This window comes from Notothenia rossii (assembly GCF_949606895.1).
Source record: "Notothenia rossii genome assembly, chromosome: 5".
In the NCBI taxonomy this organism is placed as follows: Eukaryota; Metazoa; Chordata; class Actinopteri; order Perciformes; family Nototheniidae; genus Notothenia; species Notothenia rossii.
In genome coordinates this window covers 78,080,573-78,222,590 of record NC_136903.1, presented here as the reverse complement: position 1 = coordinate 78,222,590, position 142,018 = coordinate 78,080,573, and the positions used below count along the sequence as shown (strand labels likewise).

The 142,018-nt window shown below is 40.6% G+C and overlaps 12 protein-coding genes and 1 pseudogene across 17 annotated transcripts in view; 6 read left to right on the top strand and 7 right to left on the bottom strand.

Annotated features, from left to right (window-relative positions):
• rassf5 (Ras association domain family member 5) overlaps window positions 1–4,639 on the top strand; it is a 29,446-nt gene extending 24,807 nt beyond the window's left edge. For both annotated transcript variants that reach the window (XM_079680998.1, XM_079680997.1), the window contains exons 4-6: window positions 681–1,011; window positions 1,742–1,857; window positions 2,231–4,639. In XM_079680998.1, the coding sequence (XP_079537124.1) occupies window positions 681–1,011; window positions 1,742–1,857; window positions 2,231–2,374 (591 nt within the window). In that variant the 3' untranslated portion in view covers window positions 2,375–4,639. The remainder of the gene's footprint in view (window positions 1–680; window positions 1,012–1,741; window positions 1,858–2,230) is intronic.
• A 2,549-nt stretch (window positions 4,640–7,188) lies between these two features.
• dyrk3 (dual specificity tyrosine phosphorylation regulated kinase 3) lies at window positions 7,189–17,521 on the top strand. 3 transcript variants are annotated; one of them, XM_079685768.1, is made up of 6 exons: window positions 7,189–8,020; window positions 10,028–10,137; window positions 13,413–13,618; window positions 13,710–14,061; window positions 14,284–14,700; window positions 14,788–17,521. In XM_079685768.1, exons 1-6 carry the CDS (start codon window positions 7,978–7,980, stop codon window positions 15,517–15,519), a joined length of 1,860 nt encoding a protein of 619 aa, XP_079541894.1. In that variant the 5' UTR covers window positions 7,189–7,977; the 3' UTR covers window positions 15,520–17,521. The 3 variants fall into 3 exon arrangements, with proteins under 3 accessions (XP_079541894.1, XP_079541893.1, XP_079541895.1); XM_079685767.1 differs by having other exon boundaries at window positions 13,707–14,061; XM_079685769.1 differs by having other exon boundaries at window positions 7,191–8,020; window positions 13,758–14,061.
• Window positions 17,522–32,576: 15,055 nt separating this feature from the next.
• On the top strand, window positions 32,577–59,389 carry mapkapk2a (MAPK activated protein kinase 2a). The gene is made up of 10 exons (XM_079683168.1): window positions 32,577–33,362; window positions 46,786–46,925; window positions 53,322–53,386; window positions 53,620–53,699; window positions 55,020–55,146; window positions 55,272–55,347; window positions 55,919–56,043; window positions 56,958–57,043; window positions 57,169–57,249; window positions 57,577–59,389. Exons 1-10 carry the CDS (start codon window positions 33,144–33,146, stop codon window positions 57,724–57,726), a joined length of 1,149 nt encoding a protein of 382 aa, XP_079539294.1. The 5' UTR covers window positions 32,577–33,143; the 3' UTR covers window positions 57,727–59,389.
• On the bottom strand, window positions 58,226–60,261 carry LOC307040392 (nanos homolog 3-like). Its single transcript, XM_079683169.1, has one exon. The coding sequence runs from the start codon at window positions 60,157–60,159 to the stop codon at window positions 59,623–59,625; it is 537 nt and encodes a 178-aa protein (XP_079539295.1). The 5' UTR covers window positions 60,160–60,261; the 3' UTR covers window positions 58,226–59,622.
• A 4,446-nt stretch (window positions 60,262–64,707) lies between these two features.
• On the bottom strand, window positions 64,708–66,777 carry il10 (interleukin 10). The gene is made up of 5 exons (XM_079685841.1): window positions 66,511–66,777; window positions 66,330–66,389; window positions 65,998–66,162; window positions 65,204–65,266; window positions 64,708–65,093 (listed from the first exon to the last, which is right to left on the bottom strand). Exons 1-5 carry the CDS (start codon window positions 66,673–66,675, stop codon window positions 64,983–64,985), a joined length of 564 nt encoding a protein of 187 aa, XP_079541967.1. The 5' UTR covers window positions 66,676–66,777; the 3' UTR covers window positions 64,708–64,982.
• A 4,813-nt stretch (window positions 66,778–71,590) lies between these two features.
• On the bottom strand, window positions 71,591–73,242 carry il19l (interleukin 19 like; the record flags this gene model as incomplete). Its single annotated transcript, XM_079685842.1, has 5 exons — window positions 71,591–71,950; window positions 72,382–72,444; window positions 72,536–72,688; window positions 72,832–72,894; window positions 73,087–73,242. 5 exons carry the CDS (start codon window positions 73,240–73,242, stop codon window positions 71,858–71,860), a joined length of 528 nt encoding a protein of 175 aa, XP_079541968.1. The 3' UTR covers window positions 71,591–71,857.
• A 3,670-nt stretch (window positions 73,243–76,912) lies between these two features.
• Window positions 76,913–86,506, bottom strand: prelp (proline/arginine-rich end leucine-rich repeat protein). Of its 2 annotated transcripts, none has more exons than XM_079682581.1 (7): window positions 86,404–86,506; window positions 82,289–82,721; window positions 82,013–82,198; window positions 81,733–81,890; window positions 81,426–81,622; window positions 77,640–77,715; window positions 76,913–77,477 (listed from the first exon to the last, which is right to left on the bottom strand). In XM_079682581.1, the coding sequence occupies exons 2-7, from the start codon at window positions 82,715–82,717 to the stop codon at window positions 77,387–77,389; spliced, it is 1,137 nt and encodes a 378-aa protein (XP_079538707.1). In that variant the 5' UTR covers window positions 82,718–82,721; window positions 86,404–86,506; the 3' UTR covers window positions 76,913–77,386. The 2 variants fall into 2 exon arrangements, with proteins under 2 accessions (XP_079538707.1, XP_079538708.1); XM_079682582.1 differs by having other exon boundaries at window positions 86,408–86,501.
• An 11,092-nt stretch (window positions 86,507–97,598) lies between these two features.
• Window positions 97,599–103,661, bottom strand: LOC307041473 (lumican). Its single transcript, XM_079684904.1, has 5 exons — window positions 103,153–103,661; window positions 101,736–102,062; window positions 101,244–101,568; window positions 100,718–101,035; window positions 97,599–99,478 (listed from the first exon to the last, which is right to left on the bottom strand). The coding sequence occupies exons 2-5, from the start codon at window positions 102,039–102,041 to the stop codon at window positions 99,327–99,329; spliced, it is 1,101 nt and encodes a 366-aa protein (XP_079541030.1). The 5' UTR covers window positions 102,042–102,062; window positions 103,153–103,661; the 3' UTR covers window positions 97,599–99,326.
• Window positions 103,662–111,367: 7,706 nt separating this feature from the next.
• Window positions 111,368–115,786, top strand: fmoda (fibromodulin a). The gene is made up of 6 exons (XM_079685783.1): window positions 111,368–111,491; window positions 112,123–112,512; window positions 113,334–113,456; window positions 113,569–113,709; window positions 114,175–114,442; window positions 115,013–115,786. Exons 2-6 carry the CDS (start codon window positions 112,153–112,155, stop codon window positions 115,162–115,164), a joined length of 1,044 nt encoding a protein of 347 aa, XP_079541909.1. The 5' UTR covers window positions 111,368–111,491; window positions 112,123–112,152; the 3' UTR covers window positions 115,165–115,786.
• A 2,264-nt stretch (window positions 115,787–118,050) lies between these two features.
• On the top strand, window positions 118,051–124,739 carry LOC307038901 (sodium- and chloride-dependent neutral and basic amino acid transporter B(0+)-like; the record flags this gene model as incomplete). The annotated part of the gene is made up of 16 exons (XM_079680576.1): window positions 118,051–118,116; window positions 118,660–118,804; window positions 118,895–119,026; window positions 120,241–120,402; window positions 120,580–120,694; window positions 120,779–120,911; window positions 121,463–121,603; window positions 121,690–121,825; window positions 121,917–122,009; window positions 122,105–122,230; window positions 122,326–122,444; window positions 122,728–122,827; window positions 122,915–123,024; window positions 123,291–123,458; window positions 123,610–123,741; window positions 124,671–124,739. 16 exons carry the CDS (start codon window positions 118,051–118,053, stop codon window positions 124,737–124,739), a joined length of 1,947 nt encoding a protein of 648 aa, XP_079536702.1.
• A 2,065-nt stretch (window positions 124,740–126,804) lies between these two features.
• Window positions 126,805–129,878, top strand: LOC307038900 (sodium- and chloride-dependent neutral and basic amino acid transporter B(0+)-like; annotated as a pseudogene). The gene is made up of 10 exons: window positions 126,805–126,946; window positions 127,032–127,163; window positions 127,400–127,561; window positions 127,717–127,831; window positions 127,915–127,995; window positions 128,210–128,350; window positions 128,848–128,974; window positions 129,271–129,363; window positions 129,465–129,590; window positions 129,736–129,878. The product of its transcript is annotated as a sodium- and chloride-dependent neutral and basic amino acid transporter B(0+)-like (transcript).
• Window positions 129,879–134,369: 4,491 nt separating this feature from the next.
• Window positions 134,370–137,227, bottom strand: LOC307041570 (acidic mammalian chitinase-like). Its single transcript, XM_079685042.1, has 9 exons — window positions 137,038–137,227; window positions 136,874–136,930; window positions 136,614–136,779; window positions 136,201–136,325; window positions 135,985–136,108; window positions 135,721–135,903; window positions 135,087–135,206; window positions 134,853–134,991; window positions 134,370–134,772 (listed from the first exon to the last, which is right to left on the bottom strand). The coding sequence occupies exons 1-9, from the start codon at window positions 137,112–137,114 to the stop codon at window positions 134,492–134,494; spliced, it is 1,272 nt and encodes a 423-aa protein (XP_079541168.1). The 5' UTR covers window positions 137,115–137,227; the 3' UTR covers window positions 134,370–134,491.
• Window positions 137,228–139,977: 2,750 nt separating this feature from the next.
• The window catches only part of LOC307041109 (acidic mammalian chitinase-like), a 2,871-nt gene continuing 830 nt past the window's right edge, over window positions 139,978–142,018 (bottom strand). The window contains exons 4-9 of the mRNA XM_079684442.1: window positions 141,824–141,948; window positions 141,608–141,731; window positions 141,344–141,526; window positions 140,710–140,829; window positions 140,476–140,614; window positions 139,978–140,395 (exon numbers count right to left, since the gene is read on the bottom strand). Coding sequence (XP_079540568.1) covers window positions 140,100–140,395; window positions 140,476–140,614; window positions 140,710–140,829; window positions 141,344–141,526; window positions 141,608–141,731; window positions 141,824–141,948 — 987 coding nt within the window. The 3' untranslated portion in view covers window positions 139,978–140,099. The remainder of the gene's footprint in view (window positions 140,396–140,475; window positions 140,615–140,709; window positions 140,830–141,343; window positions 141,527–141,607; window positions 141,732–141,823; window positions 141,949–142,018) is intronic.

Below are 142,018 nucleotides of genomic sequence, written 5' to 3'. Positions count from 1 at the left end.
GTGAACGTAACTTTATGTAGTTAATCACTAGTTTTGAGTCTTCTTTACTACAGCACGGTGTCCATTTTGTAAATTGTTGGCCCATTTTGATTAAAATACACTAAAAAAACAGGGATAACTTGTGATTGACAGGGCCCAGCAATGACATATTGATTTCAGTTCACAAAAGATGATTATTGTATTGTTTTAGAGGCCTAATAATGTTAAGCTTTGGTGTATTTAGCTCCACCTTCTAGTGTTACACCTGTTTCCAAATAACCAAGGGCCAAAATACCAAACCCAATGCTTCAAAACTATATTCCTCAAACCAACAGGTGATGTCACGTTGTCTTCATACATAGAGTGTATGGTATATTTGCTTATTTGCCAAGAGTGAGAGGAGAAGACTCGTGCTTAATCCAGCCCCTCAAAACTCATGAGTCAACACCATATATCATATTTGTAAAATGTGTTGGATTAAACGGATCCAGATTAGCTTTCTTCCTCCAGCCCAGTCTTTATGTTAAACTAGTACAGGCATGAGATCGGTTTAGACCTTAAAAAAACGAATAACTGTATTTCCCAAAATGTTTAAAAGAACCACATACAATTGTTTCCAGTCTTGATTATCAGTGCACATTTCAACACTATATTGTGCCTCCACTCTCTCATGTCTTCCTCTTCCTCTCTGTGCGTTGCAGGCTTCAGACGGATCCTACACAGGCTTCATTAAGGTCAAACTGAGACTCAGTCGACCGGTCACAGTCCCCGCTGTAGAGGCGGGGGACTCGGAGGGGGCGTCCAGACAGGCGGGGGGCCGCACTCAACCGTCAGAGGGCCAGGATGTGTCGGACTGTGGGCAAAGCGAAAAGAGAACATCCTTCTACCTACCGAGCGACTGTGTGAAGCAGATCCACATCCGCTCTCTGACCACCGTCAGCGAGGTCATCCAGGGCCTGCTGAAGAAGTTCATGGTGCTGGATAATCCCCGCAAGTTTGCACTGTACAGGCAGACGCACCGCGACGGACAGGGTGAGGAGAGAACACTGGTGGATGCTAACTCATTACACTGATGGGGATTACATCTCTGTGAATGGAGCTGTTTGTTATGGCTCTGTTCTTTTCCGAGAGCGGTTCATCATTCTTTATTCAGTGGGCGGAAGATGCAAAAATATCACAGGAATTACACTTGGATCTAATTATAATTCAATCAATATACTTTCATTTTGGGTGAAAGGTTAAACAACTTTAATTTACTGGTAATGATCAAAGATCGGAATATTAACATTACACAAGGTGGCGCCATATCCCTTTACTTTTTCTGTAAATGTAATATTTCAGACATACTGACCCTCTGAATGAAATGTGTTTGTAAATAGAGTACCTTTAGCCTTTCAGACAGTTAATGCATTTAACACTATTTAACCATTATTAGGCATAATACAATTATAATGTGCAAAAATATGGATACATACATATCTGGAAAAACACTTCACATAAGAACATTTTAAAGAATTATAATACTTGGAGCAAAAGGTCCATACTATGTCATACACATTTGATATTTTAGAATAAAAAAGGGGAAATATGACACATATACAAGTAAAAGGGGTGTTGGTCCATGATCGGAAGTGTCATTTTTGTACAAACATAAAAAGAGCTTCATAAGAATTACATTGTTCGTATACAAAGCTTCAATTTCTCATTTGCAGGAAACTCGTGTAAATGACAACAATCAATTATATTTTTCTGTCCCGTTCAGATCTGCTCCAGAAGCTTCCTCTGTGTGAGCGTCCTCTTCTCCTGAGGCTGATAACAGGACCCGACCCAGAGCACCTCAGCTTTGTCCTTAAAGAAAATGAGACTGGAGAGGTGGAGGTGAGAAAAAACACACACACACAAGATAACATAAGTGGGACACACACAGTATACATACATCTGAACATACCTACACAAATATACAAGAAAAAAAATGGACCCTTAAGGGCTGAATACTTCCCTTTTGTTCAATTATGATCCTCAAAATAATACATTTATTTCACTGCTCCAAATAAGTGGTACATACACACACTCTTGGTCTCGAGGCAGACACTTCTGCACTTTGTATTGTTTCTCAGAATTGTTTTATTTTGTAACATTACGGGGAATTATAGAGGGAATACATTTGACTTTTTGATTGAGATTCATAGAAGGCTATGAGTAAAAACGTGCAGCCATGGTGTATTAATCTGTTTCTGTTATTCTCCGACAGTGGTATGCGTTCTCTGTCCCCGAGCTTCAAAACTTCCTGGTGATCCTGGGGAACGAGGAGGCGGAGCGCGTCCGGACAGTGGAGCAAAAATACACCGCTTACCGACAGAAACTACAACGTGCCCTACAACAACATGACCCCTGACCCCTTCACCTGCTACCTTACGACCTCAACCCAGGGAGAGACTGACCCCCCCCCCTCAAGACCCCTGATCTATTCCCAGACTGGAGCCAGAGCTGAACTTGTCCTCACCCTCCAACCCATGCACCCAAACATACAGTACATACACAAACTGATGCATACCCTTTCTCAGGACGCATTCAAGCCCCCCCACCACCCACACATCCCCCTCCCTGAGGAGAACCTCATGGGTGTAAAGCAAAGTGCAAGGCAACAGGTTGTGTGGTCCATTTTCTGATTGGACAAGCAGTGTTGCCAAGGACACACACATACAGAAAGATCCCATCAACTCAACATCTAAAACTCTAGCTTGAGACCTCATTTGGGGCGTATTATGAATCAGTGGTGTTTTAAAAGGTTCCCTCTTGTTCCGCTGCTGCTGCTGCTGCTGCTGCTGCTGCTACTGCAAGTGTTACTTATGCATGAGTCTCTCTCAGCTCATCCCCCTGCACACAGAAGGCATGTTTCTTTTGATGGAAGGACAATCATACTGTGTCTTCTTTTTATTTAATTGGAATTGATGTATAGGGTTATCATCAGGTGTATATTTTTGTGCTGGAGTACAAGACGTGTGAGGGAGTTGTTTGGTATAAGAGTTTGAATGCGAGAACAAGAAGGAATAGAAAGTTATAAGAAGGCGAGATCCTTCTTTGATTTTTCTCAGGGAGCATGCGTTGAGCAAAGAGAAAACCTTAAGACGGAAAGAAACAGAATTCAACCCTATAACATCACACTTTATCCCACTTGGTCCAAATCTCATTATTAAAATTATCTTTGATCAGTTTATTTTTACTTCATAATCAGAAATTAATCCAACCTAGTTAGCAATCCCCTTCTCACGCACAAGCCCCAACTCTTCGCAGATGATAACTGTGATATCATTTTCCCTTTCTAAATCCTGACCCCTGCATGAACGCTGAGCGAGGAAATCCACAAACCGTTACAGATTTTACATTTGAATGAGAGAGGATTTATTTTACACCAAAGTTTAGAGGGAGATATCTATCGAGAGGATGTTAAAGGGAAGAGAGACATTCAGAATTGTATTTAATGTAAAGGTGGTGTATGTAAAAAGATTAAACCAGCTTCTGTTTTTGCACATTTAGATGCAGTCTCTGAAGAGCTCATGACTCTAGGGCTTGGCATGCATTTCTGCTTCTCTTTTCTTTTTACCCCCCTAACATCTACTCAAAAAAGGAAACACATAATAAGTAGAGTTCAAGATAAAGGCTATGATGTACCAATGACGTGTTTGCAATGCATATGTATAATGTAGACACTGGAAAAAGAGTGACAAGGTTTAACTTTGTTGTTATTACGGTGAATATTGATATTCTTTTGGTATCATTCCTACGTGTACGTGTGTGTGTGTGTGTGTGTGTGTGTGTGTGTGTGTGTGTGTGTGTGTGTGTGTGTGTGTGTGTGTGTGTGTGTGTGTGTGTGTGTGTGTGTGTGTGTGTGTGTGTGTGTGTGTGTGTGTGTGTGTGTGTGTGTGTGTGTGTGTGTGTGTGTGTGTGTGTGTGTGTGTTCATCTCGGGCAGTGAGGATAATGTGAACTATGTCTTATAATGAGTGTCTTTGTGTCACCATTGCTTCCTCGTTGGGCCTCACTTATCAAGTGCACATGTGATGTAAAAATTATACAAATATGTGGCGTGCATGTATCATAAATCGAATACATTAAACCAAAGCTTATTTACTATAAACATTTCCAAGACAAACATTTTTGTTATTTAATACCATAAAATCATTGATAAATGAGGCCAGTTGTCCATAAGCACATGTTTCTCAGTAGACCTGTCTTTTTTCTTTTTTAACGCCACCACCCAAAGCCCAAGCTGTTCCTGCTGGCAGTGCCTTTTGTTTCACGTGCCCCCTGTGGATCTATGTAAGGTGTGTTTCAGCACACAGGTGCCTGAGTGTTTGTGTGGGTGCTTTTGCATGTGTGCAAATCTGTTTCTTGGGTGGTGTATCACATTTATTTTCTTTCCCTTCCCTTAACACATTTGTCTTTCCAACCAAAACCCTCTGTGTGGCGCGAGTTATTTATTTCATGGTCCACCTCATCCATAAGATATTATGTCAAGGGATGTTGAGACTTAATGCTTTTTTTGCAATTTATTTTTGTTTTATTTGAAGAAGTGTGTTTAAATATAGCAGTAGAACTGTACATAATATCACAATGAAATAAAAAGGTCATCCCTTTATTGAAATGTTCTCATATCCTAATTTCTCTGGCTTCCATTTGTTCAACCCTTACTTGAAGAAAAATCTAATCATTTATACTTTTATCACATCACGTAAAAACATTTTGAAAAGTGTTAAACTACAGGGTGTAATTCTAGAATGAATACAGGGGAGTTACAACTTAGTTACTTGAATTGCAAATGCGTTTCTCATAGTTCTTAAGTACAGGGTTGGGTTACAACAAAAACAAAGAGATCTCCCACTTTGTCCTCTTCTTCAGGCTGATCAGTTTCAATGAGATACATATAACTGAATTCCGATCAACCAATGGAGTAAAAGTTCTAGAAAAGGGATCAAGAATTTGATGTTTTTTCTTAAATCATAAGCATATCATGTTCATATTGTAGACAGCATATTTAATAAATAAGTGCCTGAGGATTGTATATACTGATTGATTTCACATCTCATAAGAGAGACACTAAATGCATTGTGAGGTGGTTAATCTCTTTTAGCCAAATGTGATGTCCAGACATGCCCAAAGTAGAAAGTTCTGAGCTTAAAGTTTTCATCTAGTTTTCTTCACCCAAAGCCAGCTGTATTGCGCTGTAATCACCAACAGGTGGCAGTACCTCCTCTACACTGCAGGTACTATCTTAACATGCAAAATGTAAACTGTCAGGCAGCGTGTATAAAGTGTAATCTGGTTTGCATGTGTTATGATATGCTTGATATGATAAAACCTTCAGGTGTTCTAGTGTCACTTTAACACAATACTTTCCCTGATATGGTCTATATTCATTCAAAGGGCATTCCAAAGGTGTTAGACCAATAAACCTGCAGGTGTCAGTGTCTGTCACAAGCTCTGAGACCAAATACAGCCACCCACAACCCCCACAAGGACCTATAGGTAGCTTTGCACCTTGTCCCATCTCTTGCTGGGGTTGTAAATTCACCAGCTGTGATTAGAGTGCCTCTTAATTTACAAACTTACACCTTGAATCCTTTAAGAGGAAAGTGCAATAAGCAGATCAATTTATAGGCATTGTCACCCTACTCTCTTATACACCACCGTCCAAGAATAATCAGCATGGCCAAGCTGGCCTTAAGGGTTGGCTGCTGCCCAGAGGGCCACCTAAAACTGTGTCAGTATGCTTATTTATGGCAGTAAATATAGACAGACCCCTCTTCTCACCTCTGAGAAAGAGCTAAGATTAGCATCACCCTCTGCCAAGCATGTATCACTGTCTGAATTTAGCCTGTTCCCCTTCTCATGCCGGCCCAGTCTCACTCCGTCTGTCCTCTGCCCTGCCTCTTGCTATATCGAGCTCTGTATGGATCTCCATGACTTCTCCAGTTTCAGTCCATGGTTCAGCTTTCCATGGCCAGATGCACTATGGAAAGGTCTTCAGAGCCCTTGGTCTGCAACTGCTGGTTTGACAATGCAATGCATCTGTTTATTGATTATCAACATGTTATTTGGATAATAAAATACCCATCACAGTGGCCAAGCTGACGTCTTACAATTTCCTATGTTGTCTGACCGAGACTCCATAGAGCATCAGTCACTTCCCTAATGTCATAAGTTCCAGAACCTACTTTTCTTTTGATAGAAGATTGATGAAAAGAGCAACTCTACTCTACTCTACTCGCCCCTGACTGTCAAACATACATCTGTAAAAACGTCTGATATATTTTAATTCATACTTTGTAGAGGGTTAATTCATACTTTTACTAAATATTTGCTAATGGTTTAAAAAGCATTTATTAGCCATTATCAAGCACAACCTTTTATATTCTATTTTTGTTTTTTCGGTTTCTCTTTCATGCATTATTTGACCTCTGACCTTTTGTGAAAGTGATATTCAGGTTGGACCAAAATTAGTGTCTAAACAAATGATTAAGGTTTACACACACTTCTTCGAATATGTTTATAAATAATAATGACTTTTTAAGATTTATAACTGATTTATGACTTTTTCCTTTATTCTTGATTTTTCACTATAGGCCTACATTTATCAACGTTAAAGATGTTTTATTAATGTATTGATGTTTTGACTTGGATAACTACTAATTAACCCATTGTTCTCGGTTGCAGTTCTAGGTAAATTTTTACAGGGGGGGGGGGGTGCAATGCTGGGGCCGGTTATTTTATGAGAGGCATAGTTAATGTGGGACGAAATATACATTTATAGTTCAGCTTAGAAATGAAAGTGCACATCAAAAACCCATGATTGGTATTGTTTTCAGTTACAGCATTTGTGGTAATAACTTGGTTTAATTTTTTATTAAATTACAATTTTTAAAAACAAAACACTTCTTAGCTCAAGTTACAGAGCACAACCATCAGTGCAACACTATCCCAAATGGTTTAACATAGACACATTTGTCCTATTCTTCCCCACTCCATAACCGCCCATGTTTGTACCACCGAGTGTATTTTAAAAGAGCAAATGTACAGTAACACAGTATTTCTGAAACACACTCGCATTGGGCGGTGTGCAGAGCACCAGGAGTCCGCTGCGGGGCGCCCTCCTGCCGGCTGTGGGGCTCACCAAGCCCCGCCCCGCTCCTCCCTCTGTCTGCCTGCTGACTGTGGGCGCACTGAAGACGCCCTTAGCAACAACACACAGCTGCGTCGAATAAGATACTCCTACCGCGGAGCAGAAGGATTAAACATCGCCGCTTTATTGCACTGAGTACAGGTGATTCTGCGAAGGTGATGCTCCGGGTGTGTTTGCGGTTAACATGGGGCTTAGAGTACAGCTAGCCTACTCTGGCTAGCCATCCCTAGAAGACGAGCGGCCCCAAGCTGTCCCGAAGGAGGACAAAATCGTGGGGGTTCACCGAGTGGTAGCTCCGCAGCTAGCTCACTACAAAGTCAGCTAACCGGGAATAAGCACGGGAATGGTGCTCTGTATTGACTCCTTGTACCGACAGAGAAAGGCGAGGGGCACACGGGTCAGACCATCGACCTGCAATATTTGGACTCAAACTATTTTTACCAGAGAGAGCGGCTCTCCGGCGGACGAGTGTTTTTGTAGCAGTGCGAGCTAGCGGGCTAGCTAGCTGAAGGAAAACGACCCCCAACGCCTGCTTAGGGTTTTCCAACTGTAGCTAATGTTAGCCAGCACGGTGAAGACAAAACTCTGTGGTTTAATCAAATAATGATAAATTACAGTTAGAGCCAAGGAAACAGCTAGCTAATCCCAAAGGAAAGAATAACTTGAGTTGGTTCTGATAAGTTGCTAGCAAACACTACAGTTAAGCAGAGTAACACTCGCTGTTAGAAAAGTTTGCTTCGTGAATCTTTGTTTTTCTCTTTTTTTTATTCGGATTTTTTTCTTCGCTTCGGATGCTGGCATCACATTTTAATTGCAATCATGATGATAATAAGCAGGAAACCAGAGGGCCCAATAGCAACAGGTAACTACAACAAAAATATCGCAGTACTTAAAATGTGTTTTTGCTTCTTAATTGTTTAATGCAGATTCGGCGTTAATGTGGAACAAAGACTAGCTGCCAGCATGGCGTGGCGTCAGTTTCTAAAGTAACTATTTACAAACATGTAATGTTCCTCAAATGGCTTTAATTCACTTTTTAAAAAAACCTTTGACTGGGTTTAAATGGCACGTCGTGTCAGTGTGTGTGTGCAGAGAACGTACAGATGTTGAGGGCCTTTCACAAGTCTTCGGTTGTAAACATGTTTTCTTTTGCTTTGATATTGATAACGAGACTTATGTCTGTGAATGTTTTGGAAGACAGCCCAGGAAGCTCCGCGTTGTTTTTACACATTGTTCGTAAGCAATTAATTTTGTTATCAGTGTTAAGCCTTGATACTTTTAAACAACTGTTTCGGAATGTGTTCCATGGTCGTCATAGTTGTTGTTGTTTAATATGTAGCCTTATGGGCACTAACCTAATCTTTCTGTGGTGTGTTTAGGCTTGTGGCAATGTTTAAGTTTGCATTCTAGAAAAAGTTAGAACACTTTGTGACATTGCTTTCCAGATAGTGTACATTGGACGCATTGTCTGCAAAGAGACACTGTGTCCAGGACACAAGGAAGAGGAGGAGACAAAAAGCTATGACTTAACCCCTCCACACCACGTTTTATGACACATGATCTGCAGTAGGTCTCTTTGCTCGAACCTTGTTCTCTAGCCTTTGCTGTGCAGAGGGTTTATTTCACAATGGGTAGAGCCAGCTGCAGTTAGGGGATATAGAAGTGTGTGTGTGTGTGCGCGTCCCCCCCCCCGAGAAAGTTTAGTTGGAAAACAAAGTCAGATGCTTTACAGAAAGTGCAGACCCCCACTGGGTAATAAGCAGTTTGCAAAGGGCTAATGAGGCCTGTTCTTGCCTTATATTGTGCGCGGAGCCCTAATGCCCCTGTTTACTGTGCTGTGCAGGTCTAATGCGTCTGTTTCCAGGCAGCAGGTATAAACTGTCCTGTTTGTGAGCTCACGCAAGGGACACAGGCTTTGACGCACCTGCACATGGTTACAACACTCTCAAGGGCTAGAGAAATATTCAAATCTGCAACAGTTTCGGTCTGTTCTCTAATGAGCTAACCAAACACAATAGCTCTATAATTGGCTTGGGCTATCAGGCTGCTTATCCTTATTTCAAGCCATTAGAGTTTGTTATGTCAGGTGCAGTGTGGACTACAGGACTGTTGAGATGATGAACAGCCGGCTGGTGGAGGTTTGTCATTTGAGTACCTGGCTTCCTCCTACAGTCCCCCCCCCCCCTCCTCATCCATCTACTCTGTGTCATCTCACATAAAGGTGTTTGGCTCAGTGCCACAGAGGTGAGCACACTATTGAATGACAAGCACCAGCATCCATCCATAGGGTTCTATTTCTGAGCACACCTGGTGTGTGCAATACATGACTTGGTCTGAATGGACAGATGGACAGACGGCAAGAAACTGTCGTCACAGAGGCATCTGTTACTCCCATTAGGCCAATAATACCACTTGCAGCGCTAGCGATCTCGGACCATAAGCCCTATCTAAGCTGTTCAGGTCGGAGCTCTGGCTTTGTATACAATGTATTTGATACAATAGATGCAATGGATGTATCTGCTAATAATGGCCGCTTTTCACCAAAAATGTGGGTTTAGTTTTTGTGGCAGACAATGTGCCCCGCTGGTCTGTAGAGAGGAGCTGTGTGGGGCTCTCCTACTGAGTTTAGTTCACTGGATTTGTTATCAAAATCAATTGTTTCAGTCTCAAAGTAGTCATTGGTACTGGTAGGTTGCTTAGTAAACCAATCAATGGGACTTTGCTTGGTTTAAACAAGCAAGGGAGATTAGATGGTTTTCCATAGACATCGCCTCTGAACGTCAGCCTTTATCCCTGAGTGCATCTCTGTCGCAGATCTGATGATTTCGCATTATCACGCTGACTTATTTGTTCCACTCTGTTCCTTCAGCACGCCATGGGGATGGTCTCTATGACTCGTACATGAGGACAGACCACATCCTTAAAGACGACGCAGATACAAACAGTCCGTCTGGGCTGCCCCCCATGCCCAAACACACAGTAAGTGCACACACCCAAACACGCATACGTATATGCACAAACCCAGCAAATCTGTATTTCCTGTGCCGGAGCACACTCTTGTCTCCAGACATCCTGTTCCTCTGAGATTTATTCTCCACTCAGCCCTGTTCCCATTCATCACATTTACAACCCTCCTCCTTCTCCCTTAAGTCTTGATTTGCAGGCTTATCTCTGGTCTTATCGGCTTCCTCCAACCTGTGTAATTCAGTCACGTGTTAATAGCCTTCAAGAGAGTAACATGTGATCAATATTGATTCACTACCCGAGGGGAAGAGTGATGTTAGAGTACAATTTTTGCATGACCGTGTCAAATCAGTTGAAGTGAAGAGGCCATTTTGTGTCTCTAGCCAAAGTTAATGTGATCAACAGCAGTTACCAGTCTTGGGAACTTTTGTAGTTTTAATGTGCATTTTACAGTTCATTGGAAGAACATTAAGCACAGAGCATACTGTATGTCACCATTTGCATTAGCTAAGAGAAAAGTCTTCTTTTTAAAAAAAGAATGTGTAATGCAGTGTAGCTGTGCATATTCACAGAGTTATCAGTCCCTTTTTATTCATAGAATGTAGGTCATAGATTTCCATAGACTTTACATGTAGTTAAATATAAATGACTTTTTATTGCTGATAAGTAAATATACGTTTGTTCATTTTTTTTTGGTTGACTTCTTTGAGTACATTTAGTGGTCAGACAACACCAGTCCTTGGGACATTAAGTAATGCATTTTCCCTAATTGTCCTGGTGGGGTATCTTTAAGCTTTGTTTGCCTCTGAAAAGCCCCTTTGGCAGAAAATGCACACACACAAACAATGATACTTCACCGCCCCCCACACCAGCAGAGGGGGGGGGGGGGGAAAGAAAGAGGGGTGTGATATATTGTTAAGATTTATTGGGCTTGAAAATGTGACCCACAAACAAAATCAACAATCCACGTTCTCCCTCCCCTTCCACTATCTCATGTAATCCTCCCATCAGTGTTGCTTGTGCATAGGTTAGTCCTAGTTTTCTCTTTAGCCTTGTCCTTATTCCTTTGTATTTTCTGTCAAACTCTCCGAGGTAATATCCGCCCCAGTTGCCTCATGCTCTATTAAAGTCAACTGATATACTCCCGCTTCTTCGTAAGAGTAAGGCAAGAATGATTACAATACATTGTAGTAGTGCTTAGTTCTGGGCCATAATGCAACATTAATCAGTTTTGTTATGTCTATGACCCATATCTCCGCTTGACCACGATTTGCTGATGTGTCGAGTTGTTACAACGCTCAGACTTTGTGCTTGAGAGGAGGAAAGCGTACTTGGGTGTTTCTCTGACAGAAAAAGAGATTAGCCCTCCTCCATCTGTTGCAGATTTGCACAAAGAACACTCGGTATTCATTGGTGTTAGAGAAGATTTTCGCTCCCGGAGTGCTTGTCATTTTCATAACTTCTAAAAAAAAAGAATTCTAAAGCGCCCCTTGCCCATTCCAATCAATGATCCATCACAGATAGTGCTCCACATGCTGAAAGCTTTGATTTTTAAGGCCAGTGTTTGTGGCCGGGTGAGTGGGCTCAATCGATGACATTCACTATGTTCGTAGTACAGCTTTGGGACAACAGCTGCACCGGACCCTGGGTCAGCAGCAGGGCTGTTGTAATGAGTTAAGACTATATGGTTACATGTATGCAAAACCCTCCTGCATACCACCTCTATTTTAGGACTCAATCGTACAACACAAACACACTCCGAGGCTGAGTCCTCTTTCAGTGGAACATGTCAACACTTTTAATGTACATTTCCTTGTTGTGTTAATCGGGGGACACTGTTTCAGCCATAGCCAACCTGCTCAGCTGTGTGTGTATAAGCCGCAGCCAGAAGCTCCACAGGGGAGCAAAGTTATTTAATCACAGAAGAGAAGACATCATGTCCAAAGATCTAGTTTCCCTCAGATGGCTGAAACTGCACTGACATTAAATACAGGAGCTTGTGAAAGAGAGACAGCTAGACACACTCGGGAGATGTGTCTGTATATAGGAAGGCCACGCTGGGTTTATGTCGGCGTGTCTTATTAACATCCACACTGCTTCTACAGTTTAAGAGTATAATCTAACTTTAATGACTGTCATTTCCCTTGAGCTCCATAATCTTGTGGAGGGCTCTTTCCGCTGGTAAGCGAGCGAGCGAGAGAGAGAGAGAGAAGGGAGGGGGACGCAAAGAGAGGAGGAATGAATTCCTGGGGTTGCTGAAACCTAAAGCAAGGGCAGGACACTGGAGCGTTCCTGAAACTCTTCTGACCTTACAGTTGTATTAGGCAATGGTGGATTCGTCACTTTGAAAAGTTTGTCTGCACATTTGTCCAAAAATAGATTACAGTGTTTGTGATTGTTTAGACTGGAGGAGAATTCAGTCCCTGTCACTCAAATTGGATGTTTGTTCGTTGTGCAGTCGTATTGAGCCCAAACAAATGAAAAGAGAATTAAAATACGCAGCTAAACAATAGCAATACCCTTTACCCAACAGCTTGCAAACAAATCAAATGGGAACCATGTTGGTCATTTTGCACGGGTTGGGGTGGGCCTGCGTTTGAATTTGTTGCCAAACTGGATCGAAATCCAGTTGCGCTGGTTCACCTGCTGCCTTCTGTATCTCTGACTCTCTGCTCTGTGGTTAGCTGTTGATATTAAGCCTCTTATCAAAGGAAACCTGTGATAGATCTGCTCACTAGCTAATTCCGCTTTCTTAGTTTTACATTCTTTTATTTATTTAAAACATGTAATGTATAAGTCAAACAGTAAACGTATGGTAAACTCTAAGTAACATAATGCACGTTTTCTTAAACAATATTATAACAAAGACTGTAAATATTAAATTTGTGGAAAGGAGTAGGAAAAAGTTAGCACTTATAACTTAAACACTTATAACATTAAAGTTTAAACTTATTAAATAAATAAATATCAAATACGACACACCTATCCCAATGCTATTTTTAGTCACCCTACTGTTCTGGCAAAACTAGTTTGACCGATTAGTTCACTTTATATATTAATAAATAGTAACGTGATTCAGGTCAACAAAGAAATATTGTGACCCTGACTATGTTCAGTTGTCCGTTTCCCTTACAGGCTAGTAGTTCACAATGTCTCTCAAGTCTGACAAAAACAGAGCGGTCCTCTCTTCCCTCTATTGAACACATTAATTCAACGCAATGATCAAAACGTCTTTGACACAATGAATCGTGTTCACCCTGCTCGTGGTTTGTCTCTTCTTCCTCTCACAGGTTGTCAGTAACAAGACTGTAATGAGGGAACCGGTAAGTGTGCGAGGTGGCCAGCTGAAGGTCAAGTACCTGTATGAAGACACCACCAACAATCGAAAGGTCAACGCCATAACAACGGCCGCCCCTCTGAACAGTGGGACCACGGGACAGACGCCCAGTAAACCCGCCGCGGTCTCCAGCCTGTCGAAGGAGCACAGTGTAGACAGGTAAGAAACAAACACACAAGGACACGCCACTATAACTTCAAAACATCCTAGTAAAGTATTCTAAAGCTGCCAAAAACACATTCACAAGCAGGAGGAACCCCCCTTCACAGCATGTTTCTGTCATGCTTGCTTGCCGCAGCACTGAATCCAGTAAGGGCTCCAGTGAATCCTCCGGCACGCTGGGCGTTGGAAGTGGGGGGAACAGCGGGAAGCTGTGCGGCCCCCTCACCCCCGACCAGGCTCTGAGGCTGTACCGATCTCAGCTGACCACCCTGGAACAGACGGAGATCCACTCCTACCCAGACATCTACTTCGTGGGACCCAATGCCAAGAAGAGGCCTGCCGTCGCCGGCGGCAACAACAACTGTGGCTACGACGATGAGCAGGGCGGATACATTAATGTCGCCCATGACCACGTGGCTTACCGCTACGAGTTCCTCAAGGTATTGAAATCTTCCTGGCTACAGATGATCATTTATGATAACTCTCAATGTTAAAGCCTACAATATTGTCACTAAACTAATATCCTGGTATGTGTTACAAAATATTGTGAGATTAGATTTTTTTCTGTGTGTCAAGTGTTTGGGCGATCACAATGACACCGTAGAAGTACTATGGTCTCTCTGATGTGAAGCTAACCCAGTCTTTTCTCGGGCTCTCCTCAGATCATTGGTAAGGGCAGCTTTGGCCAGGTGGCCAAGGTGTACGACCACAAGCTGCAGCAGCACCTGGCTTTGAAGATGGTGCGCAACGAGAAGCGTTTCCACCGGCAGGCGCAGGAGGAGATCCGCATCCTGGAGCACCTCCGCAAGCAGGATCGCAACGGCACCATGAACGTGGTGCACATGCTCGAAAACTTCACCTTCCGCAACCACATCTGCATGACCTTCGAGCTTCTGAGCATGAACCTGTATGAGCTCATCAAGCGCAACAAATTCCAGGGCTTCAGTCTGCCTCTGGTCAGGAAGTTTGCGCACTCCATTCTGCAGTGCCTGGAGGCCCTGAGCCGGCACAGAATCATTCACTGTGACCTCAAGCCGGAGAACATCCTGCTGAAGCAGCAGGGCCGCAGCGGCATCAAGGTGAGACCCCTGGCACGTTCACCTGTGGCCCCTGCAGAGCGATAAGTGGTTTCCTACATTGACTCTCTCCTCTCTTGTCTCCACCAGGTTATTGACTTTGGTTCCAGCTGTTTTGAACACCAGCGGGTGTACACCTACATCCAGTCTCGTTTCTACCGAGCCCCAGAGGTGATCCTGGGTTCCCGCTACGGCCTTCCTATCGACATGTGGAGCTTCGGCTGCATCCTGGCCGAGCTGCTGACCGGCTACCCGCTGTTCCCCGGCGAGGACGAGGGCGACCAGCTGGCCTGTGTCATGGAGCTGCTGGGCATGCCCCCCCAGAAGGTGGTGGAGCAGGCCAAACGCGCAAAGAACTTTATCAACTCCAAGGGCCACCCTCGTTACTGCGGGGCCAACACCCTGCCCACAGGGGCCACCGTGCTGACGGGGTCTCGCTCTCGCCGCGGCAAGATGAGAGGCCCCCCAGGTAGCAAGGAGTGGAGTGCCGCGCTCAAGGGCTGCGAGGACCCCACCTTTACTGACTTCATAAAGAAGTGTTTGGACTGGGACCCCTCGTCACGTCTCACCCCTAGCCAGGCCCTCAGGCACCCTTGGCTGTATCGCCGCCTACCCAAGCCCTTACCAGGGACCGAGAAGAGCCAAGGGGCCACAATGAAACGGCTCCCCGAGCACCACAGCACCTCTTTCCCTTCCATCCTGGTCAAAGGGGGGCCTGGCTTAGGCACCACAGCTGCCAACAACAAACTGCGGGGCCACACGATGGGAGACTCAGGAGAGACCTTACCTCTTCGCACGGTCCTACCCAAACTTGTCTCTTAGAGAGAGAGTGCTGTCATCTCCTCTCTTCTCCACCTCTGCACTCCTCAGGAGGAGTCGGAGCACAGGAGAACATGGAGACTAGGTTTTGAAACTCGTTTGGTTGTTCTTTTATTTGTTTTCTACTGAGAGGTGTCGACACCCCCCAGTTCCCGGTTTTTAATATTAGCTGAGCAGAGCAAGAGACAATAAATGAAACACTCAAAAAAGATGTTTTTATACAGAGGATTTTCTTGAGCGGCTGTGGAATTTCTCTATACAGCCACTGATGAGGTTTGATTTTTAGATAATGCTTTTTAAAAACGTCCTCGTACGAGTGGACGGCTTCGTAAAGGAGCAAATGTTTTTAACCTGCGTGTGTTCTCACGTCATGGTGTGTTTTTAGTAAAAACACACTCGAGCACACCTGCACTGTCACTTGCCTCACATCACACTCTTTCTTAACTCGCAGAGGATGCCATCCCTTTCCTGGGAGAGTGTTCATACGAGTGAAACTTGAAAAGGGCTACAGAGATTACTCTTATCACACTAGAGTTATTAGCAAGCAAAGATTTGTCTGATCCAACCTGATTTAATAGAAGAAAAGAATCGTGCGCTAATGTTCGAGCCCCTGTACACAAATGTCCCCTTGAATACACAATACATGCCTTTAAACAGGTAAAGAGGGACTGGCATTATATGGTGAAGAATGAGGAATACATTTTTTAGCAATAAGTCTTCACTTCTTTCTCTGTTCTAATTGTTCTCTTTTTCTACTTTTCCCGGTCCCTGGTGCTTGCATTTCAGCTCAAAATGTGACGTTGGTATGTGTGTGTGTGTGTGTGTGCTTTAGCCCTGTGGTGCTACTGTGGGAATTGTCGAGGGGCTCACGGACAACCTATTTACGGCCCCCCCCCCCCCCCCCCCCCCTCTGCCTCCCAACTCCCCCATTTTAGTGTAAAGAGTGGGGGTGTTGGGAGGACAGTAGCTCCACTCAAACTGTCACAAAGGTGTCACCATCACACTTCACAAACTGAGCCTGTCATGTGAGGCTGGCTCCCATAAACCAGTATGTGTATATATATATACTGGTGCAGTGAGGTGCAAGTCACTGCACACATACACCTGCGGGTGGAAAGTTGGCTGCGGAAAGTTAAAAGTGGTTTGAATGTCACAAGCCCCTGCCCCCTTATTGGCTGCTGGGATCATTGGCAGCGGTGCACTAATCCTAATGGAACAATAGGTGCTTTCAAGTGTAGGACAAAAGGAAGACGGTATGTAAAACAATGAGCCACATTTTTTTAAATTTCAGGATGAGGTGTAGATGGGTTGATAGGACGGGCCAGTGACGGGGGGTTTTTATGGTACTGAAGAAATAAGTGTTTCTCAGGGAGACATACTTGATACATCCCTTAATCTTATATTAACTGTGTTCCACTTACAGTCCTCTGTCCCGACTGTTGATGAACATGCATGTAGTTTTGTCCGCATAGAGAGAGAATGCGAGTGTGTCTGCAAAGGGGGTCTGCATGCTCCACAATCTGACCTAGATACTCTCCTCCCCCCACCGACTCTTTCTCTCCCACTCTTGTCTCATGTAGGGCAGGGAACCTCTTAAACTCACACACAGACAGTGAACCATGGTGCTCTCCAAAACACACACTCGTCAGGTGCAGGTTGTATGGACCACACCGCTCAGAGTCCCTTCTCTTGTCCCTCGTTTCCTCAGTGAATCTGTCAGGGATTTCTACTCTGTCTCAGTTTTTTTTTCTTTTTTTATAGAAGTGAATTCTATTTGCTATTCAGTCCAGAGTATCACAGGATTTAAAATGCTGAAAAAGAGGAAAGTGTACCGTCATGTTGTAACTAGTGGTGTGCGTTAGTAGGAGGGTGTTTGGTGTTCCAGCATGAAATCACAAACTGTTATCAGAATGAGTGACTATGAGAAGAGAAACTGTACAGTAACCAAATGAAGTTGTGATAGTTTCTTTTTCTAAAGAAAATAAAAAATGATTATTAACTGAAATGTGCTACTCTGGGGTGATTTCTAGTATGAGAAAAATGCATATTTTGATATTATAAAAACGACAGATTCCACGAAGGGTGACACAAACATTCCCTTTTTCAGTTTGGCAAAGTCCAGTTTGAGCAGTTCAGTGTCAGATAAGATTGCCACAGAAAATGAAAGATTTCAAAACATCTTAAAGCTCAGTTCTGAGGAAACCTTGGAGTTAAGATAGTGTGACAATAAATGAAACAAAACGTCAATCAATTCCTTCCTGACGCTCTTGTAACCAGCAGTTACGGTGTTGTTCTTTGCTATGCAACACCTGGGGCCCGTGTTGTGAAACAAAAGTGTCTCCAGACGTCCCCCGGTTCACTCGGTTCGGTGAATCACCATAAAGTGAGCTGGATTTCTGTCTGTGATTAGATTACAGATCCAGTGAACACTGGGGACTCTGATGAGTCAGCAGCCTGTGACACAACTTAGAGGCAGCGTGTGATACGGACACCCAGTTGTTATTATACACTACAGTGAAAGTCATGAAGATCACAGAATAAGTAGAACAAAGCATGATATTTATATATGTGTGTGTGTGTGTGTATGTGTATGTGTGTGTGTATATATATATATATATATATATATATATATACACACACACGAGTGCAGACTGTGTCTAGGCTAAGTCAAAGGCTGCATTTGCTTTCTAATAATGTAACGCATCTAAATGTTTAATAGGGTATGACAAAACATCAGATTGTGGTTGAAGCGAGGTGTCCGAGGCGGGTAGACACAGCTGCAGTTAATAAAATGTATGACATGCAGAGGGTTTGTTTGAAGAGAGATAATGAGCTTGTGTGGAAAATAATTGGTATTATTGTTCATTTATAGCTGCAGCTGCTTCTTCCCTGCTGTGACGCATGAAAGGAATCCGTCATGATTAGTCAACGGAAAATTAATTGTCAACTTTTTTGATAATCCATTTACCTTTTTGAAGTAATGTAAAAAACAAAAAAATGCAATTTTTAAGACTGGAAATTGAGATTATTTTGTTTTTCTTTGCTTTTTTATATAATATTAAACTGTATGTGGGTTTTAGACTGACAATACAAGACATCACTTTGGACCTAGAAGAAATGGTATGGACATTTTTCAAAGTCACATAGTTTAGCCATGTTTACCTGTTCCAAGATTATTTTGTATCTATACGTGAAACGATGTAATGTGCCTCTGCTTGGCTCCTGCCTCTCATACCACCCAGTGTGTCATGTGTCCCATCTGTAGGGTCAACAGAACAGATGCACAACACCATCACAAGTTCTCCTGTGAAGACAAGAGTGGAAAAAGATTGACTATTTGATGAGGACGGCAAACTGGTCGTCAGAGACGCTGATGATTCATGTGTGTTTACACTCACAGGCTGGTGCCCGGAGGTAGGAAAAAGTCAGGTACTCACGTAACAGGAGGAGGAACTGGTTGAGCAACATCGCCTACTGAATAAGACGTGCACGGTTTGGTGAGAGGGTGGCTGAGTATGTTTCGGAGAATTTTGAGCCAATGCCAGGCTGATCTTCAACAGGAGCGAGGTTGCTTCAGGCTAAAATGACGTGGGTATCGTTACCGTCTCGGCGTGGCTCATTCTGTCCATCAACGGGAATGTGTTCGGGATTAATCAAATGATTATGTGATCAGATTAGACAAACACATAGACAGGAGACAGCAACCCCTGTTTTGATGAGCTCAATGGTTATTCTCCTCTTCAATTATGCTCAAGTGTTCTTCACATCATCAAGCCAAGTGCATAACATAACAGTGAGTTTGATCTCAATAGTTGTTTATCTCGTTCTCTCTTCTCTTTCTATTAATGTAAGAGCAGATTAGATCAATCCCATTAGACTCTAATCCTGTCACCTTCTGAGCATATGGTCTAAAGCTCACATCCTTACATCCCCTTGGCACACTGACTTCTATTCTGTGATCCACACGCGTTAGATGGTGTCTTCCTTCTCTGCTCTCTGTGAGGATGAGCCTTCAGACCATGTGGAACGGCAGCAGCAGTTCTTGTTGTGGACGGGGACTGTTGACAGCTCTGTGATTACCACCAAGGTTAAGAAATCCTGTCCTACTTGTTGCATCATGTTTGGCTCAAAGTGTAAACATCTCTCTATCATCTTTATGTCCTCGTTGATGTTGTCATGTGGATTCCTGTAATAAAATGGAACCAATCTATACCCCTCCGGCAGTCGGTTGTTGTCAATCGATACACTTTGAGATGAATCAAAGGCTTGAATCTTTATGTTTAGTTTGAGGGGCAATACTCTTTATTCTCACATACTTACTATGCAGATTTGCTTTGGTGTTATCCATCTTGTTTTGAAATATGCCTCTAGCTCATTCATTTCATTTCAAACATTTATTTATACAGAATATTTAAATATAGTTGAATAGAGTCAAGCAAGGCAAATGTGAAAATAGATTTTTGTTATTACTGCGAGCCAACCTTTTAATTCAATGTTTTTAGTGTTTGACATAAACTGCCGGCTGTAAATGTAGTTATTGGGAGTTTAAAATTGGTCCAAAAACATGAAAACTAGAGGGATTACACCGGTTGAAAACTCCAAATTGTGCTAAAGATATACTGTACAGTGGGGAGGGCAGTTTCCCCTTCCCTGTTTCCTACCCCCCTCCGTCCGTCCCGCTTGCTTGGACAAAACCCATCTTCAGACTGAATCATTTCTGAAAAGCACACCTGTACGGTTTTGCGAATGCATGTTGATATGCTATGAAAGTGACAGACAAATAAATGCTATGATTAAAATTCAAACACACAGGTGCACAAACGCACACAGTGTAAACAAGCCAGACAGTGACGCAGCTGGCAACTAACTGATCTTTTTTTTTTTTAAAGCACGTCTAATTGTTCTTATGTTTTGTGCAAGCTTCTTTAATGGACAGTGGAACCAAAAGCAAACCGAAGCTTTCATCATCAATTTGCAGGGTTGTTACCTATATAGTTTTGATGATGTTATCGTATGTTTGCTGCTACCACAAAGGCTCTGAAAGTACAGAACATGCAAGCTGTACATTTGCACTTCCCTTTGTTCTTCCAGTAGATTTATTGTGACAGGACATCCAACCTGTATTTAGCAGAATGGCAGAATTACCAAACCTTGAAGGATTCCCGCCACCGCCTATTATTATATGGTGTTCTGTTTGTTTGCATATTTGCCCATTATAAAACATTCTTTATGTGAGCTCAGTCGTGATCCACCAGAGGAACTCGTGCTGTCTGGTCCCAAACTTCAACCAGAACAATGACTCACTGCTCCACAGCGCTCCAACGCAGGTTCCTCTTTACTTCACTCCTCCATTTATACAATACTTGTTCTTGCTTGATATTGGAAGGGACAAAAAAAAAGTCTTTCACACAGAACTATAAACACACTCAGTCCTGGGTCACAGAGTGCAGACACACACCAGAGCTATGCGTGTCGCCTGGCTTTGCGATGGCAGCAGCAGGAGAATTCCACATTACTCCCCCCACCCCGCAAACCCACCCCAACACACACAGAAAGACAACACATGTCCCCACATGCACAAAGGCAGAATCCAGCCTACTGTTCCTTGCTCATACACACCCACAATGACACACACACAGCTGAGAGCACACTAGTCGTATACACACAAATGCACAGCTGAGCACATGTCCACACAGGCTGAACAGATGCAGATCGTTGGGAGAGGTGGGGTTGTGCTCCAGGAACAAATGCCCACCCAACCCACCAATCTACATTCCACACAGACTGCAGCGTAGAGGATCTGTGTTTTTTGTTGCCTTCTGTTGGGACCTTTAACTTCATCTTACTGGTGGAAACCTAATCTGCTCATCAGTGGTTACTGTATTTGTCACATATGCAAGACCCCATATTTAGGTTTTCAGTCTTGTTTACATGATCTGGCTGGGTCACAGTTGGGCCTGGAATAGAAGATGAGTCATCCCCTGTCTAGAGATGAATCCCACTGTCTGTTTCTCTATATGTCCGAGTGTTTGTATGTGATAAGGTTTCATCTGTTTTTATGGTTGTGTCTCCCCAACTCTCTTATAGCCTGAAGGTAGTATGTCTGCTTAGCAACACTCTGGGAAGAAGCTCCAAGGACACATCAAAGCTTTCATTCCGCAATATCTGATAGCCCACCTACTTAAAATCTCTGCGGAGGTTATTTTCCACAGTCTGCTCTTCTTTCACTGTATAAAATAAGGAGGCTGATGAATAGAGTTATCATAAAACATGCAGTTCAGAGGTATTATTGTGATTGTTTTCCCCTTCACAATAACCAATGACTTTAACTGCATTATTGCATGCATTAAAATCCTACTATACTGTACAAAGATAACCGGCCATTTGGACCGTTTTAATTCTTTTTGAAACGTAATAAAACGATTATATATTAATGTATTTGTTCATCACTTAATAATAAGGTTTATAAAATGCTTAACATACAATAAAACACAACAGCAGTAACGATAATAAATAAGCAATGTAAACGGATGAAACTGAATACACCAGCTAACAACAGATCAAAACTGGATGCAGACGGACTAAAACATTGGAGTAAAGGGCGTTATAAAGGGACAGGTCACTCTATGATAATCTTAACCCTACATGTTATTCCCCGCATACATCCACCCTCACACTACCAAAAGATGTTCTGATGAGCAGAGTGACCCAATATGTCACTGTGATGCAACAGCAAGCTCTCCCGCTGCAATTCACATTGTGTTTATGTTCTGTGGATGTAACACAATGTAGGTTATCTGTGATGAAGCTGTTGGCTCCTATTTTCTGGTCAGGGGCCTGCTGTCTGTTGTCACAACCTCTCTGTTGCTGGGTAAATGGGATATTTATGGTTAGTTTCAGGTTTCACAGAGAAAACAGGACAACATTTAGCGGGGATTTTTTGGAGTTTGGAGAGACACTCATCTGCTGGTATGAACCTTGGCCTTGTTGCTAAGATACCTAGTTTACCTCTCCTGCCTCAGGGCCCAGGTCCATACGGACATTCAGGAACCTTGAAGCATAATGGACTCGGGGCATTTTTAAACCCGGGGAAATGTTTGAAGCAGAAATGGACTGAATACCCTTATGTCTGATACCTTTATGCCCTCAAAGTTTGTTGTGTGTGTGTGTATGACACAAGCTCACGGGTGCATGGGGAAATACAGCATCATCAGTTTCTGTCACATGCTTCGTCTTGTTTATGCTTTTACTGCAACTGTTTTACAAGTGCAATTTGTGTGTTATTCAAAGTGAAGAACGAATTCTGTGAAATGCCCATACTGTGCTTTACAAGAACAACAATTTAGTGTGCTTTAGTAAGGTCATCTGTTATTTGAATACTTTGAATGCTTTCATAAGAGCCAGTAATTCTTCACCAAGGGGGTACTTGTAAGTCAATTTAACGCCGATTACAGTTAATCTAGTTTGACACACTGCATTACTTGGTCACAAGGAGACAGAAGCTCAATTGAAATGTTGTATTAAACAACATGTGTGTTTTTGGGCCAGGACCAACCACCAGTGTAACAAGCAGTTATCTATATATATTTATCTATCTGTAATATAGTTTGTTTGTGTGTGTGGGGGGTGGAGAGGTGGCCTCATTCTCTTAAATGCCCTCTTTCTCTCATCCATCACTCTTTCTCCTTTAGAGCAGCTGCTGGGTGAATTGTCGTCCTAAGAGCTTTTTCCATAGTGTGGAGAGCCATTTTCCATCTGCTTCTGACAGAAACCACTTTGACCAGCAGAGAAGAGTGGACATTTCCCCTGGGAAGACAAAGCCTAATCTGCATGGTGGATTCCCCTTTTCCTTTATCCGTCCTTTTCCTCCATGGTAGACTGAGGAAATGTTTGAACACAGCCCATCAGCTGGCCCATCAATAATTCAGTCATTCTACACTGCGTTAATGTTTATGTTTCACTACTGGCTGAACACAGGAACTCTGTGCTATATTAAGAGCTAGAGCTTGGTGTTGAGAGGGAAACCATATTAATGAGAAGGTTTCATGCAGAAACATTTTTGAATCGCTGTTACAATAACTGATGCAAAGCTTTTTATGTACAGACCCCCAGAGATAAGGCCGTAGTTTGAAATATCCTTGTTTACTTGGTAGTTGTATAGTACGATGAAAATATTGATTCCACTCTCGTTTGTGTCCAGTCAATACAGCCAGCAGCTGATCAACATAGTTTGGAACAGCCTGAAAAACAGGGAAACAGCTAGCCTGCCTCTGATCAAATGAACATGTTCTATCTTCTTTGTTAAATCCCCACTCAAAACTTAACCGTAGCCACACGATAACACAAACGAACCAACCGACTCAGGCATCGATAGTCAAGCAACTTTGTAAACTGTGAGGTAAAATTACTGTTTTTGTCAGTGGAGTCTGGTGGCATTGAAGAGAGCATTCCTTAATTTCCCTGACAGAAAGAAAGGGCTATGGTATGCCTGCAAGGTAAAGTGGGAAAAATGTTTCGGTATACAGCCTTCTCTTAAACTAACATTCATTTTTTAAAAGTTGGGTCTTTCTTTTAGGTGGCTAAAATACATTTTGCTGCTTCCCCCGTCCTCAGCGATACAGTTGCTTTGCTTCTGTGACAGCATTTCAGTCTTTTTCTCCAAACTTTTGGTGTGCCTGACCGCCATCTACTGTAGGTAATACACTGACTATTATTACGTAATTTGTACAACCCTATTTCCAAATATTTGAACTATAACTTTAACTCCCCTCATTGCCCCACGTGTGCCTGGGTATCATGGATGTGTACACATGGATTAGAAGGGTGAAACTGGCTCATGGGGGTTGCATGGTGCACACAAGTCAAGGTCAGAGTCAAAACACTGTTTAAACTTAAACAGACACAGATGAACAAAAAAATAAAACAGTGGGAGGCCTGCCGGATTGAACAGTGGTAGTTCATCCTCTATGTTAAGTCCAGAGTCAAGGGTTCAGGGCTTAAAGTTACTAATCCAGTCAATTGGTGTAATGTACACTTAAAACGTGAGGCAGCCAGCGCAGTATTATGCCTATACTGTACAGCCAGTACAGACTGAGGGGGCATAATGACATGTATTTATGTCACTTATGTGAAAATGGCACAGGTTCACGTCTCATAGTGAACAGGTGTGTGGGTGCTGCATATCCACGTGGACATTCTGTATATGTATGCCAGGAGTAGGACAGCTAGCTGGCATGAGGCTGGGACGGGACATGATATTGGCTGAGGGGAATATATGTTTGAGGAGTGAGCTCCAGGAATGGAAATCTACACCAGTGGGACATGCTGGTCTGTGGGTCAGACCACCGTACAAGGGCATAGTGGAGGCAGAGGACCGCTGTACTGGCCTGCACATGCACACACATCTAGGTGGGAGTATGCATCTGTGGCTGCAGAGGGGAGGGAGGGGAGTGGCAGGGTGGTAGTGCCAGCTGGGCAGCTTAAAAATAGTGCGGAGCGGAGCATTGCAACCGCACGGGACTCTGGGAACACATGATCGTCCGTCCAATAGTAATTCACAGCGGATTTCTCTCAGCTTTGTGATGACTGACGAGACAAGAGAGGACGAAGATTAAACCGAGTTATCTAAAAGGGTCCTATCTGGGCTGTCTGGTTTTATTCATGGGAGACTGATTGGAGCAGAGTGAGTGTGCTCTTATGTTAGAAGAATGTCAGGTGTGGCTGTGTTACAGGTGTTTCAAGGCAGGTAAGGTAAGAAGTGGAGTCAGTGTCGAAGCAAGCCAAGCAGACTCGCACTGGCAGTGGGGCAGTAGGCTGAGTGAGTGAGGTGATGGGGATCAGACTAGCAGGATTAAAGAGCACTAGGCTGACCTCTTCCAATACACAGAACAGAGAGAGAGGATAAAGAACTGAGGGGGAGGATGCAGGAACAGCTGCTCATTACAGAAAGACCGGCACATTAAACACCCTCCACCCCCAACAATACATGCAAATAATATAACACATGTGCACACATATGCTTAAAAACGTGTGTGCATTCATGCAACATACACCAACATAAAGTGTAGGAGGGATTTCAATTGGAGGATAATCTCATGCACAAAGTGGCTCTTTCACCTCACGTAATCTCAGTTTGGATTCAAATGGATTATTGGATTACAAGGGACTCACAATAGGGGGGAGACAGACAGACAGAGACAAAAAAAGATGGAAAGCTAACACTTGAAGCATATAGGGAAAATTTATAATTACATATAAATATTTTTGGGGGACATTACCTTTACATTTGAACAAATTCCCCCATTGTACAGCATGTGGAGATACAGTATGTTCCCTGTGCTTATGGATGTTTCTTCTGTGCAAGATCATGACAACCAATTACTTGTATTTCAAGGGTTCTCCTTGTATCTTTTATTTGGGGAATATGCTTTCTTGCATAGAGTGAGACACAAAGATTGATCCAATTCTTATGTTTGTATGATAAATATGAAGCTACAGCTGGCAGCAGTTACCCTATCTGGCCTGGCACTGTCCATAGACAACACAATCTGCCTGATTGTTTACAAAGCTCACAAATTAAAAACGTTATATATGTTTTGTTTCATCGCTACAAAAATGACATGTTTCTGCAAAAGCAAGATACGTATCTAAACTGACCGGCTCCTGGCTGTAGTATGAGCAGTAGTGTCAGCTAAAAAATGACATTAAGGCAGGAAACTTATCAGAAATTAAGGATTGCACAGAGAGTAGCAGCCTGTGATCATGGCTGTCTGTTCTCCTCTCACAGACACAGGAAGTTGACTATAGAACATAAACATAAACCTTTAGTGTGACCTTTCAGCATTATGTACACTCATTTTACACACACACACGCTCACACACAACTAAAAATAAACTCATATCGACAGTGTAACTATTCACTATAAATATATTTATGAAAAGCCCCTTATAAGCCCCATGATATTCTAGGACATCATGGCCGCCCTCAGACAGGACTTGTGTTTGTGTCAGCCCGAGTGTCTGAACAGACACATTCAAGTGCTTGTGTGAGTGTGTGAGCGTGACTTTGAATCTTTTCTCTGAGGCTGTGGCCTTGAGGGAATCACAAAGAGAAAAAATGCAGCATGACACTGTTGTGTCTGTGAGGAGGTCAGCATTGTGCCAAAGCCTTGAAAATTGCCTTGACACTATCTCTGTGAAAGAGGAATGGAGCATCTTGACGCCCCACGTCAACAGGTCAGCAGAATCAGATCTTTGTATACGGGCAAATGTGAGAAAATAGACAAGACGATGAGTGGTTTGTTAGGTGATGGAATTCAGGCATTCTACACAGAAGATGAGCTGTCAACAAAAGCAGGCTGAATGATCATCTCCTATCATCATGGGGTCTCTTGTTTATTTGGCGGCAAGAGGGAGAGCAGGAATGTCCATGTGAATAAAACGTGAGGGCAACAAGTTGTTTTCCCACTAACCTTGAGAAAAAGAAGGAATGAGCAGGTCATAACTCGTGATTCTGTACTAAATCTTTAAGTATATTTTCAAAGTTTCCTAGATCAAATTTCCCTCTTTGCATTTCACCCAAAACTGTCCCTTTCTCCGTCATTTCAGAGCAGGCTTGAGGTCAGTTTGAAAAAGGCAGGCACGTGCTACCTCTGAAGTCCTTCATGCCTCTGCTGGGACCCGTGTTGTCCAGGCTCTGTTCCTAGATGAAAGGGGGATTCCAGTGGTCACATGCTCCCTGCAGGGCTATAGAGGAGGCCGACCATTTCATGGATGACGAGCCATACATGGTTTCTTTTGTCTAGATGCATGTGCACATTTCTATGGCATTGTGCAAATCTTCTGTTACAGGCAACCTGTACAGGAAGAATGCCTTTTCATGTTTGGTTTCACGTGTGTGTGTGTGTGCGTGTGTGTGTGTGTGTGTGTGTGTGTGTGTGTGTGTGTGTGTGTGTGTGTGTGGGGGGGGGGGGGGGGGGGGGGAGGAGGGAGCGAGCGAGCGAGCGAGCGAGCGAGCGATAGAGAGAGAAAAGATAAGATGTGTGTTCTTGGTCCTCAAGGCTTGTAAGTGGAATGCACTAGCAGGCAAAGGTGTTCCAGGAGAATAATGTGAATGAACCACTATTGAAGATATACTTAAATATGAATGAGCTTTATGAATACATCATAATCAAAAGACTTCTGCAGCATACCGACACACACAAACACACACAAACCACAATCCTCCCCTGCAGGCCGTGCTTCACTTGCACCTCGATAGGCCTAATAAGCAGAATTGTGATTGGAAATGACTTTGCACCCTCTGTATTGTTCCACCACAAGACCGGTTTGCCTTGTAGCTGATAAAGTCTGTGACTCGTCTGTAAAAAAAAATGTACGACCTTAAATATGTGTGCGAAAAAGCAGAAAGCGAGAGAGAGCGCAAGAAAGAAAAGGGAGGATAGAGTATGTAGTCCCTGGGGATCTGGACATCCGTCTTCAAAGCAAGAAGAACACGGAAACCACCTATTCTGTCCTCAGAGCGTTTTTTATCGTGCTTCTCTGAGGTGAATGAGGCCAGACCGGGAGCGTATCACGACACAAATAGACGCACAAGTAAACAGGCTGACAGACAGACTGAGTGATAGACAAAGTCTCTAGTTCTAGTGTCTGCAGAGTCTCTTTTAAGGCTCTGCTAAGACAGGCTATGTGTAAACAAATGCATTGCAGTGGCTAAAAGACGCAGATCAAGCAGGGATAGAATGAGATCATGTGTAAATGTGGACCCTTGCTGCTCTACATAGCAATTAGAGAGATTGGACGAACAAAGAGAAAAAGAGTGAGTGAGAGAGCATACACAAGGGGATCGTATGTCTGTGTGTCTGTCTGTGTGGGTGTCTGTGTGTCTGTCTGTGTGGGTGTCTGTGTGTGTCTGCAGGCATAAGAGGGGTGAGCAGGTTCAACAGGTCTCATGTTGGGAGGCTTGCCAGTGTTCAGGTGCTAGAATCCTATATCAGAGCCAGTGCTGACCATGGGGCTATATCAAGTGCCGGCTAGGGTTTCAGCCCCAGGCGGCGATGGAGGATTATTTTGACAAAGACGGGTTCTGGCCAGCCTGAAATAACTGATCCAAACTTGCTCTGACTTTCGTGCACTAATGAAGAACAGTGGGAGGAGAAGAGGGAAAGGCGAAGTGAGATGCACCTCCTGCCCATTCCTGTCAGGAAGTTAAAAGAAGTGGTGTGAAACGGGAGAGCGTGTCAGGGGAGAATTCTGGGAAGCAGTGGAGAAAAGGGAAATGTCAGCACGCCAGATCTTCCATGTATAGGCCTTATATTTGTAAACCAGGGGTGAACTTTGGGATATTCATGCATAATCAGTGTTCAGAGTGATGTGAGCTTTCTTGTCTCTTTGATAATGAGAAAAGAGGATAGTGATTGGAGCCATGGCACTTTTCCCAGGGAGGACGATGTAACGAACAGGCTGTCCAGAGTGTCTGGGGAGCAGCTATAAGTGAACCTGCAGCTATGCAAAGTAACCGTAACTCAGGAGCGTGTATTAATTCATCAGCACAAAGCTGTCAAAGCTCAGGCAACAGTTTCCAATTTCAGAGCCCTCTCTCATATAGCCCTAGGTGCATATTATGTGAATGTGTGTGTACTCGAGCACAGGTGTGTTTTTAAAGGTGTGTTGTGAGCATATATATGGGATCCATAAGGACATGTGATGTGCTTCTCTAACATAACAGAGAATAATAAGAGTGAAATGTATGAGATGAACTATGCACAAGTATAGTGTCACTTGCAAAGTTAGGAATCTTGAATAAGGGACTTATCAGATCATTTTAGCCTAAGGTTATGTTTACATAACGAATATTGTTTTCCAAGAAGATAACTGCGTTTTTACGAACCAACTTTATCAAAGACATAATGTACAGTCTGTCTAGCTGCCAATCAACAGGCAGCTAGACAGACAGTATTTCATGAATAGTTTTTAATTCCATCATACTCTTTCTGGCAAAGTATGTAAATGAAAATGAAAACAGTTTTTGACAGTCAACTCTGCAATCTAACATAACAGGCATGAAGTGCAAAGTTATGGAAGGATCATATCACCGATTTTACTCATCAAGATCAGTTTACTCGTCATGGGAAGTCATGACCCATTGCAAGACCCATAGTCAAGAATACAACTGAAAATGTCTCTCTATGCAGCTTCCAATGTGAACATTTTGTTTTTAAACATGAGGCTTGTGAGTCTGTGAACTTTATGGAAGTGCAGTATTAAATTGCTGGAACGCCCCTTCATTAATAAAACAAGGTCACAGTGTAATTATATACAAACACATTGGCCTTCAAGGCTACATAATAATGGCCAGATAAGACACATATTATAAATACCAAATGTGGATGGAGATGCAAGCAATCACTGGAACCCCTCTCTAACTTTAACAGTTGTTGATTTCCAATTACACCACATACTAAAAGCTTTCTTGTAAAGTAGCGAAACTTTGGATTAATCTATACATCTTGGATTGACAACTTCAACTTCTTTTAGCAATCTTTTTTTTCTAGCTTTTGAGAATACATTTGAATCTAATGCAGTCAAGAAGAAGCACTGGGAGTATAGGGAAGCTTAGTCTTGGCCCCTTCATCCTATTTATACATTGCATCCTGCAAGACTAGTGAATACTGTGGAAGCACATGATGGCCCAGAACAATGTCATCACACATATGTTTATTCTCTGAATTCAGGAAACATTTTCTTGTCTTATAAATGGTGTTATATGTAATAATAATTCAGCTTATCTAAAGTCCTTTAAAAAAAAGAAAGAAAGGCCAATGTGATTGAGGACAAAACACACAAAAGTTTACTGTGTTAATGCTTAGCTAACCGCAAAAGCATTGTTGGGAAATTCTGTTTGCAGACATTTTCCATTTTTTTCAGTCACAGCTCGGCCTACATACACAACCGTGTAAATAGTTACCTGACATCCTGAGGCATTTCAAAAATGTATTCTTGGCCTTCATAGCTGAGAGTTTTTCACGTCAATGTCACTGTTTTGTTTTGAGAACAAGGTGTTTGGAGTGTTTCTCCAGAAGGACAATTCCATTTTAGTGAAGTGTAAGATAAATACTCAATGCTTATAAAGAAACCTACTTCTGAATACATAAAAAAGAGATTATGTGACCTACAATGCACTGTCATATGTTACAAACCCAATTAATTTGCTTTTTGTACAATCACTTCAAGTGCAAGTCCTGAGTTAGACTCTGCTATCATTAAAGGCACATATTTGTTCTAATTAAACCTTAGACTGGTCTGCCATCTAGTGGTGACATAAAGTGCTGCATATAAATTCCAAATGGACCACAGCCAATGAGCTCAAGACATACAGTACATTGACTAGAGGCAGTGAAAATGTTCAGAGCAACCAACACAGATTATCAGTTTTGAGGGCATATTAATGTGAGATGAGACAAAATACAATTCGACAAATAAAAGAGCAAGGTATAACTGGTATTCCTGCCACCCTCGATGATTGTGTGACTAAAATAAATGAAAGCCTACATTGCCTGATAGCCCCCTAAAGACATTCGTATTTAAACATAATTGTAGAAAATAAGCTACTGTTCTTGAAGTCAGTGTACTGATTTGTTGCCAATGACTCATTTTTATGCTATAGTTCAATCTGTATAAGGCTTTCTGATGTCCAATCCAACTATGGGTCATAGACACTACCATAGTAAAATAATCATGTTTGATTCATTTTTATTTCTCAATATTATTTATTATGATTTGCCTACAGACCTTTCATTTAAATGATGACTTACAGAGTGAGGATGAGCCTAAAGTTTAGATAAGAGGGTTTAGGTTTTTGCAACACTTTGAACAGGCCATGATTGAATTAACATGTTCACTGAAGATGACTACTCATTTCATGTCTTTGTGGTTTTCCTAATTGTGGTGGCTTCAACAACCTAGTGGAAGTTTCCATTACACAGTTAGAAGTAAAGCGGTTGTTTAATAGGTTAATGTTAGTATTTTTAGACTTTTTTTAGACCAACAAGTAAACATTTTTGTATATAATTGTATAGTATTTTGGCAGCAAGAATATTTGAAACATACCTTTCCACACTGCCATTGACCTTCATATTTGGGATCAAAAGTTACATGAAATAGCTAACTAAGAATTGTATTAAAAAAACTAAATGCAAATATTTAAAATGTTAAAGGAGATTACCAATAGTATCGTTATTATAATGTTTTGAGGCCGATTTTTGTGTTTCACCTTATCTAAAGTGTCACATTCTGGGCCGTCATCAGTAAAGCCACAGTACGGTAGAGTAAAACTAATCAAATTCAATATTTTTTAATAGTGAATTATCTTCAGATTATGAACAGCAGGTTGAAAAATACCACAGCTCTCAAACCTTGGGGTGACCTGCTCTGGTCAGAGTACAGGATCTATTTGTGTCCGTCTCTTTTACTATCAAAACATTGCCAAGTGGCTCTCTTCAAAACAGCAGAGGGTTAAAGTGCTAATTTAAGACATTGATTCCCAAAATGAGGTCTGTGGACCCCAATGAGTCCGACACTCTACCAAGGGGTCTGTGGGGTACATTTTCAGATTCATTCATTAAATGATCATGGATCATAGATTAACAAATATCATTTCAATTTAAAGAAAAAAATAATGGACTTCATAGATCCTGTTCTATTCCACACACACTGTGTAGATGTATTTGGAAAAAACCCTATATTTTTAATTCATATCTCTGGTGTTATTATTTTTAATGTATCTTTCAAATAAATTATTTCACAGAACAAAGTTCATTGATCAGGAGACTGTTGTCTTGTGAAGGGCTCCTTGACCGAAAGACAATGGTAAGTGAGATCTGATTTAGGACAACATTTCGTTTTCTTGAAAGAATATAAAGGTGACTTAGTGCTGGTTACTTTTGGCTGCATTGCGTCAATCAGCACATAACTTTTTGTCATGTTTAACTAGCTCCCTGTCTTGGTGCCTCGCTGAGTGGCTCTGTTATAAACACTTCCTCTGTCGTACTTCTCCTTTAAGCGCCGAAAAAGCCCCGGCCATGACGTCAGCAGTAAAACCTGCTGGGTGTCTGTCCGTCGGAAAGTGAACTGTGTGTTTGGCGTGCTACTGCTACTGTCGGAGTTTTCCCCCTGTTGTCTGTCTTTCGTTAAGTGTTTTCGTCGTTTTTTTTTACTTCACTCGTAAGCTTCTACCTTTCTAATTTAGAAACCCAGTCCTGTCGCCGATTTATGGGCTGTTTTAGAAAAGTTCCTGAAGTGCTCTTTGAGGAACCGGTGGACGGCGGACACCACCGGAGATGGATAAGCTAACCGATAGCTGAGTTGTTAGCCGAGAATCACAGGTCAAGAATAGGATCAAGCTAGCATGCTAACAGCTAGCTAACTTAGCATTTAATCGGCTAACCAAGTGACTTTGTTAACCTGTAACGTCAGAACTACTGCCTGTTGTATCTCGGGCCTGGCTTCTACACCGTGAGCACCGGAGGCCAGCTAACCCAGAAAGAACACTCGTTCTGTAATTATAAGGAAAAATACAGAAGTGTTGTTAAGAAGTGGCTGTTGTTCGCCTCTCAGCCCAAACCAAAAGCATGCTATCCAACGCACAGAACCAGCCACTGTTTCCCAACCCGGCGGGGCAGCAGAACCCGGGCCAGTTCCTCCCATTCAACGCGAGACCCTCCTTACAGATCAAGAAGAATGCCATCACAGACGACTACAAGGTGACCAGCCAGGTGCTGGGGCTGGGCATCAATGGCAAGGTGCTTGAAATCTTCCAAAAGAAGACTGGAGACAAGTATGCGCTGAAGGTGAGTTATATTTGGGAAAATGTGGGTCAGAAAGCTATAATGTTAAGTGTGTAAAACTGAGGGACAGCAAGTTGAAATACAGCAGGTTTGTTGTCCAAATGTGGGTCTAATCCAAATGTCACCAGCTACACACATTCATGTTGAGTTTCACGAAAGAGTTAATAAGACCTGGAAATATTGATTGATCAATTAGACCATTGACAAAACATGTATTGGCAACAACTATTTTAATAGCGGATTAATTCATTTTTATTTATTTTTTTATGTTTTAAGAATACATTCACATTATTGGTTGAAGACACAACTTGACGTCATCCTAAAACCCTTTTCTTACGTTTTTATATACTGACTGGAGAACATTATTTGCAGATTAGGATAACATTTTTTTGTGATGTTTTTGTTGTCCTTATGGGTCATTGTGATACAAGTATTGTTCTCCCCATCTTTTTATCATCCCCGTTTGATAACTTTAACTGTCATACACAAATGATATTGACAGTGAACCATGACTGTATGAATAGTTCAGGGTCTTGTCTTAATGGATCAAAGCAGAATGCAGTTTTTAATGGTATTATTTTCTCTCAACTGATATAATCACCCTCCGCTCAGAAAGAGATTTTTTTGTTAATGAAGTCGTCTGTGATTTAAACCCCTTATATAGGATTAAATGGATTTTCATAGTCTAAGTTGAGTATTTCTTTCACCTTCTAAGCAGTGATTTGTTAAATCTTATCATGTGTCAAAGTGTTGTGATCAGTGGAGTCCAGAGGCGGATATGTGATGTTGAAACTGTTTCTCAAGCTTTTCAATTGTAGTTGTTTTGATCATCCACCATTGAGTGTGATGATTTAACCATGTGATAAACAAATATAGTTTTGTAGTTTCATCCTTGGATTTACAAGTAGGTACTCTCCTGTGTCCTGTTTATTACAAACAGCTTAGGGGGGGGTTGTAATGTCACCCTGCATTGTCAGGAACTACAACTGGAGTTAAACCTCTGTATCGGTCAATGATTGATAAAGGACAAACGCCACAACAGCTATACACACACTGGTTACCAAAATATGACCCAATGAAGAAGTTTATTATTAAAGCCCAATTCACTTTCTTCATTATGATAGAAGGGATTCTTTTATAAAGGTTGTTGGTGTTGCACAAAATCTCCCCCAAGTGAACAGCACACACCATGGGAACATCCTGTGCTGTGGTTCAAATTGAAATTCACTCTAAATAACCGGGTCACCGCTTTCTGTTTGTGTTTGATTTAAACATGATCCCACACACAAACCTGTCAGTTGTTGATGTGTTGTCGTGCGTTGTCAAGTCTCTATTCACATGGCTTCTGCGGTTCTTCGGACACTATTAGTGCTTTTTTTGAAAGTTGTGTTTGGTACAGCTTTTATTCCATCTAGTCAGTGTAACATGCTATTATTTCTGGTAGACATGGATATTGCAACTAAAGAGCTCTCCAACCGCACATCAACGCCAACAAAGGTTTGGTACAAATCCAAAGCAATATCGCTGAATTGTGAGCTGTTATAACTGCCCACATTTTTTAGAGTCGCAAACATTTTACCTTCAGGGTCTTTTAAAGCAAGGATTGAACACCCTACACATCTTTTTTAATTCCTTTGCAGGTAGCCACACACCTTAGACATATCTTACATTTCAGCCTGGCTTAAATGTCCGGAATCTTTAAGGCCCAAAAAATATACGAGGAGAAAACATTTCAAAACATTTAACATATCATCCATAGGGTTTCAAAGGGGCGGAACATTTCCGGAAAGTTTCCGGTACATTTCCATGGGAAGTTAAGCTGGGGAATTTTGGAGATATTCCATATTTGAAATAAATACATTAATTTAAGTTTTCCGCACTCTCGCGGGAGTATCTCCGCGAGCGAGCTTAAGTCTCACTTTCGATTGCATGATATAGCCCAGCGCAACGCCTTCGTCACACATGTTGCCACTTGTTTGTACCATTTTCAGGCGATTTGTAATCTGTTCTAGAAAAACTGTGATTTTGGATATTTGGGGAGTTAGGTGGTCCGCGAGTGTTTTCTTTATTGGTTAAGTGGTCCTTGGTATGAAAAAGCTTGAGAAACACTACTAGATCAATACATTTGTGTGTGATATTTGCAATTTAAAAATTAAATAAATATATTACCCCATAATATCATCAAAACTTACTTCACTTTGTGTAGTCCTCAAGGCTCAAATGTGTGGCTTCATTTGTCTTGTGCTTTGGGCTCAAAAGTCTGATCCAATCTTCTAGATATCATCTGTGCATGTGATGGAGGAATGCACAGTGCCTGTAGGGGGTGTGGTCTCAATAGCCATGCAGTAAGCAGTGTGCTATGGCTATGGATATTCAAGTGTACTTGAATGGCATCTGTTTGTTTTAGTCAAGATTATGCTAAAATATACTTTCCCCAACTATATTTAAGTTCCCTATGAAGAGCCAACCTTCAATTTAGAAAATTCCCCGTTAATTCCCGTGGAAAGTTTCCATCTTTAAAAATTCCCGGAATTTTGCAACCCAAATCATCCATACATTATAATTACAGTGAACCATGACCGTAAGAACTGTGACAAAATAAATGGGTCAACGCGGGATACTGTTTTTGTATTAACTGATATAATCTCCCTCCTGCTCAACCTGTATTAGACGTTGGTTTGACTCTATCTGGCTACGGTGCTAACTCTGTCATAGAGAAGTTTAAAAGTCTCTTCACTGACTCCCTAGAAAACAGGAGAAACAATTAACATGGAGAAGAGTGTGGATGATATAGCAACTTTTTGGTATTTATGTTTTGGCTAAATTATCATATTACACGCTACAATTTAGAAAAATAAATCCCCAAATGTCCTTGCCTCATACATGTACAGTGTTTTAATGGCTTTCATTATTTGGCTGATAGAATAAAGCGCTGGGTTTAACTCTGCACTCAAACTGTCTTATAATATTTGGCCAATTTTGATATATGTGATTTGTCGTATCACTTTCAATTGTGGCTTGAAACTATGTGTACAAAGCTATGTGCTCAGTATTTGTGGAACTGAGTATGTTTTGTGAAAATCAGTGCTGCTTTTAGAAACTTTGATTTTGGTCTCAAAGGCAGTGTCAGATCAGGAAATATGGGGATACTTGAGAAAGTATTTATTGTTTATGATTCCACCCTGCATTCGCTTAATTTCTAGGGCTATGGTATCCCTTTGTGCAGAATATGAACCTATAGATAAGTATAAGCCTTTTTTTAGAACTATTTTTCTTTTGTATTACTTTTAATATAATATACTTTAATATACTTTAATATTGTCTGCTTATCTGTATTATTGTGTTGCATTGTTGGAGAAGCCTGTCACCTAAGATTATCAACGACATAATCACTCGGTAGCTATGTTAGTTTGACAATAAAGAACCTTGAACCTTGATGATGAGGATTGCTGATAATGGTGAGTTTATCATTTCAAATGAATTTGAAAAAAGGCCGAAAGGGAAATGTACACTACAGCTCATACGATACATTTCCTGAAGAGATAAAGATCTGATAAAAGCTAGTGGAGGTATAATAGCAAAAGTGTGACAGGACCCGCTTTTGTTTTGTCTGTCGACACGGCACCAACCAGTTGTTGCTTCTGCCTCTTAGACATTTGTGGCTTCTTTTTACTTCCTTGAAACCCTTCACTTATTACACTATTGGCATGTAGTGTGGTGACTTCTCTAATATCTTGTCTTGCTGCTGTAAGGCAGACTGTAACCAAGTAGATTGATACCTCAACTGAATGTAAGTGTCCTTGTTGTTCCCTTCGCTGACGTCGGCTGAGTCAGCCCCCTTCTCATTTATTGTGTTCATTAGGTTTGAGGTCGATGCCAGGACAAGGGACTCAGCCAGACTGGCCCAAGGTGAAACTACCTTGCAACACTTTTATTTGTCTGTTGAACTGTTTGTGCTGACAGTGCAACTGAATAATGCGTGTCTCTCAGATGTGCTGTGGTTGTGGGAGAGAGACTGGCAGCGACATGGAGTCCAAAAGAGACTAAAGTTTTGAAATTCCTGGAAATGCACATTTAATTTATAATGAATACTTTTTGACTTTGTTGCTTTTGTCAGTGACAAAGCTACAGTATCTGCCCTTCTGTGCTGATTGATCTGTGTCCTGACACACACACTTTTAAAGGGGTAGAGGCATCTATCTTACAGTGACTACTACAATTATATTCACACAACAAAACAGGTTATTGAGAGCAATCAGTTTAAAGTAAAATAGTACATAGAAGTGTGTTTCTGTGGCCTTGGCTGATACAGTATATTGGTAAAAAAGGAAAGTTCAGTTTGAATAATAAATCCACTAGGTGCCAAAACACTGCACAGTTATGCAGTTTGCATTACCAAAGAATTCTACCTTTTTAACCTGCGCTTGAACCCGACACACGGTCTTACTGGATACTGTTGCATTTGGTTGTGGTCAAATTTGAGCGGTGTGTTATTTCCAGAAAGCACTGCATTTTCTTGTTTACGGACCTCCCACCTTGCCAATGCCAATGGAAACATTTTCTAGCAGATTTCCTCTTGATGATGACTCACAATGTTCATTTTCTTGAGTTGCCAAAGTGTTTGTAGTTGGCTTTAATTTGTGTACAATTATTGACACTAAACGTGCACTCATTGGGATTATCTTAGTGACATATGGTAGGCCCTCCTTTAGGCTGCTGCGCCTCTGACGTTTGTTCTGTATCTGTTGATTATATGTAGAGGAGAAAGCCTGGCTGTTCCTTATGCATTCAAGCGTTTCCCACACAGACTTCATTTGGGCGAGCCGCCTCGGTATGTTATAAGCTGCGGAGGTATATTGCGAAACATTGCCATGTTCAAGGTAATAGCCTCTTCCACAAACTATGACTAGAGGGGGAGGGGCAAACAAGGACAAGCACATTTTTTGAAAACAGATTCTCGTCTTTAAGCTCCATAACATTTGGTGTTAATACTTGTCTTTATTCTATTTAATGCTTAATAGTTTCTTTAAAATATTTATTTTGTATTATCTTTATATTTTTTGACCTAATATTGCAACTTATATTCTTAGATTGTTTATGTTTGCTCCACCAGATACCAAAGAAAATTCCTTGTATGTGTAAAAGTGTTTGGTGAGAAACTAGGTGAATGTCGTTAAGGTGATGTAATCAGAGACGGAAGGACTAAATGTTGAGCCACATTTTGAGAGTCGTTGACGTTGGAAATATGGATGTGGAAGTGACTGTGGTGAAATAAACACACCTGCCCAGGGTTGGGTAAGAAAAGAGGAACTGGAAACACTGGCCAGTTTGAAGTGGCAGCGTTTTCTCTTTTCTTTATGGGGTTTTGATTTCTGAAATGTTTTCTTGGATTTCTACTGAACAGAAAAATCCAAACTTGATTTTAAATGGTGTCCTAAAACAAATGATTTCTAGTACACAATATACATCTGAGTGTAGCATTGACAGTGTCAGCGTGTCGGATTGCAGGTTAGCTCGGAGAGGAAGAGCCATGCCCATGCTTCAATCATGAGATGGTGAGAGAAAGGAAGGAAAAGGAGGGAGGGAGGAAGGAAGAGGTTCTCTACTTGCTCCTCTGTTTCTCAATAACTGTTCCATTAGAAGAGTGGCATCTAGAAGATGTCTTTTGATCATTGCTATTAGAGTACGTCTTCATTATTCCACTATACAACTGATCTACTGCTCTCAGCATACAGTTAATAAATCATTTATTGTTATCTGTGGTTGAAAATCAACAGTTTGACCTTTATGACTTTACTGGTCATCTTCGCTATTTCTGCAAATTACATTTTCACAAGATTTGCTGCTGCAGAAAATTATAACTAATTGCTAATTTACTGACAGAGCTAATGTTTAAGAACACAATCCAACACATCGATATATTGGTAGTTTGGATAACCATGTTCTTAATTAAAGTTTTATTTTGAATCAGACACTACTGAATTTGATTTTGCAAACTGGCACATTGCTCAACTGGAACTTGTTTTATGTGTGAAGTAAAAAAAAATAATGTATGTCTGAGTCGTCCTAAAGTCATGAGGGCAATTATCATCACCAATCGGTATCGTATAAAACGATAAACTCGTCATAACGCCCAACCCTATATAAGGCTCACTCTGATTGTCTGGACTTAGAGACCCACATTGTGTGTGCGTGTGTGCGTGTGTGTGTGTGTCTAGAGGAATGTGTACTTTCCCTTATCTTCAGGGAGATTGTCCTGTATCTGTTTGGCCAGTAGTTACAGCTAGACAGACTTAAGCTGGAGCCACACGAGGACGATAACGCAAACGGACCGCAATCGTTATCAAAAAAGTCTTCCGTCCACAGGCACCAGAAACGTGTCCGTTCACACAAGACCGCTCGATAGTGCTGGAGACGCTGTAGTACATATGCCAGGCCTGTAAGTGGCGCTGTACTCCTGCCACAAAAGCAGCGAAGAAGACTTCCCGCGCATGGTTGCCATGGTCGCCCTTCTGTTTATTCTCCGCTGTGGGCGCTTTGGCTCTTTTTCTCCCTCCCCGAGGCAAGCGTTTGCTCCTGCTGTAATTCTCTCCGGTTAGTCCACCAGCAGATGAAAAACACCCACTTCTCCGCCTCTTCCAAGGGACGAGGGGACCGTGCGGCAGAGTTTCAGTTAGATTTTTTTTCGCTGGTCAACATATCCGTTAAAGTTTAAATCTTCTGGACAAAATTAGAAAAGTGCCGGTCAATGGTCTTCTTTGTTATTTATTGAGCTTTAAAACAAATGAATCATGACTCTATATAATCATATAAGAATAAAAAACGGAGCCTCTCTTTTCCTCCCCCTCTTCTGAGAGCCCAGCAGCTGATCTCTGAGCAGGAGAGGCAGGGCTATTGCTTCAACGGTATCAGGAAATGATGTATAGGCGTAAACATTTGCCGTTTGCCCCCCCAGAGCGTTTTGTTTGCAGATCTACCCACCTTGGGACCCGTTATCGTTTTCGTTTTCCGCGTTTCCATGTCGGCCTCATGGGGCCGAACCATCTATCTGATAGTGAACTGTAGCGGATACGACTGTTATCGTCCTCGTGTGGCCGGGGCTTTAGGGACTGTTAAGTGATCTAGTGATTGAGAAGACATTATTTTTTCTTTGTTCTATTCTTCTTCCATCTTTCTTCCATTGTCCAGACAAGTGCTTATGCATAAACAGGACGGGCTATACGTTTGTGATATTTGACATTGTTATTATGGCAAAACTGTGAATGTTGTATACTGCTGTACCATCTTATTTCTCCTATCAGATTATTGTAAAAATATTTTTTAGACATCGGTCAAAAACAAACAGATTATCTTAAGTTAAAGCTCCTTTGGTCAACATTCATCTTGGTTTTTTTAAGCTCTTTTCAACATAATATGATTAACTGCATTGCAATTTATATGGCCTGTGATTGTGTGCAGTATTTACCAACCCCCACACATTGAACTTCTCTGTTGGGGGAAGTGTATTTGGAAGGATGTGGTGTTGTAGTGATGGATGGACTCAGAAGGTAACCAACTGTATCTGATACAGAGTAATTTCCAAGCAGATTCAGCATCCTGTCGTACTGAAACAACAGTGTTTATGAATGGCTGTGGGTACTCTCAATTGATCCTTGAGATATCACCTTGTTTTTTATTACTTTATTTATGCCGGACTCCCTCTCCACAAACTATTCTCGGTATTTGTTTTTTTTTCTGCTTTGGTCTTATGATCAGATTTCAAATAAGGAAGCAAAATGGTTGAGTTATGTGAATGGTTTTAACGTTTAGGGGAAGTGAATGTTAGTCGCACTTCCAGAATTCATTCATTTAACTTTTAACACTCTCTGTTGCACTTCTATAAACGTGGGCCGACACTGAAAACACTAATTTGTAGACAATCAGGTTTTGGTTCATAGAAAGTTGCTCAATCACATTAATTATCGGCAGTTTGCTATAACAGTGGTGTCTTCAGATTCTAGGCGGAAATACAATAGGTAAATATTTGTATGTTAAATTAGGACTGCCTTTTAAAATAGCACTTTAAAAACGCTTCTCCTTGTAGCTGTTAAATACAGTCATAAAGCCATAAAATCATCTGCCTGCTACCTTTTTCAAATCCATTGATCAAGTGTTTGAAGGAAAAACGTTTTTTTAAACCGGCTCTGTCAGTGTCACTGCACCACGGGCAGTAACAAAATATGAATGGCAGCGTGAACCACCTCCTATTTGAAATCAGCTGATTACACACCAGTCAGTTTGTATTCATTCAGCTGAAACACAAGTATCATCTGTTTCATCAGACACCGTGGGGGATTCACACCATGAATCATAAGGTGAACTTCTAAAATATACCAAATTCCTTTTTCCCTGTTTCACTTCTTTAGTTACAGTGAACTGTTCATTATTCCTATCTGTCTTTGTCTCTAGCAACCCTGCTGTTATTCTTTAAAGACTCCTCAATCTCCTTCTTGGTGCCCTGACGTCTGTATCAGGAAGTGAGGCAGCTGTTTCGGTCTGTCGTACCAATGTCGCACTCTCTCACTTCTTTTCCCCCGGTCAGCCACCCAATGTCTTAATGAATGCTTTGTGTACTATGACACCTGCTGGCTAAAGGTACTAATCTACAAGCTAGCTATCTGTCTTGAGAGCTGGACGTGTCTATTTCTCGCACTGCTGGTGTTTTTATTCTGACTGGTGAGATCTTCAAACACGGAGCAGTCCTTTTCTTTTTTTAAAGGTGTGTCCATGCTGATTGTGAAACATATTTGTCAGTTGCATGATTGACAGCTGGAATGTTTTGAAGATCTATGTACTTTTGTACTGAGATATTACAAATGGTTCACTAGGGTCGTGTGCACAAACTATGTGGAGTCTATGCTTTTTTAATACAGAGTCTGTGAGTAGTCAATACTTTTATACAGCAGGAGTTTTTCAGTAAAGTAGAAAAATGTAAAACTAGTTTGAATGCATTGGTGATGTTCACGCCTACTTTGTGCAGCCCTGTGCAAATGTAGGCTTTTTGTGTCCTCTTGTGTCTATAGATTGATTGCTGTTTTACAATTTTAAATTCCCTTCACCTACAGTTTTACACCTTTATTACTTAAACATGCTAAAAAGAATATTTCCCCTTTTTAGTCCAAAGAAAGAGTGCAGTTGTTTGTATGCATTTAACACACAGGCACACCAAACAGATGATACCAGTGCACACACACACACACACACACACACACACACACACACACACACACACACACACACACACACACACACACACACACACCACAAGCGTATATCAGATGGTTTTGTTAGGCCTAGCAGATGCCTTTAATCAGAGCATGTCACATTAACACAAACATGTTTGCTGCCTCACTAAGCGAACAATACACACACACACACACACACACACACACACACACACACACACACACACACACACACACACACACACACACACACACACACACACACACACACACACACACACACACACACACACACACACACACACACACACACACACACACACACACACACACACACACACACACACACACACACACACATTCTGGTGTATTGTTGTTTAACCCTTTTTGTCAGGTTAAGAGGCTTTCCTATTGAGCCAAGCTTAGCCTGTCACCCCTCAATAATCTTTCCACATTTCACTGCCCCATCCACATGTCATGTATATTTTTCTCATAGCACCATATGATTCGTGAACTTCTCCTTGGCTTACGAGTAGACGGCAGGTGGAGGATGGGTGCTCCTTCAGCTTACACCCATCCCGCCTCCCACTGTCCTGCCCTGGGCTGGGGAGCTTTTGTGTTGGCTGGAGGAAATGTATTGTGTGCCCATCTGCCCCCTCATCTCCCTCTTTCTCCACAAGCTTCAGTGTTTACCCTCAAAAAGCCAACAGCAGATGAGGGGCTTTGCTGTCACACAAACACCAGCAGAGAGGTGACGGGGGTGTGATCTCGTATGCGTATAGATTGCGCATGTGGGACGGTGTGAAGTCTTTGTTTGTGAACGGAAGTCTGCTATATTTAGATGTGCTAATGTTAGTTTCAGCACATGGTTCTTGTTTCCAGAACATGCATATATGCATCTTTGAGTTCCTCATGACCGTTGGGACTCAGGCCAATAATAGTTGGACAGCGGGGTAACATTTTCTGAAGAGTCTCATAACGGGTGGAATTAAATATGAACATCAACCATAAACGCATCGCAAAAAGACTGCCTCAAATGGAGTAAATACATTTATCTAAACAAATGGCAACGAGAGGAAACCATGTTATATTTATTATCAGGCTGCTTCCCACAGAAGTAGAGAAGTGAACCAGGTGAAGTGGAGACAGTCGTCAGTGATGTGAGTCACTGCCTGCAGTGCTACCTGCAGGCAGTGACTCACATCAGGAGAGGGCAGGATGGATGACTGACGCTGAATAACATCTGTGTTCTTTATTCTTTCCAACATCAATCAATATTTTGACGTCACGAATGTTATTGGTTTTATTGACATTTTAGATTCCGGTTTCTGGTGAGATAATCGGTTAATATTGGGGCTTTTCTGTTGCTAACATTAATGTTGCTCCTCTAGAATGTAACTTATTCCAAAAAAATACCCCTTCATCACAAAACAACCCACAGAAAAATCCAACCCCAATAGGCCAGACTCAAATGAATGTTTGGGGGATCTGGGAGGATATCCTGACCTTCACGCCCTTCCGGCTAAGCTCCTGGCTGGCAGTTGAAAAGAAGCTGCTGGCAACACACGTGTCTCCGATATCACATGTCCATCTGTCCCAATGTCAACAGTAGAGTTGACATGGATCTCTTTGGCCTACCTCCAAATTGGGTCAAAAATGAAACAATGGTCATGGACGTCTATTATGCCTTATGTTGGGTCATATGACTGAACCTTTCCTAATCAAACCATTTCATATATACATGTGCTTGAGTGTGGGTCAGTGTAATGGTTTAACAGCGATACTCCAGATTTAACAATATTTGGGAAAACTACTAAAACTGCTCTGTTTATAAAAAGAGTAGCTCATTTTCAACCTATTTGTCAGTTTTGGCAATCAATTATTAACGTCTTTGTGATCGAGGTTTCTTCGACCTTAACATGTAGCACTCTGATAATACCACAAGAGAAATCATTCAATGTCTTACATTACTTTATATTTACGTTGATACATTTTACAATAAACTTCCGTTGGGACGGTTAAAAACAAATATCGCAAATCGCAATATTTGTCAGAAAAATCTCAATTAGATTTTTTTTCCCCAAAATCGTCCAGCCCTAATATTTACCACATTATTTTTGTGGCTTCTCTTTTTTTTTTTTTTTTTAAAGTTATGGGTGAAAGGTGAAAGTATGCAGGAGCACAGTGCGTCAGCTCTGTCCTATGCCAAATGTTATCGTGTCCAAAAGGCCTTGTCGTATTGAGTTGTTTCACTCTGTTGTGACGCAGAAAGTCAGACCCGCCTCTATTTGTTCAGTCCCAAAGGGTGGTTGAACTGCGCTCACTGTTGAGATAAAGCAGGGAGTAATACAACATTATGCTATACCAACTCTACCAGGTAACACAAATAATCATCTTTTATTGGTCAGTCACCCAACACTCATGCGTACATGCTTGTTGTAAGATGCAAGTATATAAAACAAGCCTTATTGTGTTTGAAATATAAAATGACGTCAGTGGCAATACTCAGATAAGAGGTATAAAAACAGCATGTTATCTTTGATGACTTGTCTGTTAAACATTGTCTTGTCTTTCTTGGGGAGTTTCTTTTTTCTCCTAATTAGTATCTTAAAATCAAAAAGGGACATATTATATATATTATGTATTGCCTTCCCTTGCCAACATTATGTATAAAAGAAGACAGTCACATGCAAAGGGTGGACACGGTATCCGTTTCCCTTTTCAGCAAACAAAAAAATAGTTTTCAGACACTCGCATGGATGTTTTCAAACCAACCGCATGAACATGTTTATGGCTTTTTTGCTGCCTGTCAGAAGAACAGTCACTTCAGCAGAGCCAGACATTCACCTCCATCACGGTCACCTGGCTCCTTTCATGTGCATGTGCTCATACTAGCAGTACTTTTTGCAGACGCTTCATTCTGCTGTCCCTGCAGTCGCTGCCCTCTGGACCGCGGCCCGCTGCCGTGTTGTGACCGTGGGCAGCGCTGGAATGTGAGACAGCAGAAACACAGACCATGGCTCATTGTCAAAGCTGCAAGGCTGGATTTGTCCAATGACTGGCAATGATATTTTAGGCTTTTACTTGTGGTATTTTATTGTTCATTATTCATCTATAAACAATCACTCGCACTTGACATTCCTACATCACAACTTATATCCAAAGTGCTTGTACTAGTAGAACGTATTTATTTGAGAAGTGTGACCTGCTTTCCATCTAACATCACATCTTTGATTTTGCATTCAACATTTGTATGCATTTCTACGTTAAAGTTAACATTACACTCTGTTTAGCTGTGTAGTCAATATGGTCTTCTTTTTTATTTACTCATAAACTTTAAATGATCTTATATTTACTCTTTGCGCTTGGCTGCATCTCATAGGTCAGAAGTTCAGGCCTATATTCGACCCAGCATCTCTTTACTACTCTAAAGGGAAAGGCTAGTTTCCTGTGACATCTCTGCAGCAATTGACATGCATTTACATTTTACGTGATTCACAACTGGCAAGGTCATAACACATGATCCTATGTCCGATCCTTTTTTTAATAAAAATGTTATACTGGGTAACTTTGTTTTGCCGCAGTGTTGTTTGATGCATTGCAATACTGAATGCAATAAGGCTCGAATCATGGTAGGAATCATAAGGCCAGGGTTCATGAGTGTCCTTGAGTGTCTGAGTGTTTCAGACCTACTTCTCTGCAACTGAAGCTCATGTTTGACTTCCTGGTATCGGGTGTCTAGTAGAGTAAAATGACACTTTAAGGCAGTATTAATGTAGCATTAACAAATGGATACATATCTGTGTAATGATACAACTGTTTAAAGTGGTGCAATGACCTAGTGACACACAAAGAGGGTGCTACATTCACACGAGACAAAGTTTGAAAAACTCGACACCTTCTTTAAAACATTTTGCCAGATGATGGCAGCACTGGACCTGGTATTTAATGTTCTTTAATGTTTCCTACTGATGGGAAGCAGTAATGGCACCCTGTTTGTCCGCAATTGGTTTCATGTCACTTAGTACAATACATCATTTACACCTCACACCCAAACAATGAGACCTGGTGTCCAGTTCTTTCACATTGACCAAGGAAATAGGCAATTAAACAGTACTTTGTACTTCTAAAATGTGTTTTATAATTGAACTGTTTTGTTTTTATTTGAAGTTAACCAGCCTCCTTTCATGTCCCCTGTCCAGATGCTGCAGGATTGTGCCAAGGCCCGCAGAGAAGTGGAGCTCCACTGGAGGGCGTCACCTTGTGCCAACATCGTGCGCATCATTGATGTCTACGAGAACCTCTATCAGGCCAGGAAGTGCCTGCTTATTGTCATGGAGTGGTGAGTGCACAGTCTCAGTGACACAAACAATACAATACCAGCAGATATATTTGGGCAGCGATGACCCTCCTGACAGATATATATACCCCATGTGAATGTGGAAGTAACATATGAGACTTCAGCCATCACACATGTCTGTCGTGGTGCATTCCTGATAAGACAACATGTAAATGGGAGGATTTGATGGAGAATTGTAAAGTTATGTTGGAGCATCTCTTCAGTGGCTTTAGTGGTTTGCATGGGAAGATGACCTTCTATTCAAAGTGGACAATTGATGTTTAATGATACTTTCATTGTCACTAGCCTACGACTTAGATATGATCAAGGCTCCTTCGGATGTTCTGGACTTATTGCTTCTTTGGCAGTAAGAACTTTTCAAAACAATTATGAATTCAAATACAGACCCCACTGTTTTTCTGATTGTATTAAAAGTAGGGGTGCTCGATTATGGCAAAAATCATAATCTCGATTATTTGGGTCAATAATTGTTATCAAAACATCCATTTATTGAAAAAAAAATGGAACATTATGTTTTTAACAGTTGATTACCCTGAACCTTACGTATAATTCAACTGAAAAACCAATACAAAATAAATAATCTTTTTATTTAGATTGTGTTGTTTTCATAATCGTTGCAAGACAAAATTGTAATTGCGATTAAAATACGATTAATTCAGCAGCACTAATTAAAAGTAACATTTTTAGATTGTATACATCCATCTGATGACTTCTATACATCCGAGAAGTACAATTATGTCCAGACTTGGGAGTCATGAGCAAGAAAGCCTGAAGTTGAAGCAATACCCATCTTAGTTGTTATCAGCAGTCACATACATTATTATAAATCTGTAGCGTATGACCTTTAGAAGAAAATGAACCATTTCTTCTAAATGAGATGGGTGTGTTTTCTTCGCCTTTAAATGTTCTATATTTAGCACTTTAAACCACTAAACCCGAATCCACTTGTGACACGTGCAATTAGGGCTGTGGTTACTACAGTGCGGAGGGAGTGGACTTGTCCACCTACACATTCAAGCAAAATGCGGCAAATGATGACTAGTTTCCTTAAGAAGATGTATAGCATGAAATGTCAATAATGAAAAGTAATTCTGATGAAACCAAAACATTTCCTTGAATATCACAGAGACGTAACACTTAAAGACTGAGGTATTCAGTGTGATTGTCTCCGGACACTGCACACATTGAGTCGTTCTGGTCAGGGCCGGCTCTAGACAATTTGCAGCCCTAGGCGAGATTTGAGTTGGCGCCCCATCCAGAGAATCGTACAATAGAAAAGATAAAGATCAATAGAGTATCCAAGGAATACACAATAGAATGGGGGGTGGACGTCACATCCTCTAGGGGGATCCGGAGGTATGCCCCCCCGGGAAGATTTTTTTAACATTTTAAAGGTCACATGTCAATATCAAGCCACACTTATTGTTTTTATTTCGGCTGTGACTTTGTGTGTGTTCAGGTTGAGTTTGGCTGTGTTTGGCTGTGTATCGCTAAACAAGGAAATCACGGAGGGGCAGGGGGGGGGGGGGAGGAGCTGCAGTGAGCCGTTTAGTGGAGAAAGTGAATACTGCTGAATACACATACTTTACAGAGATGCTGTATGCGAAACCAATGTGAGTTTGGAAAATTGCACAGTATTTTTCTATTTTAGTATACCTCAACAATGGAATTAAGATCAGTGGAAATGGCCATGACATGTGACCTTTAAAGTAAAATGCTTCAATCTGGTGCACTTTAAGCAGAATTACTACTAGATCTAGGGGGTACAACGCTAAACACCCATATGAAAAAGATTGGTTTACATTTTATTAATCAAATAAGTATGTGAACATAACCAATAACCTACCATAGCCAATAACAAATAAATGTAACTTATTTAATTTTTGTTGTTCATTCATATCTTATTTGACCTATTAACATTTATTTATTCGTGCATTTTTTTTAATCTCTCCAGTTTAAAACAATATTTTTGGTTTACTGTCCTATAGTATACATTGAAATGATTTCAAACCTGTTTTATCCCAATAATTATAAAGGAGTGCCTTTGAAATATTTGTTTACATAAATTGTGACCAAACCGTTTGAGACCCACTGAGATAACTTCGACTAAAGTTAACTATCTAAACACTCAGAGTCCTTTACCTCACTGAGCTGTAGTTATCAGCCTCTCAGTCTGACTGGAGAGGACTCTCCCTCCACATTATTGTAGAAACGTCTTCTTCTAATATCCGTCAGAGCAGCTAGCACCAGATTCTAATAACAACAGCGCCGGTACCGGTGCACCCTCCCTCTCTCCCTCATTCGCTCCCAAGCTCACTCGCACTTTGGCTGTGAGCTGCGGGCGCCAGATAAGCCAACATCCCCCATTTTCATCACTTAGTGCGCCCATCGTACAGGGCAAATGAAAAGTGTAACCGGGGTCAAAAAAGGGTGTTACATTTACTTAATTATGAATGTTGTTACATCAAGGCCGAAAATTAGGATGAGCACCAACGGTCAAAAATGTTTTTCTACCAGCGCAGCGCCTCCCCAGATTTGGCGCCCTAGGCGAACATCTATAACGCCAGTGCTACGGGCCGGCCCTGGTTCTGGTCACCTATATTCTGATATCTAAGTATTCTTCCATGTTTTGAAACGGGTCCCAATGACACTATGTTGAGTTTGATATTAGTTTGATATTTCAGGGATGGTCCTTCGCTACTATAACTATGCAGTGCTCAAGAGCACACTCAAGTACCACATTTGGATTGGGGCTGAGAGTCACAGACAGGCATTGGAAGTCAAAGAATTGATATGGGATGTTGCATGTAGTTCTTTTTTGTCTTTTAACTATAATGGTTCTCTTCAGCCTTTAATGATAGTTTGCATAACTCAATCGTGCAGTGCTGCAATTAATGACATGTATCATATTCAGATTTAGTTGAGACCACCACAGGATAGATGTGTTAAAGGTAGGCTTGGTCAATCAATCAATCAATCAATGTTTATTTATATAGGGTAGGTAATTCACTTCAGAAACACTTTTTGTTATATTCCATGGAGTGCTCTTAACATCCCGATGGCAATGAATACGTTAAATACTTTGACAATAAATACATAAAAAAATGTCATCTGTGGAAGCCGTGGAACTCTAAAAAGCACGACCAATCATCTGAGCCGGCCTGGCAAAAATAACTGGATGGCCTTCCATCTGTGCACAAACTTATCTCGTGCCCCCATTGGTCATGTGCGCGTGCGCGTGCGCGTTCGCGTGTGTTGAAGGAGGGGCTCTGTAAGGAAGTCTGAAAGAAGGGGCGGGCTTTTTTCCTCTGCGTACTTTCAAATTCTAGCGCACTCGAGTTGGTTTCTCCATTCTTACCTACCCTACCTTTAACTTAACATTACAACACACTTAACTCTGTGGTTGCTGGAATTCCTCATTTTGATCCTCTAATTCCTTTCCACTCTAGTCCATGTCATTGAAAACTCTTCTCTTTGTGGAGGACTGCAGAAAGCCATGTGCAACTTCTGTGACATTGCCATTTTCTTTCACGGGTCCAAAATGTCCCCATGAGGGACTTTTGTCAGGGCTCTGCTACAATAGTGAAAAACAAATAAGTCTCATGTCTTTTCCTGTACCTGGAAAATGTCTCAAGGGAAGAAGATGCCATACTTTATGAATCCCTCACAGAGACATTTCTTTCTTGACTCTGTTGTGTTTACAAACATTACACACACAGGGAGGATATACATGCACCAACGCAACCACATGCCGATAAGAGAGGTGGCAGAGCAGAGAGGCTGCCAGTTATCCGGCGCCAGGGAGCAGTTTCCAGGTTAGGTGCCTTGCTCAAGCGCACCTCGGAGAGAAGTGATAAGGACATATGGAAAGACTAAGAGAATTGTCTATTGCACCTAAGAAGGATGTTTTGAATGTACTATCCATACTGTACAATTAAACAGTGGCTGAAGATGTTATTGGTTGCCTGATGGTACACAACTCTTTTTAGGCAATTGGTGGAAGGTATCATCTCCTTTTACTGTGGCAGATTGGAAAATAAACCTTGAAACACATTTTCTGCAGCACTCAGATCTTTTCGAATGAGGCTAACCACGTAATACTTTCAGGTCATTTTACTAGTTTCCCTCGGTAGATAATGTCATCTTTAGCAAAAAAGACTTATCCATTGGTGTCCAGATCTCTTCAGTGATGGCTTCATCCCAGTACTACCAGATGCTTCTGTTGTCCACCAGCAGACTAAATAGCTAACACACGACCTTACTCGATCAGAATATGGGGGAGAGGAGAACCTACGAAATGCAAAGTACGTATGTCATATGATATCGATCTCAAAAATAGCTGAGTATTGGGGCTTTTTCTAAACCGTTAGGATATCTTATTAGCAAATTTCATCAGTCTTACTGACGCAGTGTCCTCACACGGTACACGAGACTCGACATTATGTAGACTGAAACTTTAGGGTGTTACTGGTTTCTGCTGTGATGGTGTCAAGATGTGCGCTCTTAAGAACGCATTGATATAAGTATCTATTCTGCTGAGAATTCACACTTCACCGCCAGACATGTTCAGAAACACAGGGTGTAGTCAGGAGACTTCAAGTTTCTCTGCCTTTGACCACATGAGTAATGTCAAACCACTGCGCCAGTTCTCACATTGCAACCTGACATACTATTAGTATGGCAAATGTGATTGATTTTGGGAAGTTAAAAGCGTGTTGTGGTTTTGCAGGGCTGTCCCACAGCGCTTTAGTCTTTGGATGCCGTTCTCTCCTTTAGCACAAGTATACCTTGAGAATCCGTTTATGTGGTCTCGCACATGTAGACACACACACACACACACACACACACACACACACACACACACACACACACACACACACACACACGACTGTGCAACCTGAAACTCGCACAGTCAAACTGAGCAAAAAGATTAAATGAAACTTATCATTGAATGCTTTGAGTTGGATTCTCTCACACTCGGTCTCATGCCTATTGAATTCAGGGTTAACAACCATTAGTCTGGTATTTGACAACGCCAGTAACGTTTTCTTTCATTCTTAGTCTTGTACGTTTCTCCTAAACACCTCTATTGTATTCAATTGTGCGTGATCTTCAAGTGGATCAGGGAATAGCAATTATCCTGGTATTACATAAGGGAGCCATACGGTTGTCTGTAGTATTCTATACAAATATGGCTTTATTAATTAAACAACATTATAACTTCATTATAGCGGTTTTGTGGAATTAAAAAAAGTAACTACCTTGAAATCTGCTTAATCAAGACACACAGCACATGTCATGCAAGTTTAGAAACCATAATAATAATAATAATGCATTTATTTTATAAGGCGCCTTTCAAGGCACTCAAGGTCGCCGTACAACAAGGTTAAAAACAATTTTTACAAACATAGTTAAAAGCAAAACACAGTTTAAAAACATAACTACTAAAAACATACAGCTTGCAGCACAGGTCAGCCATACGCTTGCCTGAACAGGTGGGTTTTGAGGTGAGTTTGGAAAGTGGTGATAGTGTCCATGTTTCTAATATCAGGGGGGAGGGAGTTCCAGAGGTGAGGGGCAGAGCGGCTGAAGGCTCTTGACCCCATGGAGGAGAGACGGGCTGGGAAAACTTTGAGAGTGATGGAGGAGGCAGACCTAAGAGACCGGGTGGGAATGTTGACATAACTCTCTGTTCAGCACTTGGTATCATTGCTGAACAGATTGAGAATGCAGTGGTCACGGTCACGGTCACTTTGAACTCACAAAACCTGCCTTAACTCAAGACTTCATATACAGTCATTTTGACGATTTAAATAGGTGTCTTCTTGATTGTAATGATGCTGTGCAGAGTTTTGAATAGTGTGCAGAATGCTGAGCTGGTCTGGTGGGAGCACTCATTCAGTTGGTTTCAGATCTCTGGCGTTGGTCAACCACAGACCACCTCTACCTGCAAACCAGTCGGAGGGTGAATGACAATAACTGCACCGCTGGCAGAGTGGGCTACGTTTCATTCAGCCAGTGCTCTATGAGAAGAAAGCATTCATCATGACGTGCCATTATTTCTCCCACATTTTTTTTATTGTGCAATGGTTTCGGTTTGCACATGTTGCAATATGCTCTTAACCCTAGAGCCTTTTTCTGCCCTGTTTTTACTTCACTACTCTATAATGCTGCTCCACCAACATATGATGACCTCCCATGTAGTCCAGGCACCATTCAATGCAAATACGTGCATGTTGATCAATAATATTTCAGCCCTAAAAGGACCATTTGTGTATTTAAATAAGAAAATGAAATAAAACCGAGGTTGAAGTTGGTAATGAGTACATAGGAAGTGAATGAACTTATTTAGAAAGACCCTGATTTTGTTTTTTGCAGCATGGATGGTGGTGAGCTTTTCAGTCGAATCCAGGACAGAGGAGACCAGGCCTTCACAGAGAGAGGTAAGAAGTCAGCATATGTGGACTTAAAACAATCAAACGTTTATTAATATTCTGCTGTGTCTTATGACATGACTACATAACACCCAGAGGCATAAAAGAGGCCCCTTCGGACACCTGCTAAATATAAAGTCGTTTTTTTTCAACCCCCAGACATAACGCAACCCCTTTGTACTCCATCACTCGAGTCACTTGTTATCTCTGTGTTCAAATGGCTGTTTATCTCTTCATGTTAGAGGCTTCTGACATCATGAAGAGCATAGGAGAGGCCATCCAATTCCTGCATGCAATCAACATTGCCCACAGAGATGTCAAGGTTTGTGTTATAACTTTGTAATATCATGTTGCTTAATAAAGAATATCCATGCTTTTTTATGACCAATTCATGAAACGGCAATTCCAGCAACCACAGAGTTAAGTGTGTTGTAATGTTAAGTTAAAGGTAGGGTAGGTAAGAATGGAAAAACCAGCTCGAGTGCGCTAGAATTTGAAAGTACGCAGAGGGAAAAAACCTGCCCCTTCCTTCAGACTTCCTTACACAACATCTGGCAAGAAACAGCGTCTGAGGGCTTCTTAACATTTAATAAACTATGAATGTGTCATATCCACTTAACGGGAAGAAACTCAGCTATCAGACAATATTAACCATTTTTAGCAAAACGAAACATAAGGGTCATAACAAAGGCTCTGAAAAAATGCTAACACACTTAGCACAGAACTCACGTTAAAATACCCTTATTACTTATCGTATCTGCACAAACAAGATATTGATTAGCAAGCTGAGATTCCACAGGTTCCAGAAATATAAGTATCATCACTGAGCGATCAGAACTCGCTGCGAAACGACAAAAACAACAAAATTAGCTTTACGGAGCCAAAACGTCTAAAAACGTCTTAACTTTGTGGTTTTCTGATCAAAGTTGTGTTCAATGGCATTAAAAAGATCAAAAATGCTGCTGAAGGTTAATCCAATGGGTCTGTGTCACTTTGAAATGATTACTGATAATGCATCATTCCATTTTTATGTCAATAAGGGAGATTTCATATTAGCTGCTACGGTAGCTACTAGAGTGTATGACAGCTTCCGGTTCCAGGGCATTCTGGCTTTGCATCACTCATTCAGCAATGGGTAATGTTCAGATGGACTTTAGGAACTTCCCCTCGATTCTATTGGCTCTAACGGTTAAAAAGAGGTGTCAGAGATATGGAAAATGCACCCAAATGATCCCAGAAGTGTTTTTTTACAGGGTATGTTATAGTTTGGATTCCTAAAGCTTGTAGACTATCCCATCATTCAAGGGTGGTTTTCACTACAAGTAATTTTTTCTTTTTGGACGGACACTATAATTTAAGTTTTTTTTTACTATGTTCAATCTGAATTTCCTTTTTAAAATAAAAAAAAACGAGATATTGATTATGACTTTTCCACATCCAACTCACAGGTTTATCATTGCTTTGAAAACAAGATTATTAATTTACCCCCTTTGAAAAGTGAAGATATAGTCATTTGTTCTGGGAATGTCATTTTCCAGTCTGAGGCCTGAAAAACCGGCTCGGGGCTTAGACTGATTTCCAAAGCTATAGCTACTAAATAACTTGTTTTTCTTCTGGCCTGCTTCCTGTTTCCTCCCTGCAGCCAGAGAATCTGCTGTATTCTACCAAGAGGCCCAATGCCCTGCTCAAACTCACAGATTTTGGCTTTGCCAAGGAAACCACTTCACACAACTCTTTAGCTACTCCCTGCTACACACCCTACTATGTTGGTAAGCATCTGCTTCTGTGTGAACTCTCATTCTTGCTCCACTTGTTGCTTATTAACAAAGAGTTCCAATGGTCCGGGACACATTTACACTTGCTTTACCCTTTATTCATGTCTTCCTGTCTGCAGCTCCAGAAGTTCTGGGCCCAGAGAAATATGACAAGTCCTGTGACATGTGGTCGTTGGGTGTGATTATGTATATCCTGTAAGTCTGAACCCTTTCATGACATTAGACAATCATTTACTTGTTGCTTTAAAGGTCACCTATTGTGCAAAATCCACTTTTTCACGTCTTTTATACATAAACATGTGTCCCCTCTGTCTAAAGAGATTCTGAGCGTTTCAGGAAAAAAGATCCGCTCACTTTTTGTCCTGATCCATTGATATAAAAACCTGTCTGAAAATGAGCTGATCAGATTTTGGCCACTTTATGATGTCATAACGATTGTTTGGCTTGGTAACCATTAGCCAATCACCAACCAAGGTAACCCCCTCCCACCTTATCACCTGAATCTCCTCCTACAGCACCATTGTGTTTTTTTAAACCAAATCTCTCTCAGAGGGGTGTGGGGAGGGGCTCCTTATTTTCATCTAAAGTAACAGACAGAGAATCAGCACTTTTGAAACAGAGGGGATTATGGGATGCTGCAATGATCTGTTTGGTATTTCGAGCCAAACACTTCGGAGACATGTTTTGTATATATCTGAGACCTTTAATATATTGATGAAAAACATTATAATAGGGAACCTTTAACTCATATTTGCATTATCAACAGCTTGTGTGGATACCCTCCTTTTTATTCTAACCATGGTCTAGCCATCTCCCCTGGGATGAAGAAGAGGATCAGGATGGGCCAGTATGAGTTTCCCAACCCTGAATGGTCTGATGTGTCAGAGGAAGGTCAGTCCACATGCATACGTACACTAAATGTGATAAACTATTGACTTGGCCTTTTTTTCCATAAAACTGGAAATAACAACAAAGAACATTTTATTTAGATTATTAACAGAGGAGCTCCTGCTGTATACATTGAAACACTGTCATATATACTATATAAGTCTGATATAACATCCAATTCATTTTACAATTGTATTGTTTCATAAGCTACCGAAGGAAGTCTTTATTTAAGCCTTCACCTAAATGTGCCAAAGCAGCTGGCTTTTGAAGTCAACTTTCTGATCAAGAAATGGAAACTGACGCAGATGTTTCACACGCACCTATCAACAACCACCGGTCACATTCACTGCAATTGAAAGTGAAGTCTTATTTTCTGAGTAAGGGAAAGCTTTTATGAAGAAAAGAGAAGCTAACGTGATGATTTGGCATAATACTGACCCTAAATCTCCCTCCAACAGAGGGGTGTATGGGTATACTTGCGGATACGTGCCGTGTTGCACTGTAGTACTCTTCTCAAGCACAGTCATCATCATTACTCTCCGTGTGTGCTTTTGCCTTCTTCACTGTAGGATTTCTCAGTACTGTTCAAGATTACACCATTTTTAGCAGAAAAAAACATGGGGTTATCATGAAAGAATGATGACACACCCTCAATCAGAACATAATGTGCTGCAGCCTTGCCTCTAGAATCTCCCACACTTTCACACATCCTACATAAGGGTCATAGATACGATGACCCCAACCTGAAGACTGTATCATGTTTATTTCTCATGTATAGAGATATTATGTCTCTCTACCTGTTTGTTGATCCGTCACCTTGTATGCACTGTTTTACTGAAGTTCACTAAAACAGTTACTTAATCCTTATATATGAATTTTCTTTTTTGAATGATGTCAAACAATGATTGTGTTTGCAGCTAAACAGCTGATTAGGACCCTCCTCAAGACTGAGCCAACGCAAAGGATGACCATCACAGAGTTCATGAATCACCCGTGGATCAATGTAAGCAAATACTTGTGTTGTGCATTTTCCAGCTCACATTCCTGCCATTATTGAACTCGAACGCTCCGGCAGAAATCCATCCAGTGAAGTAAAATGGTGGTGTGTTTCTGTGTGTCTTCCTAAAGCAGTCGATGGAAGTTCCCCAAACCCCACTTCACACCAGCCGGGTCCTAAAGGAGGAGAAGGACGCTTGGGAGGATGTCAAGGTAAGATGTTTGTCATTGAATCAACATTGCTTCTTGTATTGTAGCTGTATATCAGAAAATACCTTTAATAAACATTTCAAATATCAATGTATTACTAATGTATGTTCTGTTTGTTAGTGTTAGTCTTGACAGGATGCAGCTGGTTGTGGTTTATCCTTTGTCCTTAGCATTTCCCCTTTTCCCTAATTGAAATGTGTATCATCATCCATGCCATGATTCTGCAGCTAGCTGAAAAAAAGTGAAGTGTTATGATGTCTATACAAAAACCACAGTCTCTAGTTGTCCAAAGCGAGAGGTCTGATGCGCTTCTTTCCATCCATTTTTCAGGAGGAAATGACCAGTGCCTTGGCAACAATGAGGGTTGACTACGAGCAAATCAAGATCAAGACCATTGAGGACTCGAAAAACCCACTGCTAACGAAACGGAGGAATAAAGCCAGTAACCCCATGCAGGACCCCCAGTCTGCTGCCCACTGAAAGATGCACGCATGCATGCACATACAGACACAGGTTGTAAAAAGGAAGCAATAATTTGTCGACATGTGAGTGCATGGATTATCTCAGTGTTTTATTTTTTCATGGCAAATTCTAATGTTTTGTAGGAGTGTTTGTTTTTATTACTCTACCATTTTAACAAAACCCACCACTCTGCTCTGGCAGAGAGGATGTTTATCTGTATTTTGACACCAGTAAAGAGATTATGAAATATAGAAAAGGAGAGGAGAGGGAATCGGTGAGTTCTCTCGCCTCTCCTTTCCCAAATATCAGGTTGTGTACTCGGAGGGGCTTGAATGTTGGGATATGACATGAAGCCTTAGCATTAGCAGTAGTTCTCTTTTACCCAGCAGCCCTCGTTCAGCTCTTGCCCCAAACCTGTGAATGTTAAATCCAATGGCTAAATCCCAAAAAGAAAAGCAAGGGAAGGTTTCTTTTACATCGTAAATGCAACGTTAGCAGATGTATTTTGAACTGACAAGTGGAATGTAAGGACTCTGTCCCTGACAGTTCAGATTAGCTTGAAATAGTCACTTATTTCTGGGACTTGAAGTGGGAGTGTCCGTCAGGTTCAGTTTGTCTTTGTGAATGTCATGAGGCCTATGCACTCACAACGGTCGTGTGCCATTCTGACAGAGCACCTCACTCGTGGCCCCGCTCTCCTACCTTAATCTACGCTTGTTTTTCAGGTACATAGTTTATAAGGCAGAGAAGGACGCAACGTTTAGGACAGAAACCGGCCCGACTTTTCTGCCACATGTAGCTCATAGGAGAGAGGAGCAAACCAATACTGTATTTTTTCATGGATTTTATGGACATATTAGCATAGGCCTTACTATCTAAAGCAGCAAATTACTTTTAACCCCTACCTACCATTTGGTTCAGGCTTTTACCAATGTTATGCTTCCCAATTTATAACATTGCAGATGATATATCAGGTTAATATTATGCAGATATGTCGGTCAGCTTGAAGTACTGCTTGGACCTTTTCCTTAGTGTGGATTTCTGTTAGCAGAAGTGTTGGAGAGAGAAACAATAAGGAGCGTTTGTGTGTGTTTATGTAAGTAGTAGCGATTCTTCTAGGGAATAATACATGGTTCAGACAGACTGGGAAAGCTCTTTAAGAAATCACTTTTTACTTTTGCCAGCTTAACTTTCAGGAGGCTCAATGAAGAAGTCTGGTCAAACTTTCCTGGGAGATTGAAAGGAAGTAGAACGTAATTAGGAGCTGCTTCTCGTCCCAGGGCAGAATCTCTAACAATACCACCAGCAAGCTGTCGTCACACTCGAGTGTGATGGTTGGTTTCTCTTCAATGTTCTTGTTAACGCAACAGGAAGCTTCCAGCTCACTTTGGGATCATGGGAAATGATTGTGTTAATGTTGTCAGTTTAGTCCACTTCACTTAGTTAAATCACATCCACATTACCTGTCACATCGCACATACAAATCTCTCACTGTAAAAATGTTCATTGAATGTTTGTGACAATGTTTTGTTTTTCTTTTCATCCCAAACACCTGTTTTGTAGTGGAAGCACAGAAATGTTTGTCAGTTTTTCTTTTTCTTGTCATCAAGTCTGTCCGGCTCCACCTGCTATACTTTTGTCTGCTTCAGCTTTGGATTAAAAAAACACATAAAACACAAAACTGCAGCGTCATCTCATTTTATTGCATTTTGAAATGCTTTGTCTGTATGAAAAATGTATTCTTAAGGACATTCTTAAAAAAGGAAAACAATCGAAGGCCTCGAAAGCACATTGTACTGTAGTACTAAAAAAATGATGGATGACCATACATTTGGAAAATAAACCCATAAAAACCCAAGGTGACATGAGTTCAAGTTACTTATACAGCGTTAGATTTTATTTTATGACTTGTGTCTAAGTGTACATCGTGTACAAGCAGTCGTACGCTCTGTCCACCATCGGGCAGAAGCGCTTGGTGTGGGCTTTGGCCCCCGTGGCTCCGCACAGGGGACACGCGTACTGCCGCAGGTAGGGACACATAACATCTCCGACCTGGTTCTTCAGCCAGTGGGATTTGCACACCAACTTGGACTCGCCGTTGTGCACGCAGAAACTGCAAGACATGCGCGCAGGTGACAATGGTGAAGTCAGGGTTTTCAAATGAGATACAGGTGGTGGACGAGACGCAGAGCCAAACGGCGAGAAGTCTGCTCCAATTGCACGATGGGAGTCTGTGGAGTACCACAACCCATCAGGTGGTGGACGAGACGCAGAGCCTAACAGCGAGAAGTCTGCCCCAATGTCGCCACGTTGTGCCGGGTGCGGAGCTTCGGGGGCCGGCAAGTAGGACCCAGCTGCCGTGTGCAGGATTATCTCTCTGACAGTGTCCACAAGTCTTATGTAGTCATTCCAGCGCTGGAAACGGTCGCTGCCAGACTCAAAGTGGCCCATTCTAGCGTTATTTCGGAAAAAACTTCGGGTCTTGTGTGTGGCACAGCGCTCACAGAGGGACGAAATTGCGTACACAACATGTGGTTATCAGAGACGCACACCCCCACTCGTGCCACTGCCAGGAGCCAGTCAGTGGAGCTCATGGACAGCCTAAGTGACACAAACTGAACAGTCTGCTGGGTCATGGGCCAGGTCATGTGATTTTGTGTTCCCATAACCACATGTCCAATATTTCCATGTGCCAGGCATGTGACAGAACTAGCTATATTTCAAAAGCTTGTTTTACGTTGCTAAAGGTAGGATTCAAGCAATTTAAGAATTATAATGCTTACATATGTCCTCTATTACATTTACCGTGTGACATTTCTTGATCAAATTCACATAAAATAAATAACATCTCTGACACTAGGGCGGGAGGTTCGGTTAGAAATGTGGTCTATTTAGTCTAAATAATGTTATGCATAATTTTTCCCGAAAGTAGAAAGCAGAAACACCTCTAGTATAATTTTAAGAATTGTTATATTTATCTCCTTAATTGTTTTCTTCCAAGAAGTCATAATCTCAACAACTTGTTTTATAATAAATGTTTGATTCTCTACTATGCAAACACCTGATAGAGATAGCCAACTTGTCTACTTGTGACATGTTTCTTGCCTGTCCTGAGTTATTGGTACAGTTGGTAAATTATTGAATTAATTGTAATTAATGAATCTACCAAGTTTAAATATTTTCTGCATCTTTGACCTTTGTCTCAACAATAAGATACATTTTCTTCTCAATCACATCTCCGGCTATGACTCAGGTTGACGGGCAGGCTTGGGATTTGTGGCCTTGACACGGAGTGCACAAACTCAACTCGTGCTAGCATGAGTGACTCCGGGAATATACACATTTGCGTAGCAAAACAGTCTGGTGGCATTGAGTCAACCCAGACATTTGCCAACACTGGGGTGTTTAGAGCAGCTTCTGTCTATTGCACAGGGTTATTTCTCCTCAGGTGCAAGGCAGCAGACGGCATGCCGCTTCCAGTTTTGACTGTGGCGAAACCTACAGTCATCTCTCGTGCTCTCAGGTAAGTGAGAAAGGGGGTAAAGGGGCTTCAGGGGAGTTCCTCATGAATGTAGGCCTCTGGAGGTTTTACCCTTTTAACCCACCTGCTACAAACTTCAGGACACATACCCACCCTGGAACATGGAGGAGGAAATTTTATATAACTTAGTCAGTCTTTTATAGTTTGTATTTAAAATAAATACTATACAGTGGTACATCTCAGGAAAATAAAAAGGACATACTGTGTGTACTTTCTCAAGTAATCGGTAAACAGTTAAACTCCTTAACAGGATTTCTATCAAGGATAATCGGATACAATTTTACTATATTCAAAAATAAGAATATATTGTCATAGGTTGGAAACAAAAATGTGCCTATACGTACTTACTGTGTACATCTTTTTAAAGTTGTGGGGAATAGGATGGGTGGAGATTTCTCTGCCGAGGTGATGAGACACTTCTTTGAAGTGGCATGCTGATTCTCACACACAAACACATCCTCTCAGACAAGACGGAGTAGGTGGCCCTGCCCCGGACAACAAGTAGCCAAAGTGAGATGTCACTTACCTCTCAGCAAGAAATCTAGAGGTCAAAGAGGAGCTTTGAAAGATTTTCAGATATGATCAAATAAGAAAGCAGTTTCATCCGTTTTACATGTTCAACAGCAGTTTTCACATGTGCTGGGAATGAGATTCTTTTACTGTCAAGAGAAGCTCTGTGGTTACTGAGGTTGCTTTGATTTATTCAGGTAGTCTTTTGCTGATACTTTTAAAAACCCGTTTTAGGAGAAAAATGCAATGTTTTCTAAGAAAGGTTTCATTGAGAAGTTAGGCTTACTAACTCACAGTAGTGGCGTAGAGGCTTTCCACTGGCACCTATGTCATATCTCCCAATTTGAAAACATAACCTATAATGCTCCTTCCTTTTTCAGTTAAAAAAACAGGAAAGACGAAAAGGAAGAGCAGTCATGAAGTTCATATGGTTGTGCAGGAAATGAAACATCTTGCACCATTACCAATCATCAGGGCATGATCGACACAATGCACTCATTTTCTATTATTATAGATTACTTTTAAACACTAAGAGATTGGAGTCGGAATAGAAACAGTGTGTCACTTTGCTCTTAAGCAGCGTCAGCAGAATATATGCTATCTTTAAAGTCTCTGTTTTTGGAAATAACGTCTTGACTCATTCGTTGTGATCACAAAAATCACCTAAACACTGATTTTAAATAATGAATCAGAACGGATGTCTCTAATAATATTCATAATTGTATCACTGCTTTTCTTTTCATAAGATCTCGCTTTTATTTCACCTTTTTCTCAAATACACTTCTCTAAATGTGGTGCAGTGTTTAGCAACTCATTACCTTTGTATTGTCTGACCTTTTTGAAAGTGGGTGTGTTGAGAGGTGGAGGAGTTAGGTAAGTCTGGGGTACCCTGTACATTTCTCACCACGTAGCTAACTAATGTTCAGACACACTATAGGTTAGCGGATTGTTGCCACCCCTGTATATTGTTTTGTCAAATTCTTTGTAGTTTAGTTAGTGAGGGTTTTTTTGTTTGAGTTTTGGTTTCAAAGGATAGATGTAGAGATAGGCCTGGTTTTGTTATGCTTGTTTCTTTTGTTTGGCACAATCCTTTGACTCCTCCTCCTCCTCCTCCTCACCAACAGTGTGTTTCAATTATATGTCTGTTCGGATCTGGGTTTACACATAATAAACCTTTTGTCAACTGTTACGCTGACTCCCTCATTTTTATTGGTTGTATGTTATTGTCTCCAGGTCCCCTAGACTTTAGTGGGGACGTAACAAACATCTTGACTCATTCGTTGTGATCACAAAAATCACCTAAACACTGAATTTAAATAAGGAATCAGAACGGATGTCTCTAATAATATTCACAATTGTATCACTGCTTTTCTTTTCATAAGATCTCGCTTTTATTTCACCTTTTTCTCAAATACACTTCTCTAAATGTGGCCACAACTGTTGAAAATAAACAACAGTTTGATGTCATCCCATGTAGTAAACGAGATGCATTCTGTATCATGGTTACACGTTTAAAGATAAATGTCAACATCATCATACTAAGGGACTGTATGAAAATGATTGGAGGGAATCAGAGTAGAGAGTTGAACTGCCACTATGCACTTGGACAGGCTCTATGATTTCTGTACTAACATCTTTCAAATATCTGATTGAAGGAGGTTGTTACCAGCAGATCTTTGCTTTGTTTTGTCTGGTTCCAAATAAATCCTGACCCTTTGACAGTCACAGTCAACGGGTAAAATTGGAGGTCAAGTGTATGTGGGCTTGTGTGTGAATGCAGCAAACTAGCGATTTTGTCTTTATTTTGTTTACCCCAAGTATACTATTTTGAGATATTAAGTATTGAAAGGTATTGAGTCGAGGGAGGCACAAAGACAATATTATGAATAGAGGGGAGAGCTTTGCTTTTTTAAAAACATTAATACGAAGATTTTGTTCCTACTTCCATGTAAGCACTGAGCATTTAGTTTGTTAAAGTAGGCCTAACAGTAACTGAGTAGACTTTGAACCCTAGACTTTCATGTTGTGCTGTTATCTTGATGTTTGACAGAAAAGTAGGATGCCATTGTAGATTCATATTTTAGATAATAAAAGTAAAAATGTTGTCTTTTATTCATGCACATTCCAAACAGTGATTCAGCTTTTTGTATCAAAACCCTTTAATTGTTTCTCTCCTTGCCTTGAAACCGTTGCTCTCTGTTAAGACACATCCAGTCATAACATACCTGATCTTAACCAGCACATTAAAAGCCTTAAAGAAACGGATATTAACACTGGTAACATTAAAACAGTCATGCCCTATCGGACAGTTGTTATGAATGATAGCTTTGCATTAAGTACTGTCATTGATAGAATGATACTATTTAGATCATCCCACGTTGACTAAGCCACTGTCTGATAACATGTCTTAGAGTAGTTTCAGTTTAGAGGCCTGAGTCAAGTCAGGAGTCTTGTGATTTTGAGATTAGAGTATCACGTACATACATTAAAATGTTATTAACCCTAAAAATACCCCCTCTGGCTCTGTCCCAGTGAAGAAGCTGACATATATAAAAGCTAAACACTGTTAATGCAGGGCTGCTCTTTTTAACCCTGTGTTACTTCTGTTTTAGACTAAGTGTGAGTGAGTGAGATTGCTTTTGCATACTTGTGTATGTGAGTGTGCACCGGTGCATATACCATAAGGATGAGGCTTGAGAGTAAGGCCGGCTAGTTACAGTTACGGTAAGTAAAGACACAGCAGGGCTGCTGCTGGTAAGTGACGTATATGGGTCACGTTTGAGGTTAGTGCATCAGCCTGTTGAGTTTACATATTTTAGTGGTTCCCCACATATAGACAGCAGAACAGCAGGATGTGATGTTTTCAGTGCTCTGCTATTTACCCAGTCCTCATAAATGGCACATTAGCAGCTGAATTATCTTTTAAAGAAAGAATCAAAAGAGTAATACATTGTCAACAAGTCATTTATTCTATTGCAATGCAAAACAATCTCAGTCATAATAAATACAAAATAAATATAACAGTTTATAACATTATTGTTCGTAACTTCATATAATGTATGACGCAATATGGTCTTAAAACAGAAACTTGTCCTCAGGACAAAAGAAGAAGTCTAAAAAAAGAAAAGAAAATCTGCATCTCTGTAAATACAATATTACATTCAATAAATGGGCAAGGGTCAATGGCTGTCAAGCGCACAGTAAGTTTAGGGTCAGCAGTTCTTCAAACAGTGGCTACTCCATTTCTGTGCCGTTTAGAAGCCAGATAGGACTCAATGTAGTTGAACAGTAGATCCAGCTCCCCCATGGCTTTATAAGGACCTTTACTATTCATCTGCAAACAAACACATGGCTCTGTTGGTTAAAATGAAAGGCACACAAACAGGAACTTTGTCTTTTTAAGAAATGTGTTTTCAAAATTCAACCTGATAAGTGAACACTCACCTGTGTGTAAGTAGAGTTTAGGTTTTTGATGTCAAACTGTTTCTTGCAGGCAAAGTAATTTCTCTGGAAGAGGAAAAATAATCGACTTTCATTAGACGCTCATGTCCAGAATACATCCCCCCTCCCTCCAACAGACGCACAGAATATAACACTTTCGTCAGGATGATGCCTTCAGTTCTCTTTCCTTTTTCAAGAATGTGAGGATGCACAGCTTTGCACGATGCTGCAGTTGAGGAATGACTGACTAATACTATATTATGATCTGTCCTTTGCCATTCTTCCTCTTTCTTTCATTTTCAGCCATTTGCCTTGTGTCAAAAAACACTGGGAATATTGCTGGAGCTTTTTGGATTTAGTCCAGACCAGGAAGATGGTTTAGATTGTTTGGCTGTAGACATGGACCACATTTTTAACTAGTTGAGGGACAGCTAATCACGTGTATTCCGGAATACATTACAGCTTGGTTGCTTTTTGTAATGGAAACAGAAACTTGGACTTGCACTTTAAGAGCAACAATGGCCATAATGGCCCACTTGTGCATATGTAACTCTTGAGTAGCCACAGTGCAATAATTGAAATGCATTTTTCCATTTTATAAAATAATTTAAGGTTAGAGTTATAATGTTAGGTCTTCATACTTAAACTAAAACCTGTTTCTTACTAAGCATTTGAAACAGTCGTCTCCGCATGGCGAACTAAATACTTTTACTAAGATAAAAGGCGTCCTATGCCCGCACTCGGTGCATATAACACCTTGTCATGTAGGAGGAATAACACGCGAGTCAGGTACTCACACATGTGATGATATCTCTCTTGAGCTGGTCGAAGATGAGCTGGATGGACTCAATGGGAGGCTTTAATTCCTTGATCTCATCGGTCACTCCCGCCATTGCAGTTGGCAGCACCGTGCTCAGGTAAAAGTCCAGGATGCTGTTCATGGCGTGGCAGGCAAATGGGCTCTGTAGGAGGGAGGAAAAGCCCTCGTTAAATTATGCCGCTTAACTCTTTACTGGCGTGCACGTGTCTTGCCTTGAAATGGTAAGCTCTGGTTTATTTTATGATAGCTTTTCATTGAGAAGCAGCGGCTCTTTACCATATTAAATGCTGAGTTAATGCTGAAACTTACTTTGAAAGAGTCCTCGACGCTCTGGTCTAGCAGCGCTGTGTCCAAGTCATCGTTTGCTTCCTGTAAACAGAACAAGGTTGCGTTCAGTGACAGAGGAGAGAGAGTGCTGCATCACCTGCAGACCGTCAGCACTACATGCTGCTCTCACTAATGTCAGAGTAAATGTTGAGCTGCTACTCACATAGAAGTCTCTGATCAGGGAGTAGTCCTCTCTGAGCTTCTTTAGCCGGACTGGAAATCCCTCCACGAAATGACAGCACTGGTTGTTACAAATGGGACTGCAGCAGACAGTGTTGAGGAGGGACCAGAGGAGCAGGAGGGACAGCAGGAGAGACTGAGGAGCCATGGTGAGGATCCGGCTGCTGGGGCTTCTGGAGGCAAAGATGATGGAGTGAAGATGCTGCTGGATCAAGCTTCCTCACTTATGTGAGGCAAAATCTTTTGAAGAGCTCTGAAGAGAAAGGTGCACATATTTGGGCTCATCTCTTGTTTGAATTTATAGCCAAAATAGGAGGGGAGGAGACTGACTGGAAGAGAAATGGCTAAACGTGCATGAAGGGAAATTTTCTAAGAATCCATTTCAGTCTCACATAGGAAGGACAAAGGAAAAAAATCTGACAAAGCATTTTGAGAATTTTGATATCACATATTTTTGCTTCCCTTATTCATTTTATATTTTTAAATATAATTTTTGTTTACACAACTGTATTATTATTATTATTATTATTATTATTATTATTATTATTATTATTATATTATTCAATTTACTCTAATTAGTTTCATCATCAGTGTATATAGTATACAGTATATATATACATATATCAATATAGATACTTAGGTGCCTGCAAATCTGGTCAAAATGGCATCAGATTATCATATACTATTTCATGTATTCACAATAACGTATCCCCCCACAAATAGAAATGATATTAGTTTGTTGTTTAAGTTGATGACGCGGTGGATTCCCTCTGTTCGTCAGATGAGCCATATGATCTACACGAGTGAGGTCATGTGACGTCACTCATTGTAGTTTTTTTCCTGAAGTCATGTAATTATGTCCCTTAGGTGAGGTTTACATATATGTATATATAACTATAGAATATAAACTAAATAGAGAAGTCATTTTGGAACACTTAGAGGTGTTTCCCTTTACTTTAGTACTTTTTCTGTTGTACGGAATTCCCATTTATCCATAACTACCCTTCCGCTGTCTGTCCACTTTGCACTTTATCTGATTCTATCTCTGTTGGGCAACATTGGCCTTTTGCAAAGCAATGAGACACAATTATCGATGATTTGTCACTGTTCAAGTTAAAGTCATTTACCGGGTAATGTTGTTCTTTGAATAATTAGTCATAAAGATCACACTGTGCTTCATCACATTTGATCATTCTCTTCTTTTAGTTGAAAAGTCTCAAACCATTATACGAGTTTAAGTCCCTGAAAGGCCTAAATAAAATAACTTATGAATGAAAAACAGTAAAATTGTCTTGTCATCATGAAACCAGAATTCAACCTCATCCTCCTAAAGTTCTTTACAACATCATTCCTCCGCCATCTTTGCCCAAATCATGTTTCTTTGTGCGGCTGCTGGATATGCAATATCGAGAATTGTTATCAAACAGTATTGAAGGTTATCTTTAAACGTCTATGATCGTTTCAGGTGCACACATTTCTTCCATCGCTTAGAATATACTGACAAATCACCCAACACAGATTCTAGATTTAGAGGGAGGGTTTGATAATAATGTCACAATGAAAAACAATTAATTTGATTATTAAAGACAAAAAGCTACATATTTACCGTAAAAATACACTTGGCAGTCAATAATTAGGTGTTTTTACAGAAATGAATAATAAATATATTGGAAAAATGTATATGTTTTACTTAATTCAGCCAGGTAAAGTCTCATTAAGACTAAATTACCTTTTAATGGATGGCAGCATCAAACCAAAAGTGACTACGAAACATAAAAAGGCTAAGACTTTTGTGACGAAGATGTATACAATCTGAAAAGAAACAGAGATGGGGAAGGTTTTGGATTTAAAGGAGAACAAGTTCAGGAAACAATTGTCCAATAATTTTCAGATAACACCATTAATTGCAAAATCCAAGTAACATCCTAAAAAAATTTTTTGCGAAAATATGCAGAAAATGTGGTTATTGTACTTGCAAATACAATTACAGAGGCCCAACCGAAAAATGCTAGCTTGTGTATCGCTAGATTTATTTAAATTACACGATATTCTGTAAATTGCTCAAAATTGCTCAAAATGTACACCTTATATATTCAAATACATATAACAAAACTAATAAATGGACATATTTAACATATAAAAGTCAAATTGTTTAATTATCATGAGTCAGCGGACAGTCATTTACCTTTATGGGAAACCCCTCTTGCTTTTGCACTGACTCTGTCCTTCTCTGTGTGTGTGTGTGTGTGTGTGTGTGTGTGTGTGTGTGTGTGTGTGTGTGTGTGTGTGTGTGTGTGTGTGTGTGTGTGTGTGTGTGTGTGTGTGTGTGTGTGTGTGTGTGTGTGTGTGTGTGTGTGTGTGTGTGTGTGTGTGTGTGTGTGTGTGTGTACTCTGCATATTGCCATGTGATTTCATGACTTCTGTTGGTTAGTAGTTGAGATGCTTCTGCCCAGTCTTCAGTTGTGACATGATGTGCGTGTGAGAGCTAGTCTGCGATAAAGTCAAACATATTTTTTTGCATAACTCATGTACAGCTTTTAGTCTGCGCACTTCTTCCCTGTACACAACTCATAATTAAACCCAGCATGATGTGTCCAGAGAAACTGCTGATAAACCGACGTCACGCTCAAACATTTTTCACAGAATTAGGGAGTCATGAAAGTGAAAATATTTCATGTTTATTTGTGCTGCAATGTTTCGAGTATTACCAATCATTGCCCGCAATGGGAGTCAATAAATAATAACCTGAAAGATGGATGAGTGGGTTTTACGGGAATGGTGCAAAGAATGAGAATATATTATGAAATGTAAGTAGGTGTGTGTTTTATTTTAATTTTAATGTATGCTTTTCTAATGAAGCAATTATGCTGAAATTAATTGTACCATTTTAGGTAATCCTTAACAAAATGTATTGATCCACTGGAGGCTTCATGTCAGCCAGTAAATGATCAGTGTACACTCAAACCAGATATAAGAGCCAGCGATATTTGTTGCACTGCTGATTCTGATCAGTGGGGCAAAAGCTGAATCATTCAAACCTTATCTTACATAATTCACTCTTCCGATTGCTGAGTAACAGTCACAGGAACATTGTCTGCTGTGGTGACGATCTTGCCACGGCCCCTTACCTACTAGTTTCTGATGTTGCCACTAACCGGTGATCTGAGTCTGCAGTCAGCAATTACTGTTGCACATTACCTGACGTGCTGATATCATATCCAGTCAATTCAGCCCCTGATGGAACATGCATCACAGTGGAACGCCAGACTACATTGATTTGAAATAAATACATTTGAAGAATTGTAGCCATTTGCATGACCCTCTTAGCTTTGAGTCTTTGAGTCTTTGCACACTACATGATCTTCACGATGTAGCGTAGTTTTGTTTTCGTCACGTTTCTTTTATTTTACTGTGCATATTAGTTGCCTGCATAGTGTTGTATATGTGCATTTAGGGGAAATCTATCAGTTTTTACAAAATAGATTCACCACATTACTCTTTCACTTTCACTCTGGTCGACTCTGTATGTGTGTAGCATTCAACCCTCAGAAGTCTTTCTGTTTTTGTTTTTGTCAAGCAATGATTGTAATGCAAACATAAATAATAGTAGTAGTGTGCTAAAGGGTTTATAGTTATATAATAAGGCTACAAAAAAAAAATGACTCTATGATACATGTGTCAACGTCAAAGACTCCAATCCAACTGCACAATTTCGTATTTCTAAGTGGGTGTTGTATGACAGCTAATATGTGGGTGGGCCAGGTGCCAATTAAGAGGATTGTGTGCAATGGGAAGGAAGCTTGGAAATTCATCTATGTTTCTTGTGAGATTTCCTATGAATTCTTTAGTCATTTTGACTTCCTTATTGCATCACCCTCAGGGTCAATGTGAGCTTCCGCCCTGTTGCGTATTACTTCAAAAGAGCTGAGCATGCAACATTAGGTGGATGTCTTGCTGTAACCTGAAAATGAAAAAGCTCTGACCTGCTGAGCAAGCCTCTTTCTGGGAGGAGATGAAACTTCGAAATTCCCACAGTACCCGTTATTCAGCTTGACCCGGATATTCTCAGTACATCAGATTTAATCGACCTAAACTCCAGATTTACCCGGTGATGGATTGGCTGCAGTGTGATGCTTCCAAAAGTACGACACCCAATTTTCCATACTGTAATTGTGCACAGTTGGGTGGAAATGCGTAAGCACATGCGTACATGGCTATTTGCATAATGTACCTGAAATGGTGTTAACCGCACTTATGTAAGCACTGCTCATTGTGACAGCTCACATTTTCCCATGGTGTTCAATCATGTAAGTGCTGAATTAGTGAAAGTAAAAAAATAACACTGTTTCCTAATGCAATTTGAGTGATGATTCACAGTTTCATTGATCTTTGGTTGGATGTGAAGCCAGATAGTGGCTATTAAGAGGTCAGAAAGGGATATGTAATCATTGAGTTGAATCACCGTGCTTCTGCTGCTGATGCTGCAGCAGTGTTGCATCAACTCACCTGTAAAGGATAAAGTAATGTTCACTCTTACCACAAGAGGGAAGTAATGTGGAGCTATCATTACTTGTGATTCGCTCTTTGTCGATCTACTGGAGGTATTTAAAGCTCCTCTATTATACTCTTTTTCATCAATATGTTATAGTTCTCAGTTATACACAAAACATGTATCTGAAGTGTTTGGCTCGAAATACTTCAGAAGTTTAAAAAAGTGCTCTTTTTTGTTGACTCACTAGCACCCTCTGCAGTCCACTTTAATGCTGTCTATATCTATCTATCTATCTATCTATCTATCTATCTATCTATCTATCTATCTATCTATCTATCTATCTATCTATCTATCTATCTATCTATCTATCTATCTATCTATCTATCTATCTATCTATCTATCTATCTATCTATCCATATAGTAATGCAGAGCAGACATCTTGTCTTTGTCTTGAAAGAAAACGTAACTCAGTAGATAAGATTATATTTTTTTATTGAAGACTTAATAAAACCAATGTTTAAATGAAAAAATAGCACATTATTTCATAATCATGCATAATAACCTTGCAGCACAGTAGAAGCACACATACAATACCTTAACAGCTCTATATACAAAATACATTTAAATTCACATACATTAATGTTCACGTTACATTAATGTAAAATATAAATATTGTATAAAAAACGGTCCACATCTCAGTGGCTGACATAGACTTTAAGTTAATTCAAGTACAACATAGAGAAATGTACAATGGCAAAAAAAGTGCATTTTGGTGTTAGCGTGGGGATTCATCAACTCTCTGGGACGTCAGTGTGGATTTTGCTGAGCTTCTATCTGATTATGCTCGTGTTTTCAGGACGAGTCCCTCCATCCACTCCAGCACAGTGTCCAGTTCTCCCACAGCCTTCTTCGCCGCCTGGCTTATTTCCAGCTGTTCAATGGAAAGAGAGAAAGCAGAGAGCGAACCGTGGATTTAGTGATAAGTATTAATGTATAGAATTTTACATTTTGTTTGTATGGAGTTGGGTCTTTCATATTTTGTATGAACTCATTTAATTAATTAATCTGCATTGATCATCTTAGTAAAATGAACCTTTCTTATTTTTCCACGCACGCACACCTATTGCTGTATACCATGACATGCTTCAAGGAAAATGCATAAAAAGTTTCTTATAAATCCTCGATATTGCATAAATTGTTTTCAAAAATGAAAAGATCTTGCCATAACATTTGAAACCTCTTGAGCTTAACTAAAAGTTATAGAATATTTGAGACCCAATCACAGCATTTAGGTCTAACTCTGCAGTCTACTGTTCAAATATTATAGTAATAGTGTCTTAATACTTTCAGTATATTACATACCTTGATAAACTCAGCATGCACAGTGTCAATTTTTCTCTGCGTGTCCTCGACACATTGGCAATGCTGCAAAAAACAAAGCATCATTGTTAGTCATTAAATTAATTCAATCCTTTTAATGTATTTCATCATTGAAGTTGTTGAAAAGCTAACGTACACATTTATGTATCTCTCTTCTGATGCTGACAAAGGAGTTGGCCAGAGCGCTGGTGTGGCGCTGCTGCTGGGGCTGAGAAGAGGCGTAGTTACCGAACACTCTCTCCACGTAGAAACGCAGCACGAGACGCAGCAAACAGCACTTCTGTCCGTCCTGATAGAGACACATAAAGATCACAGCAGCTGTTAATACTCATATACTGTCTCTAAAGCCTTTATCAGTCTGTGGCTCAGGGCAGAGAAATACTTGTAAAACCGGAAATTAGGATAGAAAGAACTGCATGGTTAAAGACCCACCTGAACTTGTTTCATCAACGATTTGCTCAGAAGTCTTACTCCGATCTCACTGTCTCCTTCTATCTGTAATGCAAATATCACAAAGAATAAGAGACAATCTCTCTCCACTTAAAGGTGTCATCAAAAATCAGGTGAGGTAAAGTGAAAGCCCCTCTGCATTTCAAGCTGCATATATCAGCTGCATCTGTTCATTTATATTATTCATTTTGAGCTAGGGGTTTTAAGAGCGGGTGGGTGTTTGTGAATTAAACTCACCGCATTAGATCGGATGTCAGTGTAATGGGTTCGCAGCTCGGTTGTGTGAACACTGACAGAGCAGCTGTTCAGGTTGAGGGTCCGGCTCTCCACAGGTTCACTCAGACAGCTGAGCAGGAGGAGCAGGCAGAGAGAGCGGGCGAGCAGCATCTTCATCATTCTGATTGTCTGGAGGGGGAGCTAACAGAGACATTTTGTTCGTTAAAATCACCTCCAGGTAAATTACTGGTTGGGATCAAGTATAATTGATTATTCTGTTCAAAATGTTTACATCAGTAAAGTAATCAGCAAACAAATTCATCACAACTTCCGGTAACACTTTATATTAAGGTATTTTATTAGTCATTATAAAACACTTATTAATGCCTTATATCGTATAGTAATGAAACGTAAAATGGCATTTAACTGTCAAGGTATTTTGCTGGTGAGAGATTTGAGTTGCTTAAGCGTGTCGAAGCTAGTAAGCCTGCTATTGGATTAGTTTTAGATAGGCGCAACATGTTTCATATGCAGACCTTATTTTCCTGTTCCATGTTAAAATAAACAATTTTCAGTGGTACCGCTGAGACAGAGTAGTGTTTTTGGTCATGGAAAATTAGGTAAAGGTCATGGAGAATCATTGCAAATCATTGGTGAAAAAGTGTATGAACCCTGGAGTGTGTATGTGTACATTTGTGAAAAAAATCCTGAGCACAAGCAGGGAATATTACTGCACAAGCACGGAATATTACTGCCAAAAGTTACGTGACTGGCAGTAATATTCCCCCGTGGTTGTGCTCAGGATTTTCTCACAAATGTAATATTCCGTAACTTGAGAAGAAAAAGTGTTGTACTTGTAAAACCTATGCTGAAATGTAATGTGTTTGTTTGATAGATACGTTTTTTTATTTGCAAAACTAAATGCATTAGTTTGTAGATGTTTTTTTGTATTTGCAAACCACTCTGTGTTTGTTAGTGAATCACTAGGCATTTGTAAAACTTGTTTAGTTTGTTTGTGGAGTTATGGCAGGAAATTAGCTCCATACATATTGGTTATGAACAAGACTTCACTTTAAAATAGGGAACATATTCTTAGATAGAAATACATAATTAGAGTCAAACTACTAGCTTATTGGTTATGAACAAGACTTCACTTTAAAATAGGGAACATAATTATTCTTAGATAGAAATACCTAATTTTGAGTTATTTAGACACAATTAACACTTATAGTTTCATGTCTTGTTACATAAGAATAGATCATATTTGTTAAGTGTTATGATGGGAGAATTACTATTCTTGTAGTACTACTGCCTTATTTGGCCCATATTGAGCAGAGCATATTAAGACCAAAACTCATGTACAACAACTTCCTTACTTGCAATAAATAAGCACTAATTAGGGTTATTGAGGAAAACCTCTTAACTTATGGCTTAGTACTTGTAGAATATGGTCATATAGAATAAGGCATTAATAAGTGTTTTATAATGACTAATCAAGAGTCAATATACTGCTAATATGCATGTTAATTAACAACTAGTTGACGGTTAATTTGTGTACCTTAATATAAAGTGTTACCCAACTTCCTTAAGCCCAAGGTGATGGATAATTCTTGTTTTGTGTTTTGTCTGATGCTGATTTTACAGTTAAAAAAAAGATATAACAAATATAAAAACGCCACAAATCCATACATTTAAGAAGAAAAAAATTGTCATTTTTGTTGTATGATAGCAAATAAATGATACAAATATTTTTCTAATATTTCAGCACTTTAGTAAAGCATTCATGTAACTATTCAGTGTACATTAAATGCATGTGAAATACACCTTAAAGTTACATGGTATACTATTAGCATACAATCTCTCATCTATTCATCCTTTGGAGTTCAGGTACCCTCGGGCAACACCATCACCAGCACCCTGTGTTTCAGACTCACCTGTGTGTGTGTTTCTCAGAGGAAGAGTCCTGGGAGTGAGGTGCCTCTGTGACTCCATCCTGTCTCCTCTTATAGTGGAGTGAGGGGGATTTTTTAGCAGGTACAGCACAGGTTGAACACACAAACGGACAAATTGGTTTACAGGATGAGGAAGTATGTTGCAATTAAAGGAACTGATGGCTCAATACCTGTTTGGAAGAAAGGTTAAGGAACCATTTCCTCCTCCCTGATGTGTGATCATTGTAGAGGAACACATCAGTGATGCAATAGTTGAATGAGCAATTCAGAATTTCCGAGTGTCGTCATTACTCTGCAGCTTTTAATTATTCGGCTGTATAAAAGTACACACAGCATAATTTGGGTAAATCTCAAAATCTTTTAAAATGTGTTCATCTTTTAATTAAGGGTGCAAGATGGGTGGAATTTGCACCAAACAGCTTTTTTGACCTCATAGACCTCTGACTGATCACCATGTCTGCTCTCAAATGTAGATACATGTTCCGCTACTGAATGTTTAACCTCCTTCAGTACGGTGTCAGACATACTTCTACTCGTTTTCCTCGAGGAGCACACGCCTGTCAGACAAGTCCTGATCAGAAACACCTACCGGACCTGCTTACCTGCTTATCTGAGGCCTGTTCAATTTCCTTGCATAATGATGTGCAGGGAACTCCAATTCAAGACAGGACTAACCACTGTTCAAGGAAACCACTGTTCATGGAAAATATATTAATATAATAGCAAAAGGAAGTGAAAAAATTCCAGTCTAAATACGACAGGTGCATGTCAGAGCAATGTTAAAATGTTAAAAATAGCTACCAGCTCTTCCCCACTCAGGAATGCTTAGTGCTTTTTTCTAACCACTAGAGGTTGACACAAAGCTTTTTTAAACTCTTCTAATTATCCATATCCCAAGTGTCAGCACTGCTTTAACAGCTGTTGAGTACCTCACCTAGTGGTCTAAGGTATTTCTGTGATACACTTTTACTACCTCAAAACAAAGTACATTTCTTTCAGATTGAGTCACAGTGGCTCTTTACAGTCCAAATGTATTGCTGTTATAAAAAAGCAACAGAAACATGTTTGAACTAAGCTCTGAACTAAGTAACAACAACTCTTCCAGGATAGTAGAGTACAGTAATCCTTTAACCACCCCTTATTGGATGATGACCCCAACGTTGGGAACCATTTTGTTTAGCTTATAATGTCATCTAACTAAGTTGTAATATGCTTTTCAATATATTTGATTGATTCATTTGTTAAGTATGTAGGTGTCCTGCACCATTTGGCCATTAATCCAAATGGGAATAAAACATATTGGGCATCTATAGCAATTAGGGTTTCCACATGAGCAATTTTAAAATACAAAAGGAACATTATGTATGCCATAATTATGCAGTCTCTGTATTTACCTGCTTTATTCCAAGTTTGACGACCACTGCTTTTACCTTAACCATAAAATGAAGAAGAACATACTCATTTTGTATCACTAACTTTCCAAAGATACTGTGGCATAGGTTAATTTGGTTTCTTCTGATGGAGAGATTTCCGTGGACCACATTGGTGGAAGATGTATTTTCTACAATACTTTAGTCGAAGTAGCAATACTTATGTATTTAAATCTTCTGTTACAAGATAAAGTCCTGGATATTACTTTGACATTCTACAGTAAAAATACATAATTAATAGCAACACAATATAATTAAAGAACCAAAAGGAAAGTACTCTGAGCAGAATGGCCCTCTACAGATTAATATCACTGTTCTAAGTATTGATGTCCTAATATACATCATTGATAATATTGGAGCTTTATTACTTTTGTACTGCTAGTTAACTTAATGTTAATGTTCCTCCACTAGTATACATGATGGAAAGATGATCTTTATCCCTAAAAAGCAGACACGATCAATTGATCAAAGAAAAAAACTTTTATTTTCCATTATTTGTACAAAGCTTATTTATACAAAAGAATAATATACAGGAGACTAAGAACAAAAAAGGAATAAAAAGACATTTTTACATGGAGCACCTTGAAAATCACAGGAACATTTGAGACAGTTTCAACTACATGGTAGTTGTGTTTTAATCTTTTTTTTTTCTGACATTCACTGCAGTTTTGTTTGTTACCCTTTTGGTAGCTTTATTTTGCTAGTGAACATAACTATTTGTGTAGCATGTCTGTCAATGTACCTGCCCTTTCAGGCTTTACTCATTCCACGTTGTATTTCTATAAACAAAACACTTGTCTATCAAAGCTTTACAGTTTTTCTTTTATTTCTTCCACTTCCATAAACACAGTTGGTTATACCTGGTTTCCGCCGAACATGCTTTGCCTTTACTTCCGTTTGCACACAGTGACTCATGTGAAGCCCTAAGGCAGCGTTCTCCTAAATGACAATAGAGTGGAGGTGTCTGAAGCACATGATGACATCCAGAGGGATCGGGGGGCTCAGGTGATTCCCGTCCAATCGCAGGTACCTGACACAAAAACAACAACAACAGGTGTTTAACATGCCACAGTGACAAACACATTTTAAAACTCATTATTTCCTGACATCATTATGTTGTTCCTAGATTTTTCCTTTCAAAGGGTGCCACTGGTAAAATGCTATTTTTGTGTAATGCCAAGTTGTGACGTACCTTAGTCTGGACCCCATGCTGTGATCACTGGGGTCGGCCTCCAGGCTGTATGGACAGATCTGTGTGCCATTGATGCCTGCGGAAAACACAATCATACATTTCTTTAAATGTTTCCTTTAGCAAGAACAAGACAAACTGCTCAATAAATACAAGGATTTCTCTTGTATTAGACACTATCTAATCATGACAATTTATTCAACACTTTTAAAAGTCCAAATGGCTTTAAAACAAGAAACAACATAATACAAACATACATAAAAAAAGCATAAATCATTTAAGTAATACAATAATGTCATGCATTATAGCACTATTAAAACAAATAAGGATGAATGCAGAGAAGAAAAAAAGGAGAAATGACCTAAAATGATGCATCGCCTCACATTAAGATTTAGTTCGGAAAAGTCGAAACCTGTTAGTGACGCTGCAGCCTGAGGCAAAGATTTGTGGCAATGTGAGCAAAAACCTGTTGAACTTTACTCTGAACAAGGAAATACTCTTTAGAAGCTGCCGAAAAAGTACTTTTCTTGGTGAAATAGGAATTTGAACTTTAACCAGTATGTGCCGAAATGTTTAAAGTGGCAATATTAGAGACTCTTTTTATAAATTAGATCTCGGTTTTGGTGTTCATCTTACCTCAAACATTAGGATCAACCATCATCATGTTCTAACAGACTTCATACTGATTAAACTACAGGAAAGGTTACAGATGAATCAAATTCATTAGGATTAGACAAATACAAGGTAAAAGATACATTATATTTATTGGGCCACTGGGAGGCAGAACAACTCAAATACGTTGACAGAACCACATTATGATCTCATTTCATTTCATTTCAAACCTTTATTTAATCAGATTGGTCCCATTGAGATCATAGATCTCTTTTTCAAGGGAGACCTGCAGCATATAGGTTCCACATCAAACATAAAACAATAAAGGACATCATACATTATATTTACAGGATACATTTACAGTTACAGTATAGACATTTACAAGTGCCCATAGTATCAACGAGCATTTCATTTAGCCTAGCTTTAAAAACATGCAGAGGAATGAGACTGCTCAGTTTCACTTATTGCTGAAGATTGTTCCAAGCAAGTGGAGCTGCGCACATAAAAGCTGTCTTACCTAAGACAGTCCTTGCTCTTGGCACATCTAACAATAGTACATCATGCGATCTCAGACAATAGCTGCTTGCAACTCTCTGTGTTATCAGAGAGCAGATATAATACGGGAGTTTACCCAACAAAGCTTTATAAATAAACGTGTACCAATGACTGAGCCTCTTTACAGTAAGTGATGGCAAACCTGCCTTGGCATACAGTGTACAGTGATGTGTAAGTGCTTTACAATTTGTGACAAACCTCAGTGCGCTGTGATAGGCGGCATCTAACTTGTTCAGGCAATAGGCAGGTGCATTCATATAGACCAGTTCACCATAGTCCAGCACAGGTAAAAAGGTCACAGTGACTATAGCCTTTTCCTGGCCTCAAGCGAGAAACAGGACTTGTTTCTGAAAAAGAAACCTAGTCTGACCTTCAGCTTTTTAAGCAGGTTATTGACATGAAGTTTAAAAGTAAGACAATCATCAAGCCAGATACCAAGGTATTTATAACAGGTAACCACTTCTAGTACTTGTCCTTGCATAGTAACAATATCTAAAACAGGCTCTGGTGTCTTTTTAGCTTTTGAAAATAGCATTACCTTGGTTTTATCAACATTTAAAAGAAGCTTAAGCTCAGAGAGCTGAGTCTGAATAATGTTAAAAACCGCCTGTAATTTAACACCAGCCTCCTTAATGGAGGGACCTGCACAGTACATCACGGTATCGTCACTAAAGAGGACCTAAAACAGAACCTTGAGGAACACCATTAGCAATGTTTAACCACTCAGAAGACAGCCCATCAAAGTGAACACATTGGGACCTTTTAGAGAGGTAGTTCACAAGTAGCCTCTGCTTCAAGATGCGATGATCGACGGTATCAAACGCTTTGGACAGGTCAATAAATAGAGCTGCACAACTCTGCTTATTATCTAAAATATTCGTAATGTCATTCACCACTTTCATTGTGGCAGTGATGGTGCTATGTTGCTTTCTGAAGCCTGACTGATGTTTAGACAGGATACCATTTTGACACAAAAACTCCTTTACTTGTTCACTCACTAGGCGTTCAAGCACCTTCGCCAGAACGTATCATTTTGAGATTGGCCTATAGTTATTTAAAATAGTTGCCTCCCCTCCTTTTAGCAAAGGCAAGACATAAGCTGACTTCCATATTTTTGGAATTGCATTTGTGCTGAGGGAGAGGTTAAAAAGAGAAGTGAGAGGAGGAGCAATAAAATCTGCAGCTATCTTTAAAAAGCAAGGTTCTACGTTGTCCGGGCCAGCCGGTTTCTTAGGATCTGGCTTGATTAAGGCTTCATGAACAACATTAACAGTAAAAGGAGTAAAACTGAAAAGGTTTTCCAGACCACATTGTTCAGAGTCACGGATTGGGGTGTTCACAGAAGCAGAGTTAGAAACAGAATCAAATAGAGAACCACAGGACACAAAATGCTTATTAAAGCAATTTAACATAGTAGCCCTGTCCGATATAGTGCCAGATGCTGTGGTAAGGCACGGAGGTAGCTCATTACGGATCTCACCGGTGGATATCGATTTTATGGCTTTCCAACATTTCCTAGGATTATTTAGGTTTTCTGTGGTAACTGACAAATAGTAGGCCTACTTCGACTTAGCACTTTTGACATGTGAAGTGAAGCTATTCCTTAGCTGCCTAAAACGCAGCCATTCTACCTAATAAAGTTTTAAGAATGCTAGGTAGGCAAAACCACATTTCTACATGTATCAGTGCAATTTAATGGAAATCGATTTGAAAAGCCAAAATCAAAGCTGCTTTAATTTATTATTGGCCACTTGGGGGCAGCAGAGCATTTTGTAAACACAATATTCACACATCACCCCCTGGATGTTCTTGAAATCGTTGCCTTTTCACCAGTTTAATTTTTTTTCTTCATTTGTATGCTTCATTTAGTTGACAACAACTCAATGTTAAGGTTGACGTGAAGTCATTACGTTTATTTTTATCTTTAATAATTTGTTTTATTTTTATTTTAGTCTTGGTTTCTGTCTGTCTGTCTTTTTTTTAAAGTCATCAGATCATATTGAACTTAAGTCAATACGTTCTTTTCTCATCACAGTTAGTGTTCAAAGTCATTGTGCCTTCTTTTCATCGTCTTGTCTTAGTCATGGAATAAAAGAGATTATATGTAATAACACTAACTATTGCTGCCATTTACTCTCCTGCTATTTACACATCACAGGGACACATAACAATTGCATTAGAATTGTGTTTCTGGTGACATGAAAAATGTGTCATATTATTTCAGGACCGTTTTTTTCCCACCAAATTCGGAGAAAAAACCTGGGTCTTGATAATTGCTCTTCTGTTCTCACCAGCAAGACTTTTTCAGCATTTTAGTGACCTGCATTGGGTACCATTTATCCTATTTGACTAAAAACAGCTGATGCCACTTGAAATGATGATGATATGTTAGGGTGAAAGCTTTAAACCAAAACAATGAGTATTAAAACAAGCGTTTTTCACTGCATGTCGGTAGCCCTTTGATCCATTGTTATAAAAATATTGATCAGTGCAGCTATTAAAGGTCTCGTAAAGATGAGTGTTGTTGCCATGTATTATCTAAAAATCAGTATAACAAAAACACATTTCTGCTACCTCTTACAAATCTTCAAGATGGCGCAGATTGCTGCTCTGATAACTTACTCTCGATGCTGTTGTGGTCGAGGTGCAGATGCTCCAGGTGCCCGTTGAAGAGAGGAACAGAAGCGAGCTGGTTGTGGGACAGTTGCAGGTCCAGCAGGGAGGTTATGTTGAACACAGTCTTGGGAAGTCCCTTATCACTCAGCTGGTTGTAGTTCAGCCTCACAAATGCCAGGTGCGTGAATCCATCAAAGTAGTCCCTGAACAACAATGAGAAGAACCAATGTAAACCATCCAACCAGTGTTTATTAATGCTGCATTATGTGTATGCAGGTGTGTTCATGTGACATCATGTGCACTGTATACTTGCTTTGGTACGTCATCTATGCGGTTCTTGTCCAGGAAAAGCTGTATGAGGCTACTAGGTACGCCAGCTGGCATCTTTTTCAGGATGTTGTGGGCCAGATTAAGCTGCACGAGGCTCTTCAGGTCCTTAAATGTGTTCTTTCCTATGCCACTGTCACTCAGCTGGAAGAGAAGAACTCATTCATGTTTGCTTCAGAAATGCAATCACATTGTTGACCCTGCTCAAACCTTAACAGTAGAGTGCAGTAACATGGTATTAAAGGTACTATTAAAGTATGTTTTACCTGGTTGTGGTACAGGTCAAGCAGAGTCAGGTTTCCCATGTGGCTGAAAGAGCCTGCAGGGATCTTAGTAATGCGATTCCTACCGAGGCGGAGTTGTTCGAGGCTTGCAGGGAGACCAGCAGGGACCTCTTTCAGGTTGTTACGCTGTACATAGAGGTAGAGCAGTGCTGGGACCTTCTCAAACACCTTGAATAGAAATAGAAACAGATCACATTTTAATCTGGTTTCTTATTGTTTTGAAATCATGAAATTGTTAAATCAAGGAAACGTTCTGACATTTTTGTCTATTCGATGAATGCGGTTATTCGCCAGGTTGATCCAGCGGATCTCCGTGGCGTTGATGAACGGCTCTGCTGTCACTTCTGAGATGTAGTTGTTCTGCAGGTACAGATATTGGGTTCGAGGTGGGATGACAGGGATGTTGCGGATGTTGTGGTTCTCACAGTTGAGAGCATTTGGATAGCTCGGGGAGCATGAGCACTCTCGGGGGCAGTCGACGTACATAGAGGGGAGGCCCAGGATCACAGGGGGGAAGTCTGTAGGCTCCTTGGGCTCTGGCATCGCCGGCTCTGCAGGCTTGGGGACAGAAGGCCTCCTGGGGATGCCGGTGCGCCTGGTGGGTTTCTTTGTAGGTTTCACGGTTAACACTGCCCCGAGAAGGAGGAACAGAGCCAATGCGGAGAAGAGTCCCGTGCCGGCCTTCATCGTCCTGTGAAAGACGAAACAGTGGTTGTTGATTTGTTGACTCAACTTTATGTACTGTGACATGGGTTGAGAGGGATGGAAAACAGCTACCCCACAACACAAAGAAGCCGTCATTTTGGTTTTGTTGGTTTGCCAATACGGCCAGCTCATCCCACCCACACAGAACGTTTTACATCAAGTTCATCGCTCCTTTTTGTATTACTTGCTCTGTGTGCGAGCTCTATGGAAGTGCTGCCTCTGAAGGGTACACAGCTTGCTTCCTTGATTAGCAGAGATTTTGAGGCTCACTGTCTGCAGGTCTCTGATTACACTGAAAAACGTATTCAGGAAAGTCTGTGTATTCGTCTTTTGAGAGATCCTATTTTAAAATATTTCTGCCGCAAGTTGAAAGAAACACATTCCAAAGTCCAACAGATTTGTGTCCAGCCTGAGTTGAGATATTTTTCAGCGGTGAGCCGGCCAAGTATCTAGAGAAAAAACAGGTTACATAAAGCAGTTTCCTTTGGATCCTAGCCATGACACTGAGTGTAAGCCAGTTGAGCCTGTTGTACTGTAAATCAATATGATCAGCAGTCTGCTGACTGAATTACTGCACCTTTTTCAAACTCTTAAATAACAGGAAATGACGTTATTTCTGACTTCTGTGTCTTTGTTTACAAGAGAGTATTCTTGTTGCTTTCATACAATCTTCTACAATCTAGTTTCCTGAATAAGAAAAGTACGTGAATCATTGGTTATTTTCATAATGTCAAAGTCGAAAGTCACATACATTCATATGTAGTTCCAGTTTAAATACATGTGTGAATGAGGATTTTTGGCTTGCAAACACAAGTGAAACAGAGTCAATAAGAAAGTACTGTAGGCAGTGATTTGTTTAATTTGATTAAATCCAAGAGGAGGGGTAAACACCGAACAGGAAATTAGTGCTTATGAGGGAGAGGAATGGAAAGGTTTTGGGATAAAGGCTCTATTGTCAGCACTTTTTCTAGAGGGGAAAACTGCAGGTCTGGTAGGTCAAGGCTCTTTGACCCAAGAGAGGTCCAAAGGAAACTAAATCCCAATGAGACTCTGATGGAGACAACATTTATCTTTTAAACCATTTTAAAAACAAAAGTGTTACAAGAGGTTTAGAACTGACATGCATTTTAATGGTATCTTTTTAGATTCAAGTTTTCAGTATTCTTAAAAAAGGGTAAATCTATTTGTTTGGATTTTGTATTTTCATCCAAGACACAAATAAGACACAAAGTGTATAGGTGTTTCGTGACTTGGTTAAATGATCATACTTGTGTGTGTACTATGTATCTTCAGGCCGAGATACTGACACTCTTATATGTTTGGAAATAAATTCATCCTTGAAAGTGGGCGATATGCTCTTAATCCTCTAGTTTTATATTTTTGGGAATGCATATACACATTTGTTTCTTTACACTGTGCATTGTTCTCGATCAGTATAAGCCTGCTGTAAATAATCAGCACACAGCTGTCTAAATACATTTGTTCTCCCAACAAATACACCATAAGTTTCCAATGCCTTTGCTCCAATTCGGTAAACTGCCGGCCAATTAGATAAACATCTCATATGAATCACAGGGCAGGAAGGAGGCTCAGAGCCATAATCCCTCTCAGCCAACCAGAGCCTCGTTCAAAACCAGAACCAGCTCTCCTTCCCCTGCTGTCGTCGTGATCAGTAGTCTGGTACAATAAAGACTTGAAGTCAGAGATGACTCACTCATTAATTTGACAATCTCTATAAGCAAATCTGATCAGTGTGATAAGTACACAGTGATAAAGAGCTCATCATACATTTACAATTACAGATAACCTCAATTAATGAATCCCTAGCAACAAATAGCCATTGAATATTTACTTTAAAACCTTCAACATTTCTGTCACATGTTTGGGATCCTCCTCTGTGTCCTTGAGCTTCTATATAACGGCTGTGCAGCAGATGAAGTTAATCCAGATGTCATGGAAATGCAGGAACACGGTCAGGAACACATATTTACATTTGTACAAACAGCTGTCACAGACTTGTAGAATTACACTGTTGATAAATTACCCATCGCTATCTGCTGATGATAGTGTGTCACGATCAAAAGCTCCAGAACAGCTGCTAATTGGAACGATTGGTGGGAATGTTTTCTCTGTTTCCGGGGTCAACAATGCATTTCAAACCTTGTGTACAATTCAGTATCTCATCATAAATGACTTCCAATCAACATTAACACTAACCGTCACTCAGAGTCAGAATTATCTTATAATTGAAGAGTTCTTGATTTGACCGTTAACATCTCAGACCAATATATTAATACTATTGTTAGTAACAGAACAGTATTACATTTTAATTTCTGCAAGTTTTTCTTTACATTTAGCCCCATAAACAAGTGCCCTAGTGCTCCATACACATGAGAAGACCATGTGTATCAGGAGATTAAAAAAACAGCAACATTTCCAATTCATTTTTTTCTTCTGTTGGCAGAACAGTCACTGTCCGTCCTGATCTGAAAATGCTCATCATTGTTTAGTCAGACCAATAGAATAACAAGAGCCACGTCAGCTGAATACAGAGATGTGACTTAGATATTAGAAAAGCTAAAAACTAAAATATAAACTCTCCAAATAACATAGATTGATCTTCTGACACTGTTTGTTCTTCTCTATGTATCTTAAACTTCCGTCCCCTCCTGTTGTGGCAGCAGCAGATGCAGAGCATTTGTATCACCATTTTGCCAAAATAATAATCTCCTGTGGGTGGGGCTGTCCTGCAGTGGCTGTGCAAAGGTTTGATCTACATTAAAGGTATGACAGTGGGTGTGTGGTGAATGAGTTAGAAGGAACACTCATCTGTTAATTTACTTAATTTAAAGTCATTTTAGAGCTCAGAAAGCCAATCTTCAGACTTCTGTTTGTTCTCCTGCCTGACTGGTTGCTATCATTCCTGTTTCTTTGTGTTGAATATCAGCCAAATCCTCCAAGATTATCCTTTGTTTCCCTTTTACATTCCTCACCTTCTCAGAGAGATTTATGAAAGTTCAACCATCTAACAACGCAGTGATTCGAAACAGACATGGATTCAGAAAAATATTTTACATGCCTGAGAATATTTTTCCATCCCACATTTCCAAAATATTTCACTTTTATTTTGGCCAACCCAGGAGGAAAATAACAAGATGGTTTGAATTACAACTTTGCTGCACAGTAGTTTAAGAAAGATCTTGCGGATCCATCTTGTGATCTGCAAAAATCAAGGTTTCTCTCCACCAGCAAAAATAAGCAAGAGTGCAATTTCATAATCGTAGTCTTCCCTCTTTTATAACTCGTAACTTTGCAGCAGCAGCTGTCCTCACACTGATTGAAAAAGTTGAAATCAAGGTGAGTGCACCAGAGAGGAGAGAACCAGAAATAGAGTCGAAGTGTGCGGCGGCTCCCTGCAGGACAGAGTACCACTTTGTATGGCAAAGCGTTTCTATAGAAACACACCAGCATGCTGTGCCAGGATTTCCTCCTAGGTCCAGAAACACACACACACACACACACCCCCAAACACAAACACAAACACTGATCTCTCTCTCTCTCTCTCTCTCTCGGTTTCACTCCAAACTCACTTCTGCCTGTATACTAATTTTATAATTATGTCTGATCTAAAGCAGCCCCAGTTGGAAACAATAAATACAAATCCTCACCTGCCTCTGGTACCTGCCCTCTTTGTCAAGTCACAAGTTTTGTCTCTTTTCTTCTCTGCTTCTCTCTCCCTCTTTCTCTGTTTCTCTCTGTGCGTAACCCTCCCCTCCCTCTCTCCCTCCCCCCCCCCTCTCTCTCTCTCTCTTTTTGGGTGGACAAGTCAGCCTGTTGGTTTTTGTTTCCTGGCTTTTTTCCCTCTGAAGGTCACAGTGGCTCTTTCTCCCCCTCTGCTCCACTCAGAGCCAGTGGGGTTTAATCTTAATTCCTTCAGGAAGACTGCGGGCTCTCTCATGTTTCTGAGCTGTGTCACAGAGTGTGATTATTTTTGTTTTGTTGCAGACTGAGCATGTTTGTCTCAAATAGACACGGGTGCATGTGCATGTTTGCCTTTTTGTTTGTACGAGTCTCGATATGAGAAGTCTTTGAGAAGTGCTGTGAACACTGCACCCCTGTTAGGGAAAGCCCCACAGAGCCCACATCTCTCCTCTGTCTCCCACCCACCCTGCTATTGTTGAGAGGACTGCACTCAGACCGATCCATGTGGTTTTTATTAGCAGCATCTCTTCGTTCTCATCTCTTTTTTATCAGTTGAATATGCAGGATTTTTTTTTCTCCTTCCAGCATCAGTTAACTCAAACAGTCTGATTACTGGGGTCCATCCAGAGTCTCGTTAATGTGTGTGTGTGTGTGTGTGTGTGTGTGTGCGTGTGTGTGTGTGTGTGTGTGTGTGTGTGTGTGTGTGTGTGTGTGTGTGTGTGTGTGTGTGTGTGTGTGTGTGTGTGTGTGTGTGTGTGTTTATGTGCAACTGGGGGATAGGGGGTGGCCATGTGTTTGCTTTCCTGCATTCCTATTGAGTGAGCTGCAGCAGAGAGTTAATGAGGCAAACATATGTGAGGAAAAGTTTAAAACACACATGTAAACGTGTGTGCCTCACACTCTTCCTTACACTTTTCCTCACTTTCTTTTTTTCTTTTTAGCGATACTCTCAACTACACTTATGTCTTCACTTCACTCGGTCACCAGGTGAGGCGTATTGAGCTCAGCTGGGCCAAACATCTGGTCTAGACTGGTCCCAAAGAGGAAAGGAAAGTACAGCTTTGTTACAAAAAGATCACTTTCTGAGTGGTTGCTTCTCTGCTACCATTTAAAAGACCGTGCAAAAATCCTATTTAATGACTCAGCGCCTCTGATCAACAGTGACCTCATTCCTCTGTAGACTTTTTGGGGGTTTGAATGTAGGGAGGGGTGACATCATTGGAAATAGTTGCTTTTTAATGTCTTAGGATTTGGTTTAATTTTACTGGATCAACATCAGAAAAGGATTTAAAACAGTGATGTACTGCATTTAAAAAACTATTTATTTTTAACCACAGAGGTGATTTTCTCAATGTCACCCACACATTAATGATATCCGGCTACTGCATATGCGTCTGGCAGTGTTACTGGCCCGGTCTGTGGCAGCAGTGCTTTCTCTACCAACGATATTGACACAAAAAAAACACTTCCACTAATAAATGACAGTTTTATTAGGAAATGATGATGGAATTGTACTACATTATCCAGCCTTACAGTGTAGGACACATTATGAGGAGAAGTAACAACCAAATAAAGTGCAGTTTAATGTTTGTCTCCTAGCTAAAAAAACCTATTCAAGTGACACAAGTTTCTTTAAAATTAGAGTTAATCCTGGGATTGTAAAAGCCTATATTCTTCAGCTCTTGCACCTCAGAGCGAGATCAAATTTACTACCAGGCATACAGTAGGTCTTGGAGTTTAAAGTGCCTGTGACACGATTTTGGCCCATCATCCAAACCCATCAATTTGAGTAAATATTGTCCCCTTGAAAACTGTTACTGAACTGATTTTGGATATTTGTACTTTGATAACCATTAATCTGCCCTTCAATGTTGACAATTTCCTGGATCTTGTCGGAGATTCTTCAACTCCCGCCAAATTATGGGTGACGTCAATGCGGGCACAGCGCTCCAGCTGCACCGTTCAGGATCCCAGCATCTGCATGTAAACGCACGATGGCGCACACAGCAGCAAACTCAGACAGCGATGACAGTTTAATTTTGAACGTGTCTGAGAGCTCATATGAGCCTGAAGGATCGGTTTATTTTGTATCTGTTAGAAGTTTAGGAATTAGGTGCGTCAATATGGGCGATCATACGGTCATGTAGCCAGTGGTGGACTGGGACTAAAAATCAGCCCGGGACTCTCGACCGGCCCACTTCGGTACAACTAGTAAATTGTCAACGGGGGGAGTGGGGGATGTGCTAGTGACTTATCCGACCGGCCCACTTCGGTACCGGCCCATCGGGATTCGTCCCGATGGCCAGTCCGCCACTGCACCCAGCCCAGCCCACGTAAACTGTCAACGGGGGGAGCCTCGCTGCGGGGAAACGGTGGACCTAGTGTCCCGATCGGAGTGGGAATAATAATAATAATAATAATAATAATAATAATAATAATCCGTGCATTTTATCCATTAATTTCCCCAACATTGTTGGGGAAAAAAACACACGTTTAATCCATGTTGGTGTACTACTACAACCAGTGGTGTAGTGGGGATGTTTTTACTGGGTGGACGGGGTGGTGGGTGGACGGGAGACACTATGGACGCGCTCGTGAACTGTCAACGGGGGGGGGGGGGCTTGGGGACCTCTGTGTCGCCTGTCAGCGCAATTTACATGATGCCGTTTAGACAATATAATAATAAAGGGCGGTGCCGGCTGTCAGCGAACCGATCCGGCCTTTCTGCGCGACTATCAATCAAATGCGGGACATAATCTCAATGTGTGGGACGCGGGACAAATAATAAAAATGCTGTGTGTGCAGTCCCGCACAGTGCGGGACACCTGGTCACCCTACACACACAGTTCTGCCCCTCACACATCCATCCATCCATCTTCTCCCGCTTATCCGTGGTCGGGTCGCGGAGGTAACAGTTCCAGCAGAGAGCCCCAAACTTTCTGTTCCCTGGCCACATCAACCAGCTCTGACTGGGGGATCCCAAGGCGCTCCCAGGCCAGCGAAGAGATATAATCCCTCCATCTGGTTCTAGGTCTACCCCTCGGTCTCTTCCCAGCTGGACGTGCCTGGAACACCTCCCTAGGGAGGCGCCCAGGTGGCATCCTAACTAGGTGCCCGAACCACCTCAACTGGCTCCTTTCGACGCGAAGGAGGAGCGGTTCAACTCCGAGTCCCTCCCGGATGACCGAACTTCTCACCTTATCCCTAAGGGAGACACCAGCCACCCTGCGGAGAAAACCCATCTCGGCCGCTTGTACCCGCAATGATTTTAGATGTATTAGACTATTAAAAAAAGAAATCATGCTTCAAATAAGTGGGGGTACGGCGTACCCCCGCGTCCAACGCCCACTACACCACGTCTGCAACTACAAACAGCTAAGGTTTGTTTTCTCATCAGGAAATGCAGACCGGCTCAAACAAAAGATTTTTAAATCATCATCCTCACGATCATTTAATGTATCATATGTTCGCCGAATTGACATGAAAGCACTAATAAATGTAGTTTCATCCACTTGAGTTTACAAAAATAATCGATTTGTTTTTATATCAAATCCGACGGGAGGAAATTCAGCAGCTCTCACTACCGATTTTTAATCCTAATTTAATCATCATCTTCACCACGATCATTTATGTTTATGTTCGCCGAATTGACATGAAAGCACTGACAAATATGAATATACTGTAGTCAACTTCATTAAAACGTTATTAACGTGCCTAAACTCAGTAATTCACCATTTCTACGCATGACAACACACTTTGTCCGTGTTTGGCTCTCTCGCTGCACAGTGAAGCGTTCCCGCATTGACGTCACTTCCGGCTTCCCCCAAAACCTCAAAATGAGTCGAAGGAATTTTCCCGCGATGTTCGAAATTAGTGATATTTATCAGAACGGTATCGCTTTTTCTTTTTTAAACTGACGGTTCGAGATTACTAGTAGCCCACTATTTCATTGCACAACAGTTGTTGGGTTCGTGTCACAGGCACTTTAAGGGCTCATGTTTACCCTAAGAAGCAGAGCTATGTGTAAATTGATTAACTGAATTTGTTTTTGTGTATGTAAATGGTCTGCAAAGGCTAACATCCCAAAGCTCCCTCCAGAGGGTATTTCTCTCCTATACACTCCACCCCTTGCCTGAAATGCCTCCATTGGACTCCTTTGTTAACTTTGTTAACATAGTGACATCACTATGTAACAATTTCGCTTCGATCTAACACCTTGTACGTGATAGGCCAAGGGGCGGAAGGGTGAAAAGAGATGCTGCAGCACAATTTTTGAACATTAAAGCATGGAAACATGTCTCAGCAGAAGCACAACATACAAATATGAACCTGAAAATAGGACCCTTTAATTCAATTTATAATCCCAGACCTATATTTTCAGTTTCAAAACAAGCCATCACAACACCGTTGTTTATTTAAATGTTTTTAGAAACCGAGAAGAGAGAAAGAGAGCAGTATGACATACAAAGGTCCCAAGACAAGAATTAAAAACCCAGAGCGTTGAAAAAATATGGCATGCAATGTAACCAGTGGCTGTAATCCCTCGTTTCCTGTCGGAGGTTTTGGAAACATGTAATATGGTGCAGTTTGTTCCCATTAACTCATGACACGTCCCTGAGTTACCCATTCTGTCCAACGCATTTATGTATTGTTTAAATGAGTAGTACAGCTTATGTAGCTAACATTTGCAAATGAAAAGCTTTGGCTTTGCATGTGAAAAGAGTCACAGGCATTCTAGAGGCTGTACAGAAATCGTTGGATGTTACTGCTTTGTTTTTCAAGGCTAAATTCAACCTGTTGATTCAAGAACAGAGATTTTAAGGAAGAGGTCCTGCTTGGTTTGCAGGAAATCTTTAAACAGTGAACCTCATTTATATTACGTACTGCAGCAGCAGATGTTTTCCGAAATGATTGAGAGAGCTCGGCAGGCTCAGGCTCCGGACCAAAATTACTTGGTGTTTATAATAATCTGAGAACAGTCCCAGAACGGCCTGTTCCGTCTTCTACAGAGCAATTGGATGATTGAACTGTTGGTTTAAAGGAGACGCGAAGGAACTTCAGCCAGAAATGATCTCAGGGGATTATTAATGTATTCCTGACAACTTTTCTAACAGTATATGTAGCACTTCTGCAACAACATGAGACAGCGTCCTATGCACAACCTCACTTCTGTGGGCCTCACACACTTTCTCCTCTAAAAGGAAAAGCTCAAATCTAGAGCTTTGGGCTCTCATCTTAGCAATTGTTAGCAATCTTTTATATACTGTACAGTATATTGTTTGCCATCGTTAAGTTTCATGTAACTAAAATGTTTTTGTGTCATGAATAATTTGTATCATCTCATAAAAGATATCATGATAATTGCATACATCATGAATAAAAGTTTGTAATTGACTTAATGTGCGTTTATTAGACAGAAGGATTTCAAAGCATTCAAACAATCTTGGCACATTGATGGCGTTCCTTCACTCTTTCATCTAGCGCAGAAGTGCTGAGAGTTTATTATCTTCTCCCTGAACCTGCCTAACTGTGCATACCACCGGTCATCGGAGGAGACAGGTAGCTGGAAGGCCCTTTCTTTGTGTGTCATTATAACATTGGCAAAACGAAATTCTGTCTTTCTGTGTGCTATAAAACTCTCACTTTATATCTATTCAAACCATGTCTCTGAAAATGCTCCAAAACACACTGAACACCACCAGTGACTGCGGATCCCAAAGGCAGCTGATAAACTGAGCAGTATGACATCATGCTTGAAATCCAAAAAACGGAGAAGTACTTTGTTAAGTAAGCATATTGTTAAACGTGACACCCGAAGAAAACCACCTGGGTAGTGGACATTTCCTAATCAAAGCAAGAAACCCAAACATTATCCAGTTGAGAGAGGCTACTCTCACACGCTGTTTGCAAACTCCAGCTCTTTACAATCATCTGTGTGTTCGGGATAACACTGGGAGAAATCACTCCGTTCCAGACTTATCATTATTTTCCAAGATAGATTTAACACATAGATTTAAAGATAATTTCAAATGTTTAAGATATGTTATTCTCTTTTCTATCCTATAATGTGGCTGATGGGCTGATGTGAAACAGTTGATTGGACCCACCCTATATTGACATTGTTTGTGAGATCATCCGATTGAAGCCAGCTGGTGAAACATGGTTTTTCTAAACTTCCCAAAATATATGCCTTTTAATTTAAAAAAACAACCAACACTGGACTTGAACTTGTTTCCATATGGTCAAGGCACACTGTTTGACAAACCTGTCATCCCTCTTCCACTTCACATTCACTGATCTGGGGAGGGGTTTGGCTTCATAAAACATTATGATAAAAAGTAATTGTGGCCATATATATGTCAAACTAGTCTAGTAGATTATTTGCGCAGCGGTAAACGTAATAATGCCCAATGAGAATTTTGAATCTCAACAAAAGGCGCTGGTGTCTGAAAACTATATTTACAGGAAATAAACGTATCAGGGCTGCTGTGTTTCCAACGCATATCATTCTTTTGCCAGAATGAAGGTTATATGGAACATAAGTCCATAGGTCATTGTTTTTCACTGCATATTACATAAAAAGGGAACACTGAAGACGTTTACCCAGATGGAGTCTCTTAGATGAAAATAGAAGCGTAGGTTTACCATGCCCATATGCTTCATGGTATGATGGATAGTAGTGGTGAGGTACAGCTGTGTGTGCGTGCGTGCGTGTGTGTGTGTGTGTGTGTGTGTGTGTGTGTGTCCATATTGTTTTGGGTCTGCTGCATGTGTATCAGCTGCTAGTGTATCACATATGAGGCTCTGTGTTGGTACTCGGTTAATGTATGATAGACACTCCACAAGCATACAAACTCTCCTCTCACATGCAACACACATTGTTCAAACACACAACATTCAGTGTGGACCCGAAACTCAGCATCTCTCACCTATATAAAACTGACGAAACCACCAACACTTCAAACCCTACCACTCATTGTTTGGACAGCAAGCTACTAAAAGTGTTATCTGGGTTAAGAAAAAAGACACTACTCTGAGTTAAGTCGCATGATCAGCTGAGAAAATCTCCCAGTTGTTCACAGCGCAGGGACTGTGGGGAAACCCCCGGGGAATAGTGTTGCAAACTTTTCAGCAAATGACAAATGTTGCAGGAATGATAAAAAACAAACCAAATCCTCTGTATCTCTTTAATGCTAGGTCCCAACATGTTGTAAAAACAAACAAAACACTGGAAGACAGAGTAAAGGCTAGATTTGGCATTTGTACCAAAAACATGTTTATTGTTAATTTCCATGGCTAAAGCTAATAGTCTCAAGAACATAAGATTTAGTGAAGATTATGTGTTTCCTGCTGTTTTTCTGAGGCTTATAACTGCGAGTCTGTGGTTCTCCTTATTTAGTGAACTGTCTTCAACAATGAATGCTGTCATGAGTCAAAGAACGCGAGCCTTCTGTCTTTTGCAACAAAGCATTTTTACCACATTGTATAGAGGTAGAGGAAATACTAGACAGCAGAATCAGCATCTGTGTGTGTGTGTGTGTGTGTGTGTGTGTGTGTGTGTGTGTGTGTGTGTGTGTGTGTGTGTGTGTGTGTGTGTGTGTGTGTGTGTGTGTGTGTGTGTGTGTGTGTGTGTGTGTGTGTGTGTGTGTGTGTGTGTGTGTGTGTGTGTGTGTGTGTGTGTGTTTAATGAGAGAGCTGGAGGACTTGCTTGTAAACAGGCCTCTAAATGAAACTAACAGCTTCCTCAATCATCTAGCCAAAACCACATGTACCAAGTCTGGCATTGGGGATGATTTCTCCACCAAACAACAAACAGCTGGGAGGTCCCATAGCTGTACGTTATTCCCCCAGTTAGTCAATAAGCCTGTGTAAAGGTTGATGTTATGGGTAATTTGTTGAACACATTTAAAGATGTTGATTTTATAAAACATTCAGGGCATTGAGGCATCATGTATTTGAATTCTCAAAACTAAAAAACAGCACACTATTTCAATAACTAGGCGACAAAACCAGGCAGTATTTATATTTTGCTAGCATTTCAATATCTGGCATCTGGTATGTGGCAACATATTAGCTCTTCTGGCCAACATTCGCCGTCTTTAGCACAAAATGGTAGATTTTTGATAACATTAGTGGGCCGATGTAAAAAAAGTGAAACATAAAAACTATCTCTGGAAACAAATCTAAACAGACCATTCACAGGCCTTCAATCATTTATATTTGTGTCCACTTAGGGCAGACCGACAAGCAGTGAATACAACATTGTTGTATTATCCCACACATTTCATGAAACAATCTGAAAACTGTTAACTATTTACAGATTTAGCAGACACGGGAAAACATTCATTAGCAGTCCTGTTTCGGTCTGCCTGATGAGAAAACTCGATATTCAACTTCTTTGAGCTCTGTTTTCATCTCCACCAACTCATGAAGCAAAGAGGGGAACTGCAGCGTCAGTTCATATCTGTCTGTGGGTTCATCACAACAACATATTATCTCCTCAATTGTGAATATAACAAAAGTATTGGTTAGTTGAGTTTTATTTACAAAGTAAACATACATGTCAGCAATTTCTCCCCTAACCAAGGCCCTCATTGGGTTTTTTTCTGGGAAAAAAACAAGTTGAGAAGCAATTTTAGAATTATGACCAAAGCTAAAAACAGATCATACACAGCTGTGGATACAATTACAGTGAGAGAGAGTTTGTGCTGATTGGACCAGTTCATATCTTACCTGTGTGTTGTGCTACTGAAGAGTCAGAGGGATGGGAAATGTGATTGGTCCTGAGCTTCTCTATGTTGCTTCATTGCAGATTGTTTTGACTTATGGTTTCCAAAGCAGACTTTAGTTCAGAGGAGAGGAATGGCAGTAGCTTTAATGATTTCACCAGTCAGGGTTTTGTTCAGTTGTTTTAATGCATTGGCAAGTCCCTTGACTATGATGCTTTTTTAGGAATATCTTCAAAAAATAACATAAATGATTGTCTCTTTTACTGTCCAAGTTTTATGAAATAGTAATCATATCATCCTGGAGTTTGAAACCACATTATAATGATTCCACCACAAAAAACTAATTAGAGATGAGAATTTGTTGGGAGACACTAATGGAGGTTAACTGATACAGCATGCGTACTGCCACATATTTCAAATGTTTTGTGGTTTGGTTTCAAATAGAGGTTTTGTTGATGCTGATTATTCTTTGGTAAATATCGGATCTTCTGGCTCTATGGATATGAAAAGTAGGAAAGCATTCTATCTCTGGTTTAAGTTTGCAAGTACAACTGATTTCAGGCAGTGTGTATTCACACCAAATCAGCTTTTTGGGCGATTAACACATGGTTGTATGGTGGTGTGGGAATGGTAGTTAAATGTTAGTTAACTGCAATAAACGGCATGAAAATGTTTCTATTTTTGAGATAGAAGTTGTACCCCTGGGTGCTCTCTTTGAGAAAACAGCCCCCCGACCAAAGAGCATGGCATATGCAATACAGGAACAACTTTACTAACTAGTCATTTTTATACTTGGGTAGCGTGATCAGTCATGTTCTGCAGGCCTTTGACACCCTGTAAAAATATGACATATTTCGATTTGGGGCTTACTTCAGTATCGGCGAAGAAATTCAGAGCTGTGGAGAAAATGTTTTCTTGCTTACAGCTTTACAGCTTTATCAGGAAACCGTATTACTTCTGTCTCCCCCCCCTTCGCTGCTCTCTCTCTCTCCCCTCCAGTACTGTGTTGTTTGTGTGTGCGTGGTGGCTGTCACTCCTGGCTCCCGGCTCAACCTCCACTCACCTGCTGCAATCAGCTGTGCACCCTCCCCGACTACACACCTGCTTTCCATCAAGCCATTTACAACGACATATCAACGGAGGCTCCACAACCTTTCTCCGCCAGATCGTCAAGTATCAGCCGTATCTCGCGTCTCTCCTCCGGTACACAGCACCGTAGTGTGGAGTTGCATTAGGTAACGCGAGATACGGCTGATACTTGCGCATTAGTTTCTGTTATGGATCAGTATCAACAGTCCTGCCAGTAACGTTACTATATTATCAATGCTACGTTAGTTATAGCCTGATATATGATAGCTAACTTCACAATGTTGTGATGTGACGTTAGCTAACATTCTGTAGCTAACGCCGGTCACTCACCAAGATAGTTGCCCAGTTCTCCACTGGTTCTCCTCACACCACATCTCAATTTCTCTCCGATGGCCCTTATTTCTTCTAATCCTTGGCTGCTCCTGGTCTCTTGGACGCCTAGCAGGCTCATAATTATAAGGTTGTGGTCCGTCATATGCATTCGAATATTCATGTTCAACTTCTTCTGTGTCGAAACTAGCATTGGGATCCATGTTTATTAATACGTTACACCGGCCGCTCTCCCCCTTGTGTCCCCCGTGTTACGTCACACGCGGGAGGTCAAGTGCCGAGGCTTTTTTATGCGGAAGTGAACATTCCTTACAAAAACGACGCCAGATGTCACTGTAGTGTATATTTCTGTATATTTTTGGGAAAATCTAGTGTATTCATCATTTTCCTACATATTTATTCACAGGTTTCTTTAACCTGGAAGTTGCTCTTTAAGTTTGCTGCAAAATGCTACGTTTTCGAGACTGTCCTGCAACGGGGGATAGCTATAGCCAAGCAAGCAGTTTACTAATTTAAATTCCAGCTTCATAGTTGAAGATATCAAAGTCACTCTCCTTACACTTTTCAAATGAGCATATTCTCAAAATGTCAAACCATTGTGGTGTTATGAAGTTTATGGGCTTACTATTACTTGTATTGCCTCTCAGCAGCAACACGGAACAAGTGATCTTTTCATCATGACTACATGTACCCAACAGACTGCCGGCTGGTCGTCATTGGAACAAGCTTACAGAGACTTTTATGGTTAATACTCATCCCTCAAAAGAACCATGGTATTAACTCTGTGGGTCCAGACATAGCAGAAGTCTTAGACCATCAAACACACTTACAGGCTTTACAAGACATGGTGTCACCTGGAAAATATGGGAGTTATTGTACACTGCGCACACACTGCGCGCGCGCGCGCACACACACACACACACACACACACACACACACACACACACACACACACACACACCAACAATAAGTATTTTCCTAGTTATTAGTAAGTTGAGTTCCTGCACTGCAAGTATTGTCCTTTTGTGTGTCTTTATAGTCAGTTTTAGAACGTTTCAAATGATTTCACTCTCGTAAGCTGATACACATTTGTATTATGTTTGATTATTTTATCTAAGACTAAGATTAGTATGTTAAACAAAGTTTTCAGGCCACTAGTAATGAATTCAAAATTAGTGCATAAAATCACACATTACTCTTTTTCAATGGCACACAAGATACAAATATTTGTTGACACATAGCTTCAGGCATACATTGTACAAGTTAACCCAAAAGTGATGGCAACCATCTAAACTGAATAAAAACCATAATAGTTTAAATTGAATAAATACAATGTGAATCATTGCATCAATGTGAAGTTAATTATTGCTGCAGCAAACACACGAAAATGTACATTATGTTTGTTGTGCAAACCAATTTTACATTTTTGGATAGTGGAAATAAGCTTTCAAATCAAAGTTGAATTCAACCCTTTCATGCATGAATTATGAAAGCCTCACTCAGGATTTTTTTACCAAGTGTTTTTATTGCTCTTGGGGCATGAACAACACGATTTTAACTTTAGTTTATTTTTATCTATTTTTTTCAAATTTAGGAAAAAAATGTTTTATCTGTCCACTCAGGTGGACAGTATGCATTAAAGTCTAAACTGAAAACTTGTAAATTTGGAAAAAATGATAAATAAAGATGTGCAAACTTAAAATTACATTATAATAACTTAAATATATATATTTAAGGCCCCAAAAGATATTGCAAATGAAGTATTTTCAAGAAGAACAGTAACAGTATGAAGTTTAGTTGAAATATAGCCAGTGATGCATGATGTCCGCTTTAGTGGACAGGCGAATAGTCATGATTTCCTGCAAACATAAAATCAGTACCTTGACAATTTATGAATTATATGATTCCTTAGTTGTTACTTGATTTCACCAAATGTTTTATACCTGTAGGGATCGCTTTACATGAAAGGATTGGCAGGACATCGGCAGGTGACTTGGTCCATCTGGCTTTCTGTCGTTCATCTTGGTTTTAGAGACATTTATCATGCACTTGCCCTGACTTTCCACTGAGTGGCAGTGTATGGGATGAGGCAATAGGGTCCTATGTGGCTGATGGTGCAACTATGCCATAAAAACCCCTGCATATACAAGAAAACACCTTTTGAAAAGCTGTCCACTGTATATTTGCAAAAATAGGTTTTGAAAGATTTTTGAAAGTATGGGTGTGGCTGTTTAACACTCTCTAGCTAACTGAGTCAGATTGTCTTGTGGGCCAGCTACTGCATATTGACATTCATACATGTTTCCCCTTCTCCTCACACAGTAACACAGCTCAGTTTAATCACGGCATATTATTCCGCACAGTAAGAAACGAGAGAGTTTGTCACAGTTCCTATTTGGTAATAACACACAGATGTTCGAGCCTGCAGTGCTGAAACAAAACTATAATATGTAATGGGAGAGAGAGAGAAACCCATGGGAATGTTCTTGTGGCATTGGTAATGTTTTGATCATGACATTTGGCAGTATCATAAAATAACACTGGTTTATACAAGTCCAGGCTTTGGCATCGTTGGAAAGTTTTCCCTTCAGTGCCTGGGTGTGTATACATCTTGAAGACACAATTTTTCTCTGGTTTAGCTGTAAGCCTTAGTTGATCAAAAAGATGAGTCACATTTCTTTATAGATGAATTCGGCCAATTTCATACAGTAACTCATTCGGTTGCATGTTGAGAAGGTGGATCAAATGTAAATACTTTCAAGCACTCGCAGGCAGAAAACCCAGTCGGATGGCAGCTGATGGTGGGACATTTTGTTTCCATCCAATCGTAGGACCTTTATCCTGGAGTAGGAAAGAGGTCCCACCTCTCTGCAGAAACTGGTCACGTTGAACTCTGTTGTGAACAGAAAAAAAGACAGGAATTTTCCAACATATACAGAACATATGGTATTATTAGAGACTCATTATTCACCAAAGTGAGAGCTAAATGCTTGTCAAAGCTCTGCACATAGTAAATTAGTCAAGCAAGCTATGATTTGACATCATATAGATGTGTTCATATAAATATACAGATAAAGCACTTCCTGTGAAGATTGCCTTATCATATAAGGTTTATCAGTCTGCTTTTCGTAGAGTCTTCATTTCCTGAGAGTCTAGCAGGTGCCACAGTGAAAACGGAGGATGAGGAAACCACAGCGCCTTCTTCTGCTTTCTCGCTTCATTTCAGTTGTAGGGCCTCCCTCGGGGCTCAGGCTGTAAGCTTTGGCAGAAAAGAAACTCGGTAGCTGTCTCGCTGCTAGCTAGACGGTGAGGTGAGTTTTTGTGAAAGTGTTTCACCATCTGAATGTCCCATTATTACACGGGCCTGGCTGTCTGAAGCTTGACAGGTCCAGAACACTTTCACTTCACGCACGCCAGGTCATTGCTTCAGGATAGTCTTGTAGGCCAATGTGGCTAAAAGACTGCCGCAATGTTATTAGAGTCCTATGGCCAAAAAAAAGCCATTGATGGGGAGCAGACAGAGAGAGAGAGAGAGAGAGAGAGAGAGATAGAGATAGAGAGAGAGAGGTGGGGGAGGACAGAGGATACGATGAAGAGGGGAACAGCATGTGCTTCTGGCTCGTCTGGCACTCTTCCCTCTGAATCCATCGCAGATGTTTTCATACCACTCTGCTCTCTTCTTCGCTAACCTACTTTCCCCCCATATAACCACCCAATATTCCCTCCACCCTCTTCTTGCTTTTTCTCTTACAATATCTCATAGTTCCCTCCCTTTTTTTATTCTCTCCCTTCTTCCATCTCCGACTCTCCTCAGCCCAACACCAGCCCCTCTTGTTCGAATGCTGTGATGAGGCCCGGCTGTCTTGAGGTGCTGCGACTGTGCGGGTCATGTTTTCCACATTTTTCCTTCTCCCTCACAGCATGGTTTGGGTGTTTCACCTCAACAGGTGGTCAGCCACATAACTCAGTTATACTTTACTTCACTGTCCCAAGATGTGAGTGCTTTTTCGAATTGTAAAAGGTAGGAATGTGTTTACACCTGTGGGAAATTAGAGTTTCACAGACGTGAAGTCAGTGACTCTTTTACAATAACAGTTTGAAAGGTGATTGCATTTGTATGTGCGCACCTCACCTTGTATTTCATTGGCCTCCAGGTAGAGGTACCTCAGCGTGGTCGGGACTGTGGGAACTGTTTTTAGTTTGTTGTAAGAGAGGTCCAGTTCCACCAAGCTGGAGAAATTGAAGACCTTCTGGTCGATGACGCCGCTACGCAGACTACAGTTACTCAGACGAAGGTACTTAAGGTGGAAAAATCCCAAAAAACTGTCTTCATTCAGCACAGAGAGCGTGTTATTGGATAGATAGAGCTGCTCGACAGAAGGAGATAGATGTCTGGGGACAGCAGAGAATAAATTACTACTGAGGTCCAGCAGGTTCAGACTGACCAGACCTGTATGAAGAGGGGAAAAACATATAAGCACACAAAGATTACTAATGACTCATTTGAATGAAAGAGAGAAGAAATGTAAGCAAATTAGAATTACCAATATTATTAAGTGTTACATTTCATGGTTTGATTCCATTTAATGTTTGTCTACCGTGTTCCTTGCCAAACCTCTCTTCTTTTCTGCATGCATAAAGGAAGGAAGCTACCTTACCTTTAAAGTCTCCCTCTGTGATGGTTCGCAGTTTGTTTCCCTGCAGCAGCAGCAGTGTCAGGTTCTGCAGGTTCTTTAAAGCTCCGGGACTGATGCTGCTGATTTGGTTGTGGGCCAGTCGCAGCTGCTTGAGTCCAGCTGGTAGAGCGCTGGGCACTGATCTCAGGTGGTTGTGGTTGGCAAAAAGGTAACACAGCTTGGTCTGGTTCTGCAGCCCGATCTGGCCCAGCGTGTCGCTCTGCAGCTGGTTTTGATCCAGGATGAGCCAGCGTAGATCAGTAACGTTGGCCAGAAAAGAGGAGGACAGGGACGAGATGTTGTTACCCTGAAAAGAACAAAAAAGACTTTGATGTAACGCAGTTAAAATAAAATGTTTACAGTAAAGTGCAGTGTTGGTCAGCCGCTGTGGGAAGTGTACAATGTGAACAGGAAATGAAAAACCCCGGAGGGTTAGTGGTAGTAGGGACAATACAAGCCCAGTGTTTGTTTTACCTGTAGAAACAAGTATTGAGTCCTGTCCGGCAGGCTGTCAGGGGTGTCTGCCAGGCCTCTGTGTTCGCAGTAGAGCGCAGTGGGCCACTGGAGGGGGCAGTCACACTGCTGAGGGCAGGACTGGGGGTTGTTAGCTCTCAGCCAGGCTGAGTCCAGCCGTCCCTGCAGGCTTATCACACTTGGCTCCCCTAGCAGGCGATTAATCCAGAGAGGAACACCTCCGTAGTCCATGTGAACTTCAATAGTGGCTGAGGCAATGTTAAAAACACACAGTAGCACCAACATGGCAGAGCACAGGAGAGCCATGGAAACGTCAGATATAAAAACCTGCAAATAAACATACACAGAACGTTTCTTTAAAACAAAAACACAGTGGGCTCCATGTCAAGGAAAGTCTAACAACCCTGGGGTTTTGGAGCTTGACCAATACTTCCTCTGCAGCATCAGTTTTGACCTTTCATTTTTACACATGGTGGTCGAGTCGCTTTTTTAGTTTTTTCCGGTTGCTTGCTGAGTGAAATGACCCGGAAGTATTTAAGTGCCAGCCATGATAAGAGCTGTTGAATGCTCCCCTCTAATCTCCTTTAATATGCAGGACCCTTTGCTAAAATAGGAGAACATACTGTCCTTTGGACTGTCAATACCATTCTTATTAATTTTCATTTACACCCCATTTCATTTTACATCTAAATTGGAACAGAGATATCACAGAGGATACATCCAAATAACCAAATGTCTTTTTGACTCACAATGTCCTTTAATCTGTCTTTTGCAAGTGCCCCAACTCGGTTTGAAGTACTACATTGGTTAGTTGTGCCTTTATGAAATTATGCAAACTGTAAGCTTTTGTAGTTAAGATGAACAAATATTTCAGTGTGAGCCCATAAAACTTATTTTCACAGAAGCCCCTCTTCACCATGTTGTATAGACTTAGAACGAAATGAAAAAGAATTGCATTGTACTGTTCGATGTGAAGCACAAATGGAGATGACTGCTTTTGCACGCAGAATTCAAACTGCTGCATATGAGAAGGAAGAAGAATAGAATTGGTTCCACTGCATGCATAGCTGTAGATGATTACGGTAATAGCCACAAAGTTGACAGCCACAGAAGCAAACACTCACACACACAGACTCTCAGTTACTGTATGACATAGCAGCTAGTGAAACCTGTTTGCATCATCAAAACGTTTGACTTTATCAGCATGTTTGCAATGTTCCACTTTACCTTTCTTACCTTCAGCAGTCTTTACAGTACATACTAAAACGGTTTCCCAGAGATAAACACGGTTATGCAATCATACCTCATCAAGCCAGCGTTAAGTAAACAGACACACAAGGTGGATTAGATCATTTCTAGTCCTGCCTGCCTTACAGTAGAGAGGAAATGGAGTGACCAATAACAGACTAACACTTACCTGTTTGACCAGGAGCCACTGAACGGAGACAAGTTGTCTTGAATTCCCAATGAAGCCCACGAGAGCTGCAGGAAAATATGTGTGTGTGTTAATGCGTCGGCTTGTGTGTGTGTGAAGTTACTTGCAGTGTTTACCCACTGTCTGATACATTCCTCTTCTTCAAACGCTGCCCATAACCCTAACCCTCCTCCATGATATCCCCCTCTCTTCTACCAGTCCTTTGTAATAGCTAAACCTGCAACATTTGGTGGCAATGTGTTTGCTTGTACCCTGAAAATAAATTACATACAAAGAAGAAGGAAAAGAAGAAAAAATATGACCTGATAATTGCAAGTTGGATTGTATTTTGATCAGCATTCAAGTATATCTCCCTAAGTGTGTGTGTGTGTGTGTGTGTGTGTGTGTGTGTGTGTGTGTGTGTGTGTGTGTGTGTGTGTGTGTGTGTGTGTGTGTGTGTGTGTGTGTGTGTGTGTGTGTGTGTGTGTGTGAGAGAGAGATTGGGTCTACAGTATGTGTTCTGCTTGGAGGAATTCAAACCTCTAAGTACCTGGGGAGCCAAGGAGACCATTTTGTGTCTGTGTGTGTATCTTTGTATTTGTGTGTGTGTGTGTGTGTGTGTGTGTGCGTGTATGCGTGCGTGCGTGCGTGCGTGCGTGCGTGCATGTGCGTGCGTGTGCGTGTGTGTGCGTGTGTGTGTGTGCGTGCGTGTGTGTGTGTGTGTGTGTGTGTGTGTGTGTGTGTGAGGAAGAAGAAACTCCTTCCAAGCATCCGAGCAGAGCAGGGGAGAGGAAAACGATTCCAGATTCCTTCGCCCAAAATACGAAGGGAGCAATGTGAGAAAAGAAGAACGGTGGATATTTCTGCATTGGAGCATGGAAAGGGCGCCCTCCGGAAAGAACACAGGGAACGACACCCACAATGGAGCTTCATTTATTACACGTATAATGATGCCTGTTTCTTTGGGGGTAAAAAAGAGGTTATGGAGCATTTTCTTTTAGCCATAAACAGTGAACATAACACATTTGTGACTGTAAATGCAGCTTCCACCCTCTCAGTTCGTGCCATGTGGTATAAACTTTATGAATGTGTTGGCCATCAAGAGAAATATGTGTGTGTGTTTGGTTAAAGCAGTGCTTTGAGCTTTCTATTCAGATGCCATTTTAGACTTAGGTTTATTATTATCCTCAAACTTGTTTTTAATGTTGCAGCATTGATTAATATTATCGTTATGTGTGAACGACATGAAGATTTGCAGAGTGGTGAGTGGTGTGAATCTGTCGTGTAAAGTAGGCACTTGTAGTTCATGTCCCTCAAAATGATATTTAGTGTAAGCGTCTTTTTATACTTGTGGATTGTACAATACCAGGTTCTTTTTGTGGATTTCAGTTTGAAGCATAGTGGTGGAGTGATAGACAATCCAACATTGCCATGCCACTTCCATGCTCCAAAACTAAGAGAAAATAAATAATATAATTTTCATTTCAACATTCAATCGTAAACATTGTGTTACCACCCCTTGTTCTGCTGTTCATTGTTCAAGATTTCTTGTCAAGCTGTCTCAGGTTTTTTTGAATTTCTAACTGGTTGGGTGAAGGTTTCTGGAAACGAGGTGCACAGTGTGCCAGCAGCAGCTTTTGGCAGATCCTCACCAAGCTACACACCCTGCTCCCTTTCTGTCTGGTGTTTGCATCAACAGGAGAGGGAAATGGAAAAGGCCTCCTCCCATCCCCTGCTGGCTCAAAACCCTCTGCTCCAGAATAACACCGTTCACTGAAACATTACAAGCCCGCACATGTTCAGCTTACTCACACATTGAGTCAGTGTTAACTTAGTTGCATGCTTTTGCTTTATGAATATTGAAATGTTCCTTATAAAAACCTCTAGTTATTTTGAGCCCTTGAAGGGACATTTAGTTAAAAAAAGCTTGAAAAGCTTAAAGGTCAGTTTAATTCTGGGTCTGCATAGAACCATGGAAACAACCAAAACAATGGAGTACACATACCCGTGAGAGAGGTTCAAATAAATATTTAGATATGTCATAAAATTTAAAGATAAGACAAATGAGACAATTATTAGCTAGCTAGCACTGACTCCCCACCAGATCATGTTGTTGCTCCAGTGATGGGGTTTGTGCTGGCTGAATTAGATTTTGCTTCATGCTCTAACTGAAGCTTCAAAGTTGTCTCCTAACAGCACCGACTGATGCGCACGGATCACTGGATCTGTTATCCAGCTAATTTTGTCTAATTTCTGATGAAAAGTAAATGAATCAAAATCAGTGCCTGAACATGGTCACAGCTATGTGCACAGCTCCCATCCAGTGATGTGCCAACATCAACATCAGACTGTGCATAACTGCACTGTTTGTACAATGACTTTGACCTGCACTCGCATCTGCACACTTACAAGTAAATATATCCAACAACCAGAACCCAAAATATGCGTAAATCCTAACAGTTAATTAATAATTGTATTTTTTAATCATTTTTTTGTATTATTTGTTTTACCTTGTGTTAATCTGTAATGTCCTGTTTTTCACTCTCACTCTCTAGCTGCTTTTACTCCTGAATTCCCCCATGGGATCAATAAAGGGCCATATTATCTTATCTTATCTTAAAACATTTTAAATTCATTATTCAAGTCAAAATAACAACATTTCTTCCGTTTTAAATCAATACAGATGTTATGTAAAAAGAAGATGTTATATTAACTGTCTGTGCTCTGATGCATTCAAAATTATAACAGGAAATGTAATGAGTCAGCGTCTTTTCACAACAGTTACATTTCCCATCGCAGAAATTGCCCTCAGGTGGTTTCCTGTTTGAGAGCTGGCAGAAGCAACTTGTAAGATATTGTAAGGACACGCCTAAAACCGATCCCTGAAAACCACAAATACTAAATGGTGAAATGTTTCATGTAATTGCAATTCTTACCTTGTATGGCAATGTTTCTGTAAGCATTTTGAGAAGAACATATTTTTTAGATATTACAGAGGCAAGAAGGCTAGTCTCTAGTAAACATGGATTTAAACAATACTAGATTGTAATATGTTTCAATGGTAACGGTAATGGTTCCCTTTGCAAATGTTTTAGGACCAAATAAATGCATTCAACATGTGCACATTCAGGGTAACACTGAACATAAGCATAAATTAAGTTTATTTCAAAGAAAACTGACATGGTAACATCAGTTACATGTTTAAAAATCCAGTCAAAAACCGCTGAGAAGCGGGCTGCAAAACACGCTGTTGTAATATAAATTGCTGCTTCTTTATACGTCATACAAAAACATAATGCATTTGATTATGTTATCTTGTTATATCGTATTAAATGGTAGGCTTAAAAACTTGATTCTAATTGCTCAATTTGGACATTCAAATGTTTGCTGTTACTTGATAGCAAATGTCTGCTATTGAACCGTTGCTAAAGGAAGGGCAATTCAAACGTGTGAACTTGACGTTGAGCTCTTATATGAAGTTGTTGCCACTGCACAGTTCAGCTGTTCGTACACAGTAGAATTGACTATTTTTTCTCAAAGGAAGCAATATGATAATTTTATTTTCATTAATGATGGATCGTTGCACATTATCCCTTATCACTTGTAAGGATTTCTCATGGGCATAAAGGTTGCCATGTTTGTTTGTTGTGTTCGTGATTTATTTGTGTTTTAAGTAAAAATAAGATAATACCACAAATAGTTGCCTGGCTGTTACTGACTAATATTAAAGAAATACAGAATATTACATATATAATACAGAATATTACATATATATTATATTATATATATATACATATATATATATATATATATATATAATATTACAGAATATTAAAGAAATACAGGATCATTACTTAATGATTTGTCTTAATTTGTCCCTGTATTACAGTTCCTGTATTGGATACTAGATGGCACTGTTTTCTCTATAATCAACAGCGTATACAACTTCTTTTGTGCACAACTTTGTTGATTAATTACAACTTCACATTGACACCAGTATGTATATTCTTTTTAGGCATGGGATGTATAAATTCAATTTAATAACTTTTAACAGAATAAAGAAGAAATCTAAGGCTAAACTCTACGCTACATATTTTCCTTTGTCTTTATGAATGATAAAGTGAAAGCAGTTTCACTTTAGGGTAAAAAGTGTAAGAACTGCTTTAAGTTGAAAGTGTTTTCATGGTAATGTTCACGCTGAGTTTCACTTCTACAGCAGATGGTTCCTGGCAGGAATTTGAAGTGGAGATGGTGCAGTTAACATCTCAGACCACCTGCTCACCAGGACACCTCCAAATCAGGCTCAGGATTACAATTTACCAACATACTCTACATAAAAATCCGCTTCTTTCATCTGCATGAACAAAGGACGAGAAGTTTGACACGGTGTAATCATTGACACGTGTGTGTGTGTGTGTGTGTGTGTGTGTGTGTGTGTGTGTGTGTGTGTGTGTGTGTGTGTGTGTGTGTGTGTGTGTGTGTGTGTGTGTGTGTGTACATCTACTTTATATTGCATGGTTTATGCTTCCCCCTGTGCCCTAGGGTGCCTCGGTTTAAGTTGCCTCAACTAAACACGTTGTCCAGGGCTTCTAAAGCCGCATCTCTATAATTGCTAGAATTATATTCTTTAATTCGTCTAGAGATTTTCAGTGAGAGCAGTCTATGTATGTCTTGTATTTAAATGCTTATACACGACCTTTTGGCTTAAAGCAAGGCTTAATAAAGGCCCAAGGATGTTGCATTGGTGTGTGTGTGCGTGCGTGCGTGCGTGTGTGTGTGCGTGTGTGTGTGTGTGTGTGTGTGTGTGTGTGTGTGTGTGTGTGTGTGTGTGTGTGTGTGTGTGTGTGTGTGTGTGTGTGTGTGTGTGCCTGTGTGTGCGGTATGTGCGTATGTGTGTGGGTGACACAATCTATAGTAAAGATGAACTTCCACAGATTGCATCATGAGCTGGTAATAATTTACAAGAAAGTACTTTTTATTACTTTTGATTCTAAAACAGATAATTGTAGACCTAATTTGAATCCCTGAGTCGCATTTAAAACCCTTTGGTAAAGACTCTACGTACACTCTCCGCACCACCTGTTTTGAGATAGTAGAAGGTATAGGTTTGCACCTATAATACTTTTGGGGTTTTTATTCTTCTGTCGCAACACAAAACAGATTTTTAACATTTTCCCATATATTACTTAGAAAAAGCAACACTACATTGTTTTCATTTATCCAAATCTATTCAGCCATCATGCGTCTGTATGGCATCAAGACCAAAGGACATCTGACTGCCATACGTGGCCTACATAATAATAGGATCTTTGGTCCATTTTATGCAAAACAGTAGACCTAAACTAAAAATGAATTTCCTTTCACTAACCTGCTTTCACTCCGTAAATAAACATGCCTTTGATTTGCTGAACAATGCTAGGCAAATAAGAAGCTTAATATAGTTGAATGTTTTTGTTATTAAAGCTATTTTTCTGCAGGTGAGTTATAAGAGCCGTCAGAAAGATAATAACTGCGAAAAGGTCATGACCTGAGTTGAAAAGCCTCAGTCCTCTGATCCTCTGATCTCTCCTCGTGACCATGAGACAGAGGATGGACACGGGGGGGGGGGGGGGGGGGCTGGTTTAGTGTCGGGGCTATGCAGAGTCCACCTGGGCTTTTGCTTTGAAGTCCTGGTAAGCAGAGAATCAATTTATCTCACTCTAAATTATAAATGCTGCTGTTTGTTTTTCACTCTTTGACATTTTTGTATGTGTAGACATGCAATTTTCTGTCACACACACACACACACACACACACACACACACACACACACACACACACACACACACACACACACACACACACACACACACACACACACACACACACACACACACACACACACTATCACAGACTTTATCTGTCTAACCATCTCTTATAAACATGCCTTTGACCTTATTTTGCAAGAGGTGGTAACCTCAAGAGACACCTAGGGTTCATCCTGGATCAATTCACAGATGCTGCTTTAAACTTCTCCGTAAATAAAAACTATAATAAGGTCAATTACAACTATATAATCACATTTCAAATAAAAAATAACAAACAAAGATGAACTGAACTGAACTGAGTAAATGAAGAACAGTTACATACATTGCTTTATGTATTTGTTTGTCCCTCCTGTTTTGAAATCAAGTGTTCAATCCTCCTTAATCTGATCCTCCACAATCACAATCAAGGCCCTGTGAATTCCTCACACCAGAACTGCTGTTAAGCTTTAATGTAATGTTGCCATCTGGTTATTCCTTTCTTCCCTTTTTGATCTATTAAACCATAAAGATGTCGGACACAACGGCTGCAACAATCACTTTAGAAACATGTGTTAGACATTTGCAAAGCACACTTTCCTTTTCTATTTCTTACTTTAGCGGTGACAGGACTGCTCTTCTATCACTCACAGGGATATGTTAAAAGAAGTAGGCTTAAAGGAATATTTCAACATTTTGAGAGGTGGTTTGTTACCAAGAGTAACAGCATTAAAAAAAACAGATGCCTTTTTTTCTGTGAAATATAAACAGGCAGAATAAATGTAGTTTATCATTTTTTGTATGGATTAAATAAATGGAATATAACATCAGAGCCAGAAATGCTTTATGTGTCCCACAGTGGGGACATTTACAAACATAAATATGTAGGCTGACACATGTGTGTGATAAATAGAGTAAAACACATGTGATAAAAGTATACATGGTAAAAGCAAGAAGCAGCAAATGAAAAGTGAACATTATGTCTTATTAAGTACATTACTATAATATATAATATATTTAATACATAACATCAACAAATAAAGTGTATACTAACACAACATGCTAGTTAGTCAGTTTAATACGTAGCAGTTGGACGTTTTTTTATGTTCAGGCATTGCAAGCCAGCTGTTTTCACACGTTTTTTTCTTAACTAAGAGGCTGTCCAAAAATGAATTGAAAGGGTAAGTCAAGTCTAGTAAAACTCGTTTTTTATTTATTAAACCTATTTGTATCAAATTACAAACATACTGTTGTTTAAAAAAGAGAAAATCATGCTTTTTCCCACATTTAGCTCCTAGATCATTTCTGTAGTCCCTTGAGGTTCTTGCCACCTCTTTCATTTATGCACAGTCCCTAACTGGCTCCAGATTCTTGCTCCATGTTTAGTGGATGGACAATAAGAGTGTTATTGATCCTCTCCTCCAGCTGTTGGAGAGAAATCAAATATTCCAGGTCAGTGTCAACGGCCCGCAGCTCTTCCTTATGCATCAGTCCACCATGACATCACTGAGCAAGCAATTACACATTTGGTGCGCTGACTTCACATATTCACAGAACTTCCCTTGTTTATTGCTCTGCGGGGGAAGAAACATGCAGAAGAGGCAGTAATGGTGGAAAAATGGACTACATGTTGATCTCTACAAAAGCCAGAGGGTTTGAACTCAACATAACGAAATACACCCAAAGAAATCACTTGAAACCAGCTGTTACAAACATTACAAAAAAACATACCAACTGAACTTTATTTAAAATGTATAAGACCCACAAACATGATCCTCCTGTGTAAACATGCCTAGCAGTCAAACTCTGCTCTTGTAGCATGATAAAAAGGAGTTCAATGACAACAAGAAACAGAGAAGGAGATGTAGAGAAGAGAAAAGGGATAACACTTATTCAAATGGCCACAGAAAAAAATAGAAAGGCAGGAAGAGGCCCGCGTTCAGACCAGGCAGACTGTCACACATGTTTTCATTTAACCCTTTACAAGATGTGAGGATATTGCAGAGGAAAGGAGAGAATAACATCCATCCCTGCTAGAATACTCGCTTTTTTTGGTTGTTGCAATCACCTTTACAAATGAAATTATTACAAAAAAGCACACACCTAATAAGGTGCTGTCACAACCATATTGATAAGATAAGATAAGAAGATTTTTTTGTCTTAAAGAAACATGAAAAGGATATTTTTTATTTGAGTGGAAAACAGGCAATAAGAATACATACAATATAAGGAGTAGTGGGGTTCGGCTGAAAGGGGACTGAATGTGCTAAACACAGATGGGAACGATCCCTCACATCACTTACATTAGTGGAAAAAGAGGCTCTATACAGTGAAGAGTGGGTGTGCACGGCCATGCCTGAACACACAAAATGGGGTGCAGGGGGAGAAAGACCCAACAGTGGAGAGAAAGAGAGAGGGGTGGAGAGGGGGGATGGCAGAACGTTAAGGAGGGAGAGCAGGGAGGGGAGGACAGTTTTACAAAGTGTTTGTCAGAGTCCCCCTCAGTCCTGAGCACTTTGAGAAACAGATAGGGGACAAGGAGGGCGAGCCTTGTTTCAGGTATGTGTGTTTGTGTGTGTTTGTGTGTGTTTGTATGTTCATGCATTTATGTGAACGTTTGTCAATCTGTCTATGTGGTATTTATCTATGAAAAAACACTTGATGATGATTGAGTTCTTTTTTTGTGTAAGCTTTTTTTTTTCCTCCTGCCAGTCAAAGGGTAATTATTGATATGTTCCCATCATTTTGGGGCCGTATAGGAACCGTTAACAAAGCTGGCATTCATTGCAAGTTTTTTTTCACTTCTTTTTGAATGCTTGCTCTCTGGATTCCCTGTGGTTTAAGACCCCTAAGAATGTACCTCTCTGCAGGCACATTTCCAAAACAAAGTTAGTAAGCTGCTTGTACCTCTGTCTGTTCGTTTGCCAGATGTTCTCTTAGGATGTGCGAGCAGTTGGATTTTCGCTAACATTTTGTTGGTACATCCTGTACCTAAAAATTATATAAGAGATGACTTTTCATTTATTAGATACAGAGAGTCAGCTGTCAGTTTGCTGTATTTGTTTAATACAAAAAAAGAAAACAGTCAATATAGTCCCATTATAAGATAACAAGAATAGAAAATTGTTGATTTGTGTATAAAATCGTATTTTGATTGTATTTACTTTGTCTCTTTCTTTGTCTCTGTTAGATTACTGTGAAGATTTGTCCATTTTTGACCATGCGTGCGGTGCTAGTCTTCCTCTTGTCTGCCCTCATTCCCCTCTCTCACTGCCAATCATATGACCCCTTCGCCTGGCTGTACGGCCCGCATAGCCACAGATTTGCCTCCCTGCTGGGAAACACCAATGGAGGGCAGTGCCCAGATGAGTGTGACTGTCCCCCCACCTTCCCAGTCGCCATGTACTGTGACGGCCGGGGCCTGACAGCCATGCCCACAATCCCCTCCCGTGTAAAGTACTTGTACCTGCAGAACAATGCCATCACAGCTGTGCCAGACTCAGCTCTCGTAAACGCAACCAATCTGGTGTGGCTCATGATGCACGGCAACCAGCTGACATCTGGCTCCATTGGCGAGAAGGTAAACCTCCATCTGGTCCCAGTCAGATCCAGAAACACACGTGAGCTCAAGGCATGAAAGGGGAATGCTGCTCTAAACGGTTCTCAGATGGGGCAGGCGGCTAACAGAACGTAATTAAGTAAAAAGTCATGCTTTTATTGCTGCAAATGTGATTTAATAAAGGGGGAATTTTTTAATAAATGTAGACATGAGGTTACTTGTCTGAAATTAATTAAAATTATACTGCAGTTTTCTTTCTGCTACAGCATACACATGTGTTCAGTTTATGTCCTGTATTCTGCTTTGAGATAAAAGGGAGACATTAGGTTTTGGTTTATGATAGCTTTATTAATCCATCATAATAAAGATAGATCTGTTCCTACTCAATGTATAAGGAGAACCTTTTTCTCATACAGCCAATTACATTACACTAAAACGTTGTATCATAGGCAGACAGTTCCACTGTTCCACAACCACTCCCTTTTAGTGATTGACATTTTGGTTTTCTAAATCGTTCTACTATACAGTGCTATACATAAAAGTTACACAGTACTTGTTGAGTTTCACAACTGTAATTCTTGTATCTAAAATATGCAGTTCATTGAGCTCACTTTCCTCTTCACATCTCCTTCTCTGAGACAATGAATATTGTTTAACATCCAAACAGTAGCTACCAGCATTAGCTTGTGACCTAACTAACATGAACCTGAATGCAAATACATTTGCAAGATACTGCTTGCAATTAAAAACATAAAAAAATGCCACTGAAACTTTTCCTGACTGCAAAAAAAGGGATTAACCCATTGAGATTCTTTCACTTAATTTTCTTCGTCATTTTGCAGGCCTTTATGCAGATGGAGGGACTGGAGCGCTTGTATCTACAGTACAACAATCTGACAGCCTTTCCCTCCAACCTCCCTCGCACCCTGCGAGACCTCAGAATCGACCACAACAAGATTGAAAAGGTATTGTTTAGCATTATTTTGCTATTGTGCGGAGCCCTTTCTGTTATTGTTTACTGTTTTGGCCGTTCATAACAGACATTAGGCCTTAACAATTATTTCTACTGTTGCCTAGGTAACAACTGCAGACTTGGAGGGAATGGATAACCTCACCATCCTGTATCTCCATGACAACTCTGTCACAGACTTGGGCTCATCACTGAAGTCACTCAAATCCCTCACACTGCTGGACATCAGCGACAACAAGTTGACAAAGGTGATTTTGTGTCCTCCTCCGTGTATCTCTTGATTTTCTATGCGATCATAGCTGGAAAAGTTTCAGCACCTTTTAAGGGGACCTCCCGAAAAAGTGTATTTTCTGATTGATTTGGGAGAAAAGTAGGGTCAAGGTAGGGTAGTTTTAATTGGTGGTTGGAGATATTCAGATGGGGTGCGGTACACTCTAATGAGCCTGCATGTGTCATTGTAAGGGAAGCCAAATTTAAGTTTTCTGTTCTTTTTCCTTTTCTTATACCAACAGTGGATCCCTAAAATCTTATAATATAGTTATAAATTGTATTTTTAACTTGTTATATCCCTTTTTTCCTGTTTGAGACAGCCCACAAAGTTGTCGTGTTTCACAATTGTGGGTTGTGGGCACTCCAGGTACCCAGGTGTATGGGCAAGAGCTTTAAAAAAGTGAGTTGTTTAATAACATGTCCTCTTTAACTGATCATCCCAGGTCCCAGAGGCACTCCCCGAGCATCTGCACCAGCTCTACATGCAGTTCAACTCCATTGATTCTCTGCCAGACGGCTTCCTGGGCAGTTTCTCTCAGCTACAGTACATCAGGATAGCTCACAATCAGCTGACAGACAAGGGCATCCCTGCCAACGCGTTCAATGTGACCGGGCTGGTGGAGCTGGACCTGAGCTACAACAAACTGGAGAGAATCCCCCCTGTGAGCACCACCCTGCAGCATCTGTACCTGCAGGCCAACCAGATCAAAGGTAAAGCACAAACAGGATTCATTATTCATTAGCGTCTTTCGATGAGCACCTGGTCACCGGGTTGTGGAGCTGTTTGCTGATGTTTGCAGGTCACTATCAATCAAGATTGATCAAACCACTGACACACAGTCCTGATAAAGCAGATTATCTTTACAAAAAAAGTAATGATCCTGATTTTCATTCAAATAAATGTCTGTTATGCCACTATGTATAGCTAGATTAAGTTAAAGAAAGAATGAGTTTTGGGGCCACAGAAAAAGTTTTCAATATTTAATTATTTGCAATATTACAATCTGAAAATGTTCTTCTGCTGCTTTCCCTGGTCGCACACCTTTTTCATTTGTCATTAAATCAGATCACAGCCAGATAACAGAATAAAAGCCAGATGACCGATGTTGCATCTAAGATAATTGGGTGCCTTGTCTTGTCGCCCTGACTTATTTATTTTTAGGACAATAGTTTATGATGCTGCCCACATTTGTTGTTACACTAGCAAATACAGTGTGTGCAAATCTCCAAATGTGCATTGACACAAATACATTCCTCACCATCTCCTCATCTCCCCTTCAGAGTTCACTCTGGGCAGTTTCTGCAGCGTTGTGGATGTGACCAACTTCTCCAAACTACAGACGTTGCGACTGGATGGAAACGAGATCAGTCGCGAGGACATCCCGACAGACTCCGCCCTCTGCTTGCGCCTGGCCAACAACATCGAGGTCTAACTGTGCCTATGAAATAATGTGTGGCCCTTTTCAGCATGCACCAACAGTTAGACACATTATACGTGTGATTTGCCAAAACTAAAAAACAGCAGGTGCCAGCAGTTATTAATCCACTTTTCACAACAGATATTTTACAACTTTTGAAATGTTATCAGTGTCAAGTCTGGTTTTATTTGAATAACATTTAAGTTGATCTTAAATAAAGGGAGATGAGTCCTCTGCATTATGATACAGTGTATAATCCTAGTAACTGAGATATTTTAGGAGCCATATTATGTTTCTTTTTGCGTATTAAAAATGATCTGACCCTGATCCTCCCTTTATGTTGCTGTGAGGATCAATGATCTTTGTAATCTCTTCCTACAAAGCATGCCTTCTGTTGTCCACCGGATAAGTTGTGTTAGGTTTCATGTGTGTATTGTATATTTTTAAATCATTACTGTAGCTGTCGCTAAGAATGACATTCCTGTATCACTTCTCACTCAACTCCCACAGTGATGTCATATCGCAGATGGGCGCATATTGTTATCTTTGTTATACATGTTGTAACTGTTTCTGTAAAGAAATCCTCCTGTTTCAGAATAAAGTCACCTTTTCTCTTAGAGACAGGGGTGGTCATCTATGTATGTGAAATATTTCTGTACTGTAATGTAGTGAATCACACACAAAAAGGCCTTGTGAATTACCACTATTGTGTTACTGTATGCATTACATTGCTTTTTCAATTAAGTGACAAATATTTGAAAATTACAGAATTAATAAACAATGAAAACCTTAAAAAGACCACTTTACTTTTTCAACATAGTATTTTAAGTGCACTGTGCTTTACTGTCTTTGTGCGTAAGAGTGTGATGTTGGTTTGATTCAGTGATTTGATGGACTAATGGCCGATTGAAGAAGAGGAAATAGAGGAGCACTGTCCTACAGTTTGACCGCTTTTGTTCATATTGACCTGATGCATCTATCTGTTGATTTAAGGCTTATCAAGTCACTTTCTGGTAGTTAAAAAGACAGGCACTTGCTATCGTAATGTTTATATCAAGGAAATTAGAACTTTTACGAGACCTTTATAATCTATGTATACACAAACAGTATTTTCAAAAGACTAGAGATCTTCATCCGCTCACTGATGGTGTCTTCCTGCTCTACATCCAAGTTATTTGTGAGTGTGAATAGTTGAAATGCTATAACTAATGGCATGTTTGTCGAACTAGTTACAACCAACAGATAAGACAGAGGAATGCTCTTAAGAGGATGTTGGCACAAATATTTTAAGTTAATATGCAATGAACTGCAAGACAACCTGAGAAGCTTTTCAAAGACTGATTTGTTTTTTATTGTGAGGTGACTGCAGGACAATAAAGGTTATCAGTTCAACCTGCAGCTGGAGGGGCAGAGCTGTCGCAGCAGGGCTGAACCCTCTGTGTGTCAGCGGTGTGATAGTCAGAGGTCACAGGAAGTCTATATTTATATTTTTCTCCATTATTATGTTTGTAATCTGTGGCCATACAGGCAGATAACGTCATACCAGGGAGTGGTTATTATAGGTTTAGTTTGTGGCCACATGTAACTGACCTGAAATTGCTCACCCTGTCTGTGTAAGTGCCAAAAGGTCCAGGAGAACTGATTATAATGTGTTATAATTTTTCCTGTGGACCAGTGGAGTATTTAGCTGGCAAACATACTGATATTTCCCTCATGAGTTCAAAAAAAGACAATCGATTTTGACCTACATTTGGTAGTTGACCAGAAACATAATAAATGCTGCACTGTGACTTTTGGATGTGTAACTGATTTGCCTTTTCAACATATCAACCTAAAAGGTATGTTGCTGTTACGTTTACAAGGCCAAAAAGCAGTTAACAGAGATGAATCATTCACCTTTGCATATGAGGGAGAAAAAAACACGTTTATAAACACTGGAGCAGAACACATTGACATTAACAGATTTACCATATACATATATTTTAGCAAATTGTCCGTTTTTGGGTGTTAGTGTGTCTCTTTATTAATGACTTTTACCATAAGTATAATAGGTGTTTGTAATGAATGGGTTTAGCAGGGATTTTTCATTAACCTCTCTGTGTCATTAGTGCTGTCAACTGACATGTTTGTGGTCACATCCTCAGGTTGTGATTATGGGTGACACAGATGCACCCATGCTAACAGCACAGTGATTATATGTTGTTGTCACTGACCAACATGAGATCTCTCCATCATCAGTGAGAGGACTGGCTTTAGTTGTGAAGACGTGGTTACTCACCTGAGTCACACACACACACACACACACACACACACACACACACACACACACACACACACACACACAACACACACACACACACACACACACACACACACACACACACACACACACACACACACACACACACACACACACACACACACACACACACACACACACACACACACACACACACACACACCCAACAGAGGAGTAAACACTTACCAGCAGTCAGGGCAGTCTCCTTATCAATACTAATAATATAATGTTAGCATCACTCCTACACAATCTGAGGTGAAGAGTCATGCACAGTATGGGCCTGTTTTTGTGGAATCATATAATTGAGCAACGTAGAAGAAATACTAGTATGATACAGAAATCAACCAGTTATCACACTTATAGTAAGGGTAGGGGAGTCACTAATTTTATCATGAAGGAAACTACTAATGTGCATAACATCTTGTTTCAAGCTTGATAAGAATTATTGCACAAACCAGCTCAGCAATGTTGTGAGGGGATGGAGGGTGATTGGTTGGAAAACATCATTCCTTTGTCTGTCCAATGGGGGAGGGGTGACTTTAAAACAGACCTACCTGAGGGATTTTAATTTTGTATACAGACCTTTAAGGTGAAAGGAGGACATGAAGGAATACAGCTGGAACAGTTTCAAGAATTTGATATTCAGAAATCCTGCTGTTGTCAACCAGGTAAGGTCAGACTCTTACCATTTACCACAAAATAGGTCTTGGGTACAGGTTACTTTCCTGTATTTCTAAAGATTTACGTTTTAGATTTTTTGTTTGTGATTTGGTATTTGAATTTTAAAAAATACATACCGGTTTTTACATGTAGATTTTGTATGACCTGTTGCAACAGAAGGTTAAACAAGATATCAGTAAATATATAATGGGTTTATTTAATTGACTACTAAAGTGGAATTGTCTTAAACTGATCATTTAACCAATTCCTGCATGAAAGACTTAATTGAAAAAGAAAATTGATTGAAAAGAATAATGTATTTCGTTGTTTATACATTAATAAATTACTTACTACATAAGTAAATATGATCAAAGTGAAATCTGCAGCAGTGATGAACTATGTCTTTGTGTCCTATTTATTTTTGTTAAATATAATCATGAAGCGTTGCAGAACTGTGTATTTCATCACCCTTAAATGAACATTCACTGACTGCAGTTGTATTTTATGTTACTTCTTACAAATTCTACCACTGGAAACTTTTCAATGATCAGGATCCACATGTGGATAATGGGGATGAAAATACTGAGCGTGGGAACTGGGCCAGCAAGAGGGAGTACATGCTCTCTACGATCGGCTATGCTGTTGGACTCGGAAATATCTGGAGATTTCCGTATTTGGCCTACAAGAATGGAGGGGGTAAGTACTTGCTGTGTGATGACTTACTAGTGCTGGAAATGCTGTCAATCACTACTATTGATATTGTTTCCAATCCCTCACTTTGGGCAGGTGCCTTTCTTATCCCCTACTTTGTGATGTTGGTGGTGACTGGAATTCCTCTGTTCTTCCTGGAAAGTGCCTTCGGGCAGTTTTGCAGCCAAGGTCCAATCAACATATGGAGATCAGTACCTATCCTGCAGGGTAAGACGACCATAAGAGTTAAAGATCAATCAGGTGAATCTGAATGTAAAGATGTCAAGCATGAGGAGTTTTATGAGGCTAATGGTCAACTGTGGACAATCATTTGTCTTTTTAATGACTTTTGATCTCAGAGGAGCTTTTGGTTGTTTGGTTTTAAGCCGTAAACCTTTTAAGGTCAATTAATTCAATTTGTTCAGACCAAAAGGGTACGAGCTGCATTAAAGTCTAACAAGAAAACGTACTGGTCAAGTGCATGTAGTTGAAACAGGTGAAGGCATTTGATTTCTCCTCATTAAAAACAATATAAAAAGACGCTGGCGTTCAGAAAAAGATGCTAAGTATGTGGGCACAAGGCCTTACTGAGCATAAAACAAAACTGTATTTCCCCACAAAATTGGAAAAATACAAAAGCATTCAGGAATGTATTGAAGAACCAAAGCTTTTTCTACAGCTCTGAATAAAAGATTTACTTTGGAATAGAGATGATACCTTGGGGGCTATCAGATCTATGGTGCTGCCTGATAATGAGTTAGCATGAAAAATCGTGAACTTTGTTTGCTGTTGGAATTGTTCCCCCCAACTTTTGACTTATATGCCTTCATTTATTTATGTTTAAAGGTGACCTGTCATGCAAAATGCAATTTTGTACGTCTTTTATACATGAATATGTGTCCCCGGTGTTCCAGGGAACTCACCGAATGTCAGAAAACACAACCCTCTCTATTTTCCTCCATACCCAAATCTCAAAAAAAAAAAAGGGGCTGCAACGGATCTGATACAGACTGATCCAGATTTGAACACTTGTATTTCGTCACAGAAGTTTTGCTACGGCTATTGGGCCAACTCCACCAATCAGGAGGAGACAGCCACGGACATTGGCGTTCCAAAGCGCTGTGGTACATATTTCAGGCCACCAGATGGTGCTGTTCTCCCTGAATCCGAGCATGAAAGGCAGTGTTAAATTGAGCGAAATGAGGAATTGCTCAAATTGGTATTTTGAAAAATAAAAAGTATAAATATGCCTTATATAGGTATGGTCCTACACTATATTATTCAAATATAGCATGATAGGTCCACTTTAATTAATTGATAATCATGCAATGTATTTATTGTTAACTTTTCACAATTTAAAATAGTCATTGGCAATATGTCAAAATGTGAAAAACTGCCATTAAGCCATTTGATATATCCTCTCTCTCTCTTTTGTGCTCCAGGTGTTGGCGTTGGCATGGTTATGGTGACTCTAATAGTATCAATTTACTACAACGTCATCATCGCCTACAGCCTTTACTACATGTTCGCCTCCTTCCAGTTTCCTCTGCCATGGTCCAGCTGCCTCAGTCTGCCTGACAGTAACTGCAGCACCGCACCTCAAGGTACTTAAAAAAAATGGATGATTCAAGGAACCGAAAAAATAATAATGACCGTAGATTGAAATTATACCAAAAACACAAACTATATTAAAGTTTTTTTTTTTCGAGCAATCTACATTTCAGATCAAAGCTTAAGTAATGCTTGTAAATTCTCACTTATTTGGTTTTTTACTTTTCTAGTGTACTGCAATGTAAGTGGTGTTTTAGTGACCAACTGGACTCAGGAGAACACCACCTGTCCTTCATCTGACACAATCACAGTTCCCGTGCAGAGCCCAAGTGAGCAGTACTGGGAGTAAGGATTACACTTTTTTTTGCAACAAACATAAATTCACACACTTATCATAAATGCTGTGGCTGAATAGTCTCTCCTCCTCAGCCGTGTGGCCCTGCAGAGATCCAGCGGCCTGGATGAAACAGGACCAGTAGTTTGGCATTTGGCTCTCTGTCTGCTGCTGAGCTCCTTGATTGTTGCTGCAGCACTCATCAGAGGCATCAAGTCATCTGGCAAAGTAAGACAACATCCACCTAATACCAATACCTTATCCACAGACCAACATCAGGGCCAGTGCATATATCAATCTGTCTAATGTCCTTTCAGGGTTTTACTGCAATGCAAGCAAACGTTGTTGTTAATTAATGAATTTAAAGGTAGCTGGATTTCTCGAATTTAGGAAAGAGCCAGACTAGCTATAGCCTATCCCTATTTTCGAGTCTTTATATGCTAAGCTAAGCTAAGCAGCTGCTGGCTAAAGCTACACATTTCAAACGCAGATGGTTTCACCCTTCTCTTCTTAACTCTACATAAAAAGCCAAATATATATTATTATTAAAACGCTAACTATTCATAAAATGTTTTACATATTTGCATGCGCCCATTAGATAAACTTATTTTGAGATTACAAGTGTGAGTGCATGCTACTGACAGAGACGAAAAGGTTATGCTAATTGCAACATGACAAACACAATAGGTTTAACAAGTTATGCATGAAACCCCTAGTGGCATTGCAAGAACATTTTACCTAATAAATTACTTATTCACAATGTTTACTGTTCTCTCCAGGTGGTTTATTTCACAGCCACGTTTCCTTACGTGGTGATTCTGATCCTGCTGATCAGAGGTGTGACACTAGAGGGAGCCAGAGATGGGATAGAGTTCTACATTGGCTCCCAATCCAATTTGACTAAATTGACAGAAGCACAGGTAAGAACCCAACTTTGACCATTTCACTGCTTTTAACTACAGATATCTAAATCTTTTGATTAAAATATGTCTTTGTGTTTTTTTAGGTCTGGAAAGATGCAGCAACTCAGACCTTCTACTCTCTCTCGATTGGCTGGGGTGGAGTCATGACTCTTGCCTCCTATAACACCTTCCACAACAATATGTTCAAAGATGCATTTGTTGTGACACTTACTAATGCTGGTGGGGGCTCTGCTATAGTAGTGTTTATCTATAAAAAGGTTAGAAAATATTGTGTTTATTGATCTATTTTCATCTTTTCATCTTTTCCTAGGTACCAGTGTGCTTGCAGGCTTTGCCATATTTTCAATCTTGGGTCACATGGCTCACTTCCAACAAGTGCCTATTGAAAAAGTGGTCAAGGCAGGTCAGACAAGCACAATGCTTCAACAACAATTAATACAAAAATAATGGAAAACATTTAAGTGGCCCCTGATGTTTTGTTTCTTTGTGTCTGTGCAGAATTTGGACTGGCATTTATTGCATATCCAGATGCTTTATCTAAGCTTCCCATTTCCCCTCTGTGGTCAATTTTGTTCTTCTTCATGCTTTTGACTGTTGGTCTGGACTCTCAGTTTGCAGGAATAGGTGAGTTATTTAGTTATCATTTAGACTTGCTTAACATTAGACGACTGCTACTGCAATACACTGATGTATTCTCAATCAAATGTTCTTTATTTTAGAGGTGATGACAACCTGCCTGCTGGATGCCTTTCCTCAAATCTTCAAGTCCAAAAGAGCATTATTGACCGTAGCGATATCTTCTGTTCTCTACCTGCTGGGCCTGCCATGTGTCACAAGGGTAAGTCTGAGTGTCATTTTATTTTAGAACTGTGTTACGACATCTAGTTGACCTACTCACCCATGTGTGTGTGTGTGTGTGTGTGTGTGTGTGTGTGTGTGTGTGTGTGTGTGTGTGTGTGTGTGTGTGTGTGTGTGTGTGTGTGTGTGTGTGTGTGTGTGTGTGTGTGTGTGTGTGTGTGTGTGTGTGTGTGTGTGTGTGTGTGTGTGTGTGTGTGTGTGTGTGTGTGTGTGTGTGTGTGTGTGTGTGTGTGTGTGTGTGTGTGTGTGTACCTCTGAGATAGGCAGGAATATACTGGGTGACCCTAATCGATGGGTTTGTTGCTGGCTGGGTGCTGCTAGTTTTGGCTCTCTTGGAGATCATTGGTGTCTGCTACATCTATGGTAAAAGTGACAATTGGAGGTATGTGCACATAAAGGTGACAGAGATTCCAGCTGTGTACATGTTTGTCTTCTTCTCATTCATTACAGGGGGAAATCGTTTCATTAAAGACATTGAAATGATGATTGGAAAGAAGAGTTTCCTTTTCTGGCTGTGGTGGAGAGCATGTTGGTTCTTCATTACCCCCTGCCTTATAGTGGTGAGTACAACATGCAGCTGATGCAAAAATATTTGATTAACCATATGTCTGGAAGCATCTGCTTGACTCAGGCCTTAAAAGCTATATAGAGAAATGGAAAAAGGTCTCACATTACTCTCTGTTTGTTTGTAAATAATTAAATAAATAAAACGTCCTCATGTCTGAATAGAAAAAACTTTGATTTGACCTTCTCACAAACAAACAGTAAATCAATTACATTCTGATCTGGTGTAATGTTTGAAACCAGCTGCCTTTGTTGTCTATAGGTGATCCTGATCTGGTCCTTGGTGTCACTCGAGTCACCCTCCTATAGTGGAGTCCAGTTCCCAGAGTGGGGTTTGGCTGTGGGCTGGTGCATGACTGTATTTATCCTCCTCTTGGTTCCTATCGTCGCTGTGTATAAACTGGTGAAAGCAGAGGGAAGCCCTTGGAAGGTGTGTATTTGTAATAACCGGAAAAGAATGCCGAAAAATCGGACGAAGATACCAATGATGCCTTTTGCAAAATGTCTAAAGCATGGCATTTTGCACAGCATGAGATGTTTTTTACATGAAAGGTTGAAATGATGCTAACGTGTTTCCACAGCGTCTGAAGTCATTGTGCTCTCCAACTGAAGAGTGGCATCCCTACCTGGACATCCATCGAGGAGAGCGCTACTCCGAGCAACGCATCCGCCTCAGGATGAGCCATAAAACCAAATCAGAAGCAAATGTGAATGTAATCTTGAGCTCATGGCTCTGATGTTTGGTTTTTGTGTCAGTCTTTCTTTTTGTGCATATGTGTAATCTGTGAACACTTTATTATGTAAGTTAGAGTTAATTAAGTGATTTATGAACTCAAGGAGGCAGAGAGTGACAAATGATTCACAGATTTGATTTCTGGAGCAGGTAGCATGCATCACGCTTATGTGAGGTCATGTGTTTACTGTAAATGGAGCAGAGCCATTAGAAAGTGACGACAAGGAGCAATGATCAAAGGCAACGAGTGTAAAACAGCTGAAAGTAAACTAAAAAAGAAAAAAACATGCTTTCATGTTAAAATAAATAATAAGATTCAATGTATAAAACAATATTATTGCTCAATGGGGCATTCAATCAAGATGTTTAATGTTTTGTTCGTAAAGACTGTCGTGCCTCTCTTGCCATGTCAGGTAACTAAAAAAAATGCCACCTCCAATATTCATAAATAAAAATGTTTTTCTTGATCTATGAGGTCAAGCTTCTTTAACGTCTATGCAATCTGCACCTACTATATGACAATAACACACAGCACAGGAGATAATAGGGCTGGATGTTTATAGCAGGTTCTCATGAATGCTGATGCGACCTACAATAACAAATAGCTTAGTAGGCTACAGAAAATCAAGATTGAACAATGCTAAGCTAAAATGCTACCATTACATAACTGAAATGTAGGTTACTCCAATTTTCTTAGAGTTTACCGATATTACAACGAATAATGTGCATTTATTATGTACAAATAAGTGCAAACACAAAGTTTATGACAAAAGGCGCGAACAAACAACCACAATCTAAAAAATACTTACCTCATAAAGAATCTGTGGATTTACTAACCATAAATAACTACTGCTACCATGACTCTACATATATCGTAAATGTGAAAAAATGCATACATCCTGCTTATAGATCCAGCCGGCTGAAGCCCGAGGCACACAGCACGAGAAAAAGCTTCAGAAGCAGCACATGTTGAGCTAGAGATACTAATTTGCAATGAGGATGCGACTTGTCAGACAAGTTATTGTTAAACCAGCACTTTAGTTGTAACATTAGCTACGTGCCGCGCACATTAACTCCTGCCACAGTTTCTACCAGCCTCTCATTCTGACAGAATTCAAAACATAGTGCTTTGATAGTGCTACCTTCTTATGAGCTATCTGATCAGTACATGTATTTGTTGTGTATGAAATCATTGCCTTTTCTACAGGAGTTGATGGACAATATTTATTGTAGCAGTAGCCTGCATGTGAGACATTTAGGGACCATCAGTGTTAGTAGTTTAAGGGACTGATCATTTAGGGAAGGTTTAGCCTCCAATTGAATGGAGACACGGCTTGGGGTGTTCTGGAAGTGCTTATACTCTGGACAGCGAGAGTAGACTGGAATTTGGCCTTCTACTATAGGCCAATGCATTAACAAATGGAGCATAAACATTATTATTTGCTGCACAGGAGCAGTTTCAGTTCATCTGTAAAACTAGATGATCCCTTGATATCTAATGTGCGTGTGAGAGGGAAACCGAGAGAGAGAGAGAGAGAGAGAGAGAGAGAGAGAGAGAGAGAGAGAGAGAGAGAGAGAGAGAGAGAGAGACATCCAGTATTTAATTAACAGCTTTAACAACTTCCCTTCTCAGCATGTGTCAACAGTAAAATAGTATTTGATTAATCCTAGGGTCCTTAATGAAGCAATTAGAGCACACCGTGGGGTGTAGAGATCATACATGGAGCTCAGTCTGGTGACAAAATGACTACGCCTATGTGTAAACCGAGCAGCTGTCATTCAACAAGCTTATTTGTCATATGAGTTGCTGCAGTGATGGTAAGAGAGAAGAGACAATCAGGGTTTAAATGTTACTGGATGGTAAATGTGTGTATTCATAGCCTAATATATTACTTAGAAGTACAAAAAAAACATTGGCTTACTTTAACTAAAGTTAATGTAGAATATTTGTTACATCACATGTTAGATGCTTTTACCCAAAGCGACTTACATACATACACTCAATGTGGGCATTTAAAGGGATTTAGTTACTTTACAATGCATCCAAACTACTGTATATAAGAAGTTGAATATTGAGCAGTTTACAAAAAATAAATCTAAATTCAAGGTAGAATTTCTAAAGGGTGAGCTGTTTCTTTAAGATCTGAGGTAAGATGGCCGTTTGAGTGATAATTTATTTTTGACTTAACAGGTCTCAACAGTGTAGACAGGTTTACCTGTGTAAAAAGCAGAAACCATTGGCAGGAATTCATGTTGGTCGCTGTGACTTGAAACCATCAAAAGCAGATGAAAATGTGGAAATATTGCTCGAACATTTCCGAGGACCCTGCTATTCTTAATGATCAGGTAGGACTTTTAACAAATTAATACATATCTAGCATAACTGTTGCCAATTAACTAAGGAAACAAATTCTATTTTGCTTTTACAATAGCTTCCATGACATATGACCTACAGTAATTACCCCGCAGCAATGCTAACTTGTAATACCATACTGGACATGTGTGGAACACCTCTTTCTTTTGGATTTTAGTGCATATTCTTAATGAAAAAAATCTCTTTATTGAAAAGTCTCATCACTTTTCAATAGCTTCCATGCAATGTGACTTTATGAACTGGTGAATCAATGCAGCAGTGTCATTTTGCACTGGTCAAGTAGGACACATCTCTATAGAGTTGCAGTGCAAGTTCCGTTTATATTTGATCATCCAGCATGTTTTGGTATAAAAGTATAAGTATGACTCAGGGTCAGGGAGATTGTAATGACTGTATAGTCCTATATTTCATGATGTTTGCATACCAGTGATTGGCCTTTATACCAGCATACATTTCTACAAGAAGTAGGTGTTTTTATTTACTTTATATTATTGGAACTGAGTCTTTGTTAATGTTGGTATTACGCTTCCCTGAGAAAACGAGTCCAAAAGTCTGAAATTAGGGGTCCGATATGTGTGTTTATGATGGCTTTGTATGTCTTATTTTTAATATTAAGTTAATAATAAGCATAAAAACAATATATATATGTTGTAATATTGTGCTTTGAGCATGACTCTCGTATGGATGAAGGTGATGAGAATCCTGAGCGTGGAAACTGGTCCAACAGAGTACATGCTCTCCATGATAGGCTTCGCTGTTGGCCTGGGAAATATCTGGATATTTCCATATTTAACCTATAAACATGGGAGCGGTAATTATTTACAACAACAAAAAATGATGCCAGTGTTGTAAGTACTGTCATCATCACTAAAACATGCTGTCATGCCTGTGAGCAGGTGCCTTTCTCATTCCCTATTACCTGATGTTGGTTTTATGTGGAATTCTTCTTTTCTTCTTGGAGAATGCCATTGGTCAGTTCTGCTGCCAAGGTCCAGTTAACAGTTGGAGAGCAGTGCTGATACTGCAGGGTAAGCCTAACAGTAGATATGTTAAAGGCTGCAACATTCAGTTATTTGTTTTAATAATGTAATAATAATGAAAAAGAAGATTTTGAATAGTGGCTTTTTGGTCTTCTTCTGCCTAAAAGAAAATAATGATTGTTGTAGGTGCTCAGTGGGGATAAGAAGTAAAACATCTTTCCAAATAACTTATTAAAGTGTATAGTCCAGCATTATAGTGTGTTATAACCTGTTATCTTCTCCAGGTGTTGGCCTTTCCGTGGTTTTAGTAACCAGGTTTATGTCAATTTACTACAACCTCATCATCGCCTACAGCCTGTACTACATGTTCGCCTCCTTCCAGTTTATTCAGCCGTGGTCCAGCTGCCTCAGTCTGCCTGACAGTAACTGCAGCACCACGCCTCAAGGTGCTTTTATTATTTCCATATTTTAAGAAGTTGAGGATCAAACCTGCTTTTATGTTGAAATGAATTTGTTCTTGTGCACTTTACACCTCAGATCAAAGCTTAAGTAATGCTTGTAAATTCTCACTTATTTGGTCTTTTTTCTTTTACTTTTCTAGTGTACTGTAATGTAAGTGGTGTTTTAGTGACCAACTGGACTCACGAGAACACCACATGTCCTTCATTTGACACAATCACAGTTCCCATGCAGAGCCCAAGTGAGCAGTACTGGGAGTAAGGATTACACACTACAAACACAAATTCGCCCACTTATCATAAATGCTGTTGCTGAACGCTCAGATGTCTCTCCTCCTCGGCCGTGTGGCCCTGCAGAGATACAGTGGCCTGGATGAAACAGTGCTGCAGTGCTCATCAGAGGCATCAAGTCATCTGGCAAAGTAAGACAACATCCACCCCAAGTCCTTATCCACATTATCTGAATATCCACTGACCCCGTAGCCTACATACAAAACAACAAATTGATGCTGTGCAGGAATGTACATGCCATGGTTAACTTTGCACTTTTAAATGTCTTATGAATAAAGGCAGTTGCATAACTCTATCATGAGATCACACGTTCAGAATATGAAATCATGTTTTTTGTCTCTCCAGGTGGTTTATTTTACAGCTACGTTTCCGTAATTGTTGATATTGATCCTGCTGATCAGAGGTAGGACACTAGAGGGAGCCAGAGACAGGATAGAGTTCTACATTGTTTCCCAATCCAATTTGACTAAACTGACAGAAGCACAGGTAGGTACATACGTGACAATGCTAACTGATGTTCAGCAGGTACAGTATAATGTTTGAATGTTAATTATCTTAGGTTAGCACTTTTACATACTAAAATTTACTAATTAGCTCTCACCAAAAAGCTAAGGGTGATGGAAATGTCATTAGGTATGATGGTGAATATTGGAAAAGATACATTGTGAACTGATGATGGTGCTAGATGAAAAGTTGTTTTGTGATCAAATACTTTTTTTAATACCACAGTTTAGATTGGTGCTAGATACAAAGTTCAAGCCTATCCTTAACTCTAACCCTAAGCCTTAACCTAACCCCATCATCTGGGAAACATGCATGTCTGTACACTTTTTAAAGGCAATCTACCCAATTTGTGTTGAAATATTTCTGTCTGCAAATATTGCCATTCCTTCAGTCATGCCGGTAGCATGGCTAAGAAGAGTTGAGTTGTCCTATAAATGATGTCCAATATCACTCTCTTAAGTCATGTTGGTGTGTTTCAGGTCTGGAAGGATGCAGCAACTCAGACTTTTTTTCCCCTTTCAATTGGAATTGTGACTCTTGTTTCTTATAGCAACTTCCACAACAACATGTTCTTTGACTCAGTTGTTGTAACCCTCTTGAATCATGGTAGGAAAATACATTTGAAGCACTATTTCAAAGCTGAAGGATATCGTCAGAGTTTATTTAAGACATAACAATACCATGTTATAAGTCATTCTTTCTTCAAACATCAAAACCACTATGTAGTGCACACTATGTCAGTTTACAGTTGAGTCCTCGGAGAGAGTCATCTACAGCTTCCATTTTCTGTAGCAAGATTTAAGGTGTATAAAACGCCTTGAGTGGCACCTTTGATATACAGTGTGAGAAATTCTGTAAGCTGTCGCTACATTTGGAGTGACTATTGTAATTTTCTGTTACAGCTACGAGTGTATTTGCAGGCTTTGCCATTTTCTCAATTTTGGGTCATATGGCCCACATCTATGGAAAGCCTGTTGCAGCAGTGGTGAAGGAAGGTCGGCATCTTTCATATAACTGACTGATTGACACAAGATGTCAAAAATCTGCTACAGTATGATGTTCTTTTCTGAAAGTGTGTTGCTCTATTGTTGTGCAGGATTTGGCCTGGCATTCATTGGGTATCCAGACACCTTGGCTAAACTTCCCATTTACCCTCTTTGGTCCACCTTGGTTTTCTTTATGCTCATCATAGTTGGCCTGGACTCTCAGTTTACATGTTTAGGTGAGATTGTCATTTACCAGTGGCTTTGCTATCATACCTCGTACCCAAAGCCCCTTTTTCTACATGCTGAATCTATGTCATATCAACAAATCACTGTAACTGTTTAATTGGCTCATGAATTCTCACCCCTCTTCTTGTCTTTTAGAAGTGATCACCACCTGCCTGTCGGATGCTTTCCATGAAAACTTCAAATCTAAACGTACCTTATTGACTATTGGGACATGTGTCACTGTCTTCCTCTTGGGCCTGCCATGTGTCACAAGGGTACACCATATCTACCGGCAGTGAATGTATGAATTCTGTCAGATATATTATCCAGTGCTTGAATTGGAATAAAAAAGGTGCCAGTACTCTAAATCAGCAACAAGTATTTGGCACAAAGTCATAGTATATCCTATAATGCTGGTGGGTTTGTCTCTTTACTGTATATTTTAGAAAGGCTCACTGTACTTAAACAAAATGACTCAGGGTGCATCTGAGATTAGAGGGGGTGCAGTGGTAAAGTGCTATTTTTATAAGTGGGGAGTGGACCTAACACCCTCTAGTCTAGGGGGGTCCGGGGGCATGCTCCCCCGGGAACATTTTTTTTTAAATATTGAAGTTAGATGCATCAATCTGGTGCAATTTGAGAGAAAAATGAAGAGATATATGGATACCTCTCAACATCCATAATGAAACAACTGTAAACAGATTTACTTTTTCTTTATGGATATAAAAGAAAGTAAAGCTTGACTCCTACTGGCTGCTTAAATGAGCCCTCGTCCCTGAGGCCACTACCAGTTTTTTGTGCCATTTTGCTGGATTTATTTGTCAATAGCGTTGCTGCACAAGGTGATAGCCCTCTAGTTTAAATCTACTACGCAAAAAGAAACATGGAGATGGGTTACTATTTAAAAAAAATTGCAAATCTATTTGGTAACAGTGGGGCCGGGCCTCAAATCCTATAGGGGGGTCCGGGGGCATGCTCCCCCGGTAAGATTTTCTTTTAAATGTTGGACTTAAATGCATCAATCTGGTGCATTTTGAGGGGGAAATAAAGAGACTACACCCATATGAAACAAAAATGTATACATTTAAATAATCATAAAATCATAAGTACATGGCCATAACCAATAACATACAATATCCAATATGAAAAAACATTGAAACTTGTTTATTTATTTGTTTTTGGTTCATTTATAGTTGTGAGTGTGTCTGGGCTCCTGAATCGGCCTCTCCTGTCTCCCTCCTCTCCCCCCTGCTCCTCTTTGAGGCAACAGCAAAGACTAGTTTTAGCTCTCAACAAGTTTATCTTACCTTTTTTCACCTAGTTAACATTTTGTTTGTATTATTAATGCATATTTTACTAATCACTACCCCCTCAAATGGAAATATGTGTTTACATAAATGGTGACCGAACCGTTTGAGACCCACTGAGATAACTTAAACTAAGTTAACTATCTAAAGACTCAAGAGAGTAATTTACCTCACCAGAGCTGTAGTTATTATCAGCCTCTCAGTCTGACAGCAAAGGACTCTCCCTCCACCTTGTTGTTTAATAGCTCCTTATATCCGTTAGCGCAGCTAGCTAGCACCAGATGCTAACAACAATACACGTAACCGGTGCGCGCGCTTTCTCGCTCGCTCGCGCCACACATACACCAACACACACCCTCCCGAGCTTGAATGACACACAGAGACCAATCGAGGGCATTAGTATGATCTGTATGAAAGTGGCAATGTCGGCAGGCCACGTCATGTAGACAGCCAGTCACCCTCTGTGAGGCAGAGTCAGACCCACATTTGCGCTGCGTTGCGTTTACAATATATACGTATATTGCCGGCGGCTGAGTACCGGCATTTTACTGAGTACCGGTGTTACAGTATAAGTTGAGTCATGACAACTGGCGACATTCTATTATTTTCGTCATAGGAATCCGGGGCGTGTACATTGAGGACCCATTGTTGACTTACCAGGAAAGAAACATCGTTTGTCGTTTACGTTCATCTTTTGCTATATCTGCCTTCCTAAGATCACTTTGCTGCACATTCAGTACTCGTATGTGAGGTTGTGGGTGAGAGTCCGATATCGTGACGCTTACAGGGAGGTATCGAACATTACAAAGTAGGTGACTGTGTGGATGCCTGTTCAAAACATTGCAAACTTCAATAAATCATTTAAATTATATATTTGTGTCCGACTTTCATTTGTTCATCGTTCTTAATGTGGTGTATAGTAGCTTTGATAGCTGTCCATACCTTCAGACAGCCTAAAAGTAAAACACAAGTTGTTTATTCACAGCCTGAACGCTCATCGAGATGACTGGATCAGTCATGAAACTTGTGATCAGCTCCGATTAAATTGTGATATCAATTCTGTAGCTAACCTCCAGGGAGCACATTTATTTTATGAAATACCTGTATCCCTCTCATCACAACAAGACTCTACACTGTGCAGGAAAAACAATTACATACATGAAAATAACCTTGATGCATGGGAATTAAACACACAAACTATCTTCCGTGGCTATACTGATATGTCACAGTAACGGTAAACCACAGAAAAGTAAGTCCAGCGGGGCACAAGTTGAATACATATAATACGGTAGTTCTATTATGCCTTTAAGCCTATACGTTTAACGTTTATTTCATAAAATAAACGTGCTCCCTGGAGGTTAGCTACAGAATTGATATCACAATTTAATCGGAGCTGATCACAAGTTGTCATGACTGATCCGGTCATCTCGATGAGCGTTCGGGCTGTGAATAAACAACTTGAGTTTTACTTTTAGGCTGTCTGAAGGTATGGACAGCTATCAAAGCTACTATACATCACATTAAGAACGATGAACAAATGAAAGTCAGACACAAATATATAATTTAAATGATTTATTGAAGTTTGCAATGTTTTGAACAGGCATCCACACAGTCACCTACTTTGTAATGTTCGATACCTCCCTGTAAGCGTCACGATATCGGACTCTCACCCACAACCTCACATACGAGTACTGAATGTGCAGCAAAGTGATCTTAGGAAGGCAGATATAGCAAAAGATGAACGTAAACGACAAACGATGTTTCTTTCCTGGTAAGTCAACAATGGGTCCTCAATGTACACGCCCCGGATTCCTATGACGAAAATAATAGAATGTCGCCAGTTGTCATGACTCAACTTATACTGTAACACCGGTACTGCGTACCGGTGAGTACCGGCCCAATTCAAGCACTGATATTATCCTTGCTAACTGTGTGTGTGCGTGTGTGCGTGTGTGTGTGTGTGTGTGTGTGTGTGGTGTGTGTGTGTGTGTGTGTGTGTGTGTGTGTGTGTGTGTGTGTGTGTGTGGCTTTGGTGGAGAGCATGTTGGTTCTTCATCAGTCCATGCATCATTGTTATAAGTACAATAAATATATATATATATTTTTACATGTTATACTTCATTAATTCCACCTTTCTGATTTAATAAAATCAGAAAGGTGGAGGTACTGTACAGCCCTCGTTGCCTTAAGAAGGCAGTCAAGATCCTCAAGGACCCACACCACCCGGGTAACGGGCACTTTGTACGGCTGCGCTCAGGCAGGCGCTTCTTCTGTACCATGTCTTCCCGGACAAACATACTCAAGTTTAGTTTCTTTACCAGGGCCATACAGTATGTGCACTTAACGCTGCTAATATTTAAGTTATCATGTCTTCCGTGCAATACGAGGGGAATCGTGCAATTTAATTTATTATTTATTTATGTACATATTCCCTATCATGTCTATTTAAGTCCCATTTGTTGTTTTTATATTGTCTTGTTGTTTTTATATTGTCTTGTTGTTGCGCGTTGGCACCTTGAGTTCACATTGTAATTTCGTTGCACTTGTACAATGACAAATTAAAGATCTTATCTCTTATCTTAATAGTTGCTATTTTTGTCAGTTGACATTAAATCTGAAATGTGGGCATTTACTCATCGATTTCGGGCTATAGGCTCAGGATGCCTTTAATGAAAAGGATTGGATGTTGTATTTACCAATACCTTTATGTTTAGGTAATCTTGCTCTGGTCTTTCATAGCCTATGTGCCCCCATCATATGGAAATGTCCAGTTTCCAGACTGGGGTTTGGATCTTGGATGGTGCATGAATGCGTTCATCCTTCTCTGGGTCCCTGCTGTCGCTGTGTATAAGCTGCTGAGAGCACAAGGAAACCCCTGCAAGGTGTGCATGTTGTCTATACAGGAAGCATTTAAAGCAGGGATTTTAATGAGATGTACTTTTTTTCTTATTTTCTCCTTATTGTGCCATTCTTCCCACAGCGTCTGAAGTCTTTGTGTGCTCCCTCTGGGGAATGGCATCCTTATCTTGACAATAAGCAAATGTGAATGTTAGACCCGGAATGTTCCTGCCTCTACAGAATGTCTTAATTTGTCACCACATTGTTATGGGAATGATGTAAGTTCACCAATAACTAATTGACCTTTGCCACCAAATGTTGTGGAATCGTTGTAATGAACTGAAGGAAGCTGCTGGTGCTGTCAATGTTATTTTACAGTCATGTTCGTATTGACTTATTATACACACACTCCATGTTCTTGCTGTTCTGCTCTGTGCAATGTTGCAGTTAATAGATTGTTGCATCATGTTGGAAAAAACATTTCTGTTGCTCATGCTTGATGATCACAGTTATTCTGCATCAATACAGTCATTTTCATTCTGCGATTTTTGATGTAATGAATTGACTGACTAAAAACGAACAGGACACACACAAAAGATTCAGATATCTAAAGTTGCTTTAAATGTGATTTTTATTTTTGGTTACATCAGTGACAGGTGTTACAGAGCTCTTCTTGAATTGGCCTCATGTGGGTGGTTTTATGTTACATGATAGTTGACCCAGCTACTAAAACAACCAGTTTCAAGTTCAACCATGGGTAGTTTAGTTTAAGCCCAGTTGCAGCACTTGCAGCTGGTGTCGAAGACCAGGCTTGTAGCACAGTGCTGGTCGTAGGTTTTTCCCTGGCTGCACTCATAGAAGTGGTTCTTGTTGGTTGGGTTAGGGTAGAGTCCGTTAGACTTTCCAGCGCAAAAGCTAGTGCTGCTGCCCCCGCTGCTGCTGCTGCCACCACTGCTGCTGCCGCCACCTCCAGGCACAACATGGGCTGGAGCATTGGTGGGATGGGCTGGATAGACTGGAGCCAGGGGCTCAGTACGAGATGTGCAGGCTGGGGAGAGAAATACAATCATTAAAAGTATGTAAACAACCCAAAAAGGCTTATTATCAAGGTGTGTTTTGTATGCATACAAGCTCCAGTTCCCAGTCCGCTCTTGATGGTGTTGATCAGGGGGTATTTTCCCTCGCCGCAGAAGGTGCCACTGAAGTCATCCAGATCCAAACTCCACACCATGGCTCCACCAAAACCGCTCTGCTTCAACCACTGAATCTATAAAGCAGATGACAGGTATAGCCAAGTGTTAAATAACCTTAACATAAAGGCTTGTGACAGGAATTTAAATCATGAAAAATACAACCTCATACCTTAGCCTGGAAGCTCTTAACATTGTCATATCCAACCCAAGTTCCCTGTTTGAAGGCATATGGCACCTCCTGGACGCTGTCCCAAGCCACAGTGGCTCCTTGCTTCAGGAAAGTGCAGATCTGATGGGAGAGGGTGGTTCAAAGTTAGGCATCTAGAAAACACAATATTGTTTGTTTGTTTTTAATCTGTATTTATCCAGGTGAAAATCCCATTGAGATCAATGATCTCTTTTACAAGGGAGACCTGCCGCACATTGTTTACACATGTGACAGAAATACAAGAGAAAACAAAAGGACACATACAACATAATGACAGCGGTACCATTTACAAACCTATACACAATGGCAGGTACCGGGAGTATCACATACCATTTCATCCAGCTGTGCTTTAAAATGATGCAGGGGAACCAAAATGCTCATTTTCAAAATGTTTTGCAGAGTGTTCCAAGCTAGAGGAGCTGCGCACATAAAAGCTTTAGTGCCTAAAACAGTCCTAGCACTTGACACATGTAATAAAGACACATCCTGGGATCTTAGGCAATAGCTACTTGCGACTCTCTGTGATATCAGTGAGCAGATGGACAGTATGTGTTCCTGTCTTGAAATAATCAAGCATAGAAAAATAAGTTCAAACCTCATAGTAGGCCCAGAAGCCAGCCTGGCGGGTGAAAGGTCCAGCAGGTCCGGGTCCACTAGCGGGAGCTCCCACAGCGGTTTCGGAGCCAGCCAGGCGGAAGGTGTGGCCGTAGGTGGGGAAACCAACCAGCAGCTTCTCAGCTGGGGCACCATTGCTCTTCCAGTAGTTCATGGCATAGTCCTACACATGAGAGATAGGCCAGTCTGATAATCTGTTCTGCTATTTCATTTGGATTGACTTACAGCAGGAGCCCTCACTCACCATATTGAAGTAGATCATGGATCCCTGATCAGAGGGGCCCTTGAACAGAGGGCTGTTCTCTCCAACATTGTGCTCCCAAGAACCGTGGAAGTCGTAGGTCATGACATGGAAGTAGTCCAGCACACTGGCAAACCAGACATGGGGTTTAAATGTTCAGTTATTGCTGTCTTCAATAGAATAATTGTAATGTTTGCATGTGAAGGCTTGTGTACTTACGATCCAATCTCGGCAATCTGGTACCCAGATTCAATGGTTCCCTTTCCAGCGGACACAGCAGCAGTCACCATCAGACGGGGACGGTTGGTCTTCTTGCCCTCAGCCTCAAAGGCGCTCAGCAGCTCCTGAAGATGGGCAACGAGCAGTGAAGGAGAAACAGTTACAGTTGCTGAATAATTGCATTTTTAAGGAAGGATATGTATTTGTAGATTATAACCTCAATTGTAATTGCATTTGATGATGATATTTCAACATATTACCCAATTAGAAAAATAAAATAAAATATCGTGGACAGATTTCTTGGCCAAAGCCTTTTATAATTGCAATCCGTTTATACACTATAACAGCGGTAATGGTGGCTACCTACAAGCTGAATTTTTCTAAAGACAGGAATTTATAGCAATAGGACTGACCTGGACCAGTACGGTGTAGCGCTCCTTGTCCGCAGCCGGGGATCCACGAGAGCCAGGGTACTCCCAGTCAATATCCAGACCATCAAACTCGTACTGACGCAGGAACGTGATCACGCTGGTGATGAAGGTCTGACGATTGGCAGCAGAGGAAACCATAGCTGTGAACCTGTAGACAGGAAGAAAGTCAGAGTGGTTTTACATGCGCTACAAGTTTCTATTGGTAAGAATAATAATGAATAGAATAATTAATTTCCACTTACTTCGCAGTGCCAAAGTTCCACCCTCCGATGGCCAGCAGAGTCTTCAGGTTGCTGTTCCTGCAATTAGCAAAAACATTTAGTCTCTACATACATGCCTATGTCTATTAATGTGTGTCCATTCGGCCTGGAGTCACACAGTATTTAGGGTATGTGTGTGTACTAACTGGTTCTTCAGGGCCTGGAACTGTCCGTAGAGTTTCACATCGTCCCACTCGTAGGTCTTGATCGCATTGCCGTCCATTCCAGCGAAAGCATAGACGAGGTGATCACAGAGACATGGGTCGATGTTGGCAGGGAAATACTTACCTGCTCCGGGACGATACTGTCCCCAGTTAGTGAAATAACAGGAAAGGATGTAGGATGATCCTGAAACATAGTAAAAATGTGCTCTTACATTATGAAACCTTTTTACAGTGAATGCATCTAGACATATCACACCAACACTGAGTGGATAAAGTCTATAATTACCTAGCTGCACATGCAGCAGGAGAGCCAGTCCTGAAACAGAGGAAACAGAATTATAGAAGGGTAAGGAGAAGGTTCAGGTACAAATGCAAATTAAACACATAAAAAAATGTAGCAAAGTATGAAAAGTTGCTATGAGCTTACCAACGCAGATAAGTAGCTTGCCCATGTTGCTTTTCGATAAGAAACTAAGAATCTCCGGACTCTTTTATACTCCTGGTTTCCTCCCCATATCTACAGTATTTGCAATCTATGTTTGATATGTTTTGTCAAGTCAGGAAAACTCAAAAGTCAAACTCATTTATTTGTTTGATCAAGACCAGTGTTGCACTGGAAAAAATGGGAGGCACTGATAACCTTCAGGTTTCTTGAGATTATGATATAATCCGATTAAATACGATTTCCAAGGTTATTGTATTCGACCAAAAAGTGCAGAAGACTAAAGTTTTTTTGTTTACTATTCATGTTCATGTGCTATGTGCTATGTCTACAAAGTTCTTCAGTATAGTGAGAACATTACTGGTTTATGAATATTTATAATAATTATGAATTAACTTAATAGTTATTTGACAGCAAAATGTGGGTTGCACAATTTTCTATCTACATGAACTGTTTGATACTGATATTTACTTAGTTGTCCATTTAACCTCTTTGGTCCATCTTGGTTTTTTTTATGCTCATCATAGTTGTCCTGGACTCTCAGTTTACATGTTTAGGTGAGATTGTCATTTACCAGTGGCTTTGCTATCATACCTCGTACCCAAAGCCCCTTTTTCTACATGCTGTATCTATGTCATATCAACAAATCACTGTAACTGTTTAATTGGCTCATGAATTCTCACCCCTCTTCTTGTCTTTTAGAGGTGATCACCAACTGCCTGTCGGATGCTTTCCGTGAAAACTTCAAATCCAAACGTACCTCATTGACTATTGGGACATGTGTCACTGTCTTCCTCTTGGGCCTGCCATGTGTCACAAGGGTACACCAGATCTACCGGCAGTGAATATATGAATTATGTCAGATATATTATCCTTGCTAACTGTGTGTGTGTGTGTGTGTGTGTGTGTGTGTGTGTGTGTGTGTGTGTGTGTGTGTGTGTGTGTGTGTGTGTGTGTGTGTGTGTGTGTGTGTGTGTGTGTGTGTGTGTGTGTGTGTGTGTGTGTGTGTGTGTGTGTGTGTGTGTGGCTTTGGTGGAGAGCATGTTGGTTCTTCATCAGTCCATACATCCTTGTTATAAGTACAACATTTTTAAATTTTATTTTTTACATGTTATACTTCATTAATTCCACCTTTCTGATTTTATTAAATCAGAAAGGTGGAGGTACTGTACAGCTCTCGTTTCCTTAAGAAGGCAGTCAAGATCCTCAAGGACCCACACCACCTGGGTAACGGGCACTTTGTACGGCTGCGCTCAGGCAGGCGCTTCTGTACCATGTCTTCCCGGACAAACATACTCAAGTTTAGTTTCTTTCCCAGGGCCATACAGTATGTGCACTTAACGCTGCTAATATTTAAGTTATCATGTCTTCCGTGCAATACGAGGGGAATCGTGCAATTTTATTTATTATTTATTTATGTACATATTCCCTATCATGTCTATTTAAGTCCCATTTGTTGTTTTTATATTGTCTTGTTGTTTTTATATTGTCTTGTTGTTGCGCGTTGGCACCTTGAGTTCACATCGTAATTTCGTTGTACTTGTACAATGACAAATTAAAGATCTTATCTCTTGTCTTAATAGTTGCTATTTCTGTCAGTTGACATTAAATCTGAAATGTGGGCATTTACTCATCGATTTCGGGCTATAGGCTCAGGATGCCTTTAATGAAAAGGATTGGATGTTGTATTTACCAATACCTTTATGTTTAGGTAATCTTGCTCTGGTCTTTCATAGCCTATGTGCCCCCATCATATGGAAATGTCCTGTTTCCAGACTGGGGTTTGGATCTTGGATGGTGCATGAATGCGTTCATCCTTCTCTGGGTCCCTGCTGTTGCTGTGTATAAGCTGCTGAGAGCACAAGGAAACCCCTGCAAGGTGTGCATGTTGTCTATACAGGAAGCATTTAAAGCAGGGATTTTAATGAGATGTACTTTTTTTCTTATTTTCTCCTTATTGTGCCATTCTTCCCACAGCGTCTGAAGTCTTTGTGTGCTCCCTCTGGGGAATGGCATCCTTATCTTGACAATAAGCAAATGTGAATGTTAGACCCGGAATGTTCCTGCCTCTACAGAATGTCTTAATTTGTCACCACATTGGCATGGGAATTATGTAAGTTCACTAATAACTAATTGACCTTTGCCACCAAATGTTGCGGAATCGTTGTAATGAACTAAAGGAAGCTGCTGGTGCTGTCAATGTTATTTTACAGTCATGTTCGTATTGACTTATTATACACACACTCCATGTTCTTGCTGTTCTGCTCTGTGCAATGTTGCAGTTAATAGATTGTTGCATCATGTTGGAAAAAACATTTCTGTTGCTCATGCTTGATGATCACAGTTATTCTGCATCAATACAGTCATTTTCATTCTGCGATTTTTGATGTAATGAATTGACTGACTAAAAACGAACAGGACACACACAAAAGATTCAGATATCTAAAGTTGCTTTAAATGTGATTTTTATTTTTGGTTACATCAGTGACAGGTGTTACAGAGCTCTTCTTGAATTGGCCTCATGTGGGTGGTTTTATGTTACATGATAGTTGACCCAGCTACTAAAACAACCAGTTTCAAGTTCAACCATGGGTAGTTTAGTTTAAGCCCAGTTGCAGCACTTGCAGCTGGTGTCGAAGACCAGGCTTGTAGCACAGTGCTGGTCGTAGGTTTTTCCCTGGCTGCACTCATAGAAGTGGTTCTTGTTGGTTGGGTTAGGGTAGAGTCCGTTAGACTTTCCAGCGCAAAAGCTAGTGCTGCTGCCCCCGCTGCTGCTGCCCCCGCTGCTGCTGCTGCCACCACTGCTGCTGCCGCCACCTCCAGGCACAACATGGGCTGGAGCATTGGTGGGATGGGCTGGATAGACTGGAGCCAGGGGCTCAGTACGAGATGTGCAGGCTGGGGAGAGAAATACAATCATTAAAAGTATGTAAACAACCCAAAAAGGCTTATTATCAAGGTGTGTTTTGTATGCATACAAGCTCCAGTTCCCAGTCCGCTCTTGATGGTGTTGATCAGGGGGTATTTTCCCTCGCCGCAGAAAGTGCCACTGAAGTCATCCAGATCCAAACTCCACACCATGGCTCCACCAAAACCGCTCTGCTTCAACCACTGAATCTATAAAGCAGATGACAGGTATAGCCAAGTGTTAAATAACCTTAACATAAAGGCTTGTGACAGGAATTTAAATCGTGAAATATACAACCTCATACCTTAGCCTGGAAGCTCTTAACATTGTCATATCCAACCCAAGTTCCCTGTTTGAAGGCATATGGCACCTCCTGGACGCTGTCCCAAGCCACAGTGGCTCCTTGCTTCAGGAAAGTGCAGATCTGATGGGAGAGGGTGGTTCAAAGTTAGGCATCTAGAAAACACAATATTGTTTGTTTGTTTTTAGTCTGTATTTATCCAGGTAAAAATCCCATTGAGATCAATGATCTCTTTTACAAGGGAGACCTGCCGCACATTGGTTACACATGTGACAGAAATACAAGAGAAAACAAAAGGACACATACAACATAATGACAGCGGTACAATTTACAAACCTATACACAATGGCAGGTACCGGGAGTATCACATACCATTTCATCCAGCTGTGCTTTAAAATGATGCAGGGGAACCAAAATGCTCATTTTCAAAATGTTTTGCAGAGTGTTCCAAGCTAGAGGAGCTGCGCACATAAAAGCTTTAGTGCCTAAAACAGTCCTAGCACTTGACACATGTAATAAAGACACATCCTGGGATCTTAGGCAATAGCTACTTGCGACTCTCTGTGATATCAGTGAGCAGATGGACAGTATGTGTTCCTGTCTTGAAATAATCAAGCATAGAAAAATAAGTTCAAACCTCATAGTAGGCCCAGAAGCCAGCCTGGCGGGTGAAAGGTCCAGCAGGTCCGGGTCCACTAGCGGGAGCTCCCACAGCGGTGTCGGAGCCAGCCAGGCGGAAGGTGTGGCCGTAGGTGGGGAAACCAACCAGCAGCTTCTCAGCTGGGGCACCATTGCTCTTCCAGTAGTTCATGGCATAGTCCTACACATGAGAGATAGGCCAGTCTGATAATCTGTTCTGCTATTTCATTTGGATTGACTTACAGCAGGAGCCCTCACTCACCATATTGAAGTAGATCATGGATCCCTGATCAGAGGGGCCCTTGAACAGAGGGCTGTTCTCTCCAACATTGTGCTCCCAAGAACCGTGGAAGTCGTAGGTCATGACATGGAAGTAGTCCAGCACACTGGCAAACCAGACATGGGGTTTAAATGTTCAGTTATTGCTGTCTTCAATAGAATAATTGTAATGTTTGCATGTGAATGCTTGTGTACTTACGATCCAATCTCGGCAATCTGGTACCCAGATTCGATGGTTGCCTTTCCAGCGGACACAGCAGCAGTCACCATCAGACGGGGACGGTTGGTCTTCTTGCCCTCAGCCTCAAAGGCGCTCAGCAGCTCCTGAAGATGGGCAACGAGCAGTGAAGGAGAAACAGTTACAGTTGCTGAATAATTGCATTTTTAACGAAGG

Excerpts from the sequence above, each read along its gene's own strand:
- dyrk3 (XM_079685767.1), top strand. The coding sequence starts at position 7,978 with ATGATGATAATAAGCAGGAAACCAGAGGGCCCAATAGCAACAG. Across the intron at positions 10,138-13,412 it reads CCCCCATGCCCAAACACACA|GTTGTCAGTAACAAGACTGT; the intron begins GTAAGTGCACAC and ends TTCCTCTCACAG. Across the intron at positions 14,701-14,787 it reads AGGGCCGCAGCGGCATCAAG|GTTATTGACTTTGGTTCCAG; the intron begins GTGAGACCCCTG and ends TGTCTCCACCAG.
- mapkapk2a (XM_079683168.1), top strand. The coding sequence starts at position 33,144 with ATGCTATCCAACGCACAGAACCAGCCACTGTTTCCCAACCCGGCGGGG. Across the intron at positions 46,926-53,321 it reads CTGCTTATTGTCATGGAGTG|CATGGATGGTGGTGAGCTTT; the intron begins GTGAGTGCACAG and ends TGTTTTTTGCAG. Across the intron at positions 57,044-57,168 it reads TGAATCACCCGTGGATCAAT|CAGTCGATGGAAGTTCCCCA; the intron begins GTAAGCAAATAC and ends GTCTTCCTAAAG.
- LOC307040392 (XM_079683169.1), bottom strand. The coding sequence starts at position 60,159 with ATGGGCCACTTTGAGTCTGGCAGCGACCGTTTCCAGCGCTGGAATGAC.
- il10 (XM_079685841.1), bottom strand. The coding sequence starts at position 66,675 with ATGGCTCCTCAGTCTCTCCTGCTGTCCCTCCTGCTCCTCTGGTCCCTC. Across the intron at positions 65,267-65,997 it reads AGAGAGATATCATCACATGT|AGAAATTACTTTGCCTGCAA; the intron begins GTGAGTACCTGA and ends TTCCTCTTCCAG. Across the intron at positions 65,094-65,203 it reads TAAACTCTACTTACACACAG|ATGAATAGTAAAGGTCCTTA; the intron begins GTGAGTGTTCAC and ends GTTTGTTTGCAG.
- prelp (XM_079682581.1), bottom strand. The coding sequence starts at position 82,717 with ATGAAGGCCGGCACGGGACTCTTCTCCGCATTGGCTCTGTTCCTCCTT. Across the intron at positions 82,199-82,288 it reads TTCATCGAATAGACAAAAAT|GTGTTTGAGAAGGTCCCAGC; the intron begins GTCAGAACGTTT and ends TTTCTATTCAAG. Across the intron at positions 77,716-81,425 it reads CGACCACAACAGCATCGAGA|GCATCAATGGCACACAGATC; the intron begins GTAAGTTATCAG and ends TGTTTTCCGCAG.
- LOC307041473 (XM_079684904.1), bottom strand. The coding sequence starts at position 102,041 with ATGGCTCTCCTGTGCTCTGCCATGTTGGTGCTACTGTGTGTTTTTAAC. Across the intron at positions 101,569-101,735 it reads CTCAATACTTGTTTCTACAG|GGTAACAACATCTCGTCCCT; the intron begins GTAAAACAAACA and ends TGTTCTTTTCAG. Across the intron at positions 101,036-101,243 it reads CACAGAGGGAGACTTTAAAG|GTCTGGTCAGTCTGAACCTG; the intron begins GTAAGGTAGCTT and ends CTCTTCATACAG.
- fmoda (XM_079685783.1), top strand. The coding sequence starts at position 112,153 with ATGCGTGCGGTGCTAGTCTTCCTCTTGTCTGCCCTCATTCCCCTCTCT. Across the intron at positions 112,513-113,333 it reads CTGGCTCCATTGGCGAGAAG|GCCTTTATGCAGATGGAGGG; the intron begins GTAAACCTCCAT and ends GTCATTTTGCAG. Across the intron at positions 113,710-114,174 it reads GCGACAACAAGTTGACAAAG|GTCCCAGAGGCACTCCCCGA; the intron begins GTGATTTTGTGT and ends TGATCATCCCAG.
- LOC307041570 (XM_079685042.1), bottom strand. The coding sequence starts at position 137,114 with ATGGACGGCAATGCGATCAAGACCTACGAGTGGGACGATGTGAAACTC. Across the intron at positions 136,780-136,873 it reads TGGAACTTTGGCACTGCGAA|GTTCACAGCTATGGTTTCCT; the intron begins GTAAGTGGAAAT and ends TCCTGTCTACAG. Across the intron at positions 136,326-136,613 it reads GCTACACCGTACTGGTCCAG|GAGCTGCTGAGCGCCTTTGA; the intron begins GTCAGTCCTATT and ends GCCCATCTTCAG.